The sequence below is a fragment of the Pyxicephalus adspersus genome, chromosome 11, assembly GCF_032062135.1.
Source record: "Pyxicephalus adspersus chromosome 11, UCB_Pads_2.0, whole genome shotgun sequence".
Lineage (NCBI taxonomy): Eukaryota > Metazoa > Chordata > Amphibia > Anura > Pyxicephalidae > Pyxicephalus > Pyxicephalus adspersus.
The window spans coordinates 30,895,902-31,024,901 of NC_092868.1; the positions used below are offsets into that span (position 1 = coordinate 30,895,902).

At 38.0% G+C, this 129,000-nt stretch overlaps 2 protein-coding genes across 4 annotated transcripts; one reads left to right on the plus strand and one right to left on the minus strand.

Moving 5' to 3' along the window:
• The first annotated feature begins 7,683 nt into the window (after positions 1-7,683).
• Positions 7,684-39,308, plus strand: CBL (Cbl proto-oncogene). 2 transcript variants are annotated; one of them, XM_072427254.1, is made up of 16 exons: positions 7,684-8,200; positions 19,916-20,163; positions 28,797-28,943; positions 30,167-30,323; positions 31,232-31,353; positions 32,505-32,642; positions 32,840-32,927; positions 33,779-33,910; positions 33,997-34,197; positions 34,422-34,562; positions 34,651-35,013; positions 35,124-35,218; positions 35,552-35,704; positions 36,436-36,533; positions 37,848-38,021; positions 38,509-39,308. In XM_072427254.1, the coding sequence occupies exons 1-16, from the start codon at positions 8,060-8,062 to the stop codon at positions 38,763-38,765; spliced, it is 2,655 nt and encodes an 884-aa protein (XP_072283355.1). In that variant the 5' UTR covers positions 7,684-8,059; the 3' UTR covers positions 38,766-39,308. The 2 variants fall into 2 exon arrangements, with proteins under 2 accessions (XP_072283355.1, XP_072283356.1); XM_072427255.1 differs by lacking the exon at positions 37,848-38,021.
• An 11,753-nt stretch (positions 39,309-51,061) lies between these two features.
• On the minus strand, positions 51,062-106,008 carry MCAM (melanoma cell adhesion molecule). Of its 2 annotated transcripts, XM_072427345.1 has the most exons (18): positions 105,911-106,008; positions 84,954-85,078; positions 84,130-84,352; positions 79,107-79,174; positions 74,072-74,159; positions 72,942-73,121; positions 71,451-71,572; positions 68,645-68,786; positions 65,425-65,540; positions 65,148-65,289; positions 63,518-63,642; positions 61,330-61,483; positions 60,287-60,325; positions 58,814-58,870; positions 57,312-57,341; positions 56,595-56,736; positions 55,647-55,755; positions 51,062-53,296 (listed from the first exon to the last, which is right to left on the minus strand). In XM_072427345.1, exons 1-18 carry the CDS (start codon positions 105,954-105,956, stop codon positions 53,270-53,272), a joined length of 1,935 nt encoding a protein of 644 aa, XP_072283446.1. In that variant the 5' UTR covers positions 105,957-106,008; the 3' UTR covers positions 51,062-53,269. The 2 variants fall into 2 exon arrangements, with proteins under 2 accessions (XP_072283446.1, XP_072283447.1); XM_072427346.1 differs by lacking the exon at positions 60,287-60,325.
• Between the last annotated feature and the right edge of the window lie 22,992 nt (positions 106,009-129,000).

Sequence of the window (129,000 nt, forward strand, 5' to 3'; positions counted from 1 at the left end):
CGTTACCTCTATGTGCAGTATCGGTGCTATACGATCGTTCATATATATCGTGCAGGAACGTTCGTCGTTCGTTTTCCGACGATAATAATTGGAAGTGTGTACGTAGCTTTAGTCCAGCTCAGATGACCTTGGAAGGGATGGCCCATTGTTTTAGGGACACCGACATCTCCTGAAACTCCAGGATGTTGATTGGGAAACAAGCTTATTCTAATGATCCTGCCCAGAGCGATGGGCTGATATTTGATGTGATCAGTTTTTCTATTGGAAGACTCACCTCACTTCAAAACCTGGATGGCTGAATCTCCAGACCAGAGGCTACCTGTTCTTTAGTGCTAGACAAATCAGTCTGCTCAGGGACTCAGGAGTATAGTGCTGTAACAGTCTGGCGTGAAATTGACTCAACTCTAATGCAATATCCAGATGGTGAAATGATGGCAGCACATATTACTAGCATCTGGAAAATTAGAAAACCATTGTCTATTGCACTGACCCCCCAATAGGATGTTACATATTCTGCATTAAGATTCTATAGGAGTACAATTAGGCTAACACTAGAGCCAGCACTCTGATGAATATTTGGAGTGCAGAAGTGAGACTGAAGGACCAGATATAGACCACTTGCACCATATGAACTCTTAGGAAGGAGACTAGTAAACGGGTTGGAGTAAAATTCCTGCTGCTGTTTTTTAGGAGCTATAGGAACTTGGGCAACGACATCTGGGTTCAAAAGAGAGGAGCTCAAAGATCCCACTACTTTGCTGGGGGAACCTTCATGCTGAGGAAGGTTTATCCAATATTTTGGCAGATTAGAAGGGGAAATTGTGGGAGGACAGAAATTAAAATGAAGATACTTTAAAAAATATTGACCCTCAAAGACAATGTGAGTTAGTTCCTTAAATGCAAGGTCCACAGACCAGCACCTTGATCAAAGTGCTCCATGTACATGTAATGATAAAAGACGCATGCTGGATATGAGAGATTTTCAGCAGACCATCACAGCTAAAAATTAAAGCTCCAGCCATTTACCCTACATGTTTTAATATACAAAAAGTCTACTTCAACAATAGAGACATTTTTTTAAGGGGTCTTGGAGGACCTAGGTAACAAGATAAAATATACTCCAGGAATTAAGAAACCATGTTTTCAGGTTGCAGGAAGGTGCAATCAGCCCTAAAACTATTGGAGCAGTGTGAACTAGTCTTGCATTGCAGCAGGACTGTCTGCCTGTGAGACTACGATATTTTTAAGTCCACATTGGAGCAACAGCCTTTAGCAAAAGAGATTCAGATGGCCCAAGATGAAGTAATTGTAGGTAGACCGCAGGATCATATTGCAGATTGGAGTTTCATGTAGCTATTCTGCAAAAGGAAAAGCAGTGTGGAGATTTATCTTTGTTGTGGTATGATGGGAATGTAGCATGTAGTGCACCCAACAACCTACCCAGTGGACTATGTTGGTGCTTGGTCCCACAGCATTATCCGCTTCCATGGCAAAATATAGGGGAGAAACAAAGGTTTATAATTCTCGGTGACCTATGCAATGAGGGAACTCTGCCCATTCGGCCTACTCATGGAGCGAGTATACTGAGACAGGCCAAGCTATGAGGCAGTGTCAGGAACTCTGCACCTGAGAATTTTTTGATTGCCCAAGCATGGCCTAGAAAGCGCGTTATTCAGAACGAAATGCCTGAGAGTCCTTTGAATCTGTTTTTTCCAAAGATCATCATTTGAAATTCATCTCTGCAATGTCCAAAATCTGGCTGCAACTAAAGCTAAACTAAAAACTCTAACACTTATGTTGAAGAACAGAACAGTGCTGTAAAAATGTCATGTCTTTCAGCGCAAAATCACAAAGTCCTCAGAAGGAATTCTCTGCTCTGACATGTTTTACACGAAATGGGCCTAATCATAGATTGGTAATTTTGTGTTTGGGAGCAAAAATATTTATATGTCATCATTTTGTATTGTACCACAGTTTTTTTTTTTTTTTTTTTTTTATGGCACAAGTAGAGAAGAATTTCCAGCCGTGACACGGCTATAACCAGAATAGAGCTACTGGGCAACTTCACTTGCCTTAAGCTACATACACACCTCACATGATTCTCACCTCAGAGCTAGTATCAGATGAGAATCTGACATGTGTACGGCGGCAGTCCAACATCATTCATGGATCTGTCCTGACGAACGATGCAAGTGAAGAGGAGAGAGTGCAGTGGGGTGCTGCTTTCTCATTCTTTCGCCATCATTCACCATAGAGCAGAACAGTGCTGTATGTATAGCGCTCATTCATGTATCTTTCTTTTGTCGTTGGAAAGGATTGTGAAAAATCCAATTTCCAATGACAAAAATGTACCGTGTATGTAGCCTTTGAGCAGTGAGCTGTCTGCAGTCATGTGAAAAGGTCTTGACTAAAGTAAACAAAGTTGAAAGGAGGAAGAAATGCCCATCTATCTTTCTATCACAATAGCAATCTGAGTCATGCTGGTGGTAGAAGGGGGTTATCCTGGGTTGACCTACAGTTTTTGTTTGCCAGTCTCTAGTCCACCCATAGGTGTCAGTATAAGCAAAAGATGAATGGCTCCATGTGTTCCTCAAAGGCCAAGAAAGCTAATTATGCTGTAAAAGTCTTTCAGAAAAGACTAACCACAAATTCTTGATAAATCTATTACTTTTTACACCCCCCTCCCCCCCATTTGCTTTATTTATCTTGCACTTATATTTAGGTTAACATATTTTGTTAAGTAATTTTGCAAAATGAGAAAACAATTGTTTTTGTTTGATCACCACCTTCGAGCTTATTGTATGTGATTGAATACTTGAGAAACTTTCTTCTCTCTTTTACAACCTCTGCACAATATTTATACTTGCTGTATTTTGCGGTGCACCTCCACTATCTCCTTAAACATATTCAGGGCTGATTGGTGGTCATATTACAAATGAAAAGTTAGTTTCAATCAGCAGAACTTAAACTGGGATCAATGTACTCAGGGATCTGACCTCCTGTCTGTTATTATATATTTTGAACTAGTTTCCTGTATGTCTTGGCTTGTACTTGGCATTTGTTCTGTGTTTTCTCATCCTTAGAAATATGTATTTCAAAGTGCCTCTAGTTAACACATGGACTTTTTTCTTTCTCTCCTTGATTCCTCAACTTAGTTTCTCTAAAGCGGCTTAGAAGATTAAAGGTAGGCCAGGAGGAGGTCAGCAGCATCTGCAAGAAAACTCACAGAAACATTAATCGGATCATAAATGCAGTTGCCCTTCTACACAACCTGTAATAGGAAAAATAAGCAAGTCTTCCTGCTAGATATGAATAGTAAAAACATAAAAAAATAAATTGGCTGATGAATTATTGTTCACTAAGTGGGAAAACTTTCAACACATTTTGCCACTGGTAACGGGCCAATAAACTATAATACACAGACATAAACAAAAAAAATCTCTGCTGTTACAAGGAAACAAGGTCCTGAAGACTTACCTGTGGCTTACAGACCTTGCCCAGAACAAATATGTGCAATAAAGCATTTTGTTTAGCAGCCGATTTGTGTGTTGTGGTGCGTTGTAGCACTTACGTGATGTGCATTGTATATTGGAGTGCCATTTAAAAAAAAAAATACAATATACATACAGATTAATGAATGTATTACCCCAATGTGCACACATAGTTGTTCTGTGGTTGGCAAGGTGTGTTTTTGGGACCAGTAAGAATAACTGGCAACCCAATGCTCCAATGCATTTCTTTTTTGCACTGCAGTAATGCATACATATTTTTGCTTAGAAACAAATCCATGAATACAATGTGTTAGTAGGAAAAGACCCTTTGACCCCCTTCAGATAGTTCCAGTTAGTTAACATCTAACACAATGAACTCTATTTATAAGACTAGGAATCTGACAACCCCTCCTGGTATTTAATTACTACCATTGAAACACATGGACCTGGAAGATTCCCAGGAGGGAATGTTTAGGGGAATTTTGTACTCCTTGTTTTAGAGATAAAGCCCAATGTGTTTGCATTGCATTTAAGGCAGCACAATAACTTAAATTAACTGCCATTGAACTGAGAGACTGAATATTGGACATTACCTTTTTTTTTTTATCCAACACACATACATAGTGCATTACCTGTGTTATAGGCATGCATTGCAGCGCACCATAGGGTGCATTGGAGAGCCGTTGGAAATATTGGGACCCCAATGCATTAACACATGCATTAGCCCACCACAAAAGATAGTTCTGAATGGTCAAATTCATTGTGTTTAGTTTTTCTGCTGATCAGAGGCCAACAAACTTACTAAATATACATTTATACTTAGTAAAAGGAGATACAAAGGTTTTCTGTTGAGTTATTGAATGAGATACTCATTTCTGAATGATTATACTGAAACCCTCATTAAAATAACTAACTAGTTTATAAATTATATGACCCAATGTAACCTAAAAATTTACCTGAAGTCTTGACTTTTAGCATTTGCTGCTGCATTGTGAATGGGGTTTAAATTTATCTAGAAAAGCTTTAGCTTGCACAAGAAAACCCCAAAATAAAACCAGAACTACAAGTTTGGGTGTTGGTGACAATTCCTCTATGGCGTATATTCTAAACGGTCTCACTACGGTATCACACTCACGTTAACAGTTTTATTCTCTTTAGATATTATCACCAAGGTAAAATATTCTCTGTTGAGCAATCATTTTATGTATGTGACAAATTCATAATTGGCATTACTTCATAATTTAAAAAGAAGAAAAAATACTTTTTTGAGTGAATAGCTGATAAGCCTCATGCTGAGTCAAAACTCCTGTGACATATTTTTTTGTGCTCAGTCTGCAGCAATTGTTTTATAGTGATCCATTAAGCTGATATATGAACCTGGTCTGTTTTTTGCATATATTGCATGGTGGAATTGTTTTTGTTTTATTTGTCTTTGCATGATCACATGTTCACCTAATTTACTCTTTTTTTTTTTTTTTTTTTTCTTTTAATGCACAGCTCAGTGAACAATATTGGCACAGTTCTGTTGCAGGACAAAGTAACTCCCTTGCACATGGACTTATACCATCCCAACCTGGCGAATGATATGTTTAAAGACTTCAAACCCAAGGGATCTGGAGGCAGATGGACCAATCAAACACAAGGGGGCACTTCTCTTTCAGCAGGTAAATCATCATAAAAAGGGTCACCAACTTTGGGTTGTCTGCTGCTTCAAATTCTCCGTCTATATCTTCCCAGAATGTGACTCTGCCACCCTTTAGGCTAAGTACACACGTCAGAGGAGTCTCGTCCGATATCCGATGAGAATCTGGGGTGTGTACAGTGCTTGGCCGATGTCGTTCATGGATCCATCCTGGTGGATCTTTGAACAATGAATGATCACAATACAAGTGAAGGGGAGAGCACAGCAGGGTGCTACTCGCTCAGTCTCCCCCAAAGAGCAGAACGGCACTGTATGTACAGAGCTCGTTCATGCATCTTCATAAAAGATCCTTTCCAACAACATTAATCTAACGTGTGTACCTAGCCTGTCTTATCACCCCCATCCTGTAGCTAACCTCTTTATCTTTGAGCTAGTTTTTATCATGTATCTTCTGCTGTAACATTCTTTACATGTTACAATTCATGCTGTGCAGTGTGCTCATCTGATTTCTCCACCAATCTAAATTTCTGGCAGCATCACTCATAGGACATAGGATCAGAAATCCTCCTTCATTTTGTCCATTATGGTGGAGAACCTTTGAGGTAAACATAGCTGGTATTGCCATTCTCTCCAAAATAAGATACTCCACACTCTGGGCTTGATGTATTAAAACTCTTAAAGACTGGAGAAGATAAAGTATCATTGGAGAACCTTGGTGATCCACCAAACCTGGAATGGATCGGGTCCACTAAAACATTTGCTAAATATTTTAAAATATTATCCATTACGGATTTGCTGGATCACCCAGGTTAACCCACAGTAGCCTATCTTCTACAGATTTTATTAAATCAAGTCTATTTTCCACAGGGGACTTCTGTTTGGGATTTCCTCTGACAGGGCAAAAAGACAACACTCTTCCTTACCCTTTCAGAAAATTCACCAGTAGAAATAGGTCACATAGGGAATTCCTAAATTGATGCTAAAAGCACCACTCCATTATACAAAGTAAAATTTCACTTTTAATGAGTTTTACAAAAGCTCAGTCCACTCTCATCAGAATGCATTTTAGGATGTGTTGTCCATTAAAACATGAATGTAACCTATTGTTCTACCTAGACAGTATTGTTTAGCATAGTAACAGATACAAATGTATTTCGGCCTCCTGGCTTTGTCACACAGCACTTTCTATTCCTTCCCAGGACAATATTGCCCCAGGCTCATCCTGATAACTGGTTTCTTAAGCCACCTATAGAGATGATGGTCAATGAGATGCGAGACATTCAAATTGTATGCAAATTGCATGGAAATGAAACTGAGTTAATCAAACTCTGCAAGTATGACCTTTGATTGTCTCAGTTTCAAGTTGATGTAATGTGCATATGATTTGCATGAAAGTAAAGTTTTCTTTCTTTTTTTTTTCTTTTTGTATATTTTTTAAAAAGATTAACTAGGAACAACTACATGCAATAGAACAAAGAATATCACTAACAATGCACAAGGTACAGAGATGAACATTGATTATCTCGAGCAACAAACAGCTATGCTCTACTTGGGTGAAAATCTAGCATGTGTACAGTGATCTCCCAATGTTGTTAATCAATCCACCCTGGCAGATTGACCAATGGCCAATCAGGAAAACTGCTGTTCTCTCCTAAGGAAGAAGGCACAGCAAGGTGCTGCTAGCTCATCCCACCACTTCATAGCACAGAATGGCATTTTGTGTGCAGCGCTTGTTCATTCATCTGTCCCTAGAGGCAATCACAAGGGATTGTTTCCAGCAAATATCATCTGATGTCTATCAGATGTCTTAGGAATGCGTAAAGGCGTGGTGTGGATGACTGCATGTGATAACCTTCTATATCTCCGCAGTTGACTTCCAATAACTAGAACCTGGAAACCAGTGGCTGTAATGCCAATCTTTAAGGCTGCGTTCACACGTGCAATTGTCAATGGCAAAAGATCTTGTAACGTTACAATGACAAATGACTGCACGATGCAGTTCACTTGCATTACGATCGTTTGTCGAGCATCGTCCTCCGATCCACCAGGACCGCCGTTTGGACGTTGAGCACTGTACAGATTCCGGATTCTCATCTAATATCAGCCCTGAGCCGATTATTGGGAACCATTGCACGTGTTCACCTAGACTAAGTTGTCTTAAAGTTGTAGAAGCCAGGGGGTGAATGAAATAAGTGTGCCCTGACCTGCGGGGGCAACCTAGAGCCACCAGAATCTCTGACTGGACCCAGCATAGCAGCCATGGACTTAGCAGCTGGCATACATATATCGGAGGTCCAATGCATCTGCCCGGGAGGGATTTGCTGTTCTTGAAGTAAAAGCAAAGGGAATTTCCCAACTTGTGGACCGATCACCACATTGTAATATTAAAGGTTGGCAATCCTTTTTATTTTTTGAGGCGCCCTTCTCCCGTCTTGTCCCCAGGTGTTGGGGGTTTGGGCTCCAGCAGGGGCTACCAATGAGTTATTTTGAATGGACTTCATACTACATGAATGTACGAATTGCGGCGCACTGCTTTACACTGTAAACAAACTAGCACACTTTTTATTGTGGGATGAAAGCCATAACCAGGCAGAGCCACCATTACACTACATATACATGAGAATGGAAAGACTACACAGCACCTCAGGCTCCCAGCGCCCACGCACTGCGCATGCGCACACCTTCGTAGCTCACCAGCGTGCGGAGCGGCACCGCCCTGGGCGGGGCTCATTTGCATATTGTAGTGTGTCCGCGGTTTGCGCGCTCCCGGCACTAGGAAGGCGGAAGTGACGGCGGCGGTGCGGTGCTCGGCCTTGGGAGACTTCTCCCCTCCCTGCCCGGCGATCACTGGGAGGGCCGTGTCCGGGGGTGGTGGAGCTCTCCGGGAACTTTCTCCTCTGTGTGCCTGTGTGTGTGAAGGAGCACCATGGCGACCAATCTACGGAAAGGCGGCGGACTCATCGGCCTGGTGAAAGACGCATTTCAGCCGCACCATCACCACCCGACTGCTCAGCCCGGAGCTGTGGACCGGAAGACGGTGGAAAAATGCTGGAAGCTGATGGATAAGGTGGGCTATTCCTTTATTCCGGTGTATGAGTGGGGTCCATGGTCCCGGGGCTGCATCCTCCCCAGCCATCCGATGGCCTGGACTGCCCTCCATCTATAGGATGTGCCATGGTACCACCAGCAGGGGCAGTGTGGCACTGGGGGGCACAGTGGTGGGGTAATATAGTAAAGGGGGACAGTGATAGCCGTGTAGTGATTGGAGGGGGCACTTTTGTGATTTGGGGTGGACTCAGACAGAACTGTGGTGAGAGAGATGGCATCATCAGAAATGGGGGGAGCAGAGGTTGCACCTTTTGGAAATTAGTGACCCTGAGGTGGCACCGTGTGAGAGGGCACTGTTGTAATAGGGGGCACTGAAGTGGCACTGACATAAAGTGGGCGGTGGGCGATGGTAGTGGCCGCATGGGGTCCACAGGGGATACTGTCCTTGGTTTTTTGGAAGGGGGCTGTGATACAGCGCTGTCCTAATTGGCATGGGTAATGTTATTCTAATTAGCGGTGGTCATTATTGTGGGGGAGGGGGTCCAGGAGCAGTGCTATCCTGATTTGGGTGGAGGGGGTCTCTGGGACAGCACTGTATATGGCTATTTACACATGTGCGATAATGTTGTAAACAAATGATCCACTACAAATCGTTTGCTAATCATTAAAATAAAAAGTGCACGACGCCAACAAACGAGGAATCTCACTGGAAACGACCAACTGTCCCGCCAGATCTGATTGGGCGACAGTCATTAGTATTCTATTGTGTGTATGGTTGTTCAGTGATTGTGGATGGTTCAGCAGTATACTCTCTACTGTACCACGTGTCCCTTCCTGCCTCGTCCAAACAATCATGTCTCGTGTGTACATTATTGGTGGATTAAATTTGAGCGATTGTATCGTTACAGCATGTACAGAATCGTGCACTATACAATCGTTCAAAATAATCTGGAATAATCAGTCGTTTTCAAACGATAATTATTGCACGTGTGTACCTAGCCTTAGTTTGGGGATTGCCAAGGTAGCGCTATCCTGATTGGTGTGTGGCTGGCACAGAGGTGGCGCTGATTGGCATGGGTAGGGGGCAGAGGTGGCACTGTACATACCACAAGGGGCACATGAAGAATGTAGACAATGTATTTTTTGTAGTAGTTTGTACTTGTGGGCTTTTCGTTTCTTTTATGAGTTAGTAGAGATGTTTCTTTAATGTTTAAAACTTTACCTGTGCATAAAAAATCATTATTTCTCCCGGGCTGAACGAATTCCCAGAGCCAGGTACACGACACATTTAAAAAAAAATTCAGCTGGGGCCTCGGCTCATTATTATTATTATTATTTTTTTTTTGTGTGTGTTTTGAGGAAGTCATCACTTGTATTTCTTGCATCACAGATTCCCCACTTCCACATCAGCGTTCCCCACCACTGTTATCGTATTACTGTCACTGGGGGTGTCTTGTCAGAAACAGAACTGTGAAGTAGAATCCTAATGACCCCTTCCATGGATAACATTGCTAAAGGATCTTATTTTGGTACATCTTCCTATAGGGAGTGGTGTACAGCATTCAATAGACTTCCCCAAAGTGCCAAATAAACTTTAAAGGAAGTGACAAGTAATCTGCCTGATACAGCATAACAATTACATTGAAAAGTTGTGTAAGGGTGTAAAAGTACTTGTGCAAATCTAGACTTTAAGAAAGTTGGGATTTGCATCAGACATTAAAGCAGAACTAAACTGTAAAAATTATGACCAGACCTTTTATTGCAGGAGGGACAGATAAATTATCTTTACCTTTCTGATTGCAATTTTTTAAAATTCACTTCTCCCTGTTTTGTCATGAGATTCACCATCTTCTATCACCTCTTCTTCCTGCTTTTGATTATCAGCCCTCTTGATTGGCTATGTCGGGATACCATAACTCCCGCACATGCGCGTCATTCATTCCCGGCAGATGCATTGGAAGTTGGGATGTTCCGGGTATCCTCTTATGAATCGGCCTACTATTCAGTAGTACCCTCTGTGTGATTTGTGCTAAATATATAATGATAAAGTATTTTCTCCAGGCTGGGCCACATTGGTGGCATGAATTCTAGCCCATGGGTGGAGGAGGAAATAAAGAGTAATAAAAACTCTTTTCTCTCTCCAGTCATTTAGGGCTTTTCCCCCTTTCCAACCCTGAGAGTGGGACATTAAAATAACTTATTTCTTTCAGGATCTTCTTGTCTTCTACAGCTGTCTTCAGCTCCACCATTCTGGATTCTCCTCCATCCTCTGTTAGACCTTTTCTATATGTTGTCTTCCAGATTAGCGCTGGTCATTTGACAGCCAGAGACGGGGAATTTGCTGAAAAGATACACCGCTTGGTGCATCTGGCTAGAAGGGCCTGGGGACAATTTCATGTGTTTCCAATGTTTCTGCTGGCTTGTTTTTCATTTCTTCTCAGGGTGACCGCAATATTTTTGGGGCAGGAATATTAATACCCTTGTTACTCAGATTTTAGTGCAGTTCCAAGGATACAGTATGATTTGCTGTTTTCTGATTTGATATAGCAATGAAGAATAAAATAGACTAAGGTTAGACTAGAGGTATTTTACCACGCTGTTTGACACTAGGCGCCCTGTAGAGGTAAACACTTGCCATCAGGTGGTCAGTGCTCGGTTTTTCAGGTATGAACAGGTGTTTGCAGCCAGCTGCAAAGCCTGGCAGAGAGGTTTCTTTTTGTGAATTGATGCCACATATAGCACCCAAAAAACTTTGGGCAATCCTTCAAATCCTACCACCTGTCAAAGGATAATGAGCAGACCCATTTAGACCGGTGTAAACCATTTTTGTGCAGGTGAGACAAGAAGGTAAAACATCTGCTTAGTTACAGTGAAAAAAAACATTAATTGTGAGGAGTTTTAACCATTCTCCACTCAACTCAAAACTTAAAAATGATTCTTGAATTTGAAGACTTCTCTCTACATCTTCTGAAAGACTGTAAAATGTCTTGAGAAGGTAGGGGGATGTGTTGCCATATTGCCTTTGTCTATTTTTTTCCCCCTGGCATTTAATGTTGCCAGAAGCAGTTTACCTGTGCTTCCCACAAATCCTTTCTATAGGTTGAACGTTACCACATGTGAACATTCACATATAATGCTTTTTAGCTTGTATATGTCCAAAAAGTTCTCCCCGCTTTTTGTGGGACATCAGCATCTACAGAATGCAGGAGAATCTGGGAGCAATTGAAGAAAGCCTAAACACCTGGAAAATGGTTTATGTGACCGTGAATATTCCTTGTGGGAAAAGCATGAGGAACTTGAAGATCCTCACCATCCTGTTTATCAGAAAGGACTGGTACTGCTACACAGGTGATGGAATTTCAATGAAAAACCATTGTATGAAAGCAAGTCTGTAAAATGTGAGCAAGCCCATTAATGTGTAAAATTGATGGTGATCTCATGGTCATCAACACTTTCTCATCCTCCCTGCATAGTTTGGTGTTTGTCAAACCTTCTTAAATTGAATCTTCTATATGGATTGTAGCAGTTGAGCCTTTCTTGGAAATCTTTTGCTTAGCCAGAAAGAGGTGTCCAGTGATCTCCCCAGACCCTTTTAGCCAGGCTCACCCCCCAGCACTTTCAGTAACCACCTTGTCTGTTTTTGGTTGCTTACTGAAAAGTTGGGTCACAATACGGGGGCTGCCACCCAACTTAAAGAAAAACTCTTTAGTTGGAACACTGTGGTCTGTGAGGCCGATGTAGATATCCTTTCTACAACAGGGTAACATTCAAACAGCCACTGGGTTTGCAGAAGCAGGGGATGGACCACAGCAAAAAAAAAAATGCTTATCTGAATTATGTGCAGTAACTGGTCCACTATTGATATAAGATAACAGGCGCATGGATTTTATAGCACCAACTGTTAACTTTAAACGCAATAATCGCATCGGTTTTCCATGTCATATTTACATACCTAATTGGGGTTTAGTAAAATCACTGATAGGAGTTCATGTACAAGAGTTTAGCCACATTCCTTGTGCTATTGCTATAGTACATATGGGAGTATATATATATATATATATATATATATATATATATATATATATATATATATATATATATATATATGTCTCTCAAAAACTGTACCTGCGTGAATGTTTTTTTTTTTTTTTTATTAATATTTTTAATCCCAGTCTTCCATTTCCCAGCAACATGCTGTTAATCTGAATAGGAACAGAAGATTGTCTCCAACACTCATACATGTTCCCTGTACAGCCATATTACTGCTTTAAGGATTGTGACTGTTTTCATAGGAGCTGAGTGGTTGTGACTGTGCAGGAGGCTTAACATCATTACCAGTGGAGATACAATGCTGCTCTAGTACAGTATAAAAGATTGAAAATTTACATTTTTAACACTCTGGCTTTTATCTAAAACATTAAAAACTAGGTTAGTTGGGTTAAAAAAAACATACAGGCTACTATTGATGAGTGCTACCTATTTAATGCGATCTGTACATTAAAAGTGCAGTTACCCTTTAACCTCCCTAGCTGTTCATTTCTTTCCGGTTTTATATGTCTAAAAGCGGTACATTGTTTTTCATGAAAATTTATTTTACAGTATAATATAATGGTATGTGTATAATAAAGTTTGAAACACAAAATCATTTAAAAACAATAAATTGAATAAACTAAAAAAATCTATATATTAAAAAAAATAATTTTTTAAAAATACATATTACACTCATAGTATTATACATACTGTAAAATGTTCTTGAAAACAATGTACTGCTTTTACACATAAAAATCCAATGTATTGCATTCAATACAGTTATCTTGTATTGAATGCAATACAAATGGATTTTGTATTTCCCGCCCGGCCGGGACGTACACACGCACTGACGTCACCGGGAACTCCCTTGGTGACTCATCGGATGCAGAAGCAGAAAGAAGACGGAGATCGTGGCGTTGGACGGCTCAGGACCCCGGCGGATCAGGTAAGCTCTCTATTTACTAACCTTCCCTAGGTGTTCCAACCCCGAGTGTGACTCGGGGTTACCACTTGTAGCAAATTTTTTCTACCCCGAGTCACACTCGGGGTTACCGCTAGGGAGGTTAAAGTGTATCCTAAGACAAAACATTTTGGATGGTGTAGGGGAAGGTTACAATTTCTGGTCGTCCTGTAGACGGATTTGAGAAGAATCCTCTTAGCCGTTGTCACTCAAACTTTTTTCTGTGCTGGTGGTACCAAACACTTCCTTTTATTCCAGGTGACGTTGATAATCATACCCGCTGCACAGATGTATTGTGAAGGTGTTTTTATTTTAAATGAAGTGCACAGATTTATATAAAAGGCTCTTAGTATTCCAATGAGGTTCTGCTAATTCCGATGCGTGTAAAAGAAACCTCTTGTCAAAGCTGGGTTGCAGCACGCATATTCACTCTCTTAGGTGTGAATGCTGTCATTTAGTTTACCTTTTCCTTTCATAATAAAATGCTGTGCATAGCTTGACTTTTTCCCCTTAATTCTTTTGTCCAATTTTCTGTAGTAATCTCCTTATTTCCTTTAGAACTGGCTCACATCTATGTGTAGCAGGGTTGTGGATAAAGTAAACTAAATGGAAACCATTCAAACCTACCCGTGTGTTCTACCAGATATGCCACAAGTGAAACAGTATAAACTCAACCATAATGATAGATGCTGTGTGCTATGGCTCAGTATTGGTGTTGCCTGGATATAGTAGTGTTTTAGGTCCTTGATTTGTCTGCCATAACAGGTGTCTTTCTTGTACGCTGTTTGTGCCGAAGGAGTCAGACTTCAGCCAATATAAGGCAACAATGACCTTTTTGATATCCTTCCAGTGTCAACACACAAGTTTGCACATCTCCATGGAGTACTCTTTATCCTTTCTAAACAAGATGTCCTTTCCCCAGTCTTTGGCGGAACGCGTTCAGATTTTACTGTTCAACATATGAAACAATTGAACAACAATCTGCTCAACAATCTCAAATCCAATGGGGCTTTTACCCCATCTTGGACCACAAATCACTAAATGTATTCATCTAATTACTAAAAACCTCCTGTAGGTAATCTATTAGATCTCTCATAGTCTTATGTCCCTGACGGGACACTCTGGCCCTCTATGGATATCAGCATACTTGCATGTCCCAGTACTTCCTAGAAAACATTTCCTATGGTTTGCAGTGGGGTTCTTACATAGCAACAAAGTAACGCCAGGACAGATAGAAAATGTAATTATTAATCCATTCTCATCTAAAATAAAAACATCTAGAGTAAAGCTACGTACACACTTTCAATTAATATCGTTGGTAAACGAACGACGAACGATCCTGCACGATATCTGCGAACGATCGTATGGCACCGATCCTGTACATACAGATAACGACACGATCGTTCGTAGATATTGTACACACAATAGATGCGATCGTTTGAACGATACAGGAAGTTACGTGCACCACAGGAACGTTCGTTCATCACGCATGCTCAGACCATGGACGATCAACGAACGACCGTACACACGAACGATGTTCAACGATCGTCGTCCAATCCGATCCGCCGGTCCGGTCGTTCATTTCCAACGACTTTCCTCGTTGGTCGGCGTCGTTGGTTACTTTTTTTACGAACGATTTTTGCCCAATCGATCGTTCGTCGTTCGTTCGTCGTTCATTTTGAACGATAAAAATTGGAAGTGTGTACGCAGCTTAAGACTTTAAACTTTGATACTGTTATTCTAATGGAAAAGGAAGTTTTGACAATGAAAACCAAAACTTTTACCTTGTACAATATTTGTGTAGAAAAAAGATGGTAGTTGAATATTTATAGAATTTTTTTCCCCTATTATCTTGGCCTGAAGGTTCACAAATGCTTCTATTTAAACTTCACACCTAGGTGACAAACGTGGCCCTCTCCATATAAAGGGGCTAAGTGAGTGAAGCCTCAAGTGTGATATTCACAGGATGAGCAGGTGAAAGTTCTGGGCTGTCTTACCTGGTGAATTACTTAAAGCGCCCCTCATGCGAGAAATATTCAGTTATTACTGCTGTCTTTCTTTTGAAAATGCAAATATTTGGCTTGCTTTATCTAAATCTTCCGTTCATCTGTCGTTATAAAGGAACAAGTACACCTATTGCAGAGTTCAGAATAAAATCTTCCCTAGGCCATTAACTGAATTTGTTGAAGTTATTTTAGTATTTTCAGATTTAAATGTCTGCAGTGGCAGAATATGTGTTGTTTTTACTGATTTCTTTGTGTTTACCAACTTCTCTTGACCCTTTATGGGAGTAAAAATGTCAGAGCTTGCAGAAGTAGAAATAACTCACAAAATGTATCCAAACGCTGCTGGAGAAAGGAAGAGGGCGGAAATTTTTACGGTCATTATTTTTTGCAATATTATTAGTAGGTTACTAAAGTAGCCTTTTTTGTAATTGAAATTTCCGTTGCCCTAATATAATTATTGCACAGTGTTTATATAGCGCCAATGTATTACGCAGCACTTTAAAAAGTCCAGTCATGTCACTGGCCTTACTTTTGTGTTTGCAGTCCAGGCAGTTAAGGAAAATATTGATAGTAAGTGTGCTAGAATTTATTCTATGATCACGTCTGGATAAACATTTATATTGACATGCAAACTGTTGTTCCAACTTTAAAATACTCAAACCTGATTGTAGTTTTTTAATTTTTTCTGATCATGGTATAGCTAGGAAAAGTCTGTCACATTACCTGGATATGTTTTGTGGCGTTAGGCCTTTTTACTACTCTTCCAAATGGCTGTAAAACTGCACTCGGTTCAAGAACAATAGTTACAAATACCTAGTAGTCCAGAAAAGCAGCTAACTGAGGATTGAACATACCTGTAGCAAATTAAATCTGAAAGAAAGATGAGAATTGTACCTTTTTTGTTCCCCTTCCTGTTTCTTGAAATGGAGAAGGAATATGAGGTTTATGTTGCAAATACAAATTAACAAATGTGACAGCGCTTATCATGAATTGCATCAGATAACCCTCACTAGAGATATTTATTCAAATTTTTTTGAAAGAAACCATTGTACAGTTTGAAGATTGGTAAGCAAAATGATCCAAAAGATCTACAGAAAAAAAATCTGTACTGAATACAGAAGTTTTCCATTCTTGGCCAAGTTCCCTTGAGCCGCAGATAGACTTTCCATCTTATGGCTTTCATCTCAACTACTCTTGAGATTAAAGCGTAACTAAACCCGCCATACTCGCCCGTCAGTCACAGTTCTGTCATCTCCTTCCCTTTACCTTGCAGTAGTTGTGTGAGAGTAAAGGCCAGGGGTTATGGGCCCTATTTATAAGGTCGGTGAATGTGCCATTCAGTCTGTATCATACCTTGCCAATGGACCTACATTGCGATGGTAAACATAAAGGTTCATGCCCCTCAAACGAATGGTCAGTGCAAGATATCACATTGTATCTATGATGAGAGATATAAACTAAGCCTAATGATTTAACTTCCATATACATTCTTTTGAGTCCTCTGGTTGTGTCTCTGGGATTTTTTTTCAGCCTTTTTCAGTAAACGTCATGCATGTTGGAGGAAAGGTTATTCGCTGACCAGAAAATTGTATGGTCATCTTGAGGTTTTCCTCTTGCGTGATCATGCATCATTGCATGTATTTATGAATATTTATATTGACCAAAGAGTATGTTCTCGTCTGGTATTTTAAATATATACTTGTACAGTGGAAACTGGTATTTGTGTTACCAATGGTTTTTTTTCTCACCTATTTTTATATTTAGGTGATATATTTGTGGCTGGCTGACATCACACCCTGTAAAAAGAAGCAAAAATAATTGCCATGCTCTTTTAGAAAATGCCTTTGCTTTCCAGCATAAGTACTAAATCAAGTGGTGGCTGCTGCCCAATGCAGCAGATTATACAAACATGACATAATTAAATTGTTTAACCAATTAATCGAATTCATCAGGAAAAAGAAAGATTGAGAAGAATGGGGCTTTGTGGCAAAAAAAAATTAGTATTGTTAGGGTAACAAAAGTTTCAACAAAATGGCAGTAGTACAACCCAAAACAGAATAATCAAATATTCTAGGCCAATTAAATCTGTCAGTTTAGTTCTACAAGATCCATGACGAAGAACCGCACATGCACCTTCTCAGTGTGAAAGACACTGTCCTGTGGGGTGATGTTGGTGCGTCTTTTCACTTGTTTTAGGCTAAGTTCACGTGAATGGTTTCCAGCAAGTGACAGCCTGCAGTTACTGACAGGCAGCCTACTGTCATCCTCCCAACAAATGAGCCTTCAGATGGCGTTTTAAAAGATGGTTGTTAAAACACTAACCACCCAAGGTGGATTCTGCATGGGAGCATTGCAGCATTTGGCTTGTGGGTTCACCCCATCTACATCAATTTATGGTAATAGTCAATAACTGCATATTTGAGATCGGGCTTGATTAGTTTGGCACTGCTATTCTGGGTCTTAAAGAACCAGAACTTGCACGTTCTACTATGGACGGTTGAGCGGTACCAAACTAGCGGTCGGCCCCATTTACTTTCTGCTGGACTGCCACTACATGCAGCAAGGAAGCAGAATAATAGCATGAGGAAGCTGTAACTGCACTGCAAGTTCTCCACCAGTCTGAATGTAGCAATAGTTCCCCTTTCTCCAACTTTCATAAAGGGAAAGAAGACTAGAGAACCTACCTTATTAAATCCATGCTGAGTATATGTATTTTATACCATATTTCTTTGTGTGGTTCTTTTATATCTATTGTTCTATTGTATCATAAGAAAAAAAATAACAGCAACTTATATGAAGGGATACAAATTATTTTTAACAAAAGCCGAGGAATTAAAATTTTGGTATTTTTTAGTAGACACGAAACATATGTAGCTGTCATTTCATTGTAGAATGTGGCTGTGACCTCGGTGTTGTGTTTAAAGGAAACCTCAACTATCCAACAGTGGAAAGTATGACATGTACTAGATACTACTAAATATATACAAGGAAATGATCAGTTCTCATTTTCTTTACATGCATGTAAATGCTTTTTAAACAACATACTAGAAACTTGAAAGAAAAGTTTTTTTTTTTCTATGACTTCCCGCTAATAATTGGCCAACATGATTGTATTTTAAATTGCAAATTTCTTTTAAATGAAAAATCAGAAAATGATGATCTATGAGATGATTATAGTCATAAAGAGTTACAAATCTGCCTAATTACAACAATATCCTGGTTGCCAACCCCAAAATAATTTTAAGAATGTATGAGACGAAAGGAGGCAAGAGAGGGGCTTTGTAAGGCAATATATAGGGAGATTTATTTATATAGTAATTAAATAACTGTCAAGCTCTTGGTATTTAAACTATAATTATGACCAGAGAGAAGCTGACCCAATAACTTTATAAAAGTAACATAAGGTACTATTGAACAGCGTTAAACTGAGCATAAAATATCAGGATTAAATGATCAAGTTAAGGCATGGTTCTGTTTCCAACACGTTTTGCTGTGTGGTTTTCTCAGAGAAGGGTAGAAACGGAATGATTTGCAACATAAATTAAAAATTTGTTGGGAGATACTATACATTTATTTTGCACATATTAAAAAATTATTATACATTATATACAAATGTATTTATAGCAAATTAAATTTTATATGTTGAATGGCTGTTGGTGGATAGAGTATGAGGTACAGTGGTTGAAATGAGTGTTAGGTGTGGGGCGAATATAAGTAATGTAGACATGATTGCAAAGTATTGTGACAGGTATGTGTAAGCGAGTACATGAAATAATAGAATCTTACAAAGGGAGAATTACCTACAGTGTAGACACGGCCAGCCCCCACCCATCTTAACTGCTTTATTTTCTAACACATTTTAAGATGATGTTGGAACACTTGACAAGCAAGAATAAAGCTTAAAACCTTCCAGTTCCTAAAAACTTCCATCAATTGGGTGGGTTGGGTTATGCTTTAATATTCATGGGATAATACTTAATGTATGTAAATGCAATTTTTTTTTTTTGTCAAATTGGGGATATGCTAGACCATTTTGGAAGTCTTGTTTGTGTTGGTGATCCTGCTCTAGGTATTTATTTCATTCATTCACTTGTTCTGTTTATTGTCACTGAGGTAATTCAAAAGAGCCGGAGGTCAGGGGGGCAAAAGGATGCTTCTAATATTGTATATCCATGGTGGGCAAGCTTACAGGTTTGCGTGATGTAAAGTCTGTGCCAGCCTATGACCTCATTTATTGGGGGGATATGCAGGCTCCTGTAATGTGTGACCCGGGCTCTGATAGCAGTGCACTAGCTTGGTATGCAGCCTGCAGTGGTTTCATTTAGTGGCAAGCAAGAAGACGCTTCTGATGTGGTTTTTACAGAAGATTTGAAATTGTAGGGCAGATTTACACATACATTGGGATCGAGTGATGCCCCCCTGTGCAACTTCCTGCAGCTTCTAACTTGCCAGCCGCTCACACTGGTGCAGCTAGCGCACTACAATCTCATTGCAAAAGTGATCATAGGCAGTGTTTATAAACTGAAACAAATTAATGGCACATTATAGTGTACTGTTAAAGCTGATTTCATCACTTCTTTATTGGAGGTAACATAAATAAACCATAAAGTGGACCCAAATAAAGAATATTGGCTTAAATGACTGTTCCTTTTATGTTTGCTTCATTATGTTTAGTTAACATGACATTGTACAGATTTACTTACGTTTTTTTTAAACTAATTTGTTTTATATTGTACAGGTTGTGCGACTGTGCCAGAATCAAAGGCTTGCTTTGAAAAACAGCCCACCGTATATTTTAGATCTGCTTCCCGATACCTACCAACACCTCCGTACCATTATGTCTCGCTATGAGGGCAAGATGGAGATGCTTGGCGAAAATGAGTATTTCAGAGTCTTTATGGAAAACCTTATGAAGAAGACAAAACAAACAATAAGTTTGTTTAAAGAAGGCAAGGAACGCATGTACGAGGAGAATTCCCAACCAAGGTTAGTGGGTCTGCTCATTTCACTTCTATATTGTACAGTAGTGGTAGAGAACCTGCTTTAGATTGCAGAAGTTTTACTAGGCAATTGTACATATCTTTGTGTGTATCTGTTTTATTTGCTTTAATGTTCCCCCTTTTAGTAACTGAAAACCATTGACATGAAATACAAACCTCCTATCCTATTTTCAGATTTGCAAAAGAATTTGAAGGGATAAAAGACAAGTAGTTTTAGACGTGACCTTAGTTTGTGTTTACTTTTGTGTGATGTTGTCACTGCTCTGTAGTTTTATTTGCCTTCATTGGTGAAATGTATCCCCTTTCTTGGTAAAGATTTTTTCTGCAGTTGTAGAGGATGCCAGTGTTGACTCCAGTATAAGTTTGTATTCCATGGTTAGTTCAGGCATAAAGTTTACTGTTGGTTTAACCTCCCTGGCGGTAACCCTAAGCCACACTCGGCGTAGCTAAAAAAAAAAAAACCTGGTCTCACCGGCGTCCTGCTTGTCAGATCCCATCTTTGGGCCGCGCCATTATATATATATATATATATATATATATATATATATATATATATATTAGTTTTCAGTATTTTTATGCACCCTTGTTTTAACAAGATTTATGTGTTTTTTTTTTTTATCGTTTTTATTAAATTTAATAAATATTGGACATATTTCAATGAGTTATGCCTATGAACTTTAGGCCTACAATGTAAAATAAATTTTCATGGACGACAGTATACCACTTTTATACATATAAATCTGGACAGGAATGAACCGCCCAGGAGGTAAAGAAAAAATGGGCATGTCGAAAGAATCGGTCCATTCTCGGAGCAGGAAATAAAAAGTATACCTTAAACCAATATTAAAAGGAGAATGTTTTGAATAACCAGGCAGAGAAACGAGACAAGCCTCAGTATCTGATGATGATGATGCTGCAGGATCTGAACTCCATTTTATTTATATGAAATTTAAATTATGTATCTGAAGCCATTCTTGGATGGCTTAGGTAAGGGTTAAAACATATCTAATGGTAAAAAGCAAGAATGTACTAATTTGTTGCATAAGATTACCAGTCCTTAGATGTGATGGGTTCATCAGTTTTGTTTTTATTCACCTGATATGTTTTGTTTCTCTAAATGGGAATATAGACAAGTACTTGATATAAAGGTATAATATGTATATCTTCAAATAAAGATGCACAAATGTCTACATAGAAGACAAACGGATCAACAAGCACTGATTAATACAATGCCTCCTCTTTTCTGTATTCTCCCTGTGCCCACCCTGATCTTCACCTGATTGTATTTTCACAGCCCCACTTCTTTTACACCTGGAAAAGGGCCTTTACACAATCGCTTGTTTTGCATATAAATTAGAAATGTGATCAAATTTCCAAAATGTACCCAAAGTTTGGAAGCCTATCCCAAAAACATGATAAGACTTCAGACACCCCCACCCCACTTCCATTCCCCTCGGGTTCTGTTATCCTCGGAGGACAAATTATTATTACTAATAAACAGGATTTATATAGCGCCAACATATTACGCAGCGCTGTACAATAAATAGGGATTGCAAATGACAGACTAATACAGACAGTGATACAGGAGGAGAGGACCCTGCCCCGAAGAGCTTACAATCTAGTAGGTGAGGGAATTCCGCACACAATAGGATGGGAGATATGTAGTGGTGGTTTCAATTGACAGAAGAAGATGGGTAGGCAAGTTTGAAAAAATGGGTTTTGCGCGCTCTTTTAAATGAGCAGAAAGTAGGCGCAAGCCGAATAGGACGAGGAAGACCATTCCAGAGAGTTGGAGCAGCTCTAGAGAAGTCTTGTAACCGTGCGTGTGATGAGGTTATGAGTGAGGAAGTCATTAGTAGGTCATTGGAGGAGCGGAGAGAGCGGCAGGGGGAGTATTTTTTAACCATGTCAGAGATGTAAGTGGGACAATAACTGTGTAGGGATTTGAAGGCAAAGCACAGGAGCTTAAATTCGATTCTAAGGTGAAATGGAAGCCAATGAAGAGAACTACAAAGAGATTATTATTGAGCACAGACAAAGGGCTGTAAAGTCATGGTTATGTTTATTTACTTTAATTGGTTTGTTTTAGTTAAATTTAGATCCACCATGGGTGTCATTTCATGTCAGTGTTACAGCGCTTTCTGATTCCATTTTTTTTTAATTGTAAACAATGGCATGCACATTATTAAAGTAATGGCTGTTTCTGAGCAGGAGGAGCAGCAATGCTTGTGGAAGGCACTGAAGGAAGTATTTTGTTATTAAATAAAATAGGAAGTTTGTGTAAAAGAGCAGAAAATATAAAGAGGAAGTAATGCAACCACAGTAAAAAGCCATCTATGTCACAAGAACATTCTGAAACGCTTTATAAATGGTAGTGCATGTTATTTGCAGAGTCATATTGCTTTGCCTTACGAAACACATCTGAAGTGTGGGAACAAATAACTGTGGATAGTTGCATATAATTTATATATATTTTTATATTTATTTATTTATGGTCATGTTCAGAATTAATTATGAAACTTCAAAACTGAACTGAAGTCATTGTGATGTTTTTGGAGAAACTGAACTTGTGATAAAAGAAACAGGAATACATTTTCATTGTCGCACGATTTGTTTTATGGTAAAAAAAAACCTTAATATACAACTGCTTGCTGAAATCTACATTGTACTTATTCATTAGCCGTCACTCATTCATTTCAATTCATGTGACGCTGTGTGTGACTGAGCTGCCTTTTTGGTTGCTTGTGTTTGTTCTACCAACTTTGTTAAATAGAAAAAGAGGAACACTTTTTTTTTTTTAGTTCCTAAACATTTACAAAAAAACATACTAAATGTTTGGAAATGTAGGAACCCCCTCCACTAAAACCTTCCAAACATGCCAGTAGTAAGGGGTTATTTTGAGCTGGTCTAGTGTTTTGATTTGCCCGTTCACCAGTAGGCCCATCAGTATAACCTAATGGCTTATTCACACTGGCAGTGAGTTTGCAGTGTGTTTTACCGCTTTCTCACTGCTGCATAGGGAGATGCTACATGTAACTTCTCCCAGCAGCAACACCCATAGGGAATGAATAGGAGCTGCCAGCTTTCAAATGTGCGGACAACGGTTCATTTTGAAATGGCGCTGCTGTGCAATTCCTCGAGCGGCTGACAAGGTGCCAGCAGCAGGGAGCCACAAAATTGAACAATCAAGTGGGAGATGAACCTGCAAGAAAAAGCAAGACTTCCCGTGTCCCTCAACTGATTACACAAAAAAAAAAATTCACAGTGATTACAAAATACCCATTTTATTTAGAATATAAACAACTAGCTGCAAGTGTTCTTTTTTCCATTCAAGTAAACTGAATAGAAGATCAACATGTCTATCTAAAGATCACTAATGTTGTGCCACAGAAGTTTAGTCTAATCTTTCTTTGCATATCGCCAAAAAAAAAGGAGCAATGGTTCTCACATTAACTAATCCTTACTGTGATAAGTGTGAACAAAAAGTTGAATGCAGTCAAACTACTGCAGTGCTCAACCCAGAAATTTTTTTAACCCGGGTGGGAAGAAATTGTAGGCGGGTGGCAGCCCCTGTATTGTGACCAAACTCTTTAGTAACCACCCAAAAACAGCCCGGTGGGTGCTGAAAAATGCCGGGTGGTGCACCCAGCTAAAAGGGCCTAGGGAGAACCCTGTACTGATTATCAACGGTTAGCGTGTTTCCCCAGCAATTTATTGGCAAGAGATGCCACATCCCTTTATAGGACTCGATACAAGAGCAAACTTGTGTAAAACTACAGATTGGTGACTTTGCTTGCCCCAAAGTTGCAAATTTGTTCTGCCGGGTTTCTATGTAGACATCTGCCAGATATTCTGTTCTGTTCATTTGTTCCTCTCCTGTGACAGCAATACAGTTTATTATAAACTATGGTAAAGGAGGGAACACTAGCTCACTGGTAATGTTATTGCATTCAGTCAGCAAGCTTTGTTAGATTGACAGTACTGTGTAAGCTTTCATTGGCAGTTGCCACTCTTAACTTTCTCCGTCTGAATGATGGTTTACAGAAGGCTAGAAAAAAGATTAAAGTACTGTGTATAAAAATGAAAATGTTAAATTTAGAAAGCTTTGCTGCAATATTTGCCTGGTCAACTGTATGTGTGTAACACTTAAAACGCTTTAGAAGTGTGTGTGTGTGTATATGTGTGTGTGTGTGTATGTGTATATATATATATATATATATATATATATATATATATATATATATATATATATATATATATATATATATATATATATATATATATATATATATATATATATATATGACCAATGTATATATTGATCTAATTTTGTTTTGTTTTTTATCATGCTGGTGTTCTATATTTTTGAGAGAAGGAAGTACTCGAAGGGGGATCTTACGCCTCCCATTTCATAAACCACTTGTAGAGACATTTCCTGGTGAAATGCTGCATTAACTATTAGCAGTCTAAGTGTATGAGTAATACATTGCATAGCACTTTGTTTTAGGTTTAGGGAAAACTAATTGATCTCAATACAAGTTCCGTCCACATTCTGTCTCAGTGTAGTATATAAGAGCCTGCTGAGAACAGGGAATAGTATTTTGGAGGATCAGGAGGTTTCTGTATTTGTAGCGTAGCACTTTGAGACGGACATATTGACAATACATGAATGTGCAAGATGCGGTGACCATACTAAAGATATTGTCTTAATGTCTGTGTTTAGGAGTTGTGTTGGGGTCGGGGATTAGTCATTTTAGTCTAACAGAAACATATTCTTTGAGTACACTTTATTTCCTAACTCTTTTAGGCATATTTTCATCCATCATTTTCACCACCTATTGTGGTGTGCTTGCATATGCCTAACATGGTTTGGCCATCTATTCTTTTTTCTAACTCAGTGTTTCTTATCCGGGGTTCCATGTACAATTAGTAATTTGTGCCTTTCAGGTCAGTTAAAGAGACACCAATGATCTTTTTGGCTATCCCTAAGGCTACATACAAACGTGCAGTAATTATCGTTGGAAAACGAACGGTTAACGTCAGATCAACGTTTATTCAGGATTATTTTGAACAATCCTATAGTGCAAGATTTTGTACATGCTGAAACTATATATTCAAATATAAACCACCAATAATGTACGCACACTAGATACAATTGTTTGAATGATGCAGGAAGTGACGTGTACCGGAGAAAGTGTATCACAGAACAATCCGCGATCACTGAACGACCGTACACGCAATAGACAGCAAATGACTATCACCCAATCAGATCCGCCAGGACAGTTGTTTGTTTCCAGCGACATTCCTTGTTCATCATCATCATCATCATCATCGTCGTTGGCCTGCGCATTTTTTTTTAACAATTACACGGCTGGACAAAAAAAAAATTCTTTTCACTTACCAAGGATTTTTCAATATATTTAGTGTATTTTAGGTCTGCTAAATTCAGAAATGACTGTTTTATTGAATTGGCTCTAGCTCTCGTGATACAGGAATTGGAATAGACGATTTTACCAACAACAAATGTTAATACAGCATATTATCAATTCCTATTTACAGCAATGAATTTGTAAAACAAGCATATCTTGCAAATTTTGTTATTAAACTGGGGGACCAAGATAATTATTTGGCTCCCCATATGGTATGCAAAACTTGTATAGAATGTGTACATCAGTGGAAAAGTGAAAAGTTTGAAATTTGGTGCACCTATGGTATGCCGAGAGGCCAAATATCATAATGATTGTTATTTTTTTGCTGTGAATGTAAAAGATTTTAATAGTTACAAGAAAAACAAGTGGCAGTACCCTGATTTTGACGACCTGTGTCGCATGGTGCTGATGTTCCCATAGCAGTGTTTAGTACACTCCCTGATATTCCTGATGTAGCCACTGTAAAAGGAGAAAAAAGAGCTGATCTCACTGTGCATACAAGAGATCGGCATCTCTTTCCCCTTGGAGGAAAAAATGCCCCTTTTGTGCATACCCAAGATCAGGACGTGCGCAGAAGGAGCAGCCAGAGCCTCTACTATATAAAGAAGGGTTGTCTATGCAAAGTAAAAATGTTGAGTTTAGGTACGATTTACGTCCACACCTCTGTGCTTTATAACGGCCTTTTTGAGCTCACGGACCACTAAATGCACAGACTCTGGACCGCACATGTGCAGGGAGCTGTCAGTCGGTCAAAGGGGAAGAAACTTCCCCCCAGAGTGATGTCATGATGCCAGATGCCACCCACTTTCCCATCGCAGGTCTGAGCCTGAGTCCAGAGACACGACCCGCCCTGAGCCTGGTCCGCAGCTCTGGCCAGTGCAGACCCCTAGCAGGGTCCTTCTCCTGACCCCGCTGGGGGGTGCACCGTCCAGAGCCGCAGCCCAGCTGTCAGACCCTAGTGGGCCATGGGTCGGGGTGGTGGGGAAATCTGCTGTGTAACAAACTTTGTTACAATGTCCTATACTTTCTGATACTTCTAGTTATCAGCATAATTTTACATCTCAATACATAGCAAAATTGGCATGAAAAAGAGCAACCACATACCAAATGGCCATTTTACTACTATGACAAGCTGAAATCTAACCCCCCCCCTTTTTTAAATATATATATATACACACACACCCCAAATCTTGACATTATGAGAAAATCATTAAAGATGATAAAGGGGGGGGTGGGGGGGTATGAACTGAAAAATGTAGTATTCGTTTTGCATGATCTATATCTCACCTGGCTTAGTCATTTCTTCAGTATTAGTGGGAAATGTTGAGTATGGAACCATTCTCTTATAGGAAGTTCTCAGTAGGTTTTTTTTTCTTTGATAGAAACCCTGCATGTAATAGAACAGGTTTTTCTCCACCCTTTTCTCCTACTCTAAACTAGTTTTTAAAAATGTGACGGTCTATAAATAAGAAATACCACATGACAAGAATAGGCTGAGCCATATTCTGTGAAATGATTGTCAATGATGGATCATGATGACTTGCTAAGAGATAGGTACAGAAAGCCAGTGATCTGTTGGCTGTCACCTTCTGGGAAAAAACTGCATAGTTTAGCAAGAATGCACTTGTATGGGATGTGGACACTTGTTCCCTGTCTCCCATTTATCCTGCATTTTATTCTGTCTCATGAGTTTCCAATGGAAACTAGAAGCAGCCATGACAATTCTGACACAGTGCGTTATGTGCCATTGTCCCCATATGAACACCCACCATGAGCAATGATATACAGCTGGCACTCAATTTATTATTACAAAACTGTCATGCAGGTAGGATGATTTGCTTTAACACTTTTTTTTTTTTGGAGGCATCAACTTGAAGTAACCCTGACATTAGCTATCCGTTTGCAAGCACGGTTACCCAGAAAATATGAATGTAATACTTCTTTTTACCATTGCCCACACCACCAGAAGACTTCTCCATTCATTAGAAATACTTTGTCATGGTCCTAATGGCTGTTGTTCTGCCTTCATTGAAGTGTGCTAAGAAAATTACTTCTGGGGGTTTCTCCCAGGGACCTTCACGTCACTTCTGTATCTTGTAGTGACCTAGAAGTTGGAAGGAATGAAGCCCGAGTACTGTATGTAGTTTGTGTAAATTGTATAGACAGGAAAATGCCTGAATATTATGTGGTTGCCTCTATTTGTACAGATTCAGTAGAATTACTTTTATGGGACCTTTGATGCTTTTTTTATTTTTAGTGTTTGATGTGGTGTAAGCAATCGATTGCAAATAGGGTTTACATTTACTTCAACTGCATCATAAAATCTGGGATATTTGAGCTAAATGCTAAAAGTCTTTGTAAGGACCTCAGTTATGCAAATGTTCCCCTAGAACAGGGGTGTCAAACTCAAATACACAGAGGGCCAAAATTAAAAACTTAGACAGTCAGGGGCCAACCGTGAAATTTGTTAAAAAAATGTTTGCTTCTCATTAGATAAAGCCTTTTTCATATGGAAACAAAGAGGTCTTGCATCAACATTCAATCCGGATCAAGCTTATAATAGAGAAAGAGGAAAAAAAATTTTTTTTTATTTTATTTAGGAAAAAATTTTAATGGTAACCTTTTTGCACAGGCTAATAATAACAATATTCTTCAATGAAAATCCAACTATTCAAGTCCATGCCTCATAGCATGGAGTAGCAGGTAAAGTGTAGTGAGAGGGAGTGCTGGAAATGCTAGACGCAGCCAAAGCGGAGCTAAATCCTATGAGTGGCCTGCCGCTCAAACTCTCTGTTCATTGAAATAGCGCTGCTACTAAAATTCCCGGCATTATTTGCATCTATAAAACAGTCCAATGCGGGGCCACGCTTAGGCAGAGAGCACGCTGGTCTATAGACATTAGTGATGCCGGGAATTGTAGTAGCGGCGCTATTTCAATACAGCGGCGGGCCAGCTGCAGTTCATATTTAAGGTTCCTTTGGGCCAAAAAAAAGGCCGTTGGGGGCCAGAGTTTAACACCCCTGCCCTAGAATATTGGACTCTTTAGATGTGCAATACTGCAGAAATATACGTATATATGTACTGGAGGAAAGCATGTTTTGATCTTCATAATATTTTTCATTTTATTTAATGATGTCTTGGTGTAAAAAAACAATAACCGTAAGGCCTTTGTTTCTGTTTTTCATTTTAGGCGCAACCTGACAAAATTGTCCCTCATCTTCAGTCACATGCTAGCAGAGCTGAAAGGAATTTTTCCTAATGGATTGTTCCAGGGGGATACTTTCAGGATCACAAAGGCTGATGCTGCTGAGTTTTGGAGAAAAGCGTTTGGAGAGAAGTATGATATTTTACACTTCTAGATATGTTAAATTGCACATTTGTAAAAGGTCTATATTCAGATATTGGTGGCAGAAGTAGTTTTGAAATGGGGCAAGCATTTTAGAGAATATAGCTTACTGATTTTATACTACACCACAAGTACAACAAGCTAGTAGGTCCTGCTGTGTGAATAGAAGACATTATAAGTGGCTGCTTACACTGCAAAAAAAAAGTATTGATTTATTGATCTCACATCATATCACGATTTTTTGGATATGACAATATATCAGGATTGTTTAAACACTCATTCTTTAGGATCAGTTGTGTCTAGATTACTAGTCCCTAAGTGGCTTTGTCCCCCCACCCTATTCCCAGTGGAGTGGCATGGGACAAAATTGTTTATTGTATTTTATTTACGGGTACTATGACCATACTGTATGTTATGACGCTAATATAACTTATAATATATTACCCTAGTTTGCCAAAAACCCTGCTTTCTGTGTTCTCCTTCATACTTGATTTATTGATGTAAACACCTTAGTGTGAGGATCCGTAAACTACACCAGTCAGTTGAATTGTTTTTATTCACCAGGAAATAGCAATTTGGTTGCTTCGTATCCTTTTTTTAACTTCTATTTTTTTTTTGTTTTTTTATTGGCTTAATAAAGCAGTAATTCCGATGCAGTGATGTCATTCTTGTTTCTTATATGGTCTCCTAAAAGCAAAATTGGTTCAAGTTTTCTACCCCTGCTCCCTTACCAATTGAATACATATAGGAGGGGGGGTGTGGACCTAAAGCAAGCTTCTGGAAATGCAGAGGATATAGGTGGGCACTTTTGCAGTGTACGGCATCTTCCTGCAAATCTGGGATATTTTGGTGTTTTTGTCAGGAGTATTCTGATGTCACCCTCGTTTTTCCACAAGCTTCCAACCCCCCCCCCTATATGTATTAGGTTTGTAAGGTGACTGGTCTATTGTACAAAGAATTTTTTTTTTTTTTAGTAAAGCTTTTTCTGTAGTGTCACATCGCCTATTCATTCACTCCTATTATATGCTGGTTGGTTTGGGTGCGCTTACATTAGCCATTAGGAAGGGCAGAAGGGTGGAATTTTCACACGTTCGCGAATATGAGGATATCAAACCTTGACTAAGCAGCAATATTTTTACAAACTACATATTAGTTTTGCCTTGTGGCTGAATGCTCTTTTGTAAGAAAACATATTTATTTTTTCTTTATTTAAGAACGATTGTTCCTTGGAAAATTTTCCGACATGCCTTGCATGAAGTCCACCCTATCTCCTCCGGCCTGGAGGCCATGGCCCTGAAATCCACCATTGACCTCACCTGCAATGATTACATTTCTGTTTTTGAGTTTGATATCTTCACTCGGCTTTTCCAGGTAAACTTTTTAAGTGTGTCCATATTTTCCTGCTTGAAGAATTAAGTGTATCTAATCCTATGAACAAATATGCATTTTTCAGTTCTACAGTTCTTGGATGTCTTGTCTACAGTAGTTTTATATTCCTGTTTAATAGCTTATTCTGCAATGACAGGAATCTTATCTGTTGAACATGTGTCCTGTAATTTCCTTTTCACTTACCTAAAATGTCAAACAATATTTTCAGCTCTCCCAGATATCATCTGTAAAGTAGACAACTGCCCACCCTTTGTAATGGAGATCATTGGGGGTTGTTTGTAGTATAAATCAGGAGAGTAGCTGAGGTTGACACAACTACTCCCCAATAGTTACAGTGAAGCTAGGGGGTGTTATTACCCTGGGACAGAAAATATCAGCAGTATCCATAGGTATACAGATAGACTTCAATATAGGAAGTTTTTGGATTTAGATATGCTTTACAGCAAACTAAACCTAATACTAACCAGAGTAAGTTCTTAAAGTAATCCTGCTGTGTAATTTTAAAGTATTACTTTTTTTTAATCTGGACAAACAAATCGGGGAAAAAACATTGTGCAGCTGTGTTTTGCTGTAGTTGTTTAGCTGTCTGACCTCTTCCACTATTTAGTTTCCTGTTAACAGATTGTGGTCAGACAATTGCCCATCACATTCTTCCTGTAAACCTCCTTCTCTTAAGTTATTTGACCCTCCCACCAGCTGAATTCAGAGATGAGCGGAAAATTGAAATGTTGTGTGCAATGACATTTGGCCCATGAAAAAAGATATTCTATTAATTACTTTTTTTTCAGTTGGGCTAGGTAAGGAAAACCGTCCAAGCCTAAACAAGATCCAGCTACTTAAGTAATTTAGAATTGCAGGATTCACCTTTTTTATTTATTTTTTTGATACAGCCCTGGTCTTCCCTTCTAAGAAACTGGAATAGTTTAGCCGTGACTCATCCTGGCTACATGGCCTTTCTAACTTATGATGAAGTCAAAGCACGACTTCAGAAATTCATCCACAAGCCTGGAAGGTGAGTTCTTCTCAATTTCAAGACATAGAAGAGGGAAGAGATGTGTAAAAAGTTTATATTTTTTTATTTTATAATCAAGTTGTTGACGTTCTTAGTAACATGGTTTTAGCCGCCCTTTCCTAAATTCTGCAATCTAACTTGACTTTTAAACAAATTGCATAAATGCCCTCAGAATTGATTGACGCTTTTGTCATGTACTTTGCTGTAAGTTTCAAGACCAAATGTACAATGTGCAGTGTTCTTCTCGGTGAGTGGAACGGTCAGTGAGAGGAAGGGACCGCTTGTCAGTCCTGCTTCTAGAGAATCTGAATATCATTTTGTTAGGCCGGATCTTTTCCACTTCTGATCCTCGGCCAGCAGAATTTACAGACTTCCAATTCTCTCTGAAATCTTACTACGCCCCATCTATCCTCTCACTGAAAGGGTGTCAGTTCTAAAGATCAGGCACTATTTGCTGCCAACAGGAGAATTCTGGGAATACACGTAATACAGTTGCTGTATAAGTTACTACACTTAATTTAATATACTATTAAATATTGCACAATTTACAAAACATCGGACACTAGGAAGTTGGGTCACATGGGCACTGGATAGGTATGGCATTATAGAAATGCAATGGGAAAATGGGACACACTAAGTTGCTAGCAGTAGCAAGTTGGAATAAAGCATGAGTGGTAGAAAGCTGACACCTGTAGATAACTACAGCACTTTTTTATTATTATAATACATGACAAAACATAGCACAGCTTCTTTTTTTGGATATACATGTATACAAATACATAAATTATTCTTGACCATGGTAAAAATGCAAAACCATATGGTGTAAGGTGGAACAGATCTGTTTGCAGATGGTCAATAGGGTAAGCAGTAAGGTACATCAGTGACATTTACTACTCATCATAAATTCCTAGTCACATTAGCAACCTTTAGCATACACTTAGCGCCTGAAGCTCTGATCTTTTCTAAATAAATTATTAAGCAGCCGACAAGCCATACTAAAACAGTCTGTCGTATCTGTGCAGATACGCTGTCATGAGAAGGGTGAGAGGGAGCATTTGGGAATTATAAAGTTTTTAGTTTAATTTAATATTATCCTGTCCTGTTTAGCATTTGGTAATTAGTCTTTTTTGTTTTTTTTTGTATTTCTGTAGTTACATTTTCCGTTTAAGCTGCACTCGGCTTGGTCAGTGGGCAATTGGATATGTTACAGGAGATGGCAACATTTTGCAAACCATCCCTCATAATAAACCACTTTTCCAGGCTCTGATTGACGGTTTCCGGGAAGGATTGTAAGAATCTATTTTTATTTTCACGTTGTTCATTTCATCATTTCATTTTCACATGTTTTTCCCTGACTTTAGTGTGTGTGTTTGTGTGTGTTTCTAATGTGAACAATATTTTTCTCTATCCCACTTTCATGCAAATCAATGTAGATATGGATGTATACTTATAGCATTGTCCTGACTTTTTCCCCCCATTTTTAAAGCTACCTCTTTCCTGATGGTCGCAACCAGAACCCAGATCTTACAGGATTGTGTGAGCCCACCCCTCAGGACCACATCAAAGTTACTCAGGTATGCTTATTCAATATAAAGATGCATGCATAATTGCACACAACCTGTAACTACAGTACATTTCTAAAATCTCAAATTGAAATTCAATGTGGCCGCCTGCAAGTGTTGTGTACACTGTTGGTGCACCGAAATTTAATTTCCTTTTTGGATGGATAGCTAATAGATTTTCCAGAAATCACATTTACGACATTGTCTTGCCAAACAGACAATCTGACAGGTTATGATGATCCTGAAATAGGAATTTAATTTGTTAGAAACATCTCATTAGAGCACAGAACATGCACTCCATTCACATTTGTTTTGCTCAAGACATGGTAAAAGTATATTTCTTTAGAGGAAAGTGTGAATCTTGCACAACGTTTCTTTAAATGCTTACAGTATACATTGTTCACCCAGAGGAGATTGTTTTGGTTTTTTTAAAGTAATGTAAATTAATGTAAATAATGAAGTAGCTATTTTTTTTCATGTTTATAGGTATTAATATTATTAAACAATATTTATATAGCACCAACATATTACACAATGCTGTACATTACATAGGGGTAGAGGCAGGCTGTTGTTCTTGTTTCTAGCTTCATGGATAAGTATGCAGGATGGGACATTAAACTTTTTCAAACCTAATTGGCTACATGCACATCTCAGGGCTTTCAGTGTCTTATTGGGCCACTAACATTATGAGCATTCTGGTATATTCATCCTAAAAAATAAGCAAACTCTAAATCCAAAAAACTTGTAACTTGGCTGAGCATGTGAGTGTGGTAAGAAGGTAGCAGTGGTGTCTACGTATCTATTTTTATGTAAATGTGATTAACTTCATCAACACTTTTTTTTTTTTTTTTTTTTTTCCCCAGGAGCAGTATGAGCTGTATTGTGAAATGGGCTCCACTTTCCAGCTCTGCAAGATATGTGCTGAAAACGACAAGGATGTTAAAATTGAACCATGTGGGCACTTAATGTGCACTTTGTGCCTCACCTCCTGGCAGGTTAGTCTAATATTCTGTGCCAGCCCAAATAGTACCGAATGTAACTGTTACATGCTTATACAGATGGACCATTTTTTGTTTTTCAGGAATCTGAGGGTCAAGGGTGCCCCTTCTGTCGCTGTGAAATAAAAGGAACAGAACCTATTGTTGTAGATCCTTTTGACCCTAGAGGTGGCAGTATGGCCGAAATGTTGCGGCAATGTCTAGATGGAGCACCTTCTCCTTGTTATGAAGATGATGACGATGATAGTGGAAATGACTCTCTTTTTATGTTGGCAGGGTCCAAGGTTAGTTTTAAAGATTGGATAAAAAGTTTATTTTTAAATAGTTATCAGTCCTTTTTTAAGATTTCATGTAAAAACTTGAGGTAAAGTGAAATAATTTTTGAAAATGAGGCATTAAGGCTTCACTTGTCATGCAAGAACAAAATGTCTCTGCACACATTACCTTTTATGTTGTTTGGCTGTTTTTTTCCCCTCCTCTTAATATTTAGTTTTCATATTGATTTTAGGTTGAAAGACCTCCTTCACCATTGTCTGCTGCTCCACAAGCAGCACTACCGCCGGTGCCACCTCGTTTAGACTTGCTGCATCAGAGAGCTCAAAGTAGTTTGAGCTCCACAGGAGTTCCAAGCCCAGCTGCAAGCAACAAGGTAAGGTTATATTTGCATTAGCAATTTGCTCTTTCAAAGCAAAGCTGTTTTGCTTAGACTTTATGTATTTGTTCTCGTCATCTTCCAGGTTCCTAGCAGTTTACATCACAAGGACAAACCATTGCCTGTTCCTCCAGCACTTCGAGATCTACCACCACCTCCACCCCCTGACAGACCACATTCAATTGCAGGTGAAGGCAGACCACAAAGAAGACCTCTTCCATCAACTCCTACAGACAAACCACTTCCATTTTCGTCAACTCGTCCTGCAGATCCTTGGTCTACCCGTTCTGTACCCAAAGTTCCCCCTCCTAGCTTAGCAACCAATGATCCATGGACTGGAGGAAAGGAGCTCACCAACCGACACTCGCTGCCCTTTACATTGCCTTCACATGTTGATGAAAGAAAAGACCGCCATGGTAGCACACTGAGTTTAGACAATGCTGCAACGGTAAGTAATGAGTATGAATCAGGTAATTTGTCTAGTCTTTACCTTTATCCTACCTGTAATTCATTTCTTTATAGACTGTTCCTAGTTGGGTACTTTTTCCTCTTTTGCAGAGTGCCAGTGTAGAACTGTTGGCAGGTCTTGATATGGAGGATCCCAAAGTGAAGTCTTCTTCATCTGCAAATGCCATCTACTCTTTGGCTTCAAGGTAGGCATTTTAGAAAAATATGCCTAATACATTTATCTGTTTCTATTTAGGGGTTAAGAGAAGTAGTAACCATGAATGATTTAAGACAATATCTTAACAGTTTTCAAGAATGGAATATGCAGCAATTTGTAAAGATTGTAAAAGCTTGTAGTTTTTATTTAAAGTAATTAGGAAAGGTAATATATTGTAACAGTCATTGGATGAAAAATTGCCACCGAGCTTAAACTGAAATCATTTTTATTTGAAATGCAAACCCTTAGTACTTTTTTGCGGTCTTCATATGTTGCTTACAGATAGTTATTGATTTTGTTATTTGTTTATTTTTAATTTAAGGCCTTTCCCAGTGCCAAAGCCTTCCTTAGAAGATCACTGTAATAGTATTGATGACTCCGAGTACATGTGTCCCTCCTCTCGACCAGTTATTCCTCCTGTGGTACCTAAAACTGATGTAAAGAGACCTGTTGAATCTATACCTCCTGGAATATGGTTAGTAAATGTAAAAACTTTAATTAAACGAACCTGAACCTGTGATGTCCTATGAATAATGATAGCTTTAGGTGGAACTAAATTTTCTTGGGCATCGGTAAGCATTTGCCACATACAGCAAGTATGACACATGCTTCCTTTTTTTTAGACACCCTACATTGATGGTTCTTTTTTGCAGTAGAGCCAGGTGCCTTATTAAGACCTATCAATACAGGTAGTCCCAGGTTACATACAAGATAAGGACTATACATTTTTTCTTAAGTTGAATTGGTATGTAAGTCGGGACAGGTACAATATTTTAATAAATGCATTTAGGGCCGATGTTTGTCTCAACATAATATTAGACAGCATGGTGTCTGTTACTGTATAACATCCTCAACTGTGAGTTATTCACAAACAAAGCAAAAAAAAAAAAAAGAAAATTTATGGAGCCTAGACGTTCATTAACTTCTGGAGCAAGCTGTGTTTTGATATTCAAAAAGAAACAACTGCAGAGTTTGTCTTGTTCATTGGAGTTAAGAGGTTGCAGAGAAGCAAAAGACTTCTTCTGTAAGTCATGTGCCCCCCCCCCCCCTATTAAAGCCTGTGTCCTGCACACTAACAAGCAGGGAAGCCCTGTTGGTATCTAGGAGTCATCCGTATGTCCTTAACTCGGGGACTACTTGTATGTATGTGTTTACAATTGCATACAACTGTTTTGTTGCACCTTAAGAACCTCTGTTTCCTTGTAGGTCAGATGAGCAGCAGAGTGAAAGAGAATCGTATGAGACCATGTACAACATTCATTGCCAAGCTGCCCCTGTTGTCATGGAGCCAAGAAGCGATGAAGGTAAGCACTACATTTATTGGATAAAATGATGGATTATATTTGAAATGAATATGTATGTGTTTGTTGTATTCTCAATGAACCAGTTAAACCTCAATAAAAAAATGTATTTGTGGCAAGTTTTGTACTCTTTACAAAATTAGATTCGTACTGATGGTTTGATCTTATTATACAGATTATAATATTATAATTCATAAAAAGTAGTAGCAAGCATTGAGGTAAGCATGTGCAGGATTTAGGGCTCGGAAAGTTTCATTCAAAATGAGTTATAATTATCTGTTATACCAAGGAAAATTTTCAAAATGAAGAAAAAGAATAGAAAAAACTTGCAACTGCACACCATACTTTCAGGGTCCCCTAGGTGCAGATCAGACAGTGGGTTTCTGGGGCTTCTCAAGGAAACCTAGCAAAGCTGACAATTTCAGTGCTGAAGCATTTTGAAATTTGTAAAGCTAGGGAGGCATCTCCATACTACAACAGAAAGGTGGTTTACATGTAAATATTAAGAGGGTTATTAGAGAATAGTATTGCACCACTCAGATGTGTGCCTTATCCTATGTTGTGGTAAACACCATTTACTGCAACACAATAGTATTATTCTGTCCTTAAAGGTCAACCCATTCCCAGTTCATCCTATTTTGTAGAAGTATTTAAGGATAGCCTTTTTTTTTTTTTTTTTTTTTTTTTTTTTTTACTAGTGTATACATTCTTGTAGGTTCCCTCCCTGGAGTTTCTCAAGCTGGCTGTGGCATTCTGAAGATTCCTTACGTAGCTGAATACACACACCACAACCAACCTAGATTTACCATGTTAAAAAGCTCCCTTGCCCACCCAATTTTGACAATTTGATTAAAACACCACTTTAATGTGCTAAGTGATACATTGTCTGTTTTCATACTTTATGTTCATATCTGTTGAATTGGCTTTTCTTATTGTGACATGAAAAGCACAATAAATGTATGTAAATGGATTGCTTACTAATATCTTCAAGGTTTTTTTTCCATGTATGGGCATTTTTTTAAAACTCCTTGTTGAACCAGCCGGTTTTAGTTTTGAAACATATTGACTATAAGGGATTTTGCATTTTTCCTCTCCATTTTATTTTATTCTTCCATCATTCCCATCCTTTTTTTGTCCTGGTATTTTTACGAACCTATTGAAAGTCATTTTGTTTCTATTCCGTAACATACACCACTGTATAATACTTTGGAACTTTCACTGTACCAATAGTTAGTCTGAAGACTAACTTTTACTTTTCTGTTTTTTATTAATGTGATAACTGAATGGTATGCATTACATTGTTCTTTCTGAACACAGAGGAGTGCACTGCTATGTCAAGCAATGGGCCTGAGGATGAGGATGATGATGATGATGGTTATGAGATACCAAAGCCTCACTTGCCAATGGCTCCGGCTCGCCGCACACTTTCTGATATCTCAAACGCCGTACCTACCTTCAATTCTGCTACTACCAGCAGAGATTCTGGAGCAGGTACAAATACATTTATCAAACCCAATGACCCAAACCTTCCCATTTGATACATTTAATGTTTCCCCCTGTAATAACTTTCAGTTCTTTCAGCAGCCCAATAACAGATTTTATCTTTATTCTTGGTTAAGAGTAACAACCTCAGTGTGAGGGCACAGCCTTCTCCTCAGTTCATTTCCACTGGACTCAAGAAGGGGTTCTGGTTTAAAGAGCAGTGGATAAAGAGTGAACTTTGGGAAGGGTTTTTATTGTAGTCCAGTTGGATGGATAGTGGCAAATTTTGCTGCTGTAAACCATGTTGAAAAGCTACAAAGTGGAAAGCTTAGCGCTGTTCTTTGGCAGTGATTAAGCATATGGTGTGGTCAGAAGAAATGGGGTTCTTGTTCTATTAACACAAAGCCTGTAAAATTTTGGTATACAGTAAGTGACACTGTAAAGTACTCATACTGAAAATTATAGTTGCTTCCTATGTGTTTTTTTTTTTATCCAGGACTCCAAGAGTCATCACCTGTCCCAGAGCGTCCACCAAAGCCCTTTCCTAGGAGGATGAACTCTGAGCGTCGTCCTGCACCACCTGGTGTTGATGCTTCTCCCCTCTCCAGCGAGATTGAGAGTTTGCTGAGCCAGGGATATTCTCAGCAAGATGTGAATAAAGCCTTGGTCATTGCCCACAACAACATTGAGATGGCCCGCAATATCCTGCGTGAATTTGTGGCTATTCCTTCACCTCCTCATGTGGCTACATAGCAATTGGATTGCCAGATGCTGCCATACACCGTGACCGAAAAAATTGCACCTCTGATACTTTGGAGTTCAAGTGCACTGGAAAGTAGCAATGGGACCAGCTGGGTTTACTCTGGGTATAGTAATAAAAGGATGGAGAATTCCAAACACCCCTCACCACCACCGCCGCCACCACCCTCCCCAACCGGAAGAGTACAGGGTAGGGGCATCAGCCTGCCATTAATTTACCAGTGTTACGTCAGGTGACTTTTAACCTTATTCTTAATCAGAGCACTATGCTCCGTAAAGCTTGTCTCTCACATTTCATCTGGATTACTACCTTCCTGAGAATGAAGACATGGGAAGCTCTGATAGGCTCAGGTCATTATCATGGATACACTGAACCCACTTCTCCCACCCTTTTTTTTTTTTTCTTCAAATAAGTTGAACTGCCCCTCACTGTAGGTCCCATGATTTTCTGTTTGTGTATATCAGGAATGCAATTTTCAACCATTTGTAATTTTTTTTTCCTTTTTCTTTTCCTTTTTTTTTTTTTTTTTTTTTTTTTTTATTATCCAGTGTTATTTAAAGGACTGTATTTGCACCTAATGGTGCATACGGGGGACCTCAGTGACTTAAAAAGTTGCCTTATATAAAAAGTATATAACCTTTTAAGCTCATAATAACCCACTTTTAAAGACTTTCAAGAATCCGTTAAGGTCCTATTTGACCTTTTTTTTTTTTTTTTACTTTTTTTTTTAATCAAATCCTGTGACTAGGAGCAGTGAGGCATTCTTGGAGTTTGGTGCCAACACTAATAACTTCAGGGGTGCAGTATGCCACATGACTCAGGGTGAATTGTCACATTATTACAACACAACAAGCGTGGCATATTAGGCAGAATGGAAGGGAGAAAAGTTTAAGGACATGACAGTGATTTTATATGCAGCCACACACTGATAAATTATCTTAATTTATTCTACATGTCTTACTGGCTCCAATTGACATGTAAAAGTATGCCTACAGTGATGATGATGTAGTCATTTGTAATAATATCGATACATGTGCGATATGAGCATATGTATATTTATTTACATGTATATTTATATTTGCTGAAATGTACAGATTCAGTGAAATCTATTGCTCCCATATGCAACACTTAGAGCAACTCCACTTTAATCTGAAAATAGACCCCACCCACAAGGGTAAAGGGGAGAGAGTGTAATAGTGTGAAAGTTACATTTCCAAGCCATTTATCAGATGCAGGAGTATACTACTACTCATGATTTCTCCTGTCTTCAGGAGTAATGCTGACACTTGGGGAGTAAGTGGTACCCCTCTGCGCTCTCACCCTAATGTCACCGCAGGGCACTGTAGTAATAGTAGAAGGGGACCAAGCTTCTGAAACTCCCAGTAGTGTTGATAAAGAATTTTCAGCCATACAAGAGGAGTGCCAGAAGATCTAACTTTTTGTTGGCAGGGTTACTTTTCCTGACAGTTTAGATGATGATATTGGAGTGGGAGTGTACTTTCACACAATACACTCCTCCTATCCCTAATAACATGGAGTTGTCTTTAACTGTGCAGTATTCAGAGCAGAAGTAGGTAGTGATCATAACAGTGTTTACCACAATAATGTAGCCAATATTTTTTTCTTTCATCATGGAACGGCGTTGTTCATTTGCATTACGTTTATTTTTTTTTACTTTTTTTTTTTTATACTGTTTTCTCTCTATAGGTTTGTATGAGGACAGCTTAGGATGGGTCCAGCAGCTTTTCTATGTAATGTGTAGAGGGTGCCAGACTTTTTGTTCCATTTGCTGTTTAAAGGATTAGTAGAGTTGGTGGGGGGATAAGAGTGTCTTCATGTCTAGTAGAACTGGTGTGTACTCGTCACAGGTTTACCCATTTTTCTTCATGGTCACTTGTTAAGTGAACAGCAGATTGGTTTCAGGGCTCTCCTTTTTTTTAAAGCTGCTGAAAAGCAAAATAACATGCAGGAGCCATAAGCAACTATCTTCCGGTATACATATAATCTTACACAGGTTTAGAAAGGCCAGTTTTCTGGTATTTGGTAAACTACAGTGTTCTAATTTAAATCCAGTTACCGGGTGATAGTATCTCCTTAACCCTTGGCATTTTGCAGTCCCAGGTGGCAGACAAATAGCCATTTTGGGAAGGCAGTAATAAATATTACAATGTGTTTAGATAAGTTACGCTTGTCTCTTCTTTTTATAAAAACTAGCCTTGCGATATACCGGTTTGGTATTCCTTGGATGTCTTTAATCTACATTAAAGCGGTCTATATCTTGCTTGTTAACATGACCGTTTTTAATTCTGATTTGGGTTGTATTTGCATCAGTTCTGCTTTGAAGCCCAACTCTTGCTAAAACATTTCGCTACCTGTATACACAGATTTTTTTTCACTTCCTGTTCTGACACATGTCAAACAGGAAGTGTGGAGATGCAGCAGTAAAAACTTTACAGGGGCCTGCCCTACCCTGTTGAAAGCTGCAATAACTAAATACAAAAAAAAAAAATATTGTCTCAAGTTGGGCTTTAAGGCAGTGCCTTGTCTATGTATACAAGTAAACTGTATCCCTCCATTTCCCAGTTTGTGAAATTTTGTTAACTCTAGGCAGGAGCTAGAGAGATTTTATGTGTTCAGTTTTTCTTTAAAGGTCAAATTGGAATATTCGTAGTTGTTGTTAAATTGACACTGTTTACATATATCTGTTTTTATTTTATTTTTATTTTTACAATCAACTGTTACTATTTCCAGGCAAATGTGCATTGATAATTATGAAGCATTATTATATTTTGTTAACATTGGTAATTAACATTGTAAATGTTAGAACAGCAGGGCAGTGGAAGCACATTATATTCACTTAGATTCAATTGGGTTCACTAATTTTCCCGTGGTGGGAAATTGTCGCAATTGCGGATTTCAGAGAATTACAATGAACAGCATTTCATCCCAGCCCCTTCAGGTGAATAGTCAGTTTTCTTAGTAGCTAATAAACATAATACATTAGTTAATGTATGCCTGACCTGACATAAATGGTGCACAAGGTAATGACAATTCTGCTAACATTTAGGCACTTTCTTTGTATGTATCGATTCTAAATGATTGGTAAAGATTGATCTGTTTCCCCATTAAGTTGGTTGGATTGTAGACCCAGATTGGATACCGGGCATCCATTGCTTTCCAAGTTGAAAAATCCTGCCCTCTCTGCACGATGTTTTGCTCCTGTTATTTAAAACACCAGCGCTCCCTCTGACTGCTTTGATTAAAATTAAAATAGCCCATATAATTATTTCATAATCAAAGCGCAGTCAAGCTCATGTATATGGTCTGAACGTAAAGGCTGGCACAGATACACAAAGATTGATTTGTATATGAACGCCAGTACTTACAAGTAATGCATGGTGCCAGTAACTGGTGCATTTGTGCCCATACTGTGGAGGTTAAAGTGTTTACATGTCCTTTACAAACCATAAATGAGCTTTAAAAGAAGCCCTTACTGACCTCTATAGCTGCAATGTTCTGGCCCATTCACAGCCTCTCTTATTCATGTTAATGGGATCAATTGGGAAAGAATTCTGCTCATTGATTTTGAAGGGGTGTTTGTATTTTTATTTTTAATTATTTATAACTGGGGGGTTTGATGTTTGCCAGAAACAGAAAAAAATTGCTAGCTACAAATCCCTTGGAATTTTTGGCATTAGCAGCTTAAAAAGCCGTGATTAATTTCCGTTACAAATTTCCCTTGTGGCCCCTACAACATTTGCTGTTTGCGTACATTTGTGGGATAGCAGGATGCCACCTCCATGCCGCCAATAAAAATGAGCTGTCAATTCATTGCTTCTGTTGTGGCTTTACAGATGCTTTTCTCCACAGTGCCTTCAGATAGGGCTTTCTTTACAGCTTAACGTTAGAAAAGGCCTAAACATGCATATTCTAGCCACAGGTACATCTACCACCAAAGATTTTAGGCCGGGAAAGGTTCATTTACCTAAAACATATTCATTCAGCATTGAAAAGTCAACTCGTAGTCCTCATGTTATTGATCAGTCGGTAGCAGGTAAAGTGGTTTTAAGTGATACAATTTATTATCTAGCTCAATAGATATCACTTTAAAGCTTTCAACACATGTAGGTATTGACATGTTGCCAGAAATTAGTCCCATCCAGAACAACACATGTTTGTATGTTCATAGCTTGTTTTCATGGCTTCCCTCCTAGTATTCAGAAATATACTAGTAGTTTACCTCTTCCAAGCATATTGTCTGGCCTTGTGTGAATATTTGAAAGAGGTAAGATTCACATTTTATGAATGGTGTTTCAATCTGTTCTCTTGGATTTGCTGGTGACATTCCTGAACCAATCAACTGCAGTTTCTCCTCATAACGCCACATATAATTAGCTATCTCAACAGATGCAAAAAAATGTACCAATAATTGACCCTCTCAAGCTAAATATACACAATTTAGGTAATTGTTGCCCAAGACGGTCACAATTGTTTGTCCTGGGCATTAATTACCTACAGCAGATGTTCTGTGGAACACAATTTTTCCTTCAGAGATTACTAGGGGTTCCTTGAGCCATGACCAATATGTGCCTCTATGGTCACTTTAACTGATGCCAAATATTTTTCTGGCTATCTGTAAGAGCGATATTCTTCCCAATGGCATGCAATGTAAGAGGCATTCTTCCCACTGACCACCACACTAATGCACTGTGAATTGTAGATATAGTAATTGTATTAGGGGTTCTCTAGAACCTTCAAATTATTTCAGGGGTCTTTTCATGTCAAGAAAGGTTCTATGGCTAGCTTATTTAGCATGGACTCAGTGGTCCCCAAACACAATTTAGCGATTTTCCCCATGGCTTATCACCTAACGATTGACTGAGGCCAACCACTGCCATTTCCTACAGGGGACACAGAGGGTTGCTATTCTCAGCATGACTTTATATGCTTTAATTCCTTTGGATTCAGGATCTAAATGTTTTGAAAGCCTGCTCCTAATGTGTATTATTTATCTAAAATTGTATCACTTCCCTTTCCACTGCTTGATGTTATTTATGGCCATAATCATTTGGGTTTTTTCAGTCTGTTAAAAGCATTATAATGACATTTCTGCTAAATGGAAAATGCAGAAATTGCTGCAAGGTAATAATTCTTTTACAATTGCCCGATTAACATAAATATAGAGTTTACAGGAGTCTCTAGATCCTTATAATTTTAGGTAAAATGAGGGATCCTGTCAGGATAAAAAATGGGGTTTTAAAGTGGGGCTTTTATCCTTAAAGGGACTGTTTTTTGTATATATTTTGAGTTCAGGACTAAAATAACAATTTGAAATTTTGTAGTTGGGTAAATTTTATGTAGTCTGTAATACCAGTGGCACGCTAGACTCCCTTTTTTAAATGTTCTTTAAACACGGTTTACAGAGCTCAGTAGCTCAAGCTAAATATTGCACAAGTAAAGGGAACAGTGCAGTGACACCTATTATAGGGCATTCTATTTCTGAGTTTTTTTTTTTGTCAAAGCAAGCCTCAATTAAAAAAAAAAAAAAAAAAAAATCTGAATGAGCAAATGCGCTTCACTTAGTGCTTCAACACTGTTACCTATTTGATGTCCAGCACTTTTAATATCTAGTGCTACTCTGAGGCCCTGATAAAGGTGCTTTGCAAAATATTGCACTCTTGTTGGGGTTTTGTGACATAAACTTTACCTTACTCCATAAAACACCTTAGGACTGCCATTTATTCTTGTGTAGTCCTTTAGATAACTCGTAGTGCTCTAGGGATCCCTTGCCATGTAATGTGATTTGTAACAAAGAATGTTTACCTGCAAGGCTTGTTCAGGTCAGGGAGCTCTCCTATTTCTGTCAGGACAGGTTCTGATGTGTGCTGCAGGTTATCACATTGAAAGTGTGAATAGGCCTAGGGTTGTGCTTTCCCTGCTTTGTCTTTGCTCCCAGTTAATGTACCATGTTAACAAAAGAAAGTTGTTTATTTTATTTTTTTTTATATATAAACTTAAAAAAATCTACATTGTAATATTGTTAAAGGTTGAGGTTTTTTTGTCCCTTCACAATGTGCCTGTAAGTCAATTGGTAATCAAGGCAGTGTTGCAGGATGCAGCTTGCTTAGGCTTTCATTTTTGTTTATTTAGTAGGCCAAGCCTGCTGGCATTTGGCACATAGCTGTATATTAGTGCATTTGCCATCACGCTTGAACATCACACCTTTTGTAAGGGATTGGTTATTTTCGGCACAGTAATGATGCCATACTCTCTACCTATACCCATTCTGCACAGTGATCTGGTTGAGTCTCTGCTGCAGCTGGTGTTTAAGAATTTGCTAGGCCCTGCTGTAAACATACAACACAATTTTATGTAGGCCCTAATAAAAGCTTGAATGTTTCATGACAATAAGCCTATCTTTTTATTAATGTTGTCTTGAGTGTGTATTCAGGACTCCAAAGGTAAATATTCTTGCAGGTGAGGGCCCCATGAATCCCCTTGTCCTGTTTTGTTTATATATTAAGCCTGTCTTCTTTTAACGATTGTAGATTATACTAAAACAGAAAAAAATACAAGTTATTTATTTAATGACATTCTTCTTTTGACTAAAGAGCTTTTCTTATTTTATTTTCGGTTTTGTTTTCTGTACAAGTTGTTGGGGAGAAAATTATTTTTAAAATAAATTTTTTTTGTCTGTTTAAACCTTACTTGTGTTTTGTCTTTAATCGTGTCTCTGATCACGCAGCAAGCTATCACCATGAAATAGGTGAATATAGAGGGGGAGTGGTGTAGATTAATAGTATATACAAGACTTTAATAAAGGTCTGGATCATACCAAGTGTAGCACAGTGGGGAGGTTAGCGTTATAAGTTGCTGATAAAGCTGTATACAGTACTTTGAGGCAGAGTAGAGCATGGAGTTTAGCATTTACCAGTTTGGCATGGAAATCGGAGCTTGTAGCGTCATAGTTTATGTTGTAACTTCTCTGCAGAAGTCCAGTTGGTATTGGCCGAAGTACAAGATTATGTTGGTCTCCAGCCATGGTGAGATGCCATGGATTCCTCCACCACAGTGCTTCATGTTGAAACTTAATGCCAACACCTGCCATCAACCAAACCAAAATGTCATCTGTGTAGTTCTGTAGGAGCTTCAGTGGTCTGAAAGACTGAACGTGCTATTTGTGCATCTGTCCTGGGTTGTGAGAAATGTTTTCTCTGCTAGGTATCCGAGCTTAGAAAGGGACAAATGTAAGTATAAAAGTAATTAAACAACTTTGTGTATTGATTCTAGTGAATACATGGCCGCTCATAGTTAGCTGTAGGTCTTGTTGTTTTACAAGGGGGCAGGTTTACACTGTACTGTAACAATGCTGTACTGATAACAATGAACAAGTCTAGAATATCAATCCTGATTTCTGCAGGTAAACACATCATTACAAGAAAAAAGAAATATATCAAAGTGCTACCGTCACATACATTTAACTGTCAGATTCTCTTTTTTGAATCCCAAATATAAAGTTCAGCACAGCCAAATAAACTGCAGACCGAACCATCGGTGTTTGGTAGGTGACAAAGCATTGCAGATACGGAATCATTGTGGGGCTGACAGGACCAGGAGATGCAGCGAGAGCATAAAAAAATAAAGCGTCTGCAAAGAATATTGAGATTCTTAAGGATTCTGAGGTGGTAAGGGAAAGCCATGATCCTTAAAACACTTCTGTACAGAGGCATGTGTTGTGGCATGGTAGACTTTATCTTAATAGGAAAAAAATTGGGTATACACTTTTGTACGATAGAAATTGCGTTTAACAATGGCATCCCTTGGTGGACAATTGGGTTACTTGCAGATAAGGGCACAATGAACTGTTAAACTAAAATGGTATCATTCAAATCCGTGATGTTTTCTCATAATCCTTGAATTTGGAAAAAACAGTGGTAGGACTGGTTCTCCAGGTCCTCTTGCTTGTCATGCAAAATGATAGTTCATCTTGAAGGTGTCAAGGTTTTTTTTTCATTGCCATCTAAAACTGTAGTGATATTGTTCATTCTGGATTCATAGGCTGCTGTGTGATGCCCAATAGCTTGATTTTCTTTCAGGGAAGTAGCAGAAATCTGCTGGACAGCTCAAGTAATCTCATCTCTAACCACTTCCCTCATCTTACTATGAAGAGAGCCATTCAGTTCATGTGACTGTGCTAGAGCCGAAGGAAAATGTTGAAAAGCATTAGGGGAAGAAGGCCTGGAGTCATCAGATGCAGGGTCATCTGTGCACGCTGTCAAACTTGGCGCCATTTTGAATGAACTCGCAATCTACGGTCGTCACAGTCTGTGTTTTTTCGAAAATGATAAAACCCATAGTGGCCATGAAGAATGTATTTTTTTTTTTTTTTTTTTTTTTATACAGCTCAACATAAAAACATTTTTCACTTGCCAAGGTTTTTTTTTTTTATAATTTTTAGTTTATTTCAGGTCTGCTGAATCCAAAAATCCCACCAGTTTCATTGAATTGGCTCTAGTTCTTGTGATACAGGAATCGGAGTAGATGATTTTACCAACAACAAATGTTAACACAGCATTATTATTATCAATCTTTATTTACATCAATGTTTTGCAATTTATAGAATGTAGCATTATTTTCATAAAAAATTAATTTTTTTTTCATACATATTTCTTTTTTTACAGAAATATGAGTTCTTCAAGAAGTTGATTAAATGGCCCTAATGTATTTTGCTACATTTGTGGTGAATAGTCCCAGCAAAAACAGAGAAGAAACATTATAGAATTTGTGAAACAAGCATATCTTGCATACTTTGGTATTAAACTGGAGGACAAGATAAGTACTGGGCTCCCCATATAGTATGCAAAACTTGTGTAGAGTGTCTGTCAGTGGAAAATGACTGAAAAGTTTGAAATTTGGTGTACCCATGGTATGGCGAGAGCCCAAAAAAATAATCATACTGATTGTTATTTTTGTGCTGTGAATGTAAAAGGTTTTATTCGTTACAAGAAAAACAAGTGGGAGTACCCTGATTCAGAATCAGCAATACGACCTGTGCCGCATGATGCTGATGTTCCCATACCAGTGTTCAGTACACTCCCTGATATTCCTGTATCCGACATGGAGGATATACAGGGTTTGAAGTCTAATCCAGGAGTTAGCAGTGCAAGTGAAAATGAAGAAAGTGTTTCATCAAACCAGCGGTTCTCCCAAGAAGAGCTCAATGATTTAATACGTGACCTAAGTATGTCAAAACAAGCATCTGAACTTTTAGCATCCAGGCTAAAAGAAAAGAACTGTCTGTGACAGGAAGTTAAAATAACGGTTTATACGACAAGATAGGTGACACTCCTACCATATTGCGGTAAAGATGAAGACTTCGTGTACAGTTGTAACATCCCTGGACTACTAGCCCATATGGGAGTACCGGGAGACCGAGCAGAAGACTTGCGGCTTTTCAGACAGTTCCACTCGAAGTTTGAAATCTGTTTTACTGCATAATGGCAACTGCATCAATGCATCGATTCCAATTGGTCACTCAACAAAACTGAAGAATATGAAAATATCAAGATGGTCTTATAAAAGTTTTGCTATCCTGAACACCAATGATCCATATGTGTTGATTTAAAAATGGTGAACTTCCTACTTGGACAGCAAAGTAGATACACAAAGTACCCATGTTTCATCTGCTTGTGGGATAGCAGAGCAAAGCAGGATCACTGGAAAAAAAGACATGGCCTCCAAGAAAAAAACATGACAAAAGGTGCAGCGAACATCATTAACGAGCCAATGATTGACAAAGAAAAAAAATCATTCTCCCTCCACTGCACATAAAGTTGGGATTAATGAAACAATTTGTTAGAGCTCTGAACAAGGACGGTGATTGCTTCAAATACATTTGTAGATTCTTCCCTGGATTGAGTACTGAAAAATTTAAATCAGGAATCTTTGATGGACCCCAGATATGGAACCTGATAAATGATTCAAATTTCAAAGTTACATGACTGATACTGAAGCTTCTGCCTGGCACAGCCAAGGTATGGTTGTCAAGAACTTCTTGGGTAACGATAAAGAACAAAATTATGAAGTAATTGTACAAAACGTGCTCTTAAACTTTAAAAATGTGGGTGCTACTATGAGCATAAAGGTACACTATCTCCATAGCCATTTGCAAATCCATCAAGATATAAAGGGGATGGAAGAAAGGTATCAGGGCAGATGGGATAGACACATGATGGCAGCCTTCAGGGTGACTGTCCTGATCATCAGCATAAACGGAAATCATACAAATGGAGTTTTTCAATGACTTCTTTGTGATTAGTTCTGTAAATATAGAATACATTGACGTTAAGTATTTCAAAAATGTAATTTTGTATACGTAGGTATATCTAGTTTAATTTTGCCTAATATTCATTATTTCAAAAACTAGAGCCAATCTAGCAAAACCAATACCAAATTTGGAATCTGTGCATCAAACATAACCTAAAATGACTTTAATCTGTTTGGCAAAAAAATGTTTGTTGACCAGTGTTATAATTGTATAAGAAGTTTCAAATAATGCTATTGCCATCACCAACGGCCACACATATGCCAACGCAATCCTACTAATCTTATGCACTGGTACTTCACCCCGGACAAATTTCAGGCAATTTTTTCTACCAGCAGCAATGTTGGTGATGTGGCCCTTATGGTGGTACATTATTCCACATTTTCTTTGGACCTGCCCGGACATTGTTCATTATTGGAAGGTTAATGATCCTCTGTCTTGCCTGGCAGAAATGGATATTAGGTTGGATCCTGTGACTACTTAATGTTCCAGTACGGGTCTCTCCAAACATATAAAAAGCCTTACTTACCCAGATCCTCACAGCAGCAAGATGCCTTATCATGGCTCAATCGAAATTCCGCTAATGGAGCAACATTCACCCCGGTTATTTAACTGCCCTGATAAACGTAACACAATTTGCACCCCATTGGACCAACTTCTCCTATCAGGATCCTCTGGCTAGTTCTTCCGCAAACAGAACAGGGCACCTATGGGAGAGTGGCCAAGTGAATGTGTTCTCTAGCCCTGCCTTCTTCCCTTCTCTCATTTATACTTCACTTTTTCTTTCCTACTTCTTTGTCCGTACCTTTTCTCTCCTCTGCTTCTCTTCTATGGTGTAAGCAGTTATGTAAATAAAATCATAGTAATAAGTGTAAGACATATTTCACCAGTTTTGTACATACCTTGTTTGCCTTATTTTTGTCTTTTGTAATTGTTTTTGTTTCTCTTTGTACTGAAAAATGTATCTCAATAAAAGTTTACATTCAAAAGATAAAGCTGATTGATTTGTTATTAATTTTTACAACATACATAAAACAAAGGAAAGATCCCTCCAGGCCCCAAACCTCTTCCTTTAATTACCAAATTGGAGAAATGTGATGTTCAATGGTTATATTCCTTTAAATTTAATAGCAGCTTTTCTCAACCTTTTTTAATATGGGGGACCCTTGCAGTGAATTTAAGATTGAAGCCATGACAATAATAATATTCAAAGCCTACAGTACATTAGCGTGGTTATTAGTAGGAAATATGTCTTTTGCATTGCTGGCCAGTGGGAAGAATGCCACCCTTACAGAAAGTCGAAAAGATCATTGGTGTTACTGCTCATTGGTCAAGGATCCCCTGCAGGAACCCTGGTTGAGAAACCATTTTCTAAAGTAACAGTTTGCCAAATGTGTAGAACTTTGTGTAGAACCATTGTGTACAAAACAGGTCTAGTAGTAGCGCACTGGGCTTCACTACACTTGCTACTTCTGACCTTCTACTCCCGATCTGATTAACAAAACACACTTTACAAGAATAAATTAGCTTTTCTAAATTTACGAAAAAAATGCAATTTATTGCAGCTTAGATTTACCAGTGGAAGCTGTTTAGTGCTTTACAGGATTGCTGCCTCTTACCGCAGGTCTGAGCCGTCCAGATCAATCGCATAAATAATTTGTCTGGAGTAAAAGGTTGTTACTCATAATCTCCATGCAACCTGCCAATGCTGGAGCAGTTTTGCAAAGTGGAATGGGGATAAAACCACTGTGTCCAGATGTGAAAGGCTACTAATCACCTACTTCCATAGGTGCATTTAATACAAATTCTTGATACAATGTGCTGCTCAGTCATATATAGAGTCACAAATCCAGGATCACCAGGGTAAATGACATCATCATACATCACTTTGTTGAACTTTGTGTACTGAATATCTAATGCAGGTAACATACTCGTGATTTAATGGAGTATACAAACAAAAACAGATTAGTCGATAAGTTTTTATTTCTTAATTTTCACATCCTTAAATAAAAAATAGGCAAAGCAATATTTGATTGCTTAACTTTACACAAACTGATGCAAATATATAGAAGTATACATATATTTTACAGATAGTGAGATAAAGAGATTTTTCAGCATATGTGGCTGAAAGGGACCATTACATTTCAAAAGAGAAGACCCTGTACTATAAAGCTATGAGCTCTTCCTGAACAAACAATCCCATTCTTGTCCTGAGGTTAATAAATATGCCATTCTTTGGAATACAGTGTATCATTAAACAGTGCATAGGGCAACGTATACCCCATATAAAAGGTGAGGGCTCACAAATGTTTTGTTCTGATTTTCGGTGTATGATCATAAAAGTGTTGTGCTTGTGATATCTCTGTGCTGTAACTTGGGGGTTTCCATGCTCTCCAGAGCTATAAACTGCAGAATTTGATCTGCTTGTTGGTTCCCTGTCTAATTAAGACATAATTGGTAAGGATTCACAAGTATAACTGCGTTATACATATCCCCCTGGTACACAAGCATTTGCTGTGTTTTTCTACTACATGTTGTAGTAAGTGCTGTGCCGACTGGGAAAGGCAGTAAATTGAGGAGGAGAATTTTGGGAAATGCTACAATCTATATTTGTATTATTGTTGCAATAAAGCAAGGAGTGACCATTGTATTTTGTTTTAGTTTTTATAAATTATACTTTGCTGGAGATAAAGTGAATAAAAAAGACATCACATCACATCACAGGACAATTGGATTCTTCTTTGTTGCTACATGCAAACAGCTGTCTGCTTGTACATTACAATACAATTGCACTTAATTAAATGAATAGCTGAGGATGAATAATCTGTAATGTGCCTACTTGTCAAAATTTAGAACCTTATTTACAAACTCCACCAAAGCATTCACATTGAAATGGCTAAAAAAATATGCCCACCTTTCTTAAACTTTTCTGGACTCTCTATGCTTTACTGCAGAAAGGTCGCACTTTCTAGAAATTGTACATGGATAGCATGGTGTGGAATCTGCAGAGCTAATGCTAATGTTTGGACACTAAAAATTATTACTTCAGTCCAGGTCATGAGATATAAAAGGCCCAATCTAGACCTTATGATCAGAAGCATAATGTTTCCACAAAAAAAGAAAAAAATAAACTAAAAATATTACAATAAAATTAGCTCCTTAAGAATAAAATTCCAACTTTTTTGACTAAGTTGCTATATATGTAATAAATTCTTTGGGATTCATTGTGACTATGACTACTTGTGGGGCAATACAAAAATACAAAATAAAAATGGCAGATAAAATGCTGGAGGGAGGTTTGTGCTTCTATAGGACCCAGCCTGATCCATTCTTTAGTTTTCCTTCCCCCATTATAAGAATACCACTGCATTGTGGTTGTTATAGACAGTTAAAGCTATGGGAATAACCAGCAGCTGAAAGACGCTGCTAAGGCCTTGTTTAAGTCTAGGGGCGGGTAAAATTAAAAACTTTTTTTTCTATAAAATATAACTCTTATACATACATAACTCTATACTGTGCACAGACAATGGGCAACCATGCTGTCAATTCTCTTTCTAAAATATATTCACCTTTACTCTTGATATGTCATTGTGCAGGTTCTTCTTGACTAAGGGTCACTTTAACTCCCACAAACCTTTTCCTAAACAAAGAGTTCCATTCACAGCTATAAATATTGCTATTGTTATGATAACAATATTTATTATTTATACTCTATTTTTACATGCATTTTACCCTATTTTCAGACAAATCTCTAAACATTATTACCATCTCACATGGCTCCCCATTTTGTCATTTTCAGGAGTGATAACTTTGAAAAATTCAAAATATAAGTCAAAATATAAATATACCAAGCAATGTTCATATTTAAAATCAAAGCAAACAACGCATGCTAATCAAAATACTGCATGGGTTATGCTTTTGTGGATTTTGTTTTCAGTTAAGTACACTTCTCTTAGGGTTTATGGTCCAGGAAATTAAGGCTAGGGGATTTGATATGCAGTCTTGGATCTGAAGGGGTATGATACCCAGGTAAAGCATACAGTAGATGTCCATTGTATTTTCATATCTTTGTGCCACTTGGGTTTATGGTACTTTGGCTCTTCAAGGTCTCTTCACCATCCACAGATAAATAAAGGCATCGAAACATTCCAGGATTCCTTGTCATGAGACAGTTTAGTTTCTTAAATCAATATATTTCTCCTTTGAAAGACAAGCAAAGAAAAATCATAGAATGTAAGCACGATGGAAAATGAAGAATGTGCAAAATTAAAATGCAAGAGACCAGAATATTATTTTCTGCACTGCGTTGAAATTCTACACTATTTGTATCCAAATGAGACCGTTACTAAAATCATATTACTTAATGAAAGCAAGAAAACCCAAAGCCACTGACTGTCATTTGTGTAGGACATAAATCTTAATCCATGTGTTGCCATTCAAATAAAAACTAGTAGACTCCATCAGCATTAACCATTGGCAGGATGGACACCATAAAGTGTATTAGATACCAGACTACACATTAGCCAAGCACACCTTACAAATGTGGAATGTGTGTTTATATCATGGAAGAAGTCATTTAGATACCTAATGTCTGAAGGACATGCTGAATGTACTTTACCATCAGCCTCCAGCCTGGTTCATATATTCATACAAGACTTTAAAAATTGACTGATGAAGGTATACAGTTTACATGTAGGGTTTAGACACATAGGGCCTGATTTATTAAAGCTCTCCAATGCTGGAGAGGATATACTTATATCAGTGAAGCTGGGTGATCCAGCACACCAGGAATGGATTTCCTAAAAGTCATTTTCTATTTGTTAGCAAATGTTTTTAATCCCAGACTATTTCAGGTTTGCTGGATCACCCAGCTTCTTTGATGAAAGTGTCCCCTCTCCAGCCTTTAACAAATTATGTCCACAGTATGTATACACAAGTATAAACCACTATTGAACTACAAATGCCATCAGAAAAATAATCTTGAATTATACTCTAGATGGTGATGTGTCCCCATGTAATGTGTATACCCAACTCTTGCTGTCTGAGACATTGGGCCTGATTTATAAAGCTCTCCAAGGCTTGATCCAGCAAACCTGGAATGGTTTTTATTTCATTTATTTGCTAGCAAATGTTTTGAATCCTTGGCCAGATCCATTCCAGGTTTGCTGGATCCCCCTGCTTCACTGATGAAAGTGTATTCTTTCAAGCCTTGGAGAGCTTAAATAAATCAGGTCCATTGTTAGAGTTTGTTACACATATTACATAAGGACACAACACTATCTACTGGTGGGCAACAAAAATGTACCAAAGATCATTCAGGACTGATCAGGAACAGTGCCGTGCACTTGTCTTCCCCTCTCCACTGAACAGATTCAGCGCTTATTTGTCACTGGAAACAATCATTAAAGATTGTTTCCAGCAGCAATCATTTGTTGTCTATCTGTTGTCTGTACAGAGCTTTAGGCTGGGTACACACGTCCAATAATTGTCGTTGGAAAGGATCTTTCACAAATCTTTCCAGCGACTAAAGACTGCACAATGCATGAACGAGTGGTATACATACAGCACCATTCTGCTCCATGGGGAGGGGAAGTACGACGATGCGGCACCCTGCTGCGCGCTCTTCCACTTTGCCTCTAATAAAATAGTTTGTCGTCCATCTTCTGTGGATCCGCCAGGACGGTTGTTCAGGCGATAGATGACGGGAGCTGTACACACGCCAGATTCTAGTCTGATATCGGCCCTCAGCCAAATATTGGATGAGAACCATTGGACGTGTGTACGTAGCCTTACCTGTGTCTATTTGCTTGCCCATTATGATCTATTTTATGATAAGTACATGTCCAACTCCAAAAGATTGTAAATAATGGCTAGTGTCACTTCTTCCTCCTCTGTTTTCCTTTCTTGTTACTATCAGAGAAAGGTCAATCAGGGAAATATCCTAGAAGCCATGTAGTAATCCTCCATGTGGCCAGTAAAGATGATACCTTGGGTATAATCTCTGTGCCCCAGGCCTAAGCCATAGCTACATTCATAACCATGTAAAGAGCCTGTGCTCCTGTACTGACAGCAGTCCCTGACCCAGTGTATTGATTATAGTCAGTGCTTTCAACAGTTTTTAATTTGAAAACAACATTCATTATGTTACTTATTTATTTTCTACAGAACAGCTGGCGCAGCTACTTCCTCCTCACTGTTCCAGTCTTTGCATATGAGTGAGTGATGGAAAATGAAGAGTGATAGGAAATAATGCCAGTAATAATTGATCAGGACAAAACAAAAATATTCTATATATAACATTAACCCTTAGTGGTTTGTCTATCATTTGCAACCCTTATTTAATGTGCAGTGCTATGTAATATGTTGGCGCTATGAAAATACTGTTTATTATTATTATTATTATTATTATTATTAATAATAATAATAATAATAACTAATTGCCAGAGTTTAATCCTTTGCCCATATAAATCTTGCAATACAGGGAAAACTACAAATTGTAATGACCACTACTCATTATTGTACAACTAGAACCAGAGTTGTATGACATTACCTGATCTGATGGTTTCTTCTCTTGAGTTCCAGTAAGTAAAACTGACTCTTCTGCAGGAGAATCTGGTTTCATTTCCACAATTATTTTATCTTTAGCGTCAGGATTTGTACTACAAATGTATTGAAAAGAAAAAGGTGAGAGGTGCCATATGAAGGAAATATAGGACAGATATTTGAAGGTAATATTAAGGTTTACCATATTGTTATCATTTCTTAAAACAATTACGGTGGCATACGCTGCAAGGCCTACAAAAACAGATTTGATGACAAACACATAGAAAAGGGCACTCTTAATTGTATATATTATTGTCTGAATCTAAGAACCTGACCTTGTCATTACCACATTCATTTTTGCTACTTTTCTTGTCTAATTTACATTTATGATTATATTTAGAATAGTTGGCACTGCAAAATATAAAAACACAACAATAAATACAATACAGAAAAATCTAATTAAACAAAACTGAATCACTTTAAAATTCAGGCTAACAGACACCAGGGTCATAAATGTGTCCGTATAGTAGGTAAAAACAAAAAAAACAACAGGAGTGATCCAGAGACAGAATTTACTCCTTGTAGACTGATGCAATTATGTAAATTCTTCCAGGGTCAACAAAATCCAACATGCAAATTAGGAAATACAGAATGAGGGTATTCCAACTCAACCTGCAGTATGATAATGCTAGGGAAATAATTGCTTGGGATTGGCTGGAGAAGAACCCAGCACTGCCTTGTGCAGGTGGAGGGAAAGTCTGTAGCCCTTTGTGTGACGTATGACTTCCTCATTCAACTCCAAAGTGCTGAATGATATTGCAGGGCATCAAAACTAAGGTATTATGTGCAACTATGGATTAAGGTATTAGTTAGGGGAACCTATTGCTGTGCCATACAGTAATTAACAAGTCCACTTTAAAATTGAGGATGTGATTCTCAGTAAACTACAACTTACATTTCTTTTTTACCAGAGCGCCCACATGGAATACGTCCTTTCTTGTATAGGAAGTATAGCACAGCTCCAAGGACGGCCAAGGCCAGAATACAGATGATGACAATTACAATCACTATGCCATAGCTTTTGTCAGTTCTGGATTCTGCAGAAAAGCGGAGAAAACCACAACAGTAAGAAGCATGTTCATTACTGATAACAATGCAACATGTTAAAAGGAAACTATTATTTTAGTATGTTTGATGTTTTGCTAGCAAGTCATAAGGTACCAAGGTCACCTGGAAGGTGGACAACTCTGAATTTTCAAACTTTTATAATGCCCTAAAGCTCAACGGGGGTAATAAAATACAAATATTGATAATAGATTTGATTTTGTTCACAGCCCCTAGAGGTCTTGTCTCCAGCCTGTGACTGGACAATGAAAGCAGACATAAGCTCAACTCCGTCACTCTGCTCTTTCCTTCTAGCAAGATATACCATATTATCATCAGTGGAACTGCTGTACACTGGATTGCCAAAAGCTAATACCAGGTTAAATGTAGTTACTCACACTGCATAAATGCATAAGTGCTTTTACAATGAACAATAACAAAAAACAAAAACACAAAGCCACAATGGTACCCCCACACAATAAATAGTGACCATTTGTTAAGTCAAATGACTTTCTGTGACTTTTGACTTTCAAGATGCCTAAAAAACATTTTTTTTAAGTTTGCTCACCTGGTTCAGGAGCTCTTGTCCCCATTGGCTCTGTGGGATAAAGTTAAAAATATGTTAGAATTCTATATATTCCTATAGAATATTCTGAATTATAATCCTACAATCAAATAATAGTAGACTTTGCAGAAGAGCTGCTATGTTTATCAGTCTATTTTGTCAAACTCTACAGTGACAGTGACCTTATATTTCAAAACAAAAAAAAGGTATTTTCACCTGTGCGTGTAATGCAAACATTTATTACAAGCTGTCTGCTGTTTTAATGCACTATGCTGGCCAATAAAGCTTCCTAATCCAACACACATCTAGGTATAAAGTTCAAAGTAAGAATATGTGCTCTGAGGAAGGGATGGCAGGTAGATGTCAGCCTCTGAAGTAAGGAAAGTTTCCATAGGAGATCCACAACTTTTTGCCATATTTAGGACCAGATCCTGCCACCACCCAGCATAGCTACATACACCTTCTCCTTTTTTGCAATTACAACCAGAGGGATGTAGTGGGGTGGGCAGGCATGGGCACGTCGTGCCCTCACTTTTTTTGGGAATGAGGTGTTTACATAACAATGATGAGCATGCGAGCTGGCCATGGATAGTACCCTGCCCCCTCTTACACATGTCATCATTCACCTAAACACATCTGCATGTGGTGGGTGCTTGGTACCCTGAAATGTATGGTTCCATGTATGTTCCATTCACCAGACTTTTTCTTTAGTTCCAGTAATTGGAAGCACAGTGCAGGGCACCGGGAACACAACGCTTTGGGAGGTGTCAGATGCTGAGGATTCTAAAGCCTTTCCTAAAACTTATAAAACCCGAAACACTGGCTGTGTACAGCAGGGAATTGTTATAATGCATGCATTTAGGTACAAGGTATAATATATCTATTATAAAGATACTTTGTCTATCTTTTACATCCCTCTCTTCCTTCTCCAATTCACTGCTTAAGAAATATCTCAAGCCAAGAACAATAATGTAATATATGATACCTTACTAGTCCTTGTACACTGTGACTGTATTAGTCACTAAGCACATAAATATTCAAGTACAGTAAGTAAATATGCAGCTAGTGGTCCAAATCAGAGGAGCAACCTAGGGTGACATAGCAGCAGCATCTCTACTGAGACAATACAGTAAGTTAACATTTCCACCCGAGGGCAGAAAGTAAATTCCTGATAGGATGACCAATTGAAAATAAATAAAAAAAACTGGGACAACTAAGGACTGGTAAGCTGCAATATATTACCTTTGTTCTGGGGTTTAGATATTCTTTATATATTTAGTAGATATAAATGAAAAAAATATTAATCTTATTGGCTTGTCACTAACTGGAAAAACAGAAATACGGCATACAATGTAATATGAGTTACAGAGTCATATACTTTAGTGAAATCTAAACACACCACCTGTATAACCTTTCCAATCTAGAGTTGTAAAATTGCCTTCCCATTCATAAACTCTGACCATATTAGTTAGATGATAAGTTTCTTTTACGTAATGGTACAATACCTGCTGTAGTGCCTTGTATACCTGACTCTTTTTCATTTGTTCCAGTTGAAAGAAAATCTAAAATAAACCGATATAGTGCCATTAATACACATTACACACATTTGTGTTTTTTATTGTGTGTACAATATTATGAGATTATTTATTTGGTTCCAATGTCAGTTTGCTATCTCTTTTTATAAATTGAAGGAGTGATTTATAAAGAAGTAAACCTATGTCCTGTTCATGTTCATCTTCCTACTTGCTGTTACCTGGCCAGAAATACCCAGCTGTCTATAATGACAGTTAGGACTTTCCCTAAATCAGCCACTGCTGTGTAAAATGCAGCTTCTGAGCACTTTTCAAAGTTGTTTTCTTTGTTGACTTCTTTAAACAGCCCTAATGAACTTGTCTCTCCCTTGTCATTTTTTTTTGCTGTTTTCTCTCTTTTTTTAAACTTTTTATACATTTTTATATATTTTGTTTGTTAAACTGTTTTTATTCATTAAAAAACACACACAAAATGAACATAATAAATTGTAAAAAAAAAAAAAAAAGTATTATATGTAATTAAAGTATTTTTGTAAAAAAACAAAATTATAAAACAACATTCATACTTATTAACTACTCCAATACTAGTTGTTTTAAAACTAACATTGATCAGTCAAGAAAGTACATTGTCATTATTCTATAAGTGGATAGGTGTTGGCACTTAAATGGTTAAATTACAACCAAGTAAGAGTATCGAGGCAGATTTGGCCAGAAAATCATTGCTCTATGGAATTACATTCTAACATTCTTAGATTCAGATACATACTATGCAATATTTACCATGAAGAACAATCCTCTGTAGGATTGAGAAAATAAAAAGATCCTTGAAAACATGAAAATAAAATGTTGTGGACAGTGTGTATTGCTTTAAATTTCAGTTAGCGTTAGACCCAGTGCTCTTAGTATACACAGCACAGAACTGGAGTGACATGACCATTCCCCTTCTCTGCAATACTAGTCGGGTTGAGCAAGCTTGTGCTAAGAGATGGGTGGCTGTTACTCCGCTAAACCAGCATAAAGCACTGGAGAGAAGAGCAAGAAGCAAGCAATTATGAGCAAAAATCAATCACAAATCATAACATGCAAGGATGCAAGATGGTATGGAGATGAGAAAAAAGACTTCAGTTGGGTTTAGCTAGCATTGCAGTGAACACCTAAAGCACCCATTAAACAACCTTTTCCGCCTGGGGTAGCAACTTACCAGCGTCCATGGGTATGATGCCTATCAATATGTCCCCACCCTTATCCCTGCATTCCCTGCTGGGTGTAAAGGCCATGCAGAGTATAACTGCTTCTAGATAATGTTCAGCTTGACATTCATGGATTCAGATATGTATTACATGGAAATATGAAAGTTCCAATGTGTTAGCTATGGTATAGGTTGTAAGATTTGAGATTTGCCAGTCTTGTATTGTATTAATATTTCCCCTTCTGTCCAATACCTACCTAAGCTGGTGGTGAATGAAAAGGGTGTAGTCATGGATTCTGTTCAAAGAATATAAGTGAATTCAGTTAGATATGAATTTTTCACCTTCTATGTGAACACCTTTATAGATATACTGTATATAGACTACTTTATATTTTGTAGATCATTTATTTATGCCAAATCCCCCAATATGGCCATAGGCAGCAACCAAACTAAACATAAATCTAAAGGTTTGAGGTTTCCAAAAATGTTAGGTTTAGAACCAAAGGAACATAAATCTCCTCTATGGGGGTCAAGGATAGAATTTCATTATTACTCGGGGATTCCCTTTCTTGCTCAGGCCCACCAGCCTGGAAAATGACAGCTCTGTCCAGCACAGTCAGCACCATGTTGCCTTGAGAGCACCATGTTGCCTTGAGATCCGTGGTATATACATTGGGAGAGCGAACAAAGAGTATGCTATGCGTTGCTGTCAGAGTTTAAAGTGTGAGTCGAGGTTAAAATTCTATTCTATTAGAACAACCATCTCTGAACATGTTAGGTGGCCTTCAACACCACCAATAAAGCCTTTTAACATCTCTACATTTTTATATCATTTCATATTCACTGATGTCATTCAAAGTTTTACCACCTATGCAGACTTCCTGACACCAAGAATGAGATTATGTTATTAGAATAGGATGGTTCAACAAACTTCACATCTCCTGATCTTAGACAATCAATATCTGCAGTATCACATTCCATGATGATCGGGTTTATGTGTTTGTGCTAGATATACATGTTCGGTTACTTCCTATACGGGCAGACCCGATGAAGCAGCTTAAAAACCTGGGAAACATCTTTAATGATATAAAAACAAGTTCAGATGAATGCCACTAACTACTTCTAGATATACAAAGATCTGGATAAATGACTACTTAAAAGAGACCAGTTTAGGAGGGGGTGGTGTTTAAACATCCCTAGCAGACAAACAAGACACAGAATTATCTAAAAACAAGCACTCATTTCACATGACAAAAGTACTACACTATGCCAACCTACACATACAGACAAACATACTCACCCTCCAATAGCTGGATATACTCCATGCTTCTGTTAAATGAATTGAAGGCCATGCATGTGAGAGTTTCATTGATGAGATCCTGGTTCACCAGTAAGGTAAGTTCACTTGTGACTTTATAATCGTTGTTGTTATAAATGACAGCTTGAGATGTTACCTGTGAAATCACATTACAGGAGGGCTATAATCACCAAGATACACTAAAAATAAGAACAGCTGCACACAAAAATACAATACAACACCAAATGATATTATATGAGCAAATATTGTCACAAAAATAGAATTAGCTAATAGATGGAGTGTGTTTTAACCCTTTAGGGACAGGAGACCATTAATGGCTGGATGCCCAGTCCAAATTTTACAGTGTGTCCATTAACTCGGCTGTAACGCTAAGGTTTCTATTTGATAACCAATACCAAGTTTAGGATAATTATTGTAAGTTTATAAATCAATGCATCCATTTTTTTTTTTTTTGGTTACAAAAGTATATTGTTTTCACAGCCTCGGTCACTGGACCTCATTTAATAAAGCTCTCCAAGACTGGAGACGATAGACTCTCACAGAAGAACGTAGGTCATCCAGAAAACCTGGAATAGATTTCTTAAAATCATTTGCTATTAGTTGGCAAATGTTTTCAATCCTAGACCAGATCCATTCCAGGTTTGCTGGATCACCCAGGTTCTTCTCTAGTATTGGGGAGCCCTAATTATTCAGGCCCTTTGTGTCTCTACCTCTTTTTGTGTTAGGTTCAATGAGAGTTCAGCTGGTCAGCTCTGGTCTGTTTGTAGACAAATATATGCAATCACTATAGTTGGGTGTTATAATGATCACATCAAGAACCATGATGAATCTTGGCCCAAGCATGCTTCAGCCCCTGGCTGCTCATCTGGGTGCTTGGCCTGGTATTTTTGCCATGCTTAAGGCCTTCAAACCTTATTGTCCCATAGGAGGGTATCAGCTTGGCCTGCTGGGAAGGGGGTCAGAGGGATAGGAGCGCTGAGTGGGTGGCAGAGCATCCCCAGTCAAATAGTACAAGGCTAAAGAACATTCATTTACCTACAACCTGGCCTGTAACATCATTAAATGTGAATTGCTAGAGATTCTAGTTGCCACTGAAGTTGTGACTTGGAACAGATCAGTGCATTAGACAATTTGCACCTAGGATCCTTCCTCAGGGGTTCAATCAAAGACATAAACTCGTACATGCGAGCAGCGCAGGGTGCCAGCAATTTAACATTATTATTACTTTGGAAATCATTCATGCCAGGTCCAGTTCACATTTACTTTTGTTTACAGCCCTCCTACTTACTGGTTCTTCCTCTCTCGGGGACTATTGCAGCTTCTCTCCCAGGCCTCTACCAGTAAATCATTAATAATTATTAAGGCAACAATATATGTGCCAAGTGTGAATAGGCGTAATTGCTAAGTGCTAGCTGCTACTAATTTGCTACAAGAAAAGGGATTTTGCTTATAACTAAGGGACTAATTGAACAAAAATCCCAAATACTCTTCTGAAATGTAAGCGGCCATCTGAGAAGTCTTTTGGATATTTGTATTTAATTAAGTTAAAATTAAAATGCTTAGATTTTACATGCACCGATTCCTTATGACAACAGCAATGCATGCTACGAATACAAATGAAAAAGAACTAATAATGTAGCAATGGTTCCAATTTGGACTAGTCGTGTACTATTCTCTGGTCCTGTTTTCTACCAATTGTCTTGAAGGTGTCCTCTACAAATCCTAGTTATTTAGATTTCTAGTTCTCTGCTTAAATCATTTATGCTCTGCTTGGGTTCTGCCAGAAAAAATAGCCACAACACCATTCAAATCTTCTAATTCTCTCAACAGCCCTCAAAACTGGCAATAACTGTGGCCCAAAATCTTCATTTATTCATGACAGTTGAGGAATGATGGCCATATAGACAGGCTGCTTGGTTATCTGGCAGGGAGAGGGAAGAAGGCAAGCCAAGGCACCATGATGTCTTGCTATTCAATAGTAAAGTATAACAATATTGGTCTCTAGATGATGGGCAACACTTTACTAAAGCTCGATTTTCACCCATGATAATTGCAAATAATGATAAAAAACCTGAAATGTGTATTGATTATATAGTCCTTAAAGTTGCATTTCAAACCATGTAGTTTTTTTCTTTAATTTTGCAGTATTAATAGAAGAAAATTCAATTACCTCTACACCATTGATAAACCAAGTGATCTGAGGCAGTGGATAACCAATTGCTGTACAATTTGTAGTCAAAGTTTCCCCTTCTTGCACTTCTATAACTTGTGAAGTCACAGATACCCGAGGACTCCCTGCAATCAATATGAGACACAGAATGATTAATGCTTCGTCTAATTGCCAATCATGTAAATAAAGCAAAAAACATGCAACAAATTATGAGAAAGTACATACAATGTATTAGTTACACAAATAGGACTTTGAACACTTGCATAGACTGATATTAATCTCTTAGATATTTAAAACCTGCTAAGATACTGATAGCAGACAGAAGCACAAGTTGTGTAAACTGTTAAAAAAGAAAAAAAATATCAGCATACTAATGGGTTGGGATAATTGTCCCGATTGACTCAACTGACTTCATCAGAGTTCAACAAAAACAGCAAAACACCAAGTGCAAAATGCATTGTCCCATAACACCCACTGAGATGCCATCTTGCACTGGCCAGACTTCAAAAGTGAATTCTCGTGGGTCCTATAAAGTGCAATAATTTGGAAACAAGGCAGGGAGCCTGAAACTACTGCCTGCCCAACCCCTTGTAACAGACTTTGAAGTATGGGTCCCAGTGACACTAAATAAGTCGAGAGCCGTCCAGCCTGAGCACCTACTTCTCTCCTCCCCCCGCATAATAGACATAGGGATGGGTATTAAGTAAAACTACCAATGGGGGGGGGGGAGTGCTTGGCTGGGGGGTTTTGATGGGACCGGAGTGAATATTACTATTACCTACTATTATATTACTATACACTAATATTACTATTATATACTTATACATATATACTAATATTACTATTATATACTTATATACTATTATTACTATTACCTCTGAGACCTTATTATTGGGCTGGGAGTTATTCCTATGGATTGTGAATTATTGTTGTACTTTGGGTTATTGCTGAAGATTGAAGGGTTATTGTTGAGGCTATTACTTGGGTGATCATTATGGAAAGGTATTACTGCATAGGGAGGTGGGGGGGGGGAGTTTTCGAGAAAATCAATCTTTAATCTTCAAGCTCAAAATCTTTTTTTTTTGGGGGGGGGGGGGGGGGGGGGTTATTGGTGGTGCTAAGGGGTAATTACTGGACTAGAATTATTGTTAGGCATTGAAAAACAATTCTGCAATGATAGATGTCTCCCATTGCAGTGCCCAGCCACTATGTCCTTTTTGAAAGTAGTTTGTCAATTTGCCCAACAAAATATTATTTAATGCCCAATATTTTCTACATATTCCATGACAATTTCCACATTCCTGTAGACGCATACCATTGAAGTGGAGTTTGGCAGATCTGTTCATACCTGCCCTACCTTACCACCCCGTTATCCCCAAAAGCATGGCATTTGTGAAAGTGTTTGGATAGGTTATTACAATTTGCTTACTAAGTTATTAGAAAACACTGTCAATGCCTCAAGGATATATGGATGTGTATTTTATACTCTTTAATTTTGTATATTATTTTATGCAAAAGCCAATCCACACAACCCATCACATATCATGGTCATGTAATGAAACCACAAAAGCATGCAAAAGAATTGCTAACTTCTCTACTTGTTGTGTCATGGATATTGAACTTTAATTACCTTGCACAGTGACTTTTATATCTTTGCTCTTAGTCAGTTCCGGTACATTTGGAATTTCAGCCACACAAGTATAAAGTCCTGTAGCATCATAATCTACAAAATCCAAGTTTAACACCGGCCCATTTGCAATGGTTTTTCCATCCTAGTAGACAAAAAAATGCATTTTTAGTTCAAAGATTTGTTGCCTTGACATGTACATTAGCCTGGTCAATACCAGTACAAGACTGGTTAATGGAACACTGTGTACAGATAGCTTTTCAGCTAGATGTTCACTAACTTGTTTCCAGTGGATCACGGTTAGATTTGATGCATTCGCTTGACAGGAAATTGTCAATTTGCTATGAAGATCAACAGTAACAGGGGACTCCAGGGACAGCACGGGAGGATCCAAGACTAGAAAAGAGGACAGAAATTTCACATTATTATAAATGCTTTAGGAACTGAAGATATTTCTTCAATGTAAAGCAAAAGTGAGTATGTCAAATATTTATGATACGTAGTATTTTGTTTAAGGCTTTATGTTGTCAAATAGTATACACTAAAATATGCATTTATATCATTAAAAGAATGTTGTCTGTTTGCAATTGTAAGGGTCAAAAAGAAAAAACATTTAGGGAAATTCATATTTATGTTTTTACATTTAGGTGTTAAAGGATTCTCAGTTCTACTTCCTCAAACACTCCTGTGTATGAATGCCTAACATTTCCTGACCTATTCTCAGTTCACAAAACTGAGTGACTTTATATCTGCAGATATGGTTTGTGTCAGTGCTCTACTTTATAACATTTGGCAGCCATTACAGATTGCACTCGTCTTCCTGGGGTTTTTTTAGATCTATTGATTATTTTCTGTTTGGAATTCTGCAGGTTGAGCCCATATGCTTATCTTCATTAGGACACTAATTGTTTTGCATCCTAAAGAATTGATCATGCCTTCAGTCTGTGGTAGTACAACCATTTAGTTTTCAGTTCACACCTTCAATCAAACCTAACCAAGGTCCATTCATAATCAACCTGCAATTCAAGTCAGTAAGCAGGGTATGCATACAATTTTAATTAAAGACTGCTTTCCATTTTTTTAAAGTTTTTAAGTTTTTGAGGAATTAAAAAACACACACAAAAAAATAAAAATACATTTTTCATTTGACTTTGCAATCTGCGTCACTAGAGGGTGCTGTGAAACTGGGTATAGATAGATGCTTTTTTAGGTTTTTTAATGAGTTGGTTTTGCTATATATAAGAGGCTGTTATTCTGATAGCATTTTATCTGCTCTGAACACAGATACAACAAGCCATGCACTTTTTGAGTTCTAAATAACTGGGAGAAGAGAAAAATAAATATTTGTTATGTGAGACTCTATACCTACTTATAATAAAATAGAATACCAAACATGTCTATTTCAATTTCTCTTAAAAGAATGCATTAATTCACGGAGCTTGTGATGGAGCTAATGTGGGAAAATTCACTAAAGCATCAAGTATACTGTGCACCTGGCAGTACTTTGTATAGGCCCTAAGCAGCTGTTCATTGTCGTCTTTTTAATATTTAATTCTACCCAACTGACGTAATTGATTACCATGCTCTCCAAATCTAATGTATAAGACTTAGGGATTACTAGAAGTCCTTCATCCAGACATATTCTTTCACTGGGTGGTGTGAAAATATTATTTGTATCAACTCTTCTTTATTCTGGTTTATCTCAAAGGAGAGTATTCTAATTAAATTGGAAAGGTCAGTGAAAGTAAGGCTACATACACACGTCCAAATATAGTCGTTGGAAAGGACTGGACAATGCATAATTGATTGCTTTACATACAGTACTGTTCTGCTCTATGGAGAGGGAAGGGGGAGAATGACGGAGCGGCACCCCGCTGTGCGCTCTCCTCCTTCACTTGCATTAGGATCGTTCGTCGTCCATCATCTGTGGATTCCCCAGGACAGTCGTTCGGGCGATGGACGACGGGCGCTGTACAAGCGCCAGATTCTCGTCCGATATCGGCCCTGAGCCCATTATCAGGCAAGACCCTATGGACGTGTGTACGTAGCTTTAGACCTGTATTTTTCTAGTGCCTGAGCACTGTACATATAAATAACAATGTCTTTATATTAAAATGTCCAATTACTAATTATAAGTTATCCATTAGTACAGGCTACATGTTTATAAGAGCTTTGTTATGAAACATTTTGCTGTTGAACAGTCAGAATATAGATTTACTCATTTTATATCCTAGTTGCAGATGTTTACCAGTGTGCAAGGTGCAGCTGGTTAAAACAAAGTTTTCGGGCTCCTTTTACCATTTTTGAAGTGTTTGTGATCTGCCTTGTATACATATTTTAGGGGCCAGTCCCACGAAAGAGCTTCTAAAGAGACATCTCTGTCTCTTCATCTCCGGCTGACACATAGCAAATGTTTTCACTTTTTTCCCAAAGCCACATGAGATGCCGATAGAAATATGTAACCACTGGCAAATAAGCTGGCCCAGGTTGCATTCCAAAGTCCCTCTATGTGAGCATTTAGTGCTGCAGGTGACATTACCATAAAAAAGTACACAAGACTTTTGCTCCAAATCATCTGGAGGATGATTTATTGTTGAGTACTGCACAAAGCCATTGTGCCCAACCGACCTTTTGTTGTGCAGCTCTTAGACCCCAGCGGTCTGTAGTAGGAGTGGTAGAATCCACTAGCCTCAATATTAGTATTACACAGTATTTATATAGCGCCAACATATCATGCAATGCTGTACAAAGTCATGTCACTAACTGTCCCACAAAGGAGCTCACAATCTAATGTCCCTACCATAGTCATATGTCTTTAATACAGTCTAAGGTCAATTTTGGGGAGAAGTTATTAAACCTAACTGCATGTTTTTGGAATGTGGGAGAAAACTCACGCAAACACGGGGAGAATGGGGAGATAGTGTAACGACCGATATTGGCACTGGGACCCAGCGCTGCAAAGGCCAGAGTGCTAACCACTGAGCCACAGCACCGACCTAATGTGCCAAACTTCCAGATCCACAGTCTCTGACCATCATTCTCATAGTATGTTGTAGGGCTCTGACAATCACCTCTAGCATTTAATGTACTGAACATTATGTGTTGCTCTCGGAGAATTTCCTTTACTTCCTGCCTGGTAAAATGTTGACTGCAGAACAGAAAATAAGGAAAAATCTCACTAAGTAAGCTACAAACAGTAGTTAAAACCCAAAAGGAATTCTAACCCTTCACATTTTTTTCAAAGACAAATGCCCTATAACTAGTTAACATATACTGTTTAAAAACTAGTATATAGGAAGTCAATATGTAAAATCTTTTTTTGCCAACCAGTGGGTAAAACACTAACAAGAACAAGGTAGAACATTTCTCATATATATATTCATGTGAAGAAGTGGAGTGGCACAGTTACATGATAATCCTTAAAAAGGTAAACAATTTTCCAAGCAGTTAAACTACACTTTTTAAAAATAAGAAAATACATATTAAATAATGTAACTTACAGTAGACATTGAGTTCAGTCTCTGCTTCCAAATCTGAAAAGCTTTCCATATCAAGTGATTTACAGACATATGTCCCAGAATCTCCACGTGAAACTTTCCAAGAATATGGTGCATCTTCTTTCAAAGTCTTATCCTCCCCTTTCTGGGAACACATAAGAAAGAATAGACAATCAGTATTGTCTACAAATATTTATACAAAGCCATACAAGAGTCATTTTTCTTCATTAGGGGCTAAGGATAACATACGAGAACAGTAGAAAATAGGACATTGTTGTCAATAACTTAATCTAATGTGTTTCTTTGAATACTCTCTTATATGCATTTGTGTTACAAAAAGTATGATAATCACATCTTCCTTCTAGTTCTAATTTTTGAAATGTAGACAACATTATATAATCATTGGCAATTTAATGAACATTAAAAACATGTAAACCATCAAATTTGGGAGCAGTGTATAGAAAAAAGAAAAGAGCATCATTAGCTTCATAATTAAAGTTGAACTGTGGTCAGCCCATAGAAGGTAAACTAGGACAGCATTTTGCCCCTGGGCTGTTGCTTTTACTGTATAAATGGGTAGGTTGGCATCAGGTCAGAGTACAGACACTCTCCTTCTTTTCAGGGCAGGACCCACAAAAAACCTAAAGGCAGCTGTCTGGCTGATTCCCAATTGGATATGTGCTTACTAGAGATAAATGACACTTTAAAAGCTTCAGCAAAGCTGTTCATAGCTTGCCAAAAGCTTTGCAAATGATATGACAGCTCCAATCCTATGAAATATTGTTCATATCTATACAGAAAGGTCATTGGCCTATGGTAAGATCTTGAGAATGCAAACTACTGTGTACTTGAAGGTTACTAGGAGGTGAAGACCTAATACCCAGCTATCCATAGGCCAGAGTTGAAACCTCTAAAATGTCTACATTAGGGATGAGCGATCGAGTTTTTAAAACTCGATCTCGTGGCGAATTCGTCCGTTTTCGCTTACCGAAATTGTAAGCGAGAATGGCCGGTCTAAATTCGCCGATCAAGCTCGAATTAAAAAAAAAAAAGATTGCGGGCTGTGCTGCATTCATTGAATAGCTCAGTGTGTGACCCCCGTCACTGGAGGTTAAATGGGGACAAGTCTCCCCATTCAAAACCTCTAGTGCTCTCTGGTTGGCTGAGGAAAGCCAACCAGGGAGCACAACAGTTTTTGTCATCCGAGGCACTAGAGGTTGATTAATCTCTAGTGCCGGGGATCTTCCATGGCCGCATTCATTGAGAACAGAACAAGGTTAATTAACCTTTAGTGCGCCGGGGATCGCAAACAGAAAGTTTCCCAGGGAATCGTTTGTTTGAGGAAATTTTCGCTCATCCCTAGTCTACATATCTCTTTACTTTCTGGGAGAAGAAAAAGGACACTTTGTTGCACAACATATGTTCCCACGGTGTAGCAGTAGAAGGTTGGTTATTCCCATGAATCCATTTTTTTCACCATTCTTTTGTCCTATTAGTGGCTTTTCAAAATAACAAACACAATCATTTTGAGGTTGGCTTAGCATAGTATAAAACTTCTGATGGTTAAAAGTGCCTTAATATACAGGAGACCACTTGGTTCTAAAAAAAGGCACAATCCCTTTGGATTTAGGAGATTTGAAAGCTTTGTGTCTACCATGCACTTCTTGGTAATGTATAAAAAAATATATTGAGAAGGTCAAGGTGTTGCAGCATGGTCTATCTCTAATTTTAATTGCACTTCATAAATTTAACACTTTATGAATACATATGCTTTTTTTCCTTAGAAGCAAATGAAGCTCAAGATTTCACTGCAGCAAAACATTCTCATTATCCATGTTTGCTATAGTGCATATTCCAAAGTAAGGGGACCATTCACACTTGTGCATTGCAGTTAGCCCACATTTCCCTTTGTGTGGGCATTGGTGTGCCACTGATTGAAAAATTCGAAATTAGAAAGTATTTATTACTTTGTTATCTGATCACTAACAAAGTATCGGGAACAATGTTAACACTATGTAAACTGGCCCACAGTGGAAATTTTAAAAAAATGCTTCCGTACAAAAGGGATATAAAATTAAAAGAGCTGATATAAGTAATGACAATGCAACAGATGTTGCTGGAAATAATAATAAAAAAAAAAGATGGACGGGAAAACTTTCAGAATCACAATTTTCGGAAGGGGTCTATTTGAAAATGTTTTCACCTAAGACTAACAAAACCAAAAATGCACATCATTTCACAACAGAAAAAATTAGATAATATATCAATTAAAGCTGATTCACACATTTTCTAAATTCATCCAATATGATCAAAATGTGTACATTTTGAATAAATATTTGAATAATTACATAGTTGAAAAAGTCTATCAAGTTCAACAACTAAGGAAATAAACATACTAGGAACCAGTATAATCCAGATAAAACCATATATGTATAGGTGATCCAGAGGAAGGCGAAATAAACCTTATGAAACATGGTTCCATTTACTCCAACAAGGGAAACTCTCCTTTCTGATGTAGTGATGCAGTTGTAATCTTGGTTAAAACATCTATACATAGAGTTCAAACTATTAGAGTAATAATGAATGGCTTTTGGCTCACCAGATTCCACATATAACAAAACATTGGTATTGTATGGTACCTTTCAGAGGTTTTACTGCACTAGAGGTACCAGTTGAGCTGTACAATTATGTTTCTTAAGGTTACTATAATGTATTACATGACAATGAGGTTTATGCATAAAGAAAATAGGTTCCAATTTTAGTTCTGGTTGTATTTGTCCATCTTTGATAAATGATGAATGCTCTTTACCCTATACAGTGAATACGTGGGTTGTGGATTTCCATCACCCTCACAGATTAGGTCCACGATGTCTCCTTCTTTTATCATCTTAGATGGGCTTTTAATATATACATGTACTAAGGTAGTAGGGTCTGCAAAGGAGGAAACAGTCAGGTATCAGATTATAATTAAAAAGCACATAGCAAAACATTTATTTGTGACCTAGAGGAAATCAATGATAATTGTGAACAATGCTGCATCTGAATAAGAATACAAATCTTTGGGATAAGTAAATGTACCATACACATTAGCCCTCAATACAATGCCGGTGTAAAATGAATATATTTTAATTTACCCTGCCAAAAAAGCCTGCTCTCTTTCTCCTTCAAATTGTTTAATTACATACAACATACACCATACACTACATACACCTCTTTACTTTCTGAGAAAAGAAAAAGACACTTTTTGCCCAACATATATACCCATGGTGTAGCAGGAGTAGATTGGGTATACCCATAAATCACATTTTTTACCAATCTTTTTCCTTTATAGTGGCTTTTCAAAAAAACAATGGTTTATCTCTAATTGTATTTGCACTTCATAAATACAATGCCGGTGTAAAAAAACAATGCAGGTCAAACAGAACTGTACAGTGTTTTTTTGCTGCTTCCTGTACTGTACTTTTATGCTACGTCTATGTGTGGTAAATACCTGTGTTTCTTCATTCTTACATATCCTTTTTTTTAATCGCTCTTCGTTAATTTTAATTATTGATTGTTGTGGCAAATATTATCAAATCGCACATACTTAATTACAAAGTTTATTTTATTTTGGGTCACACCATAAGATGGCGATGTGGCCTCATGTAAAGTGTGTAACAAACTCTTGCCATCATGAGAGTAGCTAACAACTATGTGCAAAATATAATTTAAGAGTGACTCTTTATAACCAATTCAAAAAGACAAGGGGGTGGGGATGTACAGAATGTAATTTATTTTATCCCCTCATAAGTAAATGTTTAAAAAGAACAGCATGGATGAACTTATTCACATTAGTTTTATTGGCATTTCTATTACTGTTTGAGTTGGCTTATACTTGAGTCAAAGCATGGTTTTAGTTGAAATTAAATACCTCTGTTTATATTTGGATGGGTTTATATTAAAGTATATACAGAAATCATACAATTTTAGAATGCTAAATAACTATGTATTGTCAACAAATGACACTTTTTTATGTTTTTCATCTTTTATTTAATCTTAGTGTTGCTAATCTGCTGCAGCCCATCTTGCAACAATTTCCTGGCTTCCTGGTGGTGACAACAATGGACTATGTCTGCATAATATAACGGGAGACAGGGAAATAGCGCTGTTGCCATATTACAAGATTAAAGAAGAACCTTCATTATCAGTATCACAGGACATTTTAATGAAAAGCGGCAGTTTGGAAAATATTGCAGAGAATAGAATCTGGTAATTAATGATAATTACATTTGAATGAACTGAGAGTCATGTACACACTTACAATGCACTGTGATATTTTTCCTGTCGGACTCCATCATGCGCTCCCCTGACGGAAGACTGTAGGAGACATCGCAGTAAAAGAAAGCGCTGGCATCAGACTTTGCAATGGGTGCCTTTAAAATACTTGTCACTGTTTTTAACCCTGTGGATCCTGTTGTAACCTGAGTAAGGATGTCAACACCTATGAAAAGACAAAACCAGATAAATATTTTTTAAGTGAGGAATGTGATATGTAATTTTTTTTTAAATTTTTATTCAAATAGAAAATGGACAAAACATTTAAAGATACTCATTATTTTAAATTTCCCGGATGGTCCCGCCTATTAGCCCCACGGTCCCACCCTCCAGCCTAAGACTAGCGAGCAGATGACTGGCCGGCATCTGATTCCACTGGAATTGCGTCCCCAATGATCCCACGCTGGGCATCGCTGAAGAACGTCACTGGCATCGCTGGAGGACGCCACTGGATCGTGGGAAACAGGTGGGACTTAAAAATCCCAGGCAATTCGGAGTGTGGTTCGGGGTTACTGTTTTTGGCACTGAAAATTAACCTTGAGCCACACTCGGGAATACCGCCAGGGAGGTTAGGCAAAGGGTTTGAATACTTGTAATTGTGATATTTTAGTTTCTTTTTTTTTGTTTTGTTTCTGTTTTCATTATGGCGTACTGAGTGTGGAATATTAAGAAAAAAAAAGATAAACGATTGTAACATCCGGCTGCAACATAAAATTGAAAAGGGTCACAAAAGTGAAGGGGGTCTGGATACTTTCTGAAGCCATTGTATACTGGTGGTCTCATTCGTTAACAAGGAACATACTGATAGGACACACAAGTAGAATGACAGACAGATGAGCTCATCAGTCTTCTACTTCTCCTTTAATGTCCAGTTACAGTCTGGGGTCAGCAATAAGATCATGTAATACTTGCTCAGGTCTCCTGGCAGCCTTAATGTTGTCTTAAAGGACTGTTCAAATCTCAGAAGTGAATGAACAGGAATCTTGACACTTTTCAGATCATTAGGATATAAAGCAGTTCCCATATACTGGTTGTATTTTACATTGTAATTTAGATGTTCTGCCTGGATTGCAGCTTTATATTGCACTTTTTATATATCAATATTATAATACAAACCATTTTCCCCGCTTCGCAGAGGTGTCTCATTCTTGTACCATTTGATAGTAGGCGCTGGGTATCCATTATTACTTTCACAGGTAGCAATCTGCAATACAAGAACTGTGTCAGAGGTACAGTATCCACACTTACAGAGTGTCGCTATAACATCTTGAAGCTGCAGATTGTGTTTGAATAACAATGCCTGAAGTGTATACATGTATATAGTCCCATATAAGAAACCAGAGGAGGGTTTTTTTTTGCTGCCAATTCCACTAAAGATTTTGAGTACTGCATCTGTTTTTGACCATTAGTAACTTGTGTTTTATCAGATATCTATCTGCAGTTTATCTTGATAGAAACTCAATTTTCTATCTACAAAAAAAGAATATTTTCATGTGCAACAAATAAGCGCAGTGTTGCAAATTATGTTTTTGCATGATGAGTATTTAGACACAAAAGTATATACTTTACTATATGGAACTACAGAAACCATTAGGTTAAAAATTTGCAACTCTTCAATCAACATGCTAATGGATTTTTTTTTTTAAAAAAAGATACAAAAAAATACATTTCTAGAACATAACTTTTTCACACTTTGATCATCATTGGGTCTCTGCACTTTCTATATACAATGCAGGCAGATCGTGAATGAAGGGAAAGATTGGCAAGGGTTTGTACACAGAGCCAGACAATATTACAGCACCTTGCCTCAGAGCACCCAGCTTTAATGCAAGACATGCCCTGGCTCTTGGGAGGTTATCGAATAACAAAATGCCTTGATGGGTAAATATCAGTCTAAAAAGAATGGGCAATCCTAATGCTCAAGAACTTTATAGTGAGTACCTTTCACTGGACTATGAAAGAACAGCAATGAGTAATGAGGCGACCATTCTGCTCTCCCCTCTACCTAACATGGTCCTGGGTTTGTACATGTCTACATGTCTTTATAAAAACCCATTTGTTAATAAATACCTAGCTGCTTTATTTGTTTCTAATACGTCTGCCCAGGAGTTCAGCTTTACAATCTGGAAAAAGTTAGTACGAGGCAAGAAGAAGAGGAACCCTTTATTTATAACCATAGATTATTCCAATTATTCACATACTTTTGATGGTTTGGTACTGTGGGTTCCAACAGGCGTAGTGGTGATGAATGTTTTCTGCTTTTTCTTGCTGCATTTATTTATATTTATATAATGTATTTATAATGTTTCGTCATAATACACTAAACAGATCATATAGAACCATTCACATCAGTCTCTGTCATTTAGGAGGATTAGAATCCAATCTAAAACAATAATACGTAGTAATGCCAATCCAGACCAGACCAGCATACAGACTCATTATTCAGCTTCCCTTAATACAATAGACTCCCAATAATGTCAGCAGTGTGATGGTTATAGGAAAGCTGGCTCTACTTACTGTTCCCTCCAGTACTAATCATCAATGAGCCTTTATCTACGTCCTACCTACCTACTGCATACTAATAAATGGATGGGAATCTTTCTTATGGGACACAATTGTAACAAAACTCAGACAGGGGTTTTCAGCCTTCCCATTCTATTTTTGTATTTGCTACTTTTGTTGCTGATTGTGTCCCAATGCATTGAATTTACTATCACAAGATTAACATTCTCAGGCATAGTTCTCTGAACCAGCAGTATGCTGAGAATGTTGTAACTGTGAAGTATCAGCGCTCATCTGTGCACACTACACATACTAATGATTAGAAATTTTCATTGTGGCTCCGAAACATGCCATCATAGTGATTACATGTAGGCTGGAAGACTGCTTCAAAATAAACCTCTCCAGCCTACACATTGTGGAATTCATTTATCAAAGTAATATAGGCTTCTTACTTAACATAATTATTCTCCTGCAATCTGGATATGTCACTTAGCCTAATGAATACAGAAAATAACTATTCAAAGAACACCCAATCATGTGCAAGTAAAAAAAACCAAGACTTTTGCTTGCACATGGTTGATTTCAATGGAACTTCACCTCATTCACCAACCTTAATGAAGTATCCTTTGTATAGATGATTTAAATGATAGTTCACTTTGCTAGGTGAATCTGTCAGTCTATCATATAAGCCTGAACATAGTATTAGTAGTAGTAGTAGTAGTAATAAACAGGTGCATCAAATAAAAATCGAATACACGATGTCTTTAAGAATAACGTATGAAATGTTTATACAATGATTTAGTTTTATCAACATGTTTAGGTTGAACAACACATACTGACCCTTATACATTTTGTCTGGGCTTGCACACATCAATACACTCTATGCATGGAAGGTTGTACCCCTACATTAGTGTTTTACTGGAAGTATACAATTGTTTGGTATATTGACAATTCATAAATAAAGACAAAAATAATACTAATGGCTGATGAGGCTGAAAAAAAGACCCACGCTCATCACATGCACATCAAGCTGAACATCTAGCAAACTGCTGCAGTTTTTGTTCTTTAACTAATTTTACTTCTTGTTTTAAATACTAAAATCTGTGTATGCAGCAGGGTATTTAAACCAAGATGACATGTAATCAATAAGAGTATGGAACTCCACATCCTAGTTGTGTTTTACTGTCCATTACAAGATCAATACACACAGAGTTAGGTTACACTATGCGTGTCTACAAAGAGACAATTCACCAAAGAAACTAAAACATTGTTGGGTGATTTCAATATTGATATCTACATGATTTCCATTATTCACTGCATTCTCAGCATCTGCATGGGAATATTATTAGGGACCCCAATATGCTTTTAGCAATTTAGACATTATGCATCAATAGCATTTTTAACATCTGAGTTTAAATATACTCCATAAAACTGGATGTTAGTTAGACATGGCCCAGGATTCCTAAATGTTAGATCACTTTTTGTTGTTAGCTAATTACCCATGTTTATTAGTTATTATTAATACCCAACTGTTTCCTCCCACCAGCCATGATCTGTAACCTTGTGTAGGGTAGCACTGGGTCTAAAAAACAGACCAAAAACAGAAACATTTTCAATTGGAAAGTTCATTAACATGTTAATAAAGGGAAATGGGAACCAAGAACAATTTAGCACGTTAACCTTTCATAGAAAATGGATCAACCTATATTCTTTTTGCCATCGTCCCATAAACATTATATATTTTTAAAACTTTTCGATTCAGACAAAAAGAATTGTCAGATACATTTTAAAGCTGAGGATACAAGCGATATAGAAAAAACCTTGTGGTAGACGTTTTTGGATACAATATCCAGGGGAAGTTGATCTTGGAAAACCACAACAAACAATGCATTAAGAAAAACCTAAAACTCCACCCTGGTTTATTTGTAAAATCCTGCTTGCTGTCCTTACTTGCAACCCATAAAAAAGAATAAAAGGAGTGTTTCTTGTAAAAATATTAATCATTTGATACAAATAATAAAATGCCCTCATATTTAAGCAATACTCCTGAAGAAGCAGAGAATCATCAGTGAAACATGTTGATTTTCACCAATTATTTTATAAAATGTACTTATTGAGTGTATTTTGCTTGTTTACAATGAAAATTAAATGAAATTAAATTGTTATTTTAAATATAGATGCATAAGTAGCCTATAAAGTTCCAATGTTTTTCTCTGAATTGAGAAATTTTGATAATATATGGGGTTAACCTTCAGCTTTAAAGTTTTCACATATTTTCTAAGACGTAAGAGGAAATCTCTCCAAAGCAGGAAATATGCCCCATTACAAAGTTGTCACTGAAACAAGTGTCCCCTTTAGAAATTTTCCTTTTTAATCTAATTTTCGATTGATATACCAATCAATTTAAATTGATCCTTGCACTCAACTACATGTATGCAATATTCCACCCTCTTGATTGAAAATGCATTTTTAATTTGATTTTTCATCCAGTTGACATTTACATCCAACATAATACTTCAAAGGGTATAGCTAGAGTTAGGTACAGGTTTAGGTAGAGTTAGGTAGACACTTTAAAACTCTGGAGGTAACACAAGTAGGTTCTATTTCATATATTCTACACCGAGATGAATTAATTGTTTAGCAAGGTAAAACAGAATAGATAATTAAAGGGAAACAGATCTCATCAGCTGAATGCACTTTTTAAAAACCTTTAAATAATGTTGTTGTGTGTTTAGCTGGCACCAGTTTGCTCCTATTTATCTTATCTCCCATCTTGTCTCCATGCTGTGGTTTGTCAGCAGTTGCTACCAGTTATTGGACCCCTAATGAGCGGAACAATTCCTCTGCATGAATCACTAAACTGGGGACAGTGCCAGGTTACTTCTGTGATACTTCCAGGGACTGCCACACACCTCTGCTCTGTGCAGCTTAGTGAGAAGGATCCTGGCTAGGTTTTCCTAATTTGTATGTCATTCTAGAAATCTAAACAGCAGGTTGCACCAAAAAAGATAGATGAGCAGATCTGTGAAACTGATGAATGATAATACAGAATGATAGAAAATAAGCCATGTACGGACTAAAGAAGTGTTAGGCTGGCTGTTTGTGATGAAAATTAAAAAGGCTCACAGGACAGTGTGACAATGTACTTGATCTGAAATTATGGAAAGTATTGTGTGTGCCATAAAACAGTTACTACACTAAAGCTGAATACACACAATGCAATTCTTGTTGTTGGAAAGGATCTTCCACAATCAGCTATCGTTCTGCCCTATGGAGAGGGGAGGGGGGGAACAGCGGAGCGGCACCCTGCTGCGCGCTCTCCAACTTTCCTTGCATTACAATCGCTCGTCATTCATCGTCCGTGGATCTGCCAGGACGGATTCATGGACGATAAACGACGTGGGCTGTACACACGCCAGATTGTCGCCCCATATCCACCCTGAGTGGATTATCAGATGAGAAAAAGTTGACGTGTGTACGTAGCTTTACAATCTATTTTTACACATACTGGACACATGAAGATATATCTCCAGCATATCAGCCATTAGTGTCTTAGAAATATAAATGACCACAATTTCCCATAGAGATTAAAATCTTCTAATCATTTGATGGATATAAAACTAATATTGTCATTGCTCTGTACATTTACCTGGACCGCCTCTTTTGTTACCAATAACCCATTTTGCTCCATTTTCAGTTCTGGCTCTGATGGAGTTTCTAGATTAAGAAACAAACAAAATGTAACTTGTATTATAAGCAAATATGTACATTTACAAAAATATAAAACCAACTAATAAGTATATAAATAAAGCAGACATTTACAACTAAAATGTACTCCGAAAATAAAGCATGGGTTTAATGTTTTAATACATCTTCACTGTGCAAAAGGGGAATAGCCACACATTTCCACATGTGTACCTGGCAGCTGTAGATAATTACAAAGGTAAGTTTTTTTCCTATTAAAGGATTTAAATTATTTGTATGTACTATCTGATCTCAGCCAGGGTTCCATGGAACCCCTAGATTCCTTCACAAGTTGCTAAGGGTTCCTTTTGGTGTTGCTGATTGTCCTCCCATCTGATGGTGCCTGCTTGGTTCCCGGTTTGGCAAAACCAGTACCATGATGCCAACGATCTTTTCAGCTGTTTGTAAAGGCAGAATTCTGACCAACAAAATATGGGATACGTTTTTCTCAACTACAAGCAATAAAAGAGACATTTTCACACTTTTCCTCAATAAATATTTAGTGTACCTAGGCATCAGACCAAGAGATTTGAGGTCAATTTAATAACTTGCTGCCATTTTAATGTCACTCTGCTAAATGTCTTAATCCTAATCCTTAATACCTAAATCCTAATATTAAACAATTTCATAATATTTTATTTAATCTTGCTATTCACCGCAGGGTACAAAGTGCTTTTTTGTGCAATTAGCCATGGATTCCTTAGTTTTCCTAAGTTTTTTTTAACCATAGATTACCATGTCACCTTCCAATTGCTTATGGTATACCGGGTCATTCATATGAAAAGCTCATTCACACATCAGTGGTTAAAAGGGGGGGCACATAAAACTGAAAGAAGCTGAAGGTTGTGTTGTGCTGGACATCATTCACCTCGTAGATCTTTTGTTTGGGTAGAGAAACACTCTACAACTTTCTAAAGATTTCTGGTAACAAAAAAGACACAAGCATCTTGCAGTTCTCCAACCGGACTACTTAAGATTATTAACTTTGGGGGGATGCAGTGACTGCAACTACAGATCCAAGACTATACGGCCCTTCCAACGACAAAAGACTAAAAGATGCATGAACAAGCTCTGTACATATAGCACCATTCTTCTCTATAGAGGGGGGGGGGGACGAAGGAGCGGCGCCCCGCTGAATTCTCTCCCCATCACTTGTATTGCAGTCATTCATCGTTCATGGATCCGCCAGGATGGATCCATGAATGACATTGGACATCTGCTGTACACACATCAGATTCCTGTCCAATGCCAGCCCTGAAGCAATAATCGTACGAGAATCATCTGACCTATGTAAGTAGCCTAACTTTGTACCAAGAGCCTGGTGGAATCTCACTTGGATATTCTTTTAACTTTAACACCCTTTTTGTTGTTTTTGTCTGTTTTATATAGTTTTATACTGTTTTTCTTTTAATGCAATGATATTTAAGTTCAGTGATATTAGGGATTAAACGCTTCCCCTTTGAAGAAGCTACATCAGTAAGTATTATAGAGATGTTTAAAATATTACATCCTTATTACCTAAAATATTTCTTGAGACCTTTATTTTCACCCTTACTTTGTTCTTCCTAGCACTACTCAACAACCTAACAAACCAGTCCTTGAAATGCTAATTTTGGAAGACAACACAATATCCCACTGCCACCGTCTTGGTGACAGGTTACCCTATCTGTCCTAATAATAGAGTCCCCTCGCCTGCACCTGTCTAGCCTTCACTGTACTTCTTTACCACCAGTACACAGCAAACATTCCTCCAACTGCCAAGAGCCATATTCTGCTGCAGCACTGTGACCCTGAAAATACGTCCTTAAAATAAGTTTTTGATTATGAATATGTTCTGACATTGTAAGTTATAAATAATGCATGTATGCACATTTACAATATTTCAGAAGGTCACAGCTTATATTCTCTAAGACCTATTCGTTTCAGTCCTGCCTTGTAGGCAACCTTACAACCTGTGGACAGCTACATTTTTTTATAGATTAGTTAAATTATTGCAATTCAATAGTAAAGTAGGTCAGTGTTTTCCATACTGGCAGACACCATGGTACTTCAGGGTTGGGGCATATGTAGGTGGACACTACATTTCAGGTCCAGAAAAGCCACTGCAGTCAGTGTAGTCAAACAGGCAAGGATCTATGGAAATACCATCCAATAGTAATCTGTTTGGGTAGTGGTGCCATGAACTAGAGTGTGGCCCCAGGGGAAGGAAAGGAGCCACAGCATACACCAAGGTTGCTGCAGACACATGTGGCTATTTTGTCCATACACCCGGTGTCTTGAAAGGATTTGGCTATAACTCTAGTTATCTGGATCCTAGAAGGAAAAGGTAAAAGCACCACTGATACGGATTACTTTTTGTATATGTTATAGAGACAGGACCACACCTTTTATAGGATACCACTGCATTTTACCTGCACAAAACAAATGTAAAAGGAAACATTCATTTGCCATTTTTGTTATTTAATTTTAAGGAAGAACATTTCTCTCATTTTGTTTCTAATGTGTATTACATATAGAGAGTGGATGGTAGGAATTAAAGTTTGACTGCTTTCAATAGAAAAACAAGCTAACAGTCAATGATTTAAGTCATACAAGCACATCTTTGCTTAGTACAGCACTAAAAAATTCTCCTTGTTGACAACAGAAGTCAATATACTTTGTATCTTGGGATGACTCTGATAATACAGACAGCTGACAGACTTTGCAAAAGTATCAGCACTAACAATATAGTTGATGAGCTCAGGGAAAGGTGAGAGCTGCGTTCAATGTTGTCCCTAGAGACTGCAACAAACTTATGTCCTTGCTTTCTGAAAGAACCATGACACGGTTGTCTTTGCCAAAACCAGACGCAGTGCTTGTCATCTATGTGGAGTTATACTAATCTATCAATATAATGCACATGATCTCCATTTCAGTGTGTGCAGTTGCAGGCACCACCATTATGATGTCAGTGTGTACGGCTGCTGAGTAATTGTAATCTAGGATCTGTTTCTGTGCTTGTTGCTGTACTCGTGACTGTACTTGGTTACTAATCTGACTCTGGTACTTGTCTGCCTGGGTGATGCTGAATTGTCTTTTATCTTGTTACCTCTGCTGATTGCCAAAAACGCTGGGCATAATGAACAGCTCAGACAATTCTCAGGAAGTTGTTCTATCTCTCAGGATTAGTTTAACTATGGAGCAAACAGAAACTAAACAATCTATCTGCAAGCAATGACTTTATTATATGTGTTTGATCTCAGCAATATTCCCCAAGCTTTAAGCTACGTACACACGTCAGATTTTTATCGCCCGATAATCGGCATCGGCCAATTATCGGGCGAAAATCTGCTGTGTGTACAGTCGGTGTCGTCCATCGTCCGAACGACTGTCCTGCCGGATCCACGGACGATGGACGACAACCGATCCTAATGAAAGGGAAGGGGAGAGCGCGCAGCAGGGTGCCGCTCCGTCGCTCTCCCCCTCCCCTCTCCATAGAGCATGAACGGTGCTGTATGTACAGCACCGTTCATGCATCGTGCACAAAAATTGGAAGTGTGTACGCAGCTTTATTCTATGGTGGATGCAAACTAGGAAGCACAATGCAACCAATTTCTCTTTGCAGGACAGAAAGACTTGACAATTAATTGTTCATTTTTTTGTCCAACTAATCATATTATTTGATCTATGTGTGGCGTGTGCACATTTTAATGTATTGTATTTAAACAGATTGTGTTGCACAACTCTACTAACACATTTAAAAAGAATAAACAATTTAAAAAATATATTTTTTGTGCTTATTTTGGAAATATCTGTACCCAGGAACATAAATTCCCTACTAGATTTTTCACATATTCCCCTTTGGTGAACCATTACACCACCCAGTAAAGACTAGTTATGAAGGGTGACTGGTCTTATATCCACCCACCTTCTGTAGTTTTCTGCATCCAGCTTGTAGTGCTGGGATGCCTTCTACAACTCTGCTCTCTTCACAATCTCTGTGCACAGCAGTAATAAAATCACTGACTTTTTCAATATATTATCTGGGTTTTCAAAAACATCTGCTGCATTCAAATTTGATTTATTTTCAAGGCTAAAATGCAAGTTTAAGTGTCTAACATTCAGTTTTAACCTTGAATAATCATTATGTTCTGCTTCTATTCTTAGACAAATGCTTCAACAGAGCACCAATAGTATGCCAGATGTTTATGGTTACTTTGGGTATGGGCAGCACAGTGGTTCAGTGGTTAGCACTCTGGCCTTTGTAGTGCTAGGTCCCAGGTTTGAATCTCAGGCAGAGTACTATCTGCATGGGTTTTACAGGTTTTCGTGGGTTTCCTCCCGCATTCCAAAAACATGCAGTTAGGGAAATTAGCTTCCCCCGAAAAAATTGGCCTTAGACTGTATTAAAGACATATGACTATGGTAGAGACATTCAATTGTGATCTCCTTTGACAGACAGTAAATGACATGGCATTGGATTTTGTACAACGCTGCCTAATATGTCAGCCCTATATAAATACTGTGTAATAATATTACTATCAGCAACCTAATTACCACTATTTCATCTGAAAAAAAACTCCCACCTAAACCTATGGTCCAAAGTTTTTAGAAACCCCCTGTCCAAATAACAGTATTCAACTAATGGCTTCAGCAAACTATTGACCAAGCTAATTTGTCTAATAAAAGTTTGTGGACTCCAGAAAATCCTAGGGGCTTGATTTGTATTCTGCCTAATCATAATCTGTGCTGTCCTTCCAATAATTTAGACATAATATAAAGATAGTGGAGTAGTGTTTTGCCTGTTTTTAGCATGTAAAATTTGAGAATTTGAAATTAATTCATGACTTTAGGTATAAATGGATAATGCATATATAACAACACAATTATTGAGAATTATTTCATTTGCATTAGACACTACTGACACATAAAACACACTTAGTACTTACTGTAGGTACTGAGCTGTACATTGCTTTCCTTAGTGACTCCATTCTGGAACTGCACACGACAGATATACTGTTTGCTATCCTGAGCTTGTACGCTGTCGATCACCAATTTGGAATTGTTTTTTAAACTAACACGACTTTTCAGTTCAGATTCTTCTATAGTTGTTCCCTTTGGTCCAGCAGTCAAAATCTTTTGAACATTATTGTCTTTGCTTTCAGGAATTGCCTGTTTGGAATCAAAACACCAATACAAGTTAGAAAAAAGAAACCAGCTTGCAGATCAAATCACTCACTTTACCTGTGTTATGAAACCTAAAGTTACAATATGCTAGATGATTGTCGCCTGAGATGAATGGTTGTGCTTGTTTAGGGTGAAAATCAAACGTGTACAGCAGTCCCTTGATCTGCCAGGACAGACTGATAAAAGACCAAGTGGGGATGACTGCTGCACTTTACTATGGAGGAGAGCACAGTATGGAGCTGCTCACTTGTCCTCCTCCAAAGAACAGAATGGTGCTGTGTGTGCAGAACTCATTCATTCCCGTCACTGGAGTCGATCACAATAGATCATCTCCAGCAACAGAAATCTGATGTCTGACATCTGTACAGTACTTTAAGTTCACCTATACCTCTGTCTAATAAAGCAGTTCACATACTGGTATTTTAAATGTGAATTTAGATTTCTGCCTAAAACTCCGATCTACCTAATCACAGGCTTTTTAAGTATACAGTAACAAAACTAAAAAAAATGACAATCAGCTTACATCTACCATACTATTACAATAATATAGAAAGCACAATAATGATAATACTTTACTGACACTTACATAAAACCAATGCACTGTGACAGATTCATCAGGCCTGAACACTTTACACGGAAGGACCACTTTTTCACCCACTATGACTTTCTTCTCATCTTTGGTCATATGATGATCATGTTGCCCCCATACTCCTAAAAGAAATTCAGTCCAAATTTACTAAATGCAGGTAAAGAAAGAGAAACACATGAATCTAGCCATAGACAGGTAGAGGTCTCATGGAGAGCAGCAATGCATCTATCTCTCCTTAAACTTACTGCAGAAGCAATGTTAGTGGCTGCAGATTCCATACCTGGCAGTAGTTCACGGATGAATCAACAACTTATAAAATATCTTTGTTTTGCTTGGTGTTATGAAACATTAAAATGAACAAAAACTTTTCTGGCATTTGCCACTTTTTTGCAATTTTGGGATACACTCTATGTTTTAATATTTGTATGAGTATTCTGTGACATATGTTTGTTTAGCAAATAGTTTTCTGTTTTGTTTACCAGTATGTGTACATTTTGGCTTGAGCTATAGAGCTCTGTAAATGACAGGCTTTACAACAGTGGAAATAATGTGGAGTCTAAAGATTCACCTAACCAATGGATAGAAGAATCCATACTATTCATATGCAATATTTATTATAAAATTTGTAAACTAAAAAATTAAAATACATAAAGTTTATTTTTTTTAGTCTCGCTGATACTATAGGGAATATACCAAAACCATAAATAAACAAAACCTCCCCTATATGAGCTAAATCCTCTTTCATGTATCTAACGTGTCACCTTCACATTCATTGCAGTTCAAAATGGGAGGATTCAGCAACAGAGGCAGTGCTATCATTCCAGAAAAACATGGATGGGACTCGGACATGAGTAGTGACAATGCTCTGACTTTAGGAGCAGTGCAGCATCGTTATTCTCAGGATTAGGTGACTTTCACTGGAGGTCCAACAGGTATTTATGAGACTTTGCAGGGGGTTTAGTTATAATCAAGAGCTGCAGTACATATTTTTTATTAGGGAGCCTCAGTTCTATTGGTATCTAAAAAATAAAGTACATACTAAAACGACAAAAGCACTTTATTTTGAGAGAACCAGTTTGCCAATGTTGAAGGCTGCTTCTAACACACAGACGGGAAGGAAATGTTCACAGAACATAAATAGGAAACGTTTTAAACAAGTTTAATGGAAACTCATAGAAGACAAAAAGAAAACTTAAGTGGATTTACACAAGAGTTAAAATGCCATAAATATAATATAAAGGAAAAGAAAAACATTTAAAATATACAAAGTTGAAGGAACACATCATTTATTCAAAAGTAACAAAGGAAAGGGCTTTGAAAATGAAATCAGGTTGGGAAAAATTCAAAATGAAAAGTAGAAAAAAAAAGGTTAGACGGATCCTAATATATAAACTATAAAATACTTAACCACTTGGAATAGGGATGTAAAATCCACAAATGATAAGTAGCAGAACAAGGTTTTATGGTTCACGATGCAAAAATAATTAAAATAAGATAATCAAAGTTTGAATTCTGTTGCAGGAAAGACATTTTAGGGAACTCCATCAATGCCAACTATGAATTTATAAATGTGTCAACGTTTTGTTTTTTTTTAAAAGGGGAAGCAAACAATAGGAGAGAAGAGCTGTGGATATTTCCAAAGTCTTAGACCAAATCTTATCCCTGAAATATATAAGGATTGCTGTTTTTTGATGATCCTTTGTTTTTTTGTATTACTCTAGTTCTTTCCCGTCACTATAGATCAATTTAAATATTACACAATGAGTTCTATTTATCAAGCAATGAATCTGACATTCACTTAAACATTCCCTGGTGGAGAATCAATTACTGGCATTGAAATGTATAAACCTGGAAGATTCTCCACCAGGGAATGTTTCAGTGAATGTCAGATTTCCCCAATGTGGTTCATTTACTACAGTAATTGGGAATCTTCAATTATACCCAAAAGACAGATAACTGTAGGCTGTAGCAGAAATCTGTTTTTAAAATTCTGTCAGGGGTACCATGTTTTCCAGAGTGACTTCTATTTTTGCATAAAAGATGTTAGATGTGCTTTTTTTTTTTGGTTATGCAAACAAAGACCCAGAACATGTTTATAGAGGCCCCCTTGGAGGTTCTGTAGGAAAACCTACCACTTGCTGTTTTCCTTTAAATGTCTACCTGGAGGGTTTGAAGTGTGGAATTGGCAAGATGCTTTTTTGCTACATTTAGTGCTCTATTTATAAAACAGGGAATCAGGCATTCACTCAAACTTTCCCTCATGAGAATGTCCATGTCCATGTGTTTCAATGGCAGTAATTGATTCCCACCAAGGAATGTTTGAGGGAATGTCAGATTCCCTATTTGATTAAGATAATAGAGTACTTGGAGTGCTCTGCAAATTATACTGCAGGTACCTTTTTTCTGAAACTTTTTGGTTACATTCCTATATTTATTTTGGAATATAAACACTGTTTTTTTGTTTTTCATTTCATATATTTCTGAAGAAAGCATAAACTATCCCCTGAAGAAGCAGAGATATCATCTGTGAAACGCATTGGGTACTTGTTAGAAATCATATATAAAGTTTGTATATGATGCTGAATGAGCTCATCAACAATCCACAGGACTGTTTTGTGCATATGAACAATATCTAAGGGGTTATATAAATGTATGTTTTGTTTTTAATGATATTTGGTAACATTCTTGTTGACAATCAAAATAGTTTTTAATACAGGCTGAAATAAAGTTTTGTTTCCTAGTTTTGTGTTGAAAATCCTTTATCTATACCATATAATAAGGGATTTGATCTGATGCCATTTAACGCTTAACTGGTGGGATGTTTTTTTATTTCAGGTTGCAAGACAACAGGCAACAATCTATGTACTAAACCAATTCATTATAGTGGGATGCTCAGGATCTCCCTTGCATAATTTAAATTTTTTATGGAAATATTTAGTGAGAACGCCTTACACGTCCTCCAGAGGTCCGCCTAAGCCTTTAATTGGTTTCCTTCTTGACATCTCACCATCAGGAAGGAAGCTTCTCCACTGCTAAAATCACAGAGGTGACTGAACTTTAGCCACAAAGGGGCAGTCACATAGATCCTAGCCTGTTGTATAAGTAAAAGAGAAGTAGATCACGGCCAGATAAGATTCAGTTAGCACACACAAAACTGTACTGTTGATTGGAGGTAAAATGATCTACACCCAAAATGCATAGCCATGCTTTCCATGGGTAATAAAACTTCTGTTGAAATATAATGAACACTAAATTTGCAATTTCCCCTAACCAATTTGTTTTCCAAGGGCCCCTATAGTAAAAATTATTGACTTCTAGTAACTGTATAGAAATAATACCTGTAGTATTTAGTATACTTTTTTACTGTAACACATTTCTAAAATTAACATGCAGCACAAGCTGATAGGGTTTAAACAAACCATATATCACTGCCGGGGTATGCAGAACACAAAATTACACTGTGATATCTGTAACTTATACAACTTTGGTATCAATGAGTCTGCATGATTAAAATGAATTGGAAAGACATTTTTTAAGAGATATGAGATATGCCAAGAAAAAACATTTTCTGTTCACAAACTTTGGAGCAAGAACGCAATTTGCCATAAAATGAAAAGACAAACACCAGGCCATCTGGAACAATGGCCAATGGACTGATGAATCAAATTAGGGTTGTCTGGCCACGGTATCAGCAGAAATAGCAAACTAAAAGCCTAAAGCATGGAAAAGTTATGGTTTGGGATTGCTTTGCTGCTTCAAGGTCTGGGCAGTTTGCAGTAATTCAGTAACTACAAATTATGCATTTATAAAAGTGTTCTTGGGAATGTCAGGCTATCTGTCCTAGACCTGAAGTTGAAGTAGAAACTAATCTTTCAGAATAATCTGGAGCACAATAGAAATTCCACTGAACGTTTTAGACTGATCTTGTCAATGCCCTGATTTAAATCCCCTTGAAATGTTGTAGATGATTTAAAATAGAAGGAAACCTGCAAACATATTGTAACTGCACATCTGAAATGTAAAATATAAAAAAACAGGGAGATTGGACTGCAGAATAATATGAATATGTAGAGAAATTTAATATATTTTTTTAACCTAAGCCTGTATTTATTTATCCTAAATTTTAATTACGTTTTTTAACCCCATGCTATTTTTTGTTTTGCAGATCCTGGATATTTCTCTGTGTACAATCCTAGACAGCCAAACATACTACCCTCTCAAACATGGTCTCTCATCTTTCACTCTTATTCATGCTGTTCTCCCTCCTCCCTTTCCCTCTTGTATAAAACAAGTTCTGTATTCAGCAATAGCTCTTCTCAGAATCCTTCCAGCTGCTGTACTGCTTTACAAGATGTATTTTCATTCATACAACAGAGCTTTCACTGCTAAAACACAACCTTGTTTTTTCCATGAATGCCCAAAAAGTTCAAGTGAAAGGGTAGAAAGTCCAAGTAAAACCACTTCCATCCCTAGATAAGATGCAAGGCATGAGCTTGCAGGAAGCACTGAATATGTAAAAGAAGTATAATATATCATTTATTAATATTAACAAAAATGTATTTATTCTGTGTTGAACAAGTAGTTCATTAATCACTGTGATGTGATGAAATATAAGAGGGGTTGTTTGGTGTTGTTAATGTTAATGATGGGTGCGGAGCTGCAGTAAAGACTTGCAAGCCTTGTGTGCTGAACCCCCAACATACCTCTCAGTCTTGCATAGTTGTTGCATTAGAGAGCTCATTTCACAATGGACGTGGCTGATGCTCATTTTACATCATCCAGTCCTTTCCTGTAGACCATGGGTGTCCAACTCTGGCCCGCAGCATCCTTTTTTTTGGCCCCCAAAGGAATCTTAAATACGAATTGCAGCATTGAAATAGTGCCACTACTACAATTTCCGGCATCACTTGCGTCTATAAACCAACGGCCTCTCTGCCTATGCGTGGCCCATATTGGACTGTTTTATAGATGCAGGGAATTGCAGTACCGGTGCTATTTCAGTGAAGAGTGAGTTCCAGCCACTCATAACATAAAGTCCCGCATAGGACTGTTTTCTTGACGCAAGGAATTGTAGTAGCGCTGCTATTTCAGTTTTAAGATTGGCCCGCAACTTTTTAATTTTGGCCCTCTGTGTATTCGAGTTTCACACCCCTGCTCTACACTTAACTGTCCATGGCTCACTCTATCTTTCATTGGTTCTTCTAATTATAGAAGCTCAGCATCAATTTTGGGTGTTACCATGGCTTTCTGTTTTCAGGAAATAATGTACAGACAATTACAAAGTAATTTACTTTACTCAGAATATTTCCAAACCCATAACTCGATTAGCCCTTTAAATGGGTAAATTCTAGATTTATATGGCCAAGCTTCTTCATAGGCAGTTTGAAGTGTGGTGACCAGCGTTGCTGCACAGAGCAATGCTTGATGTTTGAGCGGTCAGCAGATTTATAATCATATAACTTACAAGTAGTTACAGTGCATGGTCTTTTGCATGGTCTTGTCAATCCAAATCAGTGCTTGATCAGGCAAGAATATTTACAAATTATAGGCAAAATTCTGACAAATATATAATGAAATATGAAAGACATTATAAAGGCAATACCACTTTTTAAATCTAGGTTTTCCAACATATAGCCCACATGCTGCCAAGCCATTTTGTCTGGGCAGTGGCTGTGCCAACATTTCTCTGCGCTCCTTCCAAGTCATTACCAGAGCAGCATGCCACCATTCATTATGAAATACACTTTTCTTTTGAAGCCCCCAGGATTGTTGGCATGCTGTCTGTGTGACTCCTCATTTTCCTCTCAAATGAAAATTGCTGCCAAGGTATGCAGTGATGGGATTAAAAAAAAAACAAAAAACAACAAGAGCTTTGAAATCTGTACTTTCTTGCATTGGAAAGTGCATTATATTAGATGCTGCTGCATTGGAAGTGCTGGGGAAGATTTTAGGCTTAGTGAGAGAAGGCAGAATCTGTACTTCTATTACCAGTAGAAAGGAAAAAAGCTTGGTGAGGATTTCGACTTGAAGAAGGAAATTGCACTAATTGGGGTTTTTTGTGCATTATGTACGTTAACACCTCGCCTCTGTGCCCTATACATTAGTTATTCCAGATCTCTGTGTTCTGTGTGTTAGATAAATCTAACCTCTGTGCTACATGCAATAACGCAACATTCTGACCTCTGTGTTAGGCACTCTTGACCCCTGCGTAGTAATTACGTGGTCCTTGGTTTACAAGGACTGTGACATCTGAGTGGTATGTGTACGGTGAGTTGGTTTAGGTTCTATTTAATCATGTTCTTTTAAACTGACTCTCTGAATGTTTGGAAAAAATGCAATTTGGCTGGACAACCCTAATTTAAACCTTTTAAACCTCTTTAAATGAGATCAGAATAATTACCAACACTGCTTGCTTCTATTACATAAAAAAATAGATCAAGTGCCATAAAAAGAGGATCCATAGGAGAAATCCTTCCAGTATGCTTCTGTATTTGTTAATGTGTCTGGGATGTTCTTTAAGCACCAACCTTTCATGTGTCAAACTAATGTATCTTTGCATAGACTGACCAAGCTGTTTGATTGTTGACAAGCACAGAGGTGTGCGACTTTACCTTCTACTGGGCTGATTTTTACAAAGGGCCATTCAGCTAACTCTGGTTTGCAGATTCCCCAAAAGGTGACATCCCCGTCATGATTGGAGGTACAGACGTGTTGGATCAGACTGGAAATCAGGAATATAAATGAGCGTAAATGGAAAGACAAATATTCCAGCACTAAGAGACCAATACCCAAGTTGGACTTCTAGAGTGTGGATAAAGAGGAGGGGGGTGAAGGACACAAAAAGCAAGCACAGAAAACTAAGTAAGTAAAAATGGTTCAACAAACCTAAATGAAAAGAGAGAAGAAAATGTGCAGAGAATAGCATGTGCACTAAAACTAGTCCTCTTTCATCTCTGTGCATGCTCTCCATTCCCTTTCTTCCAATTGTCCTCTTTCTTCACCCCTGTTCTCTGTCCTTCACCTTCTCTGCGCCTACTCTCTGTTCTCCTTCATGTTCGCCTTCATGCACATTCCTAGCCATAAATTCTGTAGACATTACACAAGCACGGGTACAGAGGATTGTAGAACACAACAAATCTTTGCAAATCTAAACGCAGATACAGACTATATCAGAATGTTTTTCTGATACTGATTAGTGGATTATAATTTTAGTACAGGGCTGCTTGCCATTGATTGGTGAACAAACTCTTGAAAAAGAGAATATACTTTAGAATAAGACCTAATGCTGGGGGGGGGGTTCAGAGGTTATGTTACAGTTAAATCTACTTGAGGGATTGGGTTAGGTGTAAGAGTTGGGCAGGGGTTAGGTCAATGTTTCTCGACCTTTTAACATTGGGTAACCCCTTAAAATAACGTTCATGTCCTGAGGAACCCATGCTATTATTTCCATATTCAGAAGGAGAATGTGAACCATACAAATTGCCAAAAAGATCATTGGTATCAGTTAAATTGATGCACACATTTCTCATTGCTCAAGGAACCCCCAGCAACCTCTGGAGGAACCCTGGTGTTCCACGGAACCCTGGTTAAGAAACACGGGGTTAAGTGCTTGAGACTCACATTAGAGGGTAAGTAAGGGAATAAAATCAGAAGAGTTAAATGTTATTAATCTAGGTGTTAGGTTATGTATTAGGGGTTTAAATGGGTTCCTGTAGGGGTTAAGTTTTAGGTGGGGGAATAATGGGAGGCGGGAGGTAATTGTAAGTGTTGGGATACAGGAATTCAAATGTTAAGGGCTCACCGTAGAAGTCAATTGTTAAGGGCTTGTTTTAGGAGAAGTGTTAAGTTGTTATGGGTAAAAGTCAAAGTTGTTGGGAAATGGGAATAGGGGGGACTTAATTAATTATAGGGCATATATTGGTAGTTTATATGCATGTTAGTTCTCAATGCTGGGATCCTTTGGATGACAATTACTATCACAAGATTTCAGTCACTGAGAACAAATGTATAGTAAATATATACAACAAATGTGAAGGATGGGGCTCATTACTTCAATTCCTATAAAGGAATTTTAAGATAATTTACAAGCACCGGACTGCCCCCTTTATACCAGCTCTCAAAAAGTTTGAGGATGCATTTAGTCTTGTCTTTTACAGAACGGTTAGAATCCTAACAGGACTTGCCAGACAGATACAAACAACCCCCAAAAGAGATGTATGAATGTATTCATTAGGGGATGGAAAGAATGAGCTAGTTTAGCACAGTGAGGAAGGCAAGGCAGCATGAGAATAGCACTGTGTGTGTGAATAATATGGCCCTCAGATGTCAGCAACGATAACCCAGATAACAAGGTGGTAGGAGTGGTATATTTTTACTTATCACATAACTGGGTTAATGGTGGCTTTTCCTTTGTCTGGTGCTGAGTCATTTGTGTTTTTGATAATATAGAAAATGAAATGAGTTGGGAAATGGGAAATGAGTTACTATAATTACCATGGCCAGATCACATTGTGGCAGGGCTTAATAATTTGGGTCCAGTTCTTTACAACTGAGATTTCCGTTCTTACCTATTATAAAATACTTTTAATTATATTTTAATATACTATATTCTACATTATTATAGAATATTATTATACTATTCTACTATATTATGTAGATTAACTTTACCAGTAGATACAACAGTTACACAAAGCTTTATAATCATTTTATACTAAACACTATAACATATTGTAATCAGTAGTAATTCTGCTGGAAGACACTGACTGTGCCAGGGCAAGAAGTTCCTAGACAGTAATCACTTCCACTCTTATGCGGAGCTGGCAGCAGAGCGTGTCAGTATTATTTACCTTCCTCAAGCCGTACCTGCTTATACCTTTATCTTCCATCTTCCTAAGCCTCCTGTATCCCAACTGTTTACCACCCCTGGCTTCATTATTATGTGATGCCAGGCACAGAAACTAAAGAGGGGGAAGATGAATCGGAAGGACCTTATTTCCCAAAGACATAGGGCGAGTTGCAGGCAAAAATGGGGGAGTTAAATATTCTTACCAGCACGTTCAGCTGCCCAGTCTTGCAAGGGAGGGGAACACTTATAATGAATTCTGACCCATGTCCATGATCAAACAACCAAACAATGCCACTGATTAGAGCCCCTGTCAAGTGTTTATCATTCTCATCTGTTCAGTTTCGAAATGTCCTTGATTTTTTTGCAAACCAGGAAATTTCTCCAAAATGCAGGGAATTCCCTCCTGGATGTGTTCAAGCGATTTTTTCTTACTTCCTTCATTAGTGTCCACAGAAAAATTATGGTTTTCCCATCAGTCCCAGTGATAATAGTCACCAGGAAAGAGGGAGAAGGTGACTGCACAGACTGCAATGAAAATCTGACAGTGATTTCAACACTTACCTATCCATGCTAAAAATTGAGAAAAGGTTTGGGTGGCAATATGGTGACCGTTATGGGTCAGGTATTCAGAGGTTTCTTAAAGCTCCAGTATGTACAGCATTTCTGTTATGAGGAGACTGCAGAGCTGGAATCTGAATGATTATAAATAGTTCAACTGCCAGGAAGAAATAAGAAGCAGTGTCTGGGCTAGTCCTGGTTAATTCATAAGGGGTTCTGCAATATATCAATGTGTAGAAGGTAATAGAATGTGAAACAGAGCCATGTTCAACAAATCTCTAAATAGGTTGCTAAACTGATTATCTGTAATTAACAGAAATTTAAGGGAACACTGCTCAGCACAGGACGTGTATGGTAAAAGGTCAGAAATATAAATACAAGAGTTGCAAAAAAGCAAAAATATATGAGCAAGGAATTCTCTATAGTTGTATACTGAAGTTCTTTATTGCCCCTGCACCTGCAGCATTTTCAGTAAAGTATTGGACTAGAACACACAGAATGTGCATTGTGGTGTGCTATGTTGGCAGCTGATGTATGTTTGTGTTGGGTGTTATTCTAAATGTATGTGTGGTAATGCAACAAGAGGTTTTTATGTGTGTTTTAATGCACATTAACGCATTGCACAAATACTTTTCCCACCCCACCTTTTATGGATACCCCAGACTGGAGTCAGTGATTTCTGGTGCCCATACGCATCTGTTTACAATAGGCTAAGCCCTTTTTGTTGATGGAAATTCATATTTTAAGGACATTTTTTGCATTATTATTCCAGTGTGACCTTATTTTCAACTATTCTACAAATAGAGATTTAGCAGCTACAAGGAACTCTCACTTACCCAGTAAAATTACTCTATCTTTAGATATACCATTGAGCGGGAAGAGTTAGGAGCCTTATCAGCAAATTGCAACGCAGAAAGCCAGATTTGCACTTGGTTGTCTTCGAATGGCATCATCGCAACCAAAAGCAACTTGCCCCTTTTGGGAACCATTGATGCAATCTGCTGCAGCCACATGCAAAAAATGGTTTCCATCGTCAACTATCTATTTGATTGTGGTTGAGCCCACAGTAAAACATTAAAGCTCATAATGTGTCAAAAAATAGCCCTAAGGGCGGCTTCAGACAGGTGGTAAGGTTGAAGTACAGTTACCATTTCCTCACACCTGTGAGCCATGCCTTCGGATGAGAATCTACATGTAGCCACTCAGGAATAAATGGGCGCAGTAATAAAATGTTCAGAAACTAATTCACTAAAACCAGTGCAGCAGTTAGGGCAATCGAGTGGCTGGCAAGGTGCCAACTACAGGAAGTCACCCAGGAACCACCACTTGTCTGAACGTAGCCCTAAGGCTAACTTGTAACCTCGCCACCAGTGTAGAAATTGTAACCTTGCCACCAGTCTGAACACGGCCTAAAGCAAAACTAACATGTAGAACTGCAAAGCTGCAAGCAGATCCCACATATTTACCAGAAACTATGGATGCCCCACATCACACAATATACATAGCAGAGCATCCACAACAATAAAGAGGAACTAAACTCAAAACCCCCAAAATACAAAAAATACACATACCTTCAATCCTGCAGGGCAGTTCGATCTATTTGAAGGGCTCTTCCATTGGGTCCCCCGTCATCCGTCTTTGGGCCGACGCTCAAGGTGTCGCCATCTTCGCCTCTTAGCCCAGATTCTGCCTACGTCACCCGACCCAGGAGCGAGATCCGGTGGCATAGGTTGGAAAGAACTTACCGATTTCACTGTGCATGCGTGGGATCGGCAATTTTTTCCCCTTTTTTATCACGAAAAGGCTCTTTCTGCGCATGCCTGAGATGCTCGGGCATGCGCAGAAGGAGCTCCCAAGAGCCTCCTGGGATGCATGACGCCTAGGCAATCGATAATTAGGGGGCGGTGCTTATAAAAACAAACAAACAACAGAATTTTTACTTTACATTAAAAGATTATCTACTCTTTTATGTAAAGTAAAAATTCTGAGTTTAGGCACGCTTTAACACACTGAGATAATCATTTGCATCAAGCTGATCTAAGTCTTACATTGCCTTTCATGAGGTTTGTACACAAATACAATTACACAACAATCACCTGCAGGAGCTGATGATGTTTAGTAGGATTGGATGACTCACTGGACTATGTGCTTATTTTCCTTTTATCAACACAACAGTCCACAGACCACAAAATGCACTTCTAGTCTTCTGAAATATTGTTATCTCTTGATTTACTCAAGATCAATAGTGGGGAAATATTATATAGAAATATGACCATTTCTAATGTGAAGACAACCACTAGTACATTAAAACTGCCAAGGTGACTGGATTGTACTGAGATCTCTAACTTGGGTCACCTACTTAAACTAATGTCACCCTGTAGCCTTAAAGCTGAACTCCAGGAAAACAACTAAATAAATAGCTTTGAGATTTATATAAGTCTTCCACAAATCCTGTTATTGTACTGCTTATGTTCAGTAACAAATACAGATCTAGGAAGCAGCAAACTATGTAGCTCATGTTTTGTCTTTCTCCAATCAGAATGAACTTTGGATTTCATGACAACAAGCTAAATTAAAGCTCCAGCTAAAACAAATCATAGGAATACAGTACAAAGTTACCACCTCCAGAAACACCAACAAACACCAATGTCTCTATTGCTGTGCATTGATAGAACAAACTCCATACATTAATAGTGGCAAGCAGTATGGATTACCATATTTCCAGAGCTTCTCTCCTTGGCCAATCACAGATCATCCTGTATTTTGTGAATAGCCAATGATTGGCCAAGGAGAGAAAGGGAAGTACAAATCACAGCAGTGCATCACCGAATGAGTCCTACGGCACTGATATTCCGAGGGTCATAAGTACACCAAAGATGTACCCAAGGCTGGACTGGTGATTTGGGGCCCACCAGAGGAAGTGAGATGAAGGGCCCATCAAAATAAAAAGCTTTCCAGACACCATGGCATATTTTTGGAAGGCAGCTAACCAGTGGGCTGGGTGGCTGTCTTGTGAACCATATATGGCACAAAAAAAATGGGGGGAATGTCATCGGGCCCATCTGTATTGAGCCAGTCCAACCATGGCTGCATCTTTCACTGTCACAGGTACACACTGCTGTTTACACTGTTGTATTTTTATACATTTTTATTGGTTTTTCAAAGGGTTTATTAAAACATATTTGGGGGAAAATTTGAGATAGTCACATAACAATAGGGAGTTAAATTTATATAAATTCACGCATCATACAAAATCCAGATTATAACAACAGGGACTTTTTTGTTTTAAACAAAAATAAATAAAGTTTCCAACTAAATATTGCATCACATAAGTATTCCATTATTATGACAAACAATGGTTTTTGTAAATGCAGAAAAATACCTTTTACATTATTTCCTGTTATAAGTTTTAATGTTAACTTCAGATGCATTGGTCCCTACAACTTCTATGTATTAAATAAATGTTGTTACAAGTTTCAACAAGTTTGAACATTTTTTTCAGTGACTATATAACCTGAGTTAAGATATTGAGCCGAAATCAAGGGGGAAAAATAGGGGGAGAGGGAATATTAGGTTCCTCATGCATTATCTAGGCTGAGAGATAAGAGATCCAAGGATCCCATGTGTTATGAAAAGCTTCCATTTTATCTTTAAGTAGACAAGTCAGTTTGTTGTTTGTCATGATCCAGTTCAGTTTGTTTTTAGTGAAATCCAATGATATATTTAAAGCTATTATTATTTGTGCTGCTAGGAGGATATATGTATTCAACGGGCAATTGGTTTTGGAAGCTTCTCATCTAGTTGTGCAAATAAGGATATTTCTAACCATTTAAGTAAGTTGATTTTATGTGACTAAATAAATGAGGTTGTAGATTCTGATCCATAATCTTTTAACTTTTGGGCAACTCCACCAGGCATGTAACAAAGTACCCATCTGACCACATTTTCTATAGTACAAAGGTGAAAGGTCTTTGTGTAGCTTATGGTGTCTGATGGGTACTAGGTACCAACACACTAGAACTTTATAATTTGCTTCAATGAGAGAAGTATTGCAAGATATAGCCGAAGCCAAGCTCGCAATATTCTGCCATTTCTCAACCAACAATGACTCCCCCTGATCTGAGTCCTACTGACACATATAGAAGAGTTTTCTGTGAGGGTCAAATAAAGCTGAATATACAGCTAAAATTCTTCCTTTGGCTTCAGACAAGGCTGAGCATGACTTTTAAATAGCTGTACTTTGATAGGGGGGAGTTGCTCCTTTCAGTTTAGATTTTAGGAAGGATCGTATTAAGAAGGACAGCATAAACCTGAATGTTTCTGAAGGTGGGAGTGAGTATTTTTTCTGTAGTATGCTAGTGCTCATTATATTCCTTCCATCCAAGAGATCTCCAATGCCTTATATCCCTTTGTCTAGCCAACACCTAAACTGTAGTTTGTCACACCCAGGGGGGAATTCCAGGTTGTCCCATAGGTGTGTTAAAGGTGAATATGGAATGTAGATTACGATTTGTTTTTTGGCCATCCAGAGTGCCAATCAATAAGACCAAGCAGGACACATAATTGTAGGTCTTTTTGTTGGGTGGAATCCACACCTAGTGAGGTACATTGACCTAGTGCAGCAACTTGTCCTGCTCTATGGTATACCAATAAATTTGGGACTCCCAGGCCTCCTAATACTTTAGGAGTAAATATTGTGGTGGTAATTCTTCTGTGTTTAATATTCCATATAAAAGTAGGTAATTGATTTTGTAGGTTTCTCAATATATTTCTAGGGATTGCAATAGGCAGGGTTCAAAATAAGTATAGGAGTCTTGGTAGAATATTCATTTTGATCGCTGCGATCCTGCCAAACCATGAAGGTGGAGAAGTTGACCAATCATGTAAATCCTTGGTTATTTTAAGGAAAAGGGGTGGGTACTTAGCCTTGTATTCTAAATGTTCTTTAAGGATATTATACCTTTGTAACAAAAGGTTAACTTACGTTGTAATAAAGTCAAGAGGTATGTTAACCTCCCCAGCGGTAACCCCGAGTGTGACTGGGGGTAAGAAACAGATGCTAGAAGCGGTAACCCCGAGTCACACTCAGGGTAGCTAAAACAGCAAAGATCAATAGTAAATCCAAAATTACCTGATGCACCAGCGTCCTCCTCCATTGGCCGGCGTCTTCTGCATCCAATGAGTCATCGGGTAGTTCCCGGTGACTTTGGAGCGTGTGGCCGTTGCATTCGGGGCGTGGCAGGATTATCAAAATTATTTGTATTGGATTCAATACAAAATAACTGTATTGAATCCAATACAAAGTAGCCAGTATCGTCTGAGCGTTGGAGTGTTACAGTGTTACTGTGCCCTGCCTATCTGCCATTATATTTGAATACTGACCTCTGCCTGACCTTTTGACCACTTCTCTGCCTGACTGACCACTTCTCTGCCGCCTGCCTGACCTTTGCCAAGATTCTAATTATGTCTCTGCCTGCCGCCTGCCTGACCTCTGCCTGACATTTTGACCACTTCTCTGCCTGCCTCCTGCCTGACCTTTGATCACGTCTCTGCCTGCCGCCTTCCTGACCTCTGCCTAGATTCTGACTACTCTGCCAATTTTTTTGGCATACTCATGTCTGAATATTGTTTTGGCCTAATGAAATACCTACATTTCACCAACAGTGAACGAGGACGTGCGTGGTGTGTTGTGCTTAGGAAGATGACGTCAGGAAAAAAAATCAGAAAAGAAACCCGGTTCTACTATTGGATTGTGATGTTGGACTCTGTGCTGTCCTTTGTTTTAAAATATACCAGACCCGGGATGTTTATTAGTTTATGAGATAAATAATCAGATAAATGTCAGATTTTTGTGTTTTTTATTTAAAGTTTATTAATAAATTAAATTTTTCTATTTTGAGATGATTTTGTGGTTCAAACTTTATTATACTCAGATTCTTGTTTGGACATATTCTGGTGAGTTATGCCTAAGATTTACAGGCCTACAACGAAAAAAAAAAATTTCATGAAAAACAATGTCCTGCTTTTAGACATAAATCCAGACAGAAATGAACCACTCAGGAGGTTAGTTACATACAATGTTGTATCCCAAAACAAAAGAAAAACATTAAAATGAGAAAATTTACAAAAAACACAGAGAGCATGTCAAATATTAATGTTCTGTATGTCCATCAATAGATCTGATAGTTTGTTCTGATACAAATACCTACCATATAGATAGGGAGGCTTCTACAATATATAGAAAATCCACTTTCCAACCAACAATCATTTCCTGTCAGCCACTTTCATTAATCTTTACATTTGTCTTTTCCCCGTGTTACGATCATTTAACTAATGCATTTGTTGAATTAATCATGACAGTGTTGTCTGTTCTGTCTTTATGGTATATGTCATTATAGTAGTTCTGAAAACACTAATTACAATGAGGATTGTGTTCCTGGAAGAGTCAAAATACAATATGTAAGACAAAGTAGAAGCGGGCGGACGCCATCTGCACAATAATCCGCCCCTGGATGCTCATCTTTAAGCACTCGGCATCCAGGAGTGTTCATGAGAGGTTTTCGCAGGTGTTTGCAAATGGTTGCTGTATGCAGTTGGTGCAGTTGCTTTTATTCATGCAATGCATCATGGAATATCCGCTCTCCTGCTATTATTTTACAAGCCTTTGCATTTCAACCCCCAGCATGGTTCCAGTGATAACCAGGGCCTATGGGAAGTTAAAGACTGAATCACAATGATGAACTGTAGCCATTCAGTTGTGATCGTCCCTCTGAGCCTTGAATGTGTACAAGGCCCAATCAGTAGCCCAGAGTGCAGAATCCTTCTTTTTAGTCCAAGTTAAATCTTCCTAAAACTTACTGTATATTTTAGTTTTGTTCCTGCAGGCCTAACTTCTAATGTCTGCCACTTCTATGTCTGCCAGAGTACCCAGCTTTATTTAAAGGATACTTGAACCCAAGAACAAAAATGTAATCTACTGCAGCTTACCAACCCATGGATGTGATGACTTTATTAGGCTTCATATGTCAGATTTAGAACATTTTCAGCAAGTACAGAAAAACCTCAATGATCTTTCTAGAATAGCATTGTCCTCATCACTTCCTGTGAGATGAACTAAAAGTACAATGTTATCTTCCCTCCATAAACTACTAACCTACCCTCTACCAAGTAATGGAGGTGACCAATAGCAGACATGTCTGAAGTTTGTGGCTTCCTCCATAGATACAGTGAAGGAATGAGAGTATCCACGAGGGACAGGAAGCTTGGTATTTACACAATATAGGGAAAATGACTGAAAAAGAAGAAAACAAATGCAGCCACCACGTCTGAAAAGCCACAATATATTACATATGTGCATATTTTAGGCTTGGTTGAGTCTATAAAAATGGAGATTCATTATCAGCAGGACCTGAAATCAGGATAAATCTAAAATTTGGAGTTATCATCAGAACAGAAAGAGAGGGGAAATTTTGCAATGGTGACAATTGTCTAAGAAGCAATTTGCCCTACTTTGAAGAGATTTACTCGTTTCCTGTTGTATCTAATGATCAAAAGATTACAAAAATCTTCACAATGATACTAAAAAAAAGGTTTGGGTTTAGACTTTATTTAAAGAGGTCCTGTCACTACTGGAAGGAGAGATTATGAAGTGTGGACCTGTGCAGACTATTATATCTACTAGACATAAGCAATGCCCATGTTATTCTGACCTACAAGGCAATGCTGCTTCCTGCCTCCTGTGCATTACTATTGGTCAGTGAAGCTGACGGTGTCCTGTTGGGGTGATTTCTTTTCACTTCATGCCCTAAAGTGGGAAATGAGAATAAATCTCAACAAAGCAAGAAGAATGCCCCTTAAAGCAACTTGCCAATGTATGTGTATGGTAGTGCTCCACAACGTACAGTAATGCTCTACCATGTGGTGTGTTGTGTAGAGTTACTCAAAACAGTGTGTTCTTTGTTTGGTGTATTTTGGCACATTAAGTAGTCCATTCAAATAAATGTGCGGCATTTACAAAATGTACATTACCATGCAAAATTATGTAGCAATATGAAGCCAGCATGAAACGGGGCTTCCCTGGAAATGTTGTCTTCTTCTGTAACACCAATAAAGTTTAAGAAAGTGGTGGCAGACCACCCTTTGTACAAAAAGGAGTTTTACCCATTCCAACTGGTTTCAGTGATAACTAAGGTTTATGGGTAAGGACTGGATGACAAATGAATTTCCAATTATGTTTGTCTTGGTTGCAATGGTCACCAGAACATCTAGAGAATGTAAACCTACCTAGGAGGGACACAGACAATATTAATCTGAACACAACATGAGTTCCTATTCTCTCCACCACTATGAACCAAAAAAATGTTGTAAGGGTCTGAAGTGGCCACACACAACAATGAATATGGGGGTTATATGTTGGCACTTTATAAATACAATTTAATAATAATAATTTTTAGATACTAAAAGTCAAGTTTAGTGGCACAAGTGTGCGATGTCATCTATGTTCATATAGATTAAGTACACATTGTGTACAAAGATAAGGAGTAAGACAACAATATAGCCAGAGATTCATTGAAGGTAAATCGTTTTTTGTTAATTTTCAAAAAAACTGAGTTTTAAAGAGGAATAATATCTATGAGAACAGAAAATGACACAATTATTACAAATAATAGAAACATAGAATAGTGAATTTATTTGCATGGAATTCAGTACAGTTTGTTTGAGAATTTAATAACTTTCATTGATTGAATTGTACACCATTCCTTACACTGGCCAGCCTCCATTATACCCTGCACAATATTGTCCAGGAGTATAATCAGCTAAATACTCATTTGGGTATCTCCAAGTAGCACAGTAATAAGAGCCGCAAAGTGAGTATTCAATGAAATGACAGAACATATCCTTACATTACCAGGGCACAATGCCATGAGGCATGATACTACAATACATTGTAACACATGGTAGATGTTCATTATGTTGCAAAGTAAACCACATCTACAAGGCACTGCAGCACACCTGCCCGGAAGCACAATACAACACATATCCTCTGTTTATTGTGCTTAAGGATCTATTTTGTTGTGTGTAGAAGAATGACAACAACTAACTAACACAATGAACATGAATGCACATGCACACTGGGATGTGTGTGTACCCTTGAACCACTGTTCCCATAAATAAGTAGTTTTTGTTGGTAGGAAATTAGCCACTGCTGAGACATTCAGAAGATCTGATTGATATATCCACAGCAGTGATATAATAAAGCAAAAGCCTTCTTCTATTCCTCTGTATAGACATTTATAATAGAGGATTGTATTCACCCAAAGTGAATGCCATCATTGCTAAAATGGATGTATTTAAAAAAAATGTTAATTAAACCTACTCAGCGTTCAACCCTGCCTTTTTTTAAAGCTGGGTGGGAAGAAGCTGTAGGTAGGTGGAAACCCCTTTTATTATGACCCAACTCGTCAGTAACAGTTGGGTGGTTACTGAAAAGTGCTGGGTAGTGCAACTGGGTAAAAGGAGCTGGGGAGAACACTGAAACTTGTGTCCATGGCCATTTAGGTTATTTAGGTATCAAAACAGGTAGTTGCACTTATTCTAGGCTATCCTTAAAATTACATAAGGGGAGATCTCACAGATTTACAAATAAGTATAATTTACAAAATGCAGGCTTCGGTGTGGACCAACCTAGTGGCACATAGCAAAGATCATATATTCACAAATAGGACCCATAGTTTTACTTCTCTAAAGCAAGAAAAGTTCTAAACACACTTGTAATACATAACACTGAATATTAGATATTATTATCATTATTAATAATAATAAACAGGATTTACATAGTGCCAACATATTACGTAGCACTGTACAATAAATAGGATATGTGTGTGTTATTTTTTTAAAGCAGTGATATAACCATGGTATTTCCCCTTATTATCACAATACGGTCCATCTCACTAAACACAAAATTTCATTCATCACAAAAAGACATTGTTCTAGTTTATGGAAATTGTACAAGCTTGCAATGACTGCTTTGCTATTTCTCTGGTTTTACACCATGCAGAACAGAAGCCTCTATAAGTTGTCACTGTCCTATAAACTTTTTTTTTACAGTCTGTCACAACAGTAGGAGCGTTCAACAAATCAGAGCAATTCACTTATCTCTGGAATTCCAACTTTAATTTAGTCATTCAGTAAATTAAGTGTCCCATTAATAACTGCATTATATGGTGACCACAAGCACCTATTGTTTAGCGAAAAAGAAGTGAAGAGGGTAGGAAGACTGTCACTATTCAGGCCAAAGTGTTTGGAAACGATGACGACAGAAGGGGTGCAGGGTCAGCCTATGAATTGGATATGGGGGTTTCCTAATGTCAATCAGTAAATGCCAAGCCCTAAGCAGTCTGTGCTGTGTGTGAGCTGAGAAAGGGCATGCTGTACATTTTTAGGAACACCATCACTAGCAAGAGTATCAAATGCATTCCTGCATTGCAAAATCACACACACCATATACTGCAATATAGCAAATCACTGCAAATATATATGTATATATAGAGAGAGCTCTGACAGTCACACAGCCATAGATCTCACCAAGACAGCCTACAGTTAGCAATAACACAGATCCACATGTTTAAAACTTTGTCTGAAGACTTTCCAATTGTTTAGAATGAGCTCTTTGCAGACTTTACTTAATAAGGCAAATCGCCAGCTCTGCTTTTGTACCATTTGTTCCATGAAAGACATAAGAGCAGGCTGAACAAGCACAGAGACACATGTAAGCATTGCACACATTAGTTGTTTATGGAGTGTATCCAGAAACACAAACCAAGAATTCCTATTGGACAGATGGTGAGATTCTCCATGGTATATAGAGATCAGTCAGATCTGCAAAGGATCTTGCAATTGGATTCTACCAATCAAATGCTGTGTAAATCTGAATTTCCCTATCCTTTATTTTTCAGATAAAATTTATCTCAAGTTTTGCAATAAGCAAAATCATTTCAGAAAAATATTTGTGCCACAAAATAACCAAAATATAAACTTTCACTACAATCAGCCAATTTTGTGTATTTATGTTTGTTTTGTTAATGTCATTTTGTGTTTGTGTTTATTTGATCACTGTTTGCACTGAGCATTGCATATTTTTATTTCACTTTGTTTTCCATGAAATAGATGTCAAATATTGTTGCTAATAAGAAGATCCAGGATAAAGTAAACTTTTGTAAACCTCAGGAGCCATTTAAAGCTTATGGAACTCCTACAAAGCACCTTTAATTTATTTGCTTAGCCATTAATGCCAGTATAGAGAAATCTGATTTCTACCAAATGTTTCAAATAAATATAAAAAATATTTTTCCATCAGTTTTGCTTTTTTTAATTCTGCATCAGCAAAGAAATCCTTTCTGTGAAACATAACATCACATAAATAGGAGAAGAGCACATCAATAGATGTCTAAGCGGCCATGCCTTACTGGTGTATACAGCAGAGTTCACATTTCTCATTATTTGCAGAACAAGCAGAAGCAGCAAATACATAATGACAAGGAGCCCCCATTACCTGTGCAGCCCAGCAGGCACCCGGAGATCAGTAGCAGGAGATGCATGGTCCAGCCTCAGCACTCTGCAGTGGATGAACAACACTGACAGCACAGGCATAGTGACGTCACTGCAGGGGCGGGGGAGGGGGCGTGGTAGTCCCGGGAGCTCGGCTGCTGCTATTGGTCACTTTCCGACAGATGCGAGGGCTCCGTGTGCCTGGCGGAGGTGTGAATGAAGGCGGCGGGGACGCATGCTGATCTTACCGCGCACCGGGACCCATGTTAGGTATAACTGGGCATTGATAAACCACCTACCGGGCATTGGCATAGTATTGTATAATGGCAGCAAGATCAGCTCCATTTCTAAATGTTGCACAAGCCACCTAGGAGACTCACTCCTCTTCCTGCATTCTAATGTAATATGGTACAGGTAGTCCCTGGGTTGAATTTGTATGTAAGTTGGAAAAGGTACATTATTTTAATAAATGCAATGACGACAGATGTTTGTCTCAACATATTATTATAAATTATTTAATGTATAAAATCCTCACTGTAAGTTAATCACAAAAAAAATAAAAACTTTATGGAGCCTAGACATTCACTAACTATGAAACAGCTGCAGAGTTTGTCTTGGTCATTAAAGAGTTACAAGAGGCTGCAAAAGAGCTCAGATGTATTTAAACTGTAGACAACCCTTTTATGTAAAGTAAATATTCTATTGTTTGGGGTTTTTTTAGGTGCAAAACCTTTTTTAAAAAAAAAAAAAAGGGTGCAGCACCGCCCCCTAATTTTCGATGCATGCGCTGAAGGAGTCTTTTTGTGGAAAAAAAAATCTGACCCATTCTCAGTAAGATCAGAATTTTTTTTTAGGATGATAGGATAGGATGAGGAACCCGGAATGCTGGATCAACGCGGACCCAATGCAAGACACCCCAGGATGGATCGGACTGCCCTGCAGGATTGAAGGTAAGTGTATTTTTTTTTTTGGGGGGGGGCCAGTTTTTAGTTTAGTTCCTCTTTAAGTAAAAGATTTCTTCTGCAAGTCATGTGAACCGCCCCCCTACCCCCTATCAAGCCTACATCCTGCACATGAACTAGCAGGAAAACTCAGTTCGTATCTAGGAGTCATCCATATGTCGGATATCCTTAACTCTGGGACTACCTGTATATATATATATATATATATATATATATATATATATTATGTGGAAGTCCAATCCAGGACAGAGAATAGTCATGGATCCAGGGGATCTGATGGCACGGACAACTGCAAAATAAAATGTATAACAAGGTCCCATTTCACTATATTTATTATGCTCCGAGCACTGTGCATGAATGTATGCTGATTTTTTTTTCATTTTTCATATACTGTAAAAAAATCAGGGCATTGCAATACAGCTTCAGGAAAATGTAAGCAAAAGAGGGGAAACACCCTATTAACTCTTAAGGTATACATTGTGCCAGCCCCAAATTGATTAAAGCGAAAAAAGGAAAAGCCAGCTGGGGTTATTTTCTGAAAACATTACATTGTTATAGTAATACATATCATAATGAAGTTCAAATCATGCAATAACTTCCTACATGATTGCTGTAATGAGGAACAATACCTGATGAATTTCGTCGACAGGCTTTTTCAGGGGACACATTGAGATTGCAACAGAGCTAGTTTAGGTGGCAAAACGTAATATTGGAAGGTGAGGATGAAGAAACAAAAATTCTTGATGGGGAATATTCCTATGAGAAATATGCTCAGAATGAAGCTGGATAAGGGCGCAAGTCCTGCGCAATGTAAGGCAGTACACGCTAATGAGCATGTTTGTGGTCAGTGACACAATATTCACTGTAATCTTCCGTGATTTGCACTTCATTATGATATGGAATACTATTACAGGTAGTCCCCGGGTTACATACAAGATGGGGACTGTAGGTTTGCTCTTATGTTGAATTTGTAGGTAAGTTGGAACAGGTCCATTTTTTTTATGAATGCAATTAGGACAGATGTCTCAACATATTATTAGGCAGTGAGGTGTCATTTACTGTATAAAATCCTCACTGTGAGTTAATCACAAACAAAGCAAAAAAACAAAAAAATATTTATGGAGCCTAGACATTAATTAACTTCTGGAGCAAGCTGTGCTTTGATATGCAAAAAGAAACAACTGCAGAGTTTGTCCTGGTCATTAAAGAGTTTCAAGAGGCTGCAGAAGAGCTCAGTCTGAGATTTATTCTGCAAGTCATGCAAACCAACCCTCTCCAAGCCTCTGTCCTGCACAGGAGGGAGCAGGGAAGCCCCATTTGTATCTAGGAATTGTCAGTATGTTGGATGTCCTTACTGAACTACCTGTACAACTTAATGTTTGCCGAGAAAAAAACAGCTGTTTATTCAATTTTCCATCGCAATACAGCTGTTAGGGTGTAATTTCAGAATGCATAATTTTCTTAGTTTGTGTTTAATGATGGACCTATGGCAAACTTGAAAATACCTACACGCAGAATATGAAGAATATTCTACTTGGCAAAGGATGTGTATTTCTGTCCATTCTGTCTTGTGGGTAACAGAGCTCAGTCAGACAGTAACAGAGGCCAGTGACTTGGTATTTTCCTTTTTTATAGTTAGTCTGCAGAAGTTAGTTTGGTCACTTACCCTCTGTGCCGGCCTGAAGACGGATACCGTGACTACACGTACACGGGACTCAATAAAAGAAACTTCCAGACGGATCAACTGCTCTGCGGGATTGAAGGTAAGTGTGATTTTTTTGTTTTGGGTAGTTTTGGGTTTATTTCCGCTTTAATACTGGAGCCGCTCTTCACTAATATGTGGTTACTTCAAACCAACAGGTGTAGGTAGGCCTCCTTTGCATACAAGGTAAAGGATCACAGAAATTAAAAAAAAGTTTATATTTTTGAATGTAGCTTTATTTTATGCCAAGATCTGCTATTCCGTTTTTTTCCAAACCTTAAAAATGCAAAACTTCATTTTATGATCATTTGGTACTATTTATAGTAAATAACAAGTTCAATCAAAATCATACTTTTTTTTTTAATTGTATTTTTATTAGGTTTTCACAAAATATACATAACAAAAAGAAAAATGGTGTAAACATTGAATACAATCCAAAAAAACAAGGGGGTAGATGGGAAGGTAAAATTTTGTCATAGCAAAGGAAAACCAATACATGAGCAATAGCAAAATTATTCTTTGAATGTAGGTAGGACATGATGAGCCTGGTAAACCCATCTTTTCATAGTAAAATCTTTTCATAATTACAAGTTTCCAGGGTTCGAACTGTTGTTAGTTCCACCTTCTCCTGGGTCATAATATAAAATGATGAAAACAATCATCAGGCTGAGTGGGAACCTCTGAAAGTGACTATAGATAGCGTGCAGACCTGGGAATTCAAGTGCACAGAAATCACTAATATTACAAATAGTGTTCCTATGAGATAACAGTAACAAACTATTAGGTAGTTTAGTCTCCAGTATTATTACAACATTCCACGCTACTGTATTGGGTTTTTACTTTTCAATCACTTTGTCCAATGTAGGATATTTTTATGGCAATTGTTAGATGATGAGACTTTTCTAAAAAATGAGGTCATAGCAAAATTCTTTGTGTTCAGAAATAATGTTTCAATGACTTTAGGAAACTGCATTGTAGTCTGTCCACACATACCTTTAAAGGAAATGTTTCTGAGATTAAGAAAAGACCCTTCCTTTCATTCAGGAAATCAGCACTTTTCAACTATTCTCCTTCCATCTTAAAGACAGGCATGGCCATAGCACTGTTTTATTCTAAATAGTTTATGGTTTCTATAACATTTCAATTATTTATCAAAATAGCATTAGAATCAAGTACCAAAGTCACTGCAACATCTGCAAAGAGCTGCACATAACTGCTACAAATAGAGCTACACAGCTTGACACAACATTAAATAACATCATTACAATTACATATAAGAGGAAGACATTTTTTCTTAGCACATAAGGATGTGGAGAGGTTAAAGATTTGTGACTTAATGGTTAATATTCATCTGGATTTATTTTCAGATAAATTTTACCTGAAATCCTAAATTCATCTTAAGTCAGGAACTTCATTACTATATAACAAGGGTTGCTGTTCATTCTGCAATCTCTTTACAAAACTAATTTATTATATCTCCTGCTATGGTAAAATGTGTGCTGCAGTTTTTATTCTATTGTGCAGCTGGAGCACATAAACTGGTAGTTTGTCAAATATCTGTGATCATTTGTTTCTATATTATTCAAGTATTTCTATATAGGGTATGCATAGAACCATTTGCAGCGGTCCCTGCCCATAATGGTGTCACTTTAGTTAGTAGTTTTACCTCTCAAATGAAAGATTTTATTCTTTATTCCAGCCAACCCTGAGATCTACACTGCCCGTCCAGCTAGCACAGCCATCCTGCTGACCTGACTTATCACAGCTATAGTTTAATAATACAGCTAGGTCACCTCCCTGCCCCTAGCGTGTGATTGGACAATAAACGCAGACTGATATCCCTGCTGCTCTGTACTCTGCTCCCTATCATCACATATATATTGCAGTACAGCTAATGGACTACTAATGTTCACCCTGCATTTTCCAATCTGGGTAAAGCTGTTCTGATGATTAGAAGTAAAACAAATGTAGCCACCATTTTATTGAAAATAACCACAGTACTTGGTGTTATCTTTATACCGGCTTGGAGTGCATCTTAAACACTTACTTTGTTTCTAAATTGTTGCATGACACCTGGAGGAAGCAACACAAACACAGGAAAAAGATCCAAAACTCCATTCAGCCCCTATGGGACCTAACCCAGAAATGCAAGGAAAGAGTGTCAACTATTCAGCCACTGTTTCTCCAAAGATTCCTGTCTTTGTAGATGTTTGCAGCTTGGTGTACGGGAACATTTTTTTTTCTCTCTTTCTTAATAAAAGGAAATTTACAGGCTGAATAAACATCAGTCAGTATTTATGGAATAGGACAGGAAAAAGAAGATACAAACTGGGAGGCCCTAAATTACAAAACCCTGTTCATGTGAGATAGTCTAATCCAGCCTTTCTCAGTCTTTATACCCTTGGGGAACCCTTGTAATACTTTTTAGATCCTGGGGAACCCAGTGTTTGGGTGATCATTGGTAAAAAGGCTCTAAATTGAACTCGCCCATAATGGTGGCTAGAATACCACCTTTATTAACACCTAAAAACATTGTTAAAATAATGCAGCTGAATTTATCAGTGGTTGGTCCCAATACTATGAAGGTATTATCAAACGGGAGGTCGATTAGTCAAAGTTTGAGGTTCTCAACTTCTCCCAAGCTGTGTTGTTGGCCCTGCTCAGATCTTTCTTGCGGGACTAGAGCATCCCCCTTTCCCCCACCGTCACCCCATAACATTACCAACATAGCACCATGTTTGTTAAAAAATCAGGCAACACTGTTTGGGATGTTAGTGCAGCAAAGGTAGTGTTGTCACCTAAAACAAGTGCAGGTGTTGCCTCAGGATCAACAAGTACTTGAGACAAATTATTTATTTCTTGTAAGTAATATATTAGATAAAAATACTCTGCACAGCCAGAAAAAGTGCTGCAAAGCCAAGAAGTCCTATTTACAACACAGGGACCAGGAAAACAAATTCTAAATCAAGTCATCTTCCAGTGCTCCCACTAGCTGCAGCTTTGCTCTTCAGTCAGGGTTCCCCTCCGGCCCTACTGGCAAACCGCTTGTAAATTACTTCTGTGTATTCAGACGCATATTCCGTCACAGGCCCAACATTGTCCAGGACAGCTGGATCATGTTTATCCCCTCATAGCAATCTGTCTGCTTAGTGCATCACATGCCAAACTCTGGTGCCAAGGAGACAGGAAGCCATTCAGTTGAGTCAATTCTAGCAAATTAATCTCTCCATTCTCTAGATAACAGAGTGCCATATTATCTCGTTCTATCCACGCTTTTCATCATTACTATTACTGGGCTGCAGTTCTACCGTAGCTTTGTGGGGGAGAAGACACGCACGCCACTCCTAAACATGCCACCCTCACATTTCTGTTCCGTTTATCAGATTTATTTGTGTGTTCAAACACAGCCTTCCTATTCTGAGACCCTTTGCCAGTTCCAGTAGTTGATGTAAGCCAGTTCCTTACCTGAGATTTCTCTCCAGTTATCCCGCAGTAACTGCTTGCTGAAATTGGACAGACAAATAGTTCTGTTCCAAAGCATAATTTCATCTTTTTAAATTTAATAATACATAAAATGGGAATAGCGTGTAATACAACTCCACAGACTTCATCTACCTGTATTTCATCATCAGTCCACCTCTGCAATAATAACACCTCCACAGTACCACTTAGCTTTCTGACCTGATAGCAAAATTCACCCCTAGTTGCTCTCTTCGCTCCTCCAATGACCTACTAATGGCTTCCTCACCCATAACCTCATCACACGCACGTCTCCAAGACTTTTCTAGAGCCGCCCCAATCCTCTGTAATGGTCTTCCTTGTCCTATTCGGCTTGCTCCTACTTTCTGCTCATTTAAAAGAGCACTTAAAACCCATCATTTCAAACTTGTCTACCCATCTTCTTTTATCTCTTAAAACCCTCTCTACTTCCCACCACTACATATCTCCCCTCCTATTGTGTGCTACTGCCCCCAGCTCCTGGATCAGCGGTTGCCAACCTTTTTGGTCCCGCGGAACACTAAAATTACCAAACTTGTGGAACCTCCCCCATAGTGACATCATAACGCCATAATCCCACCCTCTCTGCCATTGCAGATCTGAGCCTGCAATGGGAGACTGGACGGGTTGTGTCCTTGAGCCAGGGATTTGCACAGGGGACGTGGTGTGTCCCCCCAGTGGGGTCCTTCCCCTGACCCCGGGGGTGCACTGACCAGAACCAAAGATCCCCAAAACCTTCTCACCACCGTTTGGCGACCACTGTCCTAAATTGTAAGCTCTTCGGAGCAGGGTTCTCTCCTCCTCTTTTGTCACTGTTTATATCTGGCTGTCATTTGCAACCCCTATTCAATGTACAGCGCTGCATAGGATGTTGGTGCTATTTAAATACTGTGTATTAATATTATTATTATTAATAATAATAATAATAATAATATTAAAAATACTGGCCTGGGTTCCAGAGGTCTGCTGCAGAGAATGGCTGCTGGAGAAAAGAAGAAACTGAAAAATGAGGAAGAGTACTCCAGGTCAGAAGATGCACAAAATATATGAAATTATTGTAAAACTGTATAAATAAAGATATTTATATATACATATATAGTAAAAAAAAATTTTAAGCTACTATAAAGTGATATCAGTAAAGGGTTGCTTGTATCCAAGAACATACTCCTATAAGAAGAGGAAATATATGATACTTTTTTACCTTTACAGCAGCCTTTGTAACTGGGTGTGCAGAATATTTTCTTCCCCATGGTATACATTGATCCATCTCGCCAGGTCAAACCTCACTACAGGATGTATGGGCCAGCAGTAGGGACCCCAGTGTGCAGTTGTGGGTATTCTACCCATACATCTTGCAAATGCCAGAGACCAGTGGGGTACCAAGATTTGGGTCACTGAGGTTTCAGCACACAGATTTACAGCAGATATAAGGGATTCTGTAATGGCAGGGTCACTTGAAATACAGACTTTACAATTAATGCCTTTCCACATATTGTTTTGATTCCATTTAAAGTAGAAGCTACTTGAGATAACATCCTGATAAAAATAAGACAGGGATCCATGATTGCCTTTTATTTTTTTCTTGTGTAAACAGCTTTGAAACATACAGTAGCAATGTCTTCATTTGTATAAGATAAAAGGAGAAGATAAAACATTTTGCTATGGCTTAAAGAATACCTTCTGCTTTATCTCTTCCTTCCTCCTCAGAGCTATGTAAAATGCAACACAATGATCGGACCCAAGGCCACCCCAGTAAATGACTTTAACAGCTGTACTCACGCCTAGCCTAAGCAATCAGTCAGGCGACATCCTGGTAAAAATCACAAGCTTGGCAAGCTCATAGCAACATTTACATCAGGATTAAACATAAAAAAATATGTTGAAAAATTATCAAATAAAAACACATTCACATGTTAAAAAGTTTTATATATAAACTTGCTATTCATATTTAAACACACTGACTTTTCTAGAGCTGGCCCAACTCTCTGTCTTATGTGGTCTTCCTCATCCTATTCGGCTTGCTCCTACTTTCTGCTCATTTAAAAGAGCACTTAAAAGCCATCTTTTAAAAAGTCTTCTTCTGTCTTTTGAAACCCTCCCTACTTCCCACCACTATAAATCTCCCCTCCTTTTGGATACTTCCCCCACCTCCTAGATTGTAAGCTCTTCAGGGCAGGCTTCTACTCCTCCTGTGTCACTGTCTGCATTTGTCTGTCATTTGCAATCCCTCATTAATGTACAGCGCTGCATAATATGTTGGCGCTATATAAATCCTGTTTATTATTTTTTATAATAATATTAATAATGTCCTCCAGAATCTTTCAGCCACAACCTGTCTATAGGCATCCACTTCTCCAGGGTCAGTTGCACGTTAATATTCGGGACCTGGCTCACGATGGTGGAGTGAATGACAAATTTTGCACTCAAGCATACAGATAGATTTAGCATGAACAGCTCTCTCTTAACATTAGTCTTCAGCCCCATGTATACCCTTGCTGGTGTATAAATTGTCTGTTGGTGTACAGACCCATTTATAATGTATGAATGGATCTGAAGGTAATCAAATGCATTAGTACATTTGTGAGTAGGTGAAGTAAGGACAGACAGATCTTATCATTGTATTCACTTCACAGCAGAGTACTATGTATGGATTTACTTACAAATACAAATCCATTGAAACATAATAAAATGTGACATTATAAAAAATATAATATTTAAAACAAATAATAAAAAATAAAGAAAACCAATCAAGCAAATGTGAAAAGAAAACTAACATGTGCCTGGTGTTTTAAAATACAAAAGTGGCTATTTTTGCTATTTGCATATAGCAGCTGAAGTGGGCAGGGTGGGGACAGATAGAAATTCAATGGGGACAGGGACAATAAATTTTTGTACTGGGATGGGGATGGATTTGCAAAAGGCAAAGCAGAACTGGGAAGGGACAGGGAAAAGAATATGTCCCTGCACACAGATTTACATAAATGTCATCAAGTTTAGATGATTGTGTTGTTTTTGAGACAATTATTTGTATACAGGAATTAAAATCTGACCCCAGAGAATGCCTGAACAAAGATGGTTCCATTCTTCTGGAGATTAAAGCAGATCAGAGCAATATTAGGGGAAGTACTGTGATCTATACCAGGTAATAAATACAATACCTGCATATGTTATTTACATTTCTGAATGTGCATGCCTGGTAAATCATAAAATATATCTGATGCCAATCGAGGCTAATTGTAACACTGTGGACCCTCCATGTCGATCACTGCTTCAGTTTTTCCTCTGTCTGTGACCTTAGAAACACCACCAGCATGTTTAGCAATTAAAGGATGCTTTCTAAATTGGGAGCACTCTGTAATTACATCACTGCAAAGAACTTCTAGAAGGATTTAGAGTTGGAAATTCCTCTATAGCTATTCCTATATCTACTAGACAAGGCACAACAATTTTACTATAAGGCCCCTTGCAAAATTGTCTGTCTACGTATGGCTTTTTAAATAATCGTATGCACCTTAAAGAATAACTAAACAATGCAAAAAAAATTTTTTTCGAGCAGGCAGATTTTTTTTGTGTCTTTTTACAATTTCCTCACTCCACATTTAAATCAGGCTTTTTTGGCATGTTAATTGGCCACGCTGGAATGATGTAACGTCCGTATATGTGCAAGGAGGTTTATTCATTCCCAGTAACCAGCTTTGCTGGGATTATACACAGCTCTGTGTACATTATAAAGAAGATTGCAAACAGGCAGGTGAGTTTTCAAAAACCCGCCTGCTCACTAATTTTTTTAATTTAGGGTTTAGTACTTGTTTATATAGTGGATAAAGAAAGACAGTGGGCCTGATTTATTAAAGCTCTCCAAGGCTGGAGAGGATACATTTTTTCTTCAGTGAAACTGGTTGATCCAGAAAATCTGGAAAGGATCTGGTCCAGGATTCTATACTTGATAGCAAATGACTTTGAAGAAATCCATCCCAGGTTTTCTGGATCACCCAGCTTCACTGATGAAAATGTATCCTCTCCAATAAATCGGGCTCATGAAATCTAAATCTGGTTTCATGAACTAGCGGGCGGTCTAACCATCTTGTGAATGAGCTGCCCATTTGCACAATGCAGAACCTGCTGCTGACGTTCTGTTCAGAAAAGCACATGTAGGGGTGGCTACAACAAGGCCCGAGAGAAGAAGGGTGGCCGCCCCATAAGAAAAAGTGTACCAGCAAAATCTTTAAGCTGATCTTCTGAAGCATAGACAGATCCAGAAAGAAAATCTGTAAGCAATGCTAACAAATCATAAAGAATGGCTTGGGGTTTAATAACTATTTAAAAAATTGAAATATACACTTTGAACTGATATTAAAAAACTTCACATTTTTAAATTTTGTATAGAGTGATGGTAAGGGGTAAAGCCACTATCAGGTGTTATTGTTGTCTATGTCCTTCCAAGAGATGTATTATATATATTTTTCCTGATCCCCAATGTCACTGGGAATAAAAGTGAGGGTAAATGGAAAGGGTAGGGTGAGGGTAAAAAGGAATAGAGGGAATAACTTTGAAAGGGGACAACTGTCTAATATATTTAATTGAAAAGAAATCTCTTCAATGCGACACTGATGGCTAACAGACATGTGGGTTGTTACCTTCCCCTGCCATTTCCAAAAAAAAATTTTGACTTTAAATACGCTTTATTGTCCTAACAATTTTTAGGAGATTTTTTTTATGGGTTTAGATCTACTTTAGGATGTTTGATTAATATTAAATGATATAGAAAATAAAACTTTGATTAGCTATTTGGAAGGCTTTGCTAGTGGATGTTCACAAAGGTTGCTCTGGGTATAAAATGCCCGAGAGGTATATTTATTCATGTGATCAGTTCCAGTGTGACTTACAACACAATCATTCAGCTCCTCAGTGCCTTATTGCTCATCCAATGTAAGTGCTTTATTGAATCAATTCCATGGCATGCGAGGGCTGCACAGTCACACAACCTATTAATGTCTTTTTGAATCCCTGCCCCGACTCATCAGAATATTATTGCAATATGTATGGCATGGCTACAGTTACCTTTTTTCTAATGTTTTCTTTTTGTATACTGTTCATCCTATGTAAGATATCTCTTAGGCAGCAGGCTGGAAAAAGCATTTGCTGGCAGAGTGGTTATTTAATGGCCTGACTGCGCAGAACAAGATGCACTAAGAGGGGGATGGGTGATGAGAACCAATTACTAATTCTCTAAGGTATAACATGAAGGTATTAACAAAATAACTCGTCAGCACCATAATTATGTATTAGCAAAACATGTAAACATAAATTACCTTATCTTTTAGAAATGCAAGGCAAAAAAAATATTAGACACTAAGGGGTCTATTTATAAAGCGGTAATCTGACATTCACCAAAGTTTCTTCTGATAGGGAGTCTTCCAGGCTCATATGTGGAGATTCTCCACTGGAGAATGTTTGGTGAATGTCAGATTCACTGTTTAATACAAAGACCTCTAAAAGAGTTACATAAAACTTTAACATTTCGGTAAAATGCTTTAAAGTCAATATAGATTTTGGTGTGGTTTTTAAAAGTACACTGGACGTCGTTGGAAAGGATCTTTCATGATCCTTCCCAACGACAAACGACTGCATGATGCATTAACGAGTGCTCTACATACAGCGCCGTTCTGCTTTATGGAGCAGGGAGGGGGAGAACGACGGAGCGGCAACCCCTTTATTTCCATTACTGACCGGCCAGGATGGTCGTTCGGACCATGGACGACGAGCCCTGTACAGATTCTCATCTGATATCAGCCCTGAGCCGATTATCGCAACTGAACCATTACCATAATGGAAACATCTTTTGACTATATTGGACCTATTTCTGTTTAATAAAAGTTCATACCAACAACTTATAATTTGGAAATGTTTCTCTATGCCAACAGATCTATAGGAATTGAAAGGTGTTGGAATCAGGTCAAATAAAAGTCAAAACTTATCTACAATCAGTAAATGATCTCGGGGGCATCTCGAAGCAATTCCAATAGCACACTGCACATCCATCAAAGCCTCACCTCACTAAACCTTTGGGCAATTTTTTTCTTAGAAAGAAGGAAAGAAACACTTAAAAAGATGTGAAAATGTGAACTTGATGCATGTTCTCTCTCAATATTATTCACCTGTTCCTATAATATCCTAATATTACAGGTAATTGAGTTTGCTTTTTACAGGCTGTAAAAGCTTACTCATCCATGGATCATTGTATTGTCTTATCATAACATACTCCACTATTTCACATTTTCTTGATAATTAACCATTAAAATAAGGGGAAATCTTCAAATAATGCAAATTCACTTCTGAACCTCCGTGCTTCATCAATATTTGAATTTTTTAGAGAAACACTTTGATTGCCTGAGCCTTGCATTCCAACTATTTAGATATAATGAACCAAAGGAGCCATATTGTTCAATGTTGTCACCAGCAGATGCCCAGTTTCTTTATTTAGCGTGCAAAAACTGACTTTACAAAGTTCTGATGAGCACAGAGCATGATGTGCACCAGAATAACATTTCAGTAAATTGTATACAAATGTTATCAGTCTCTGCTCTAAACTTTTGCATGTTAACATTTGCACTTAGGTCTACACAGGTCCAAATGGTCTCAATCTGAGTTCTGTGAAAGCATTTGCTTGGGTGGTCAGCAGCACAGTACATCTGTATTCATATAGTTAACTTTCAGTTCCTTCATTTCTCATCTATGTTTACATTGTTCATCAATTATAGAGCACATTAATAATTATTTATTCATATCAATATATTACAATAATGCATGAACTGCCATGGATCTCAAGCATATATTAAACATTTTATGAACTGCTAATTTGAAAGAGTGGTGGAATTGGATTGCTGGAATTAAAATGCTACATTTTTTTTATAAGGTTAACAAATGTGAAATAAACATGAACAACAATGAAACATTTGGCATTCAGGCAACTTTAAAAAGAAACAATCATTGTGATCATTCAAGAAGAAGTGACAGTGTTGCTGGTAGCCCTAATACCCCCTTTCATCTCCCCACCCCAAGTAAGGTATAATCACTTGTTATTGTTTGATCTTTGGTGCTCTCCCTTACTTCTTCTGACTCTCTAACTATTTGCCACCTAGATCCACTTTTGCTTGTTTTCTGACTTTGAGATTTCTCTGTCCTTTGGATACCTTGCCTTGCTTGTTGATATTCCATGTATGATCTGCTCTCACTTAACAATTGGGACTTACGCTATAGCCTTTGTTGTCACAGTGACCTGTCTGCTAAGTGGGCTAACCAGTCATTTGTCAAACCTGGTCCCCCAGAAGCTACTCTTCGCTTACTGGGGACAACTAAGTGGTTGGACAACACAAATAGCGTCTGAAGGCTGAGCATGGGCTTCTCTAAAAGTGATGATTATTGAGATAGACTGGCGATTCATATTTACTAAAGCATTGGCATTTGACCCGAGGCTTTACTTCTGCACTGCTTTGCCTGCATCATAGACTGAATTCCAAGCTCAAGTGCTTTAAGGGCCCATTTATGCTTGAAAATGGGCCACAACATGTGTTGGTGCAATCATGTGTCATTTATTGAAAATTGCAGCCCAACACTTTGTAGAGTGGAGCTCAACACAGAACAATTCTGGACAGTTATAGTTTCTTCACCTAATTCATCTGAGCTGCTTCACCCAATTCTTGTCATCACCAGCACCAGGGACAGTTACTTCAGCTGGTAAGACAGTTGCTGTCCTAATCAGCTACCAGAAATTTTACCAATGAAACGAAGAACATAAACAACAAATAGTCTAACAAAATTTATGGCTCAGGCTTCATTCTTGTACTAGGCCCTTTGCTGAGTTAGTGTGGACTAAAGTGGGCTCCCTGCATAAATCTTATATGTAAAATAATTAAATAACTAAGTAGCAGAACCACACTCACTCAGCATGTAAATGCTAACATGCAATCTGTACCACCATGCTTCTCAGCAAGCAACATAAGGTTATACAGAACATAAATCATGCAGAACAAAGTACAATCAATGACAAAGTATCTTCTCACTCTTTATTTTATCATTTTTATTACAAGCAAAAAGAATTAAAAAAATAGAAAAAGAATAGAATTTTGGGGCCAGTCACTTTTATAATTACATCAACAGAGAGATGTCACTGGAAGTTGTCTGGAATGGTTACTCTGACCTAGTTGTCCGAGCAAACACAAAGGAGCCGTATAGGAGCCGTACAGTGGCACAGTGCACTTCTCTTTAGCGTTCTCCTCACGATATAGCCACACAGAACACCATGGGGAAAAGAAAAGGTTCACAGGGGCCCCGTAGGCTTACGGATTTCTATCCTGCAATGGAGCAAACCCGCTTATAAGATGGCACTCTTCAATGGTGTCCAAAACCACTTTGTCCAAAGCCTGGCCAAAGTTAAGCAACGCTGAATAGATGCTAAATCTGCACATGCCTCAGGGCTGATATCAGACGAGAATCATCCCCCCCGCCCTCTCCATTACTGGCAATTGTATTTATTATACCTTCAGTGACTGATGAAGTTTCACTGCTTTATAAATATGTCTAGTTACCTTCCAACTTTCCAAAAAAAAAAGGTCAAAATATATACATATTATATATTTTTATTAACTGAAGGTTTATTTTATAATGTAGCCACCACTGTCAATAATAAAGATAAATTATCAAAATTCCAATATTATTGTTTGTATTTCCCAAAAGTTGAGCTTTGCTGTTCACATTTTATAATATATACATTTCTGTGCCTTCATTTGTACATCTCTAATTTATAGTACATTTATAGCAAATTCCAGCAATGAAGATTCAAAGCTTCGGTCACAATATTAATAATAAAACATAAAAAAACTTTGTAGGATCAAAACATATCATTTTGTAATGCTGGGATAGTTTAAACATTTGTTGTACTAGGTTGACTGTGCTAAATATTTAAACATCAGGAATACATATTTAGTTCATGTATATGTAAAAAACACTTGTGACAAGGGATACGCCATGCACACAAATGTCACTCTGAGGCTGCACACATGCACAGAGTGAGTCATTACCAGAGCAGATGGAAAGTCACATCTTTCTGTAAATAGATTACTATCCTTAACTACAATCTTCTGTGATGAGGACAACCCTCAACACGGAAAGAAGACATATTCAGTCATTTGTTGATATGGAGCAGCTAGTAGAAGATGAATTGTTAAACATAAAAAGCAGCACATTATATCAGGACTGGACTTTCCATTAGGCATATATAGGCCCATTGCCAAGAAACCATAATCATAGGAAATGTTAAACTATGTGCAAGTGCCAACACCCTACTTCTACCCTTTTCATGTAAAGTGTGTATTTTACTGCATTTAGCATTCAGTATCTCCTTCCCCATGGTAAACATTTCCCTAATGCCACATCCTTTTCTAAACCGTACGACTGATGATGTTAAATGTGAGGACACCTGCCACAGCCATACGGCTTGCCATTCAAAATTTTCCCTGCCATACATAGTTACATAGTTAGGTTGAAAATAGACAAAAGCCATCAACTTCAACCACTAGGGAATTCCTGAAGAATGGGTGCACTTATCAACCATAGTTTTTAGAAGGTTAAAATGTATTATTTAGTTTTATGGTCTTTCTTCTTTCCTATAAACACCTCTTCTGCTTCCTTTTCAAGCTACTAACTAGACCGTGGCCACATGCCCTATTTATAAAGGGCACCTATACATTGAAAAAATAAATAAAAGCACACCTATACATTGGGACTGATTTATTAAAGTTCTCCAAGATTGGAGACAATAGACTGGCATGGGTGAACCTGGGCAATCTAGCAAACCTGGAATGGATTTTGTAAAATCATTTGTTATTAGTTGACAAATGTTTTCAGTCCTGGACCAGATTCATTTCTAGTTTGCAGGATCTCCTCGGTTTTCCCTTGATAGTCTATCTTCTCCAGTCTTGGAGAACTTTAATAAATCAGGCCCATAGTCTGCTAGAATCACAACCTAGAGTTTATGTTTTAGACAGGTAAATACCACAATAACAGGCATAACAACCTCAATCAGTATAAAATATGAAAAACGTGCCTTTGTGTTGCACCCCTGATTGGGCCCAGGATCAGTGCACCAAGATCAAAAATGCTTGCTTGTGTTTTTTTTTTCATTTTTGCCGGAACTGAGTGTCATACAGGCTCATTATTACACCAGACTAAAGCATCAAATGCAATGAATCATGTAAAAAGGTTTCACGCAGGGAAATAAAAGTAAAAGGTCCACCCCATTCAATACATTGGGGTTGGTGACCACAATACTATACATAAATTCTCTTATATATCAATAAGATATATCAACATATTACAGACTGTGGACCAAATGTCTCTGCTTCACCTAACACATTTCGCCTATTGGCTTCCTCAGGGGTACTCATAAAGAGAACATTCAGCTGATATTGGAGATGCTAAAGTTCTTTTGTTAAGGAGATTTCAGTAAAAGGATCCGAACTGGTAATGAAGTGACTGATACATTTATGATTCATGTATGGGTTCCCTAAATTAGCTGGGGTGCTTGTAAGATAACGCAGCCAGAGTCTGTCAGAAATCCCCTGTCAATGGCATGCAGCCAGAGGCCTCCTGAGGAAGCCAATAGGCGAAATGCGTCAGATTTTTCCTTATGTAAGTACAAATAGTAGTAACTCACACAGACGTGCGGGTGGGGTTTGGCTATCTGTGTAATATACCTATGCAGTGTAATATGTGATTTCCAATATCTAGCATAGCACCTTACTTTGAATTGCCCTTTTTTCAGATCTACACCTTTCATACATCTAACATCCAACTGCCTTTTGGGTTTCCATCTTTTTATTTTCTACCAACATCAGTAGTAGGTTTTGTTTTTTTCCTTGCTGTTTTGGCTGATGAGGTTTTCCTATGTGATGTACCCTATTACGACCTATGACCTGAGTGATTTATACTGTGAAATCTGTAGAAATGTTTTTTGAAATGAAAAATTAATTTCCATTTTTCCAAATTATAATCTTTAGGATCCATTGGAATCTATGTATTCTCTTTGTGCTGAGGTCTATTATACACTGTTACATGATTGCTGCCAATTGCTGCCTTATCCACCTACCACATGATTATTTTCCCAGCAGCAGATTTTTCATCCAAGCTGGTACTTTAAATACTTTGGATTCCACCTTTTTTTAAGGGGTTCATTCATGATAAGACGAAACTCACATGGTTACTATGTGGTAAGGTTCTCAACAAATCCCCTGAGGAAGGCTTTCAGCGAAACGCGTCGGGCCATAAAAAATTAATCTGGCCACCATTTATTTATTAGGGATTTATATGTATAGTTGATGGTCTATTATCCCATGGAACACTAAATTGAAAAGAACACTCTCAACTAATGTATGTACTTGTCACTGATTTTTGTACAACTTAATAACATATAACAATATATCTACCCAGTGCCTAAAAACCCCCCCTGCTTTTTCTGTTCTCTAAGCTTTGTATCCGCTTTGGGGTGGCAGTACTCAATATTTCTAGGAGGAGGGATCAGTACTCTCTTGTTTTAGCTCATGCTACATAATGAACACTTATCTGCCTGTTGTTTACTAAGATGATTTCTGTCTGTATTTTATATGTTTTAATAGTTTCCAAAATAAAAATTAGGTGAATTTTCACCGGAACTCTACCAATCTATAAATACTGCTTTTTCATAAGCCAAATTAAATGCCCCATTTGGAGGATGTATTATCTATACTTTCTCTATAGCTTTCAGTTTAGCTCTTAAGGGATGCAGCTATAAAGGCAATACCCCTCCACTTCCTCTTAGCAGTGCATGCATAATATTGAATATGCTTGTTGTACAGTTTTTATATATATTTGTAGTAAACACGAATTATGCATTTGCCAATTATTTTATCAACTTTTCCATTTCAAGGATGTTTCACCGTTTAGGTCAAGTAGCAAAAACAAAATCAGACTGAGAACTTTAATGTTATTAGTCAGTTATCTATAAAACTTGGCAACAAAGATATTAATACAGAATGTAACTAGTTTTAAAGATAAGAGTGACAGTAAACATTTTCAGCAGACATTTTAAAGCAGCTGGAAAAGTTTCCACCATGCCTGGCTTACTGGCTGTTCATACAAGTGCCACACTTTCCCACCTTTTTCTGTTTCCACGTGAAATTGCAGGCTGTGCGTCACCGCAGCTTATCACGCCTTGTTATATTCACCAGTAGTGTCATGTTCAGCAGCAAGGAAATTAGGAAATTAGTTGTCTGCCCTCTGCTCAGCAGCTTGCAGCATCCCCTGCTTTCCTTTAGCCGTGCAGTCTCAGATGTACTTTCTCAGCATCCCCAGCACATACTGTGAGCAAATAAACAGCTGAAGAGGATTTTCAAAGCAGATTAATCCCTGGCTTCATCCTGTCCTGCTATTGCTAGGACTTTATAACCTTTTTACTCAAAGACACAAGTTGCCTGTTGTATCATTAAGCTTAGCTGACCTGCTCCTGTGTTTATCTGTTGAATTTACTGTTGCTGACTTGTGATTGTAAACTGCCTGAACTGACACTGTGCACCCGCATAGACACCGGGGCACTGGAGTCACAGTATTTAAGATAGAGCAAGGTTCACTCACACCCTTCTATACAATAACATGCAGTTTGAGGCCTATTTTCTACCACTGATCAGCAGTAAAGGACACAATATTACTGACCACTGCACTCTGTAGACAGTTCTGAATCCTTTATAGTCCTGACCCCTGCACTGGGTATACTTTGTTGTATATTATACTCCTGACCCCTGCACTGGGTATACTTTGTTGTATATTATATTCCTGACCCCTGCACTGTATATGCTTTGTTGTAATTTGCAGATCCCTACACTATGTAAGCTATTTTGTGCATTCGACTCCTAAGCCCTAAACTGTATATGTTGTGTATTATACTATGGTATGGCATAGCAACATCGTCCTGACAAATGCATTCTGTAAGCTGAGCTGTACATTGCATACTACTAAACAAAGTGTCTGTTACCCTTACAGTTGCTGATTGATAAGCAGCCCCATGTGTTTTATTTAAGGTAGGCTCAGACAAAAAGCATATGTAAGGGTAAGATGTTTAAAAATGACGTACGTCTGTAAAACTCTCTTCATCAATATAAATACATTTTTGTATTTGTGGAAATTAAAGACTGTGACAAATGTGTGCAGTATGAACTGTGAGAAGACATAGACTCTATTTAACCACATCTAATATGCAACAATTTGTGCCCATGCCTAAACTTATACTAATACTAGGTATGTGACACTGGCTTTCAACATAAGGCACAATTTTACCATCTCACTATAATAGTTTCCTACCTGCACCAGATTACTCTAGTTGCATCTACAATTGTGTGCTTCTGCTTAGGGCAAGGAACAAGAGAGTGGGAACCATGCACAGGTAAGCTCTGATGAAGTCATTGCTGATAAAATAAGTCAGGGCTGAATTTTTACATGCATGGAGAGTAGTAACAAAGAAACTGCTAACCCTGATCAGACGATATGTATGAAAGACACTGCTGACCCGGACGGTATGTATGAAACTTTATGAAAACTTTATTAAGAAAGAAGGCTTTACACTATCAGCAATTCCATTCATTAAACAATATCTGATAAGAAGGAGCAAAGGTAAGGATTATTAGGAAAAGGTACATAAATAAAAAAAAACGTTTTACAATAAATATTCCACATGTGATTTTAATGTTTTCTAAATAGAAAGGTAAAAAGGGGTAAGGGAGATTTCAGATGTTGAAGTAGGGATGATATAACACTGGAATGCTTCAATAAATACACAAGGAATCAATGTTCAGACTGTTTATTTGAACTTAAAGATTTAAGGACACATTATTGTTCTTATCTGAATGGCTGGATAACAATTCCATGAAAAGTACTGTTTATTATTCACATTGTAACATAAGGGGTGGGGACCCTGCATTGGTATTTATAATACATATATTATATTACATACTTTAAGTATAATAATGTACACTTTATCAATACCTATTAGTACAAATCCTGACTTCACCTTTCATTAGATTTGTTGCTAATTTTTTAAATAACCTATCAGAAAATGAAATATTTCTAGGGAGACAACATCAACCCTCCACACACACCAAATAAATGGCAAGGCTAAGAGAATGTAACATTTGGTCTTATCCATAATAGCTGCACAACTGCTAACTCTTAAGAGGTTAAAAAACATAGCAACACTCATGGTAGAACAAACCCGTCCTTGTCTTAAATTTAGACGGCTGTGCATGCCACTTCACTGTCTACATTGGTCTTATTCACTGCATGAAATGAGTCACTTAGATTCACTCATTTTACAGCCATTCTGTACTGAGAGATAAGAAATCAAAAATGGTAACGCTTTACAGCAGGCACAATAGATGCTAGCTCCTAACTTGACCTCCCACTCAAAAAAGTGCTATTGGTATACAGCTAAGACATTTAGTATCTGCATACATCTAAGTAAAGCCCTGCATTGTGGGAAGATGTATCTTTTAGTTTTGGACAAAGGGGGGTAGTATGATGTCATTGTCTAGTAGTAGTTGCTGTCCAGTGCGCCATAATACATAAACAGGAAACATGGGTTTTATCAACCTTTACTCTATCCAAAGAGAACAGAAAGTTTGACCTTAGATATAAAAGTTTTTTGATTTTTAGCTCTTGGTAGAAGTTAGTTTGTAGTGTCTTCTACTAATGATGTTTAATCACCTGTCCACTTGATATAAGTCACTTATAATGCAGAGATCTTATTCTCCATTTGTAGGTCAGCTAGGATAGAATTTATTTAATACCTAGGACACTTCCAGTCACCCAGTCTGCCTTTAGAAAATGAATTCCACTCCTCACATGGACCCTCCGCACTAAGCTTCCTATTCATACGATCTCCTGTCACCTGCTGTCCACCCTGGCCTTCCATTTATCAGTAACTCGCTCCCTCTTACACATTGGCAGACATTCAGGACTGTGCACTTCAGTCTGTTTCACTGCAGCTGGAGCTTTATATCAGATGCACTGCCTGGCATCTTATTACATTTCTTTACTTCCTGAACCTTGTCATTAACAGAATCCCTGTGTTACAACACATTAAATCTTCTCTCCAGTTGTCTAGAGAGCAATCACAATGAACCTAGACCTGATGATGCATTGGGCTTGGAAACAGGAGACCTGCAGCTCCTGCTTGTAGACCAAATGGCATGCCTGTTCTAGTAACAATATTTAAAAAAAATATGAGTTATGAAATGTTTTATAACCTGCATGATTGTTTCTGCTTTGATTTGTCCTAAAAAAATCAAAATTGAAAGTAATGAAGAAATCTCTTGACTATGCTCAGACTGTTGTTGAGGTTGCTGTTTGGTTACCACTTCTTCATGCCCCTGAACTGGATCATCAGGTGAGATGGTACAAGTAGCTTCTCACCTGAGAAAGCCCATAGACAATAACTGGGGGTGGCAAGAAGTGGCTCAGTACCACCCATTGTGCTAAGTCTGGTTCTGTGAAACCGGAACCAGTGGCAGTGATGAGGTTGGACAACTGGCTGGTAAGGTGTCACATATAAACACTTGTTCTAAATGAAAGTCTGAACTTAGCATTACACAGGGTTCTTTGCTCTATCCACCATACAAATAAAGTTTCAGCTAGACATCTGCTTTAATTCACAGGTAACAAATACACACAGCAAAAAAATAAATTTGAGCCCATAAAATTTTAGGCAAATCTACCCCCCTATTTACTTACAGTACTGCTATCTAAATGTAACAAATGGATGACCATTGTGTTTCTAGTTTGATTTGTGTTTCTTTATTCTATCCTAAATCAAATTGCTTACAGTTACAATTGGCCCCAGCACAAAGATGACCTTTTAGAAACTTAGCAAATCTGCATAAATTATGATTACATTCACAATTAGTACAATATACAAAAATACTAATTAAAAGTTTCACCTTTTACCAATAAAAACAGTGCTTCACCTCCAACCAAGGACATTTGCCTACAAAATGGATATGATTTATTAAAGCTCTCTAAGGCTGGAGAGAGCATATACTTTCAGAAGTGAACCAGGGTGATCCAGCAAACCCAGAATGCATCTGGTCCAGGATTAAAAACAATTGCAAACAAATAGTAAACGACTTTTAAGAAATCCATTACAGGTTTTCTGGATTACCAAGGTTCACTGCTGAAAGTGTATCTTCTCCAGCCTTGGAGAGCTTTAATAAAATAGGCTGAATCAGTGAGCTGTAGGCAGGAGGAAACATTTCCTTGGCCTCTTCTTACAAAGTCATAATTGCAACACTGTAACTAAGTAATGAGTGCATCTAGGAACTGCATATGCACCAGGATTTACATGATTTGTTCAGGAATGATTTAGGGTCAGCGTCTCTTTTTTGGATTGAGATGCTGGCTCAGAAATAACAATGATGGTGACAGCAGACTTTACAACCGAATAACAGCATTTATTTATTATTCCTCCGGCACTCGCTATTAAACCCCAATAATTCTCAGCTGCTATGCACATTATTCCCTGGTAATAGCAAACATCCATATACCAAGTGCTCAGATAAATAACTGTTCTATTCAGTGATTCAGTGCTAGTGATGAATTAAATAAATACAGTACCTTTCTTCTACAAAGGTCTATGCCCCTGATTCATCAATAAAATCCGCGCTCGCTGGAAGCGCGAAAGTACGCGCGGCCATCGATCGCGGATTACCGCGGTCCGGACTCGAGTATGCGCGTACACTCGCCTCACTAACAGCCGGATTCCTGCCTTCACAATAGGGAGCGCGAATCTGCCAATTAAGGCGATTAGATTTCAGCTGCGCGATTAAGGAGGATCTGTTAAGCTCAATGGTGAGA

Coding starts and splice junctions, on each gene's coding strand:
- CBL (XM_072427254.1), top strand. CDS start 8,060: ATGGCGACCAATCTACGGAAAGGCGGCGGACTCATCGGCCTGGTGAAA. Junction 8,201..19,915: donor GCTGGAAGCTGATGGATAAG/GTGGGCTATTCC, acceptor TATATTGTACAG/GTTGTGCGACTGTGCCAGAA. Junction 31,354..32,504: donor TTCATCCACAAGCCTGGAAG/GTGAGTTCTTCT, acceptor GTATTTCTGTAG/TTACATTTTCCGTTTAAGCT.
- MCAM (XM_072427345.1), bottom strand. CDS start 105,956: ATGCATCTCCTGCTACTGATCTCCGGGTGCCTGCTGGGCTGCACAG. Junction 65,290..65,424: donor CCGTGATCCACTGGAAACAA/GTTAGTGAACAT, acceptor TTTGTCTACTAG/GATGGAAAAACCATTGCAAA. Junction 57,342..58,813: donor TATACAAGGCACTACAGCAG/GTATTGTACCAT, acceptor TTTATCCCACAG/AGCCAATGGGGACAAGAGCT.